This window comes from Ambystoma mexicanum, chromosome 7p (assembly GCF_040938575.1).
Source record: "Ambystoma mexicanum isolate Mex_15411 chromosome 7p, UKY_AmexF1_1, whole genome shotgun sequence".
NCBI classification, from domain to species: Eukaryota; Metazoa; Chordata; class Amphibia; order Caudata; family Ambystomatidae; genus Ambystoma; species Ambystoma mexicanum.
In genome coordinates, this window is record NC_090939.1 from 163,521,318 (window position 1) to 163,665,496 (window position 144,179).

Sequence of the window (144,179 nt, forward strand, 5' to 3'; positions counted from 1 at the left end):
TGGAGACGGATGAGCGAAGGGCTCGTGAAGGCAGATATTTAGGAAGAGAGAGTTGAAGGTATTGTGGCCCCAGGCCCCAGAAGGCCTTGTGGACAATGCAGAGGGTTTTGAACTTAATCCTCGCAGCCACTGGGAGCCAGTGAAGAGATTTCAGTCCTGGAGAGATACGGTCCCTGGGCTTAAGGCCAAGGACAAGTCTCGCAGTTCTGTTCTGGATAAGTTGCAGAGGGCGGAGAGTGGAGGCAGGCAGATTAAGATAGAGGCTATTACAGTAGTCCAGCCTTGAGAGAACCAGGGCTCGGGAGACAGTGAGCTTCTGGGGGAAGGAGAGGAAGGGAAGAATACCTCTGAGGAGGTGAAGCTGGTAATGTGACTTCTTAGAGACGTCGGAAATATGAGGAGAGAAGGAGAGTGTGGAGTCGAAGATGACCCCGAGGTGGGAAATGTACCTCACTTAGATGGACTGTTGAGTGTGGAAAATGTATCACACTTATATGGAATTTTGGGGTGGGAAATGTGCCACACTTAGGTGGATTGTTGGGGGTAGGAAATGTATACACCAATGGGCAGGTAAAGAGCCCCATTGGTAAGAGACGAACCACAGTCAGATCCTTATCAGGACCTTCTCATTGTTCAGTAAAGTAGTCTTGGATAGATGCAGATAATAGTATCCCGAATATTCATCAGGCAGCCGTTGGACATATAGCAGTGTTATGCGGAGATAACAGCTCAGGCCAATTAGTGGCTCAAGAGTTTGAGCAACTCACCACTACCATTCGGCCATATGGAACTAGTACAGTGGTCGTAGCAAAAAGACATGCTCTTAAGAAAGCTGAATGGTATGTGAGGAATGCAGGGAAACAAAGAAGACATTGCTAGCCTGTTTAAAGGGAAACACTTTTATGGATAAGAGTTCCCTGAATATCCTTACAGCAAACTATTGAACCCTCCTTAATCATAAAAAGAAGTGCTTCATTCGCGATAAATAGGATCAAATGTTGCTGGCAATAAAGACGGGAGATTCGTCACCCTTCTGGAACTCAGCATCAGATAACCCAGCCATGAGGGACTTGGCTATACATGGTTGTGTAGGTCCTGTTATGGCATTACCATTTTCAGGAATAATATGGAGACAGGAGTGTTAGATTGTCTGACACCTTGGTATTAGTCCAGGGAACTGCTCTAATGGAATAAGAGCAGAAATTAATTTCACCCTAAAAGAAATGTATGAGGCGTTAACATCACAGAAGGGAAGGAACGCCTCAGGCCCAGATGAGATCCCAATTGACTTGTTTAAGGGAGAACCAGTAATCTGGGCCCCGATAGTACAATATTTTCTCAATGCAATAATCAATCTAAAGAGAGTTCTAGAATCTTGGAGGAGGGCAGAAATTGTGTCTGTTTACAAGAAAGCAACCCGGCAAACTATTGTCCAATATCTTTACTGGATGCAACATGGAAAGGTTTTGCAAAAGCTCTGCCCAAACACTCGCAAGGAATCATCAGTCATCTAGAAGCAGGCTTTCAGGCTTGCAAGAGCACAATAGATCAAGGCTTCAGACACTGCTGAATTCTTCAGAAGTACATTGTCCTGAAGAGAATGAAGATATATGCAGTTTACATTGATTTAAAAACCGCTTTTGATAGAGTCCCTCAAGAACAGCTGTGAGAAGAGCTCAGAGGTAGGGATATCACTGGGCATCTCCTTACATTGGTACAGAAGCTATAGACAAATAGTCAAGCAAGCAGCAGTTAAATGGGGCTTGGTAGATGAATTAGCAAGTCCCTTTGATGTCACCAAGGGCGTCAGGCAGGGATGCGTACTGTCCTGTCACTATTTTGTGTTTATAATAACAAGTTCATCCATGAATGATTAGTGAATAGCCAGGAACCACCTAGACTGAGCAAAGATGGGATCCCTGCCCTCTTCTTTGTTGATGAGGTTGAGCTCCTGACAGCAACTCCAGTGGGGCTTAGGACAACCCTGGACAGTTTAAGTGACACATGTAAAGCCATGGGGTCAGAGATCAACATAGGTAAAACCAAGGTGATCTTCAGCCCCAAGCATACAAAGAGCTATCAGTTGAACATCAGCATTGATTGGAGAAGGAGCAGGTATCAATGTTTGACTACTTGGGCATCAGATTTGCAGAAAACTGTCAATGGTCTGCTCAGACTGCTAAAGCTAGCATCACCCTGGAGAGGGGTAGTGGTACCATGAGGAAGATTGCACAGAGGTACGGGTGGGGGGCTGTAACACCGGCCACCGAGATGTACAAAATCCAAGACAAATCTTCACCATTGCACAGAGATGATATGTGGGAATATTCCAAAGTCCAGCATCTAGTTGTGACCGAAAACACATGCTTGTAAAAGTTGCTTTGGCTTCCCCAAAGCTGCCCTAATGCTTTAATACAAATGGAAACTGACTCAAGGCCTATCTCGGATGAGATCGGAATCAGACCTGTGCTATATTGGAACCAGCTCTGGGCATCTAATGATTTATTTAAATACAAGGAATCCCTTGAACATGTATTGACTTTGGAAGGGGGGCGTTCAGTCCCATGGATACAGCAATTAAGGGTTTAGGATGTCATTTAGGGGTCACCAGGGGTCGCAATCGCGACCCCTGAAGTCTCCCTTGCTACCCCTGTGGTCTCCCTTGCTACCCCTAAAAATTAAAAATGAAACAAAATATGTTTTCATTTATATTTTTAATTGTGGCTCCTGGGCTGTGGCCAGCAGCATGTGGCTCTTTGTTTCTAGAGTGGCTGTTTTTTTGGTAGCTATAGCCCGTAAACTAGCTCAGTGGGTTGAGCGCACACTGCTGCAATGGGTGTGTGTGATCTGCAGGTTCGACTCCCGGCAAGGTCAACTCAGCCTTTCATCCTGCTAAGGTTGATAAATGACTACCAACAAAGGCTGTGGGATATTGTGTGTATATTTGTTCTATATATATACAGGTGAGGAGGGATAGCCCAGGGGCAACATGTTTGTCTTGGAAGCAAGACAACGCTGGGCCACACAGGTTTGAATCCCGATCCTGTGCTTAGAAATCACAACGCTGGTATTAAGCATGTTATAAATGAACAAATAGATAATTAAATAAAAAATAGGAAGCACTTAAGCGTAAGTGCTATGTAATAGAACATCATTATCGTTTGGCCTTGGAAATCTGTTTGCATTCACAGTCGTTTGGTAATATGATTCCATACACACTATTAATGATACATATGGTGATCCATTCTTGTATGCAATGTTATCACTTTACAGTGATACCGTAACCATATGTTTTGTAGTGTACTTAGGAACAATTCTATGTGATGCCACTTCCTGTTTTGTCAAGGGGTAAAATGTTGTTATCCATCGCTTCCCGTGATGTCACTTCGGGTGGGGGAAGATGACATCACTTCCTGTGATGTCATCAGGGTCAAGGGTCATGTGATGTCACTTGCGCTACCCCTGGCATTTTGGTGAAATCACATCCCTGTTTATTGATGTCTCTTGTCCTTGGCTCTTTTTGGGATGACCCTTTGTCTATTAACGCTGATCTTGATAAAGTGTCAAGTCCATAGTGAAACATGCACAGTGATCCTGTCAAGCACAAGGATGGAGGCTGCTTGCTTAAACTTATCAATGGCGCCTTCTTATTTGTCATGCAAACTGGACTTTTTTACTGAAGGGTTTTTGGATACTGTCTCACCATTGTGCACCCATTCGCTTTATTTGAAGTTTAGAATGGAAATTTGGAGTGTGGCCAAGTTTTCGTGTTCTTGGAACCACTTTTTAACAATAGCATTTGCCTTGCATGCGGGAAAGGGAAGGAGACGATGACTCATTTCATGTTCTTTTGTGAGTCATTTAGAGATTTGACGGCTGTGTACCTAAAGCCCTTTCTTAATTTTCATAATGTTGGCAGCCTTGACCATGCCATGATTAGGTACAACTCAATCCAATACCTGAAAGTACTTTATTTTCTGGCTAAATATAGTCACTGAGGCTGGCTGCAGAGACGTTTTTTGACAAAGCATGCATCAGTTATTGGGCCTCATTACCCGGTAGGCGGTAGGGGGTTAACAAGCCCGGTAGAGTAAAACCAGGCGTCCTTAGCGGGTCCTGCAAGCAGACCAGGATGCAAACAACGGGCCCGTCATTAACAGGCCCGTTGTTTGCATCCTCTCCATTCCCATTGAGCCCTATAGGGCTCAATGGGAATGGGGATGTACCAGGTCCGGGTTCCCTGAATGGGGAAATACCGGGCCCTCCAAGGTCAGAATGGCCCGGTATTTCCCCATTCAGGGAACCCTGACCCGGTACCCGGAATAGGGGTAGCCATGCCACAAATAAAGGCATGGCTACATCCATTGTTGTAATGAGGTACCTTGTGTTGCAGAGAGTATTTGTCTTGTATCTATGCAATTGCACTTTTTAATGTGTTATACATTTTTAACAATGTATTGTACCATATTTTAATGATATAACATTTTATGTCGATCTATTTTTCTTTACCTAATGACTTATGTCAAATAAAGGTATTGTTGAGTGACTGATTAAGTGTAAGCTATATTTGTGTACCAACTCAATCTTCCTCTTGACAGTCCCCCTCTAATCATGCCTTGCTATACCTCAGCACAGCCCCCAACTACCCCACCTCACTCTTCCTTGTCACAGTTCCCAAGTACACAACTTCAGTCTTCCTCATCACAGACACCCACTAACCCCACCTCGCTCTTCCTCGTCACAGTACACCATTACTAATTCCATCATATCTAGTGGACACAGAAAACTTGAAATACTCTATAAACCCGATGTTGCATAGCTCAATAATAGATATTGATAACACATGATACGATTTCATATATGTTATCAGGAAACATGACAGAATTCCAGGTGGCGGGAGGTATCGCATAAAAAAAACCTTGACATTCAGTGAAAAAGCTTAGTTTGAAGTGACATTAAGGTGAAACAATCTGATGCAATAGAACCCTTGAAATTCAGTGAAAAAACATTAGTTGAAGTGACGTTAAGGTGGCAATTCAACGCTGTAAAACCCCTCAAATTCGGCAGGTGCTAAAGCTGCTCCACCTTACCTATGTGGCCCCCGACATCACAAATGAAGCTCTGATGATATCACATATGATATCACTTATGGCATCATGAGTGACATCACTGGTGCAGCAAATCACGATCAAGTGTGCAAGAAAGAGAGACGCAACATTTGAAAAGTGTGAATCTGCATATAAGGGTTGATTCAGTTTGGTTGGAGTTTGCATTTAAAAATACTGTCCATGTACAACCATGGTAGTCTTTCGCATCAGAGTTCCTCTGTATTGATTGAGCATTCACCATAATGAGAACATTGCACTGCCGTTATCACTCTGTTCTAAAAGCAGTGCCCTATGCAAAGAAGACATTTGAGTACTCTGATTATGACTTTACACCTGTCTGGCAAAGAATACAAACATGCATAATAAGGGGCAGTTTCTGAAGTTAACATATCAACCTATGGCAGACAACCTACTGTCATAACATATCAGATGGTAGGCCTTGACTATGTAAAATATTGAATGCTAGGGCAGGTAGCCTACAACGGTCAACAATGTTAAAAAACACGTTTTTGTTGTGAGGACAGATAGTAATCAGGACTAGAGTGGCGAATGTACGGTATGGAGAACAGTTGTCATCGTTTTAGTGCCAGGATTTGAACCCAGCATTGCACGTTTTTTGGACTATGAACCCATTCATCCTGACCAGTAGCTATGCTGGGTCGGGCTGGTGGAAGTTATAATGTAAAACCTCTGGAGATCCAAAGCTTGATAAATGTTCTGAGGCCTTCATGAAAGACAGGGTATATTCCATCTGTGCTATACGTTCAAATATAGTCACAAATATTTACCCTTTCCTGGTACTTACCAGTAGGGCCATTGAGGAGGTTGCAGCTAATGTCCTGTGTGGTTTCTCATATGATAGAAAAGATTAAAGATTGTGGATTCGATATATAAGCACTGTGCGCTCGTGACCACTCTTAAATTAAGTATCAAAGAAAGGGAAAACAATATCAGTGTAAACTGGCAGAGATCACTCTTGACCCACCACAGCTGGAAAATAATAGAACTAGAGATTTTTGGTGTGGGAAGGTGAGTCGTGCTCAAGTTGATTTAGACAATTGAAATGTTCAACATCAGAAATACGGTATTCCAAAACCAGTGTATTCAAAGAAGTAAGCTGTTTATTCTAGACCCACCCCAACAATCGTTAGTTTCTCATACGATGTCATCACTGATGGTATCTCATATATCTTAAATGGCTAGAGAGTACAGTTAAGTGGGAGGGATGTACATGTTGCAAGAATTGTAGGTTATGGACACACCGTGGCATAAATTCAGTGCTTGGTTAGAGTCAACGTACATGTAGATATCAGGTTGAATGTGCATGAAAATATGGCCTATAAGTCAAAGCCACATGTTGACAGGCACAGTGCAATTTCAATGCATATGTGCAACCTACTGAGAAATGCAAATGTGCATGCAGCTTTCCCAGATATTTTGCCATATCACAGGCACAGTATATTTACATGCAAACTCCAACCACGAGAATCCACCCTCACATGCAGAAACACACTTTTCAAATGCTGCATCTCTCTTTCTTGCACACGTGATCTGCTGTACCAGTGATGGCACTCATGATGCCATAAGTGGGATCATATGTGATATCATCAGTGATGTCATTAGTGATGTCATCTGTGTGCTTAGGGGCCACGCAATGGGGGCATCATAGTTAAGGTGGTGCAGCTTCAGAACCAGCCAAATTTCAGGGGTCTTGGAACGTTAAATCAGGTCCTTAAGGTCACTTCAACTAATGATTTTTCATTGAATTTCAAGGGTTTTGTTGCACTGAACATATTCACCTTAACTGTCCCTCAGCTAAAGGTTTTTCACTGAATACATAAGTAAATGTGTAAATTACATTTTGAAACAATACACATTTATTCAGCGAAAGGCTATTCTTGCATGTCATTTTGTAAACCGTTTCATCTAAAAAAATCAACTTATTAGGATTCATAGCAAAATCGAGAAGAGCCATTTAATATGAGAGATACATTTCAAAATGTTGAATTAAAAATATTTTTGATGGAAAATGTACAATTATTTCTTTATCAAATACGTTTCTCTTTATATTTTCCTGTTTATTTTTTTCCTTCTTTAATGAAGATTACTACTTCATTCAGTGCTCGTAAAGAAGCTGTCCCAGTGCAGCAAAACATGTTAATTGAATACATATGTGTTTGTTATATAATTGTACACAATCAATAAACAAAAGGGGTGTACCCTGAATCAAAGTGATCTCTTCTTTGAACCAACTGAAAAATATGTGCTAAAAAAGAAACTTTGGCTATGTGTCCTGTGAGAAACCTGAAGGTGCCTCCCTAGCTAGTCCCTGGGGGTCTGCCATCAGGTGGCCACTGGGGGTGGACCAGTGAGGGAGGATATCCGGGATGGGTAGCCCTCAGGGAGCGGGAGTGGGACACTGATGGGTGAGACGTGGTATCCCCCTTCTTTCAACACCTTTTAAACATCCTACCACATAAAACATTCAAAAATACAGCCATTCTGACAAGAAAACTTTCACATGACACACCAGAGAACGGACTAACACCAGAGCCATTTACCTGACATGTCCCAATACAATGGTCAGGCAAAGTCAGGCAATTAATCAGAATCACACACACTTGACGGCCCTTTCCCTTCCCCACAAGGATAAAAGGTGCAGCAAGAGAGCACAGTACGAGCAAGGTAGACTGCATGACGAGACAGCTATCCAGGTCCGGCAGTTCAAAAGTAGGAGAAAGGTGGCAAATATGGAGAGGCTGACAAGGAGAGACACTACCTTGCCCTTTCTGATGCAGACCTGCAAAACCTCCGCAGAGGGAATTGTAGGAACGAGGATAATAGCCCAAGCGTGCTGCAATAGATGTCAATGATACACAGAGCGGTTCGACGCTGATAAGCAGGAGCGAGGGAAACTCCTGCTACTGTTGTACCAGCCTTGACTCCAGTAAAGAAGAAAGCTAAGCGGTTCATCACAGCCGGTGAGTTGAGGGGAGAGTCGATAAGAACCAGGTTGTTGTGAATGAAAGTCGCAAAGGGGCAAAGTGAGAAAGTTCAAAGAATTGTAAAAGTGTAAAGAGTAGACCAGCTGCAGAGGGGGACCAGCACCACATGGGTGCTGCTCCAAGAAACTCTGGTTGAGCCCCATCTCAGAAAAACTACAGAAACCAGAAGGCCGTAGGAGAGCCGCCAAGTTAGGTCAAAGTGGTCATACAGAAGGTCAAGCAAAATCCTCGTACAGTCAAAAGCCTTTGACCTACAAACTTGAGAAAGCAAGGGAAGTGAATCCTGCAAACAATTATGAATGTGAAGTGGCCAATAGTGAACGTGACCGAGGGATGCTGACGAGAAGGGGGCAAGTCTAAAGTCCCAAGAAACAGTGTGTTGACAAACGTGAACTCGGTCGAGGGATGTTCACTATGAACTGTTCAAAAAGACATTGGGAATCATTACGAGTCCGGCGGTAGCTGTGCCAGAAAAACCGGCAGGCTGCCACCGGACCGGTAATTCCATTCCGCCTCCGTAATTACCGGAATCACTGGGGCATTACAACCCCGGTGGCCCGGTAATTCTGGAGGCGGAATTCTGTTAAACCCCATTCCCATGCAGTCTCATAGGACTCCATGGGGATGGGGACCATGGAAACACTGGTTCCGTCTATGACAGAGCCGGTGTTTCCATGTCTGCCTGCAAGCGGGTGGTGTTACTTCCGCCAGGTCAGACCTGGTGGGAGTGACACCTCCCGATTGCAGGACTCGGAATCAGCTGGTCCGGAAACAACGGTGGCAGCGGATTTACCGCCACCGTTGTTTCCGGACCGGCTGACTTGTAATGAGGCCCATTGACATTTGTGAAGGGTCTGAGTCCGAATGAGGGAGATCCAGGGGTGAATACATCACCCGAGAAAAGCAAGAGTGAATCTGGTGGAGGGAGGCTGAAAGTAGAGAAGAGGTCTGCGCCCAAAGAGGGGGACCCAAGGGTGAAGCCATCACCGAGAAATACTTAAACAGAACTTTGTGTTTGTTAGTTTGTTTTTCATATGGTAAACCTATCAGGCCCTCTGGGCCAGGAAACCAACCACCGAAGGCCTTGATATTGAAAGGAACTGTTTTAGGATCTAAGCCCAGAAGAGGGAGATCCAAGGTGCGAAAAGCAATCACCAAACATTACAAGGAACAGGGGTCAGCCCGAAGGAGGGGGACACAGGGTTGAAAAGCCCTCACCCTAAGTAAAACCAGCAAACAAACTTGCATTTGTTGCAGAAACTTTTGTTGTTTATTGTTTGAATACTTCAGGCCCTCAAAGGCAAGAGACTTTCAAGAGAAACGAGACTTGGTCATTGAGGCCACTGATAAACTGGAAGAGAACTGTTGACTCGTGTTGGAGAAGCTCGAGTGTGTGCTGTGCTCCAATATCCCACCTTACCCCGTGCTCAAAATGTGGGGAGGTTAGATCCAGGCTACCACATCCTGACATATTATTTGTGAACACTTTTTTCTTTTCTTGAAAACTATCGCAATCTGATGAGGAAGGTGAGCCCCTCCCTGATTTGCAGCATGATCATGGTACCTCAATGGCAGGAATTAACACTCTTTCCCCTGAAATCCCCACAGCCGTCAAACTACTAGAAGTCACTACTACAGATCCGATACCTGTTCCCTCTGACCCTAAAACTTGACAGATTAATGTGTCCATGTTATCTGATTTGACATAAGCATGCCTGTTGTAATCAAGACTTGTAATTTGCCAGAGAAGATGCAGGGCAGCATCTGGTCTGGGGTTGGCATGGATCTAATAGTAAATGAAAATGTAAACTGTCCCTGGGCTCACCCAGTAGTGTATGTTCGCAAGGCTGGCTTCTCGAGGGGTAAGGCTTTGTGTGGACTACAGAATGTCATGGCATACTGCATTGGAGTTTTCTTGCCCTATTTGGATTTGTGCCATCTAGTTCTTTTAATACATTAGTGGCAGCTTTTCTTACCTCTCTTCTGTTCCTTTTATGTGTGTGTGTGTACTTTGAAAGCCTTTGGGATCCCAGGGAACCTGTCGCAAACAAAGAAGATGTTGAAAAGAGGTTGTCCTACTCTATGGCTGGTGAGACTGGGGTTTTTGTAGCGAGGAGTCCAGTGCCAGGGAAGCCCAGCTTGCTAGGGAGTGTGTGAACAAATCATGTAGCCTAGAGCAGTATGAAGGTCCCTTCATATGGAGACGGGACTATGCAATGCCAGTGATGCTTCTGTTCGGTTTCTGCCCTGGCACACGCTGTCATGAACTTGCCTTTTTTAGCGCAGTTCCTGGTTCCGCAGGGCTGGGTCCTATATTGTCACTGAAAGCATCCCCACCCAATGAAAAGACAAGATGGACACCATGCCAGAAGACACCAGTTGGTGAGTTCCCATCCTGCTTGGCCTCTCACATGGGTTGCCTATTCTGAGGTTCCTCTTCGAAGCTGCGCATGGCCAGGCAATGTTTGCAGCAAAGACAGGGCTCACCCTCAAATCCACCCCGTGTTATGTGGTTCCATAAAGCATCTTAGCTAGGTTATCTGGTGCCTGGGTGGTGCCTGTAAGGTGGTGGAGGTGGGCTTTTCTGTGCTTTATCTACTCCTGAAGATTTTAGAATCCCCCTCTGTCTATTATTGATTTTTGTCCCTGGTTGACAAGAGTTCTTGTTGAAGTTAATTTCTGTGTCACCATCAGCCATGCCAGAATCATTCCTTGAATTACGCTTTTGCTCTGTGAAGGTAGGATTTCCTGGGAGGTAGACCATCCCCTCCCCTGATATTCCATCCCAGTGACAGAGGGCCATTGCTTCATGCTGTGTGTCACGCTGTTCATGTAGCTGTTCATGAGCGTAAACCATCTCACTCCTGTTTTCGACTCAGAGCTCTTAGGTTCTTGAACCCTAGAAGGCAGGGCTCTCGTAAGCCAATCAGGAGGGTTGTTCACTGTCAGAGATCCACTGTTCAGGGTGTTCAGCATTACACAGACAACGCAGCTGTGCTGCCAACGCACCTGTCCAAATTGTTAAACAAGCTGAAAAGCACTTGAACTAAACAGAGGCTACCAATGTTTTGAGCAGTTTTGGATCCAACAGATGATTGCAACACATGTGTGGTATCCTCTGCCCTTCCCAGGTCACTGCCTTTCAAGGGATGGTGAGCCAGGTCCGAGTTTATATGGTAACAAATCAAGATGTCATTCCTGGATGACATTGCAGTGTTTAATGTCACTTGTTGGGACCACCAAATCCATCTTTTGAGAGTGCTTGACTCTCTGAAAGGCATACCTGACTATTAGGGTCATCAGGTGACCTGTATGCTACTAAATGTTTGTTGTTTTCCTGACCACATTCTTATCAAATGCATATTTATCCCACAGTCCCTCCTGTGAAAGACCCACTATGTCACTGAGGGTTTCACGACATACAGACCGAAAGAGCTTCTAATGCTTACATGTTTCTATAGAACATATGCATAGCACCGGGAGGCATTTGTGGCATCAATCACTACGTTAATTCTGAAGACCCAACCCAGTATAATGTGGTGGATTTAGGACAGTTTTTTAATCATGCTGTCTGTGCATCTCCTGTGCTAAGAGGGTCTGAGTTTAATCACATCTGCATTATCCATCTATGTCTCTGGCCATGCATTTGCAGCATTGACACAGTTGTAAAACCCTGGAGGTGACCAATGGACTTCCTTTGATCACACCTTAAATAAAACAATGAGGCACCACATTAGAATTTTTTTTTTTATTGCTTTACAAAGAAGTAGTTTCCAAGTGTACAACATGTGCATGGGAAGCAGGTGAATACTGCATACAAATTCTAGATTCCGCTAAACTTGCCCCACCATTCACCGCATGTTTCCAATCCTGATGCCGTTAAGCCGCTCTGTTCAATTACTGGCCATATTTCATGATGGAAGAGGTAGTGCTCCATCTGAAAGTGTGGACCTGTAAAGAGGAAAGTAGAATACATGGTGTTACTGCTTGGTTGCCAATATCTGGAATCACACTTGACTGTTCATTCAAACTTCACAATGAATACTTTGATTTAACAGGTACTTTCCATCAGCAGAAGAATATGTTAAAGATTTGGAACACTCATACTCATTACCTTCACAATATATGTACTCGGTACCTATGGCACGCGTTGACCAGTGTTGACAGATTATAGTGTATATCGCCCCCATGTGCAGTGTGAACGTGGCTGTTAAGGCCAAGTGACTCATTTGTCGGCCATCTTCTCTGGATTTGTAATCTACTTCATCCACAAGTGAAAGTAGATCTTATTTCATTGACCTTCTTCCTCCCTATTCATATGATGCTGTGTGCTGTGGAGTAATGAGCGGAGATCTGCCCTGCTGATCAGGCCTTTCTTTAATCTGCTTTCATGCGCGTAGTATCTCCTTATGTGTAGACACTTGGTGTGTACTTTGAGTCTCAGATGACATTCAATAGACACGTCTCTCATTTACGCTCCTCATCGTCTTTCGCAATAATCTTCTCAGGCATATTCGTCCTTATCCGTCTATCGAGAATTCAGCTGTCGTTGCTTCGGCTCTGATATCCTGAAAGATAGACTACTGTAACAGCTTATTGGATGGCACCTCGATGCTCAATATGAGCAGGGTCCAAATTATTCAAAATGGAGCAGTCAGGGCTGTTCATGGGCCGAAGAAGCAACAACTGGCTACTGGTCGCACAAAGAATTCCTACTCTCTCACCTTTCAATGTTTAAATGGACTGGCGCTGAGATATCTGACGGAACGTCTGAGTTTAGCCCCCATTTGGAGGGTCCTTTGTTCTAATGAACCTCAACTTCTGACTGCGCCACCATATAATCTTAAGCAACATGGCGGCATTCGTTTTGCTCGTTTGGCGGCTCATACTTGGAATGGGCCATCACTTTCAGTTAGGTCTAATCCATGCCTGGCCCGTTTCAGGAAGACTATCAAGACTCTCTTCTTTGCTGTGGGAGTGGGTTAGATTCTTTGGCCAACGTTGCCGCCTGTCTCCCTTTCTTGACCTCATTGTTGTCTGTGTTGTCCTTTGTTTTATGTGCGCCCTGCGCCCTGAGGCCTTTTGGTGTGTTATTTATTTTTATTTATTTTTTGCATTGCATTTTTAAAGCACTCACACAGCCCGCGGGCACTGAGGCGCTGTTACAAGAATTCTTTGTTGTTTTTTAGTTGCGTAATTGTATATTTTGTCTTCTTGAAATGCAACTCAGCCACCCTTTTCCTGTCTTTGATGCATCTGCGATAAGAGCATGCAATAATAGCACATCTTTAGTGGGGCTCCCACTAGTGAACCACGTGCAAAACGGTGAGTAGAAGAGTGGCTTCTCTATGATCTCATTCAATTTTATGTTATCATCATTCATATATAAGGGGATTTCATACGTTTCATGTGTTCAGGAATGACATCTCAATTAATTTCTTCAGTGTCACCTTGGTGCACCCGCTGCCATGTATTTTGTTATATTATGTTAAGCCATTTATATGGCGCCAAAGCCCAAAGGCGCCAAGCCGTCAAGGCGTCAAGGCGCTGATCTCTAGAACTATGTGACTACTTTCTTTTTTTAATGGATTCGGGTAATTCGTTCCATGCAATTTTGTCAGTACAGATTACAGAAAAGATGAAAGACTGAAAGTTGTATGTCATTTTTCATAAAGATGCCATGGCAAGGCATAGCACATGTGTTTGTCACTATGAAGACCGCAATGTGGTGAATGGACAGCTTTGAATAAATGATAACCACTGTACATTCCCCTGACCTTCTTCAATTATAGAGGTTTCAGTCTGTCTGCCTCATTACAGAAAGGGCCCATCCATTAACAAAAAACACGTATGTTTCTGCTAACAGTGGGGGAAGCCCAGGCGTCTTGCAGGGCACATCTCCCCTGCATTGGGAGACTAGGAACCCCAACTTACTTCTGTGCATCAAGTATGAAGAATGACGACCGGAATTTAGAAAGAGGCCTAAGACTCCCCACTCCGAAGTGGCTTCTCCTGTCACCTGATGGGGTACCCCAGTCTTGTGTGGTGTGGAATGACTGCTGCTTCTCCCACCCTCCCCAGTGGCTCGGGGTGCATTGGCCCGGCACGCTGCCTGCACTCACGGCTTCATGCTGATTCGCCATGGTCATTGCATGAGTGCAGGGATCTTCTTGCCATGAACCTCCCACACATTGTGCTTTCATATTGTTGATCTGATTTGCTGTTGCCCACCTTTGCCAGGTCTGAACCACCCAAAACATCTGAATGTCCTCTTTCTGTTTCGTCCACCTCCCCTTTGTGCTGGGGCACCGGGAAGCTTTCTGGGTAATGCTGTTGCTTCTTATACATCGGAAATCAATATTATTCATAACTAACCATTCCATTTGTATGTTTCCCTTACATTTTTTTGTCTCATGGTTATTGGTTTTCTATTTTTTTATTTATCTATTTATACTGCACCGGCAGCCTACGGGCATAAGGGCCCAAAACAAAAACACAATGGGACAAAACACAAAGAGACATACAGAGGTTATAGATTGTTTGCCTTACTTAAATCATTTCACTTTATGATGGCATTGGAATCTTTATGATTTTATATGATGATACTATATAATTGACCTATGAGTGATTGTAATTTTCATTTATGATTTTGTGTCTGTTTAATTTTGATCACTAATTAGCGCGTGGTTACGAACAACACTTGACCTATTGGAATCATATGAATGAAAATGATTACGGTATTTGGTATGGAACCCTGAAGAAGAGCTATGGATTGAAACACGTGGTGGCTCAAGGAACCAATAATAAATTAGTAGAATTGAAAGCTCACTTTGGTCTGATTGTTCATCTAAATGAAGTATAACCATGAAGTGGAGTGCTGCTTGGAACCTAGGATCTGATCCGTTGTGGCTGACAAATAAATATGTTTTAGGATTTTGGGCCGCATGATTGAGGCGCAGTGTATCTAGAACATGCGTGTTCCGCCACGTACCCTAGTTAACATTGTCATCTGGAATGTATGAACAAATGATGCGTAATCCAAGGTATGCCCGATTCATATCACTGACGATTCCATGCATATAAAATAATCATAGCATGTCTGGTCGTTACTGAACGTTAATGCCACTAACACCAAGTTGCTCATAGGATGTAGACTGTGACACTTAAAGTGTCAGTGTATAACCAATTATTCTTATTAGATTCAAACAATGAATGAATAATATTGAGAAGCAGCTGCATTCTCAAAGTGTATTAACTTTATGACACCAAAGGAAGAGTTGAGAATATGGTATTGTGGCTTTCCTATGACAGCATGTTGAGAACCACAGAGAGTATCTGATTGGCCCAAAAAGCCAACATAAAGTATTGTTTAGGCATGACTTGTGTTGGTTCTATAAAACATTTTTCTTGTGTATCACTGCATGAGTTTTTTTTTTTCTTCTACTTTTGGTGTTTCATATCGAGTCAAGTACACCAGGTACTTCAGATAACTGAGAAAGAGAATAAAGGCTGGAGGGGAAGTAGGGCTGGGAGTTGGTACTGGAGGGGGAGGGCTGGGAATTGGTACTGGAGGGGAAGCAGGGCTGGGAGTTGGTACTGGAGGGGAAGCAGGTCTGGGAGTTGGTACTGGAGGGGGAGGGCTGGGAATTGGTACTGGAGGGGAAGCATGGCTGGGAGTTGGTGCTGTAGGGGAAGTAGGGCTGGGAGTTGGTACTGGAGGGGGAGGGCAGGGAGCTGATACTGGAGGGGAAGCAGGGCTGGGAGTTGGTGCTGGAGGGGAAGTAGGGCTGGGAGTTGGTACTGGAGATGAAGCAGGGCTGGGAGTTGGTACTGGAGGGGGAGGGCTGGGAATTGGTACTGGAGGGGAAGCAGGGCTGGGAATTGGTACTGAAGGGGAAGCAGGGCTGGGAGTTGGTACTGGAGGGGAAGCAGGGCTGGGAGTTGGTGCTGGAGGGGAAGTAGGGCTGGGAGTTGGCGCTGGAGGGGAAGCAGGGCTGGAAGATGGTACTGGAGGGGAAGCAGGGCTGGGAGTCGGTACTGAAGGGGAAGCAGGGCTGGGAGTTGGTACTGGAGAGGAAGCAGGCCTGGGAGTTGGTACTGGAGGGGGAGGGCTGGGAATTGGTACTGGAGGGGGAGGGCTGGGAATTGGTACTGGAGGGGAAGCATGGCTGGGAGTTGGTGCTGGAGGGGAAGTAGGGCTGGGAGTTGGTACTGGAGGGGGAGGGCAGGGAGCTGATACTGGAGGGGAAGCAGGGCTGGGAGTTGGTGCTGGAGGGGAAGTAGGGCTGGGAGTTGGTACTGGAGATGAAGCAGGGCTGGGAGTTGGTACTGGAGGGGGAGGGCTGGGAATTGGTACTGGAGGGGAAGCAGGGCTGGGAATTGGTACTGAAGGGGAAGCAGGGCTGGGAGTTGGTACTGGAGGGGAAGCAGGGCTGGGAGTTGGTGCTGGAGGGGAAGTAGGGCTGGGAGTTGGCGCTGGAGGGGAAGCAGGGCTGGAAGATGGTACTGGAGGGGAAGCAGGGCTGGGAGTCGGTACTGAAGGGGAAGCAGGGCTGGGAGTTGGTACTGGAGAGGAAGCAGGCCTGGGAGTTGGTACTGGAGGGGGAGGGCTGGGAATTGGTACTGGAGGGGAAGCAGGGCTGGGAATTGGTACTGAAGGGGAAGCAGGGCTGGGAGTTGGTACTGGAGGGGAAGCAGGGCTGGGAGTTGGTACCGGGGGGAAGCAGGGCTGGGAGTTGGTACTGGAGAGGAAGCAGGCCTGGGAGTTGGTACTGGAGATGAAGCAGGGCTTGGAGTTGGTACTGGAGGGGGAGGGCTGGGAATTGGTACTGGAGGGGAAGGAGGGCTGGGAATTGGTACTGAAGGGGAAGCAGGGCTGGGAGTTGGTACTGGAGGGGAAGCAGGGCTGAGAGTTGGTACCGGGGGGAAGCAGGGCTGGGAGTTGGTACTGGAGAGGAAGCAGGCCTGGGAGTTGGTACTGGAGATGAAGCAGGGCTGGGAGTTGGTACTGGAGGGGGAGGGCTGGGAATTGCTACTGGAGGGGAAGCAGGGCTGGGAGTTGCTACTGGAGGGGAAGCAGGGCTGGGAGTTGCTACTGGAGGGGAAGCAGTGTTGGTAGTTGGTACTGGAGGAGAATCAGGGCTGGGATTGGTACTGGAGGGGAAGTAGGGCTGGGAGTTGGTACTGGAGGGGAAGCAGGGCTGGGAGTTGCTACTGGAGGGGAAGCAGGGCTGGGAGTTGCTACTGGAGGGGAAGCAGGGCTGGGAGTTGGTACTGGAGGGGAAGCAGGGCTGGGAGATGGTACTGGAGGGGAAGCAGGGCTGGGAGTTGCTACTGGAGGGGAAGCAGGGCTGGGAGTTGCTACTGGAGGGGAAGCAGGGCTGGGAGTTGGTACTGGAGGGGAAGCAGGGCTGGGAGATGGTACTGGAGGGGAAGCAGGGCTGGGAGTTGCTACTGGAGGGGAAGCAGGGCTGGGAGTTGGTACTGGAGGGGAAGCAGGGCTGGGAGATGGTACTGGAGGGGGAGCAGGGCTGGGAGTTGGTACTGGAGGGGAAGCAGGGCTGGGAGACGGTACTGGAGGGGGAGCAGGGATGGGAGTTGGGACTGGAGGGGAAGCAGGGCTGGGAGTTGGTACTGGAGGGGAAGCAGGGCTGGGAGTTGGTACTGGAGGGGAAGCAGGCCTGGGAGTTGGTACTGGAGGGGAAGCAGGGCTGGGAGTTGGTACTGGGGGGAAGCAGGGCTGGGAGATGGTACTGGAGGGGAAGCAGGGCTGGGAGATGGTACTGGAGGGGAAGCAGGGATGGGAGTTGGGACTGGAGGGGAAGCAGGGCTGGGAGTTGGGACTGGAGGGGAAGGAGGGCTGGGAGTTGGTACTGGAGGGGAAGCAGGGCTTGGAGTTGGTACTGGAGGGGAAGCAGGGCTGGGAGTTGGTACTGGAGGGGAAAAAGGGCTGGGAGATGGTACTGGAGGGGGAGCAGGGATGGGAGTTGGGACTGCAAGGGAAGAAGGGCTGGCAGTTGGTACTGGAGGGGAAGCAGGGCTGGGAGATGGTACTGGAGGGGGAGCAGGGATGGGAGTTGGGACTGGAGGGGAACCAGGGCTGGGAGTTGCTACTGGAGGGGAAGCAGGGCTGGGAGTTGGTACTGGAGGGGAAGCAGGGCTGGGAGATGGTACTGGAGGGGAAGCAGGGCTGGGAGTTGCTACTGGAGGGGAAGCAGGGCTGGGAGTTGGTACTGGAGGGGAAGCAGGGCTGGGAGATGGTACTGGAGGGGGAGCAGGGCTGGGAGTTGGTACTGGAGGGGAAGCAGGGCTGGGAGACGGTACTGGAGGGGGAGCAGGGATGGGAGTTGGGACTGGAGGGGAAGCAGGGCTGGGAGTTGGTACTGGAGGGGAAGCAGGGCTGCGAGTTGGTACTGGAGGGGAAGCAGGGCTGGGAGTTGGTACTGGAGGGGAAGCAGGGCTGGGAGATGGTACTGGAGGGGAAGCAGGGCTGGGAGATGGTACTGGAGGGGAAGCAGGGATGGGAGTTGGGACTGGAGGGGAAGCAGGGCTGGGAGTTGGGACTGGAGGGGAAGCAGGGCTGGGAGTTGGTACTGGAGGGGAAGAGGGCTGGGAGTTGGTACTGGAGGGGAAGCAGGGCTTGGAGTTGGTACTGGAGGGGAAGCAGGGCTGGGAGTTGGTACTGGAGGGGAAGCAGGGCTGGGAGATGGTACTGGAGGGGGAGCAGGGATGGGAGTTGGGACTGCAAGGGAAGAAGGGCTGGCAGTTGGTACTGGAGGGGAAGCAGGGCTGGGAGATGGTACTTGAGGGGGAGCAGGGATGGGAGTTGGGACTGGAGGGGAACCAGGGCTGGGAGTTGGTACTGGAGGGGAAGCAGGGCTGGGAGATGGTACTGGAGGGGGGAGCAGGCATGGGAGTTGGTACTGGAGGGGAAGCAGGGCTGGGAGTTGGTACTGGAGGGGAAGCAGGGCTGGGAGATGGTACTGGAGGGGAAGCAGGGCTGGGAGTTGGTACTGAAGGGGAAGCAGGGCTGGGAGCTGGTACTGGAGGGGAAGCAGGGCTCGGAGTTGCTACTGGATTGGAAGCAGGGCTGGGAGTTGGTACTGGAGGGGAAGCAGTGCTGGGAGATGGTACTGGAGGGGGAGCAGGGATGGGAGTTGGGACTGGAGGGGAAGCAGGGCTGGGAGTTGGTCCTGGGGGGGAAGCAGGGCTGGGAGATGGTACTGGAGGGGAAGCAGGGCTGTTAGTTGCTACTGGAGGGGAAGCAGGGCTGGGAGTTGGTACTGGAGGGGAAGCAGGCTGGGAGATGGTACTGTAGGGGGAGCAGGGATGGGAGTTGGGACTGGAAGGGAAGCAGGGCTGGGGGTTGGTACTGGAGGGGAAGCAGGGCTGGGAGTTGGTACTGGAGGGGAAGCAGGGCTGGGAGTTGGTACTGGAGGGGAAGCAGAGCTGGGAGATGGTACTGGAGGGGAAGCAGGGCTGGGAGTTGGTACTGGAGGGGAAGAAGGGCTGGGAGATGGTACTGGAGGGGAAGCAGGGCTGGGAGTTGCTACTGGAGGGGAAGCAGGGCTGGGAGTTGGTACTGGAGGGCAAGCAGGGCTGGGAGATGGTACTGGAGGGGGAGCAGGGATGGGAGTTGGGACTGGAGGGGAAGGAGGGCTGGGAGTTGGTACTGGAGGGGAAGCAGGGCTGGGAGTTGGTTCTGGAGGGGAAGCAGGGCTGGGGGTTGGTACTGGAGGGGAAGCAGGGCTGGGAGATGGTACTGGAGGGGGAGCAGGGATGGGAGTTGGGACTGGAGGGGAAGCAGGGCTGGCAGTTGGTACTGGAGGGGAAGCAGGGCTGGGAGATGGTACTGGATGGGGAGCAGGGATGGGAGTTGGGACTGGAGGGGAAGCAGGGCTGGGAGTTGGTACTGGAGGGGAAGCAGGGCTGGGAGATGGTACTGGAGGGGGGAGCAGGCATGGAGTTGGTACTGGAGGGGAAGCAGGGCTGGGAGTTGGTACTGAAGGGGAAGCAGGTTTGGGAGTTAAGGCTGGAGGGGAAGCAGGGCTGGGAGTTGGTACTGGAGGGGAAGCAGGGCTGGGAGTTGGTACTGGAGGGGGAGCAGGGCTGGGAGTTGGTACTGGAGGGGTAGCAGGGCTGGGAGATGGTACTGGAGGGGAAGCAGGTTTGGGAGTTAAGATTGGAGGGGAAGCAAGGCTAGGAGTTGGTACTGGAAGGGAGGCAGGGCTGGGAGTTGGTACTGGAGGGGAAGCAGGGCTGGGAGATGGTACTGGAGGGGAAGCAGGGCTGGGAGTTGGTACTGAAGGGGAAGCAGGGCTGGGAGTTGGTACTGGAGGGGGAGGGCTGGGAATTGGTACTGGAGGGGGAGGGCTGGGAATTGGTACTGGAGGGGAAGCATGGCTGGGAGTTGGTGCTGGAGGGGAAGTAGGGCTGGGAGTTGGTACTGGAGGGGGAGGGCAGGGAGCTGATACTGGAGGGGAAGCAGGGCTGGAAGTTGGTGCTGGAGGGGAAGCAGGGCTGGGAGATGGTACTTGAGGGGGAGCAGGGATGGGAGTTGGGACTGGAGGGGAACCAGGGCTGGGAGTTGGTACTGGAGGGGAAGCAGAGCTGGGAGATGGTACTGGAGGGGGGAGCAGGCATGGGAGTTGGTACTGGAGGGGAAGCAGGGCTGGGAGTTGGTACTGGAGGGGAAGCAGGGCTGGGAGATGGTACTGGAGGGGAAGCAGGGCTGGGAGTTGGTACTGAAGGGGAAGCAGGGCTGGGAGCTGGTACTGGAGGGGAAGCAGGGCTCGGAGTTGCTACTGGATTGGAAGCAGGGCTGGGAGTTGGTACTGGAGGGGAAGCAGTGCTGGGAGATGGTACTGGAGGGGGAGCAGGGATGGGAGTTGGGACTGGAGGGGAAGCAGGGCTGGGAGTTGGTCCTGGGGGGGAAGCAGGGCTGGGAGATGGTACTGGAGGGGAAGCAGGGCTGTTAGTTGCTACTGGAGGGGAAGCAGGGCTGGGAGTTGGTACTGGAGGGGAAGCAGGCTGGGAGATGGTACTGTAGGGGGAGCAGGGATGGGAGTTGGGACTGGAAGGGAAGCAGGGCTGGGGGTTGGTACTGGAGGGGAAGCAGGGCTGGGAGTTGGTACTGGAGGGGAAGCAGGGCTGGGAGTTGGTACTGGAGGGGAAGCAGAGCTGGGAGATGGTACTGGAGGGGAAGCAGGGCTGGGAGTTGGTACTGGAGGGGAAGAAGGGCTGGGAGATGGTACTGGAGGGGAAGCAGGGCTGGGAGTTGCTACTGGAGGGGAAGCAGGGCTGGGAGTTGGTACTGGAGGGCAAGCAGGGCTGGGAGATGGTACTGGAGGGGGAGCAGGGATGGGAGTTGGGACTGGAGGGGAAGGAGGGCTGGGAGTTGGTACTGGAGGGGAAGCAGGGCTGGGAGTTGGTTCTGGAGGGGAAGCAGGGCTGGGGGTTGGTACTGGAGGGGAAGCAGGGCTGGGAGATGGTACTGGAGGGGGAGCAGGGATGGGAGTTGGGACTGGAGGGGAAGCAGGGCTGGCAGTTGGTACTGGAGGGGAAGCAGGGCTGGGAGATGGTACTGGATGGGGAGCAGGGATGGGAGTTGGGACTGGAGGGGAAGCAGGGCTGGGAGTTGGTACTGGAGGGGAAGCAGGGCTGGGAGATGGTACTGGAGGGGGGAGCAGGCATGGGAGTTGGTACTGGAGGGGAAGCAGGGCTGGGAGTTGGTACTGAAGGGGAAGCAGGTTTGGGAGTTAAGGCTGGAGGGGAAGCAGGGCTGGGAGTTGGTACTGGAGGGGAAGCAGGGCTGGGAGTTGGTACTGGAGGGGGAGCAGGGCTGGGAGTTGGTACTGGAGGGGTAGCAGGGCTGGGAGATGGTACTGGAGGGGAAGCAGGTTTGGGAGTTAAGATTGGAGGGGAAGCAAGGCTAGGAGTTGGTACTGGAAGGGAGGCAGGGCTGGGAGTTGGTACTGGAGGGGAAGCAGGGCTGGGAGATGGTACTGGAGGGGAAGCAGGGCTGGGAGTTGGTACTGAAGGGGAAGCAGGGCTGGGAGTTGGTACTGGAGGGGGAGGGCTGGGAATTGGTACTGGAGGGGGAGGGCTGGGAATTGGTACTGGAGGGGAAGCATGGCTGGGAGTTGGTGCTGGAGGGGAAGTAGGGCTGGGAGTTGGTACTGGAGGGGGAGGGCAGGGAGCTGATACTGGAGGGGAAGCAGGGCTGGAAGTTGGTGCTGGAGGGGAAGTAGGGCTGGGAGTTGGTACTGGAGATGAAGCAGGGCTGGGAGTTGGTACTGGAGGGGGAGGGCTGGGAATTGGTACTGGAGGGGAAGCAGGGCTGGGAATTGGTACTGAAGGGGAAGCAGGGTTGGGAGTTGGTACTGGAGGGGAAGCAGGGCTGGGAGTTGGTGCTGGAGGGGAAGTAGGGCTGGGAGTTGGCGCTGGAGGGGAAGCAGGGCTGGAAGATGGTACTGGAGGGGAAGCAGGGCTGGGAGTCGGTACTGAAGGGGAAGCAGGGCTGGGAGTTGGTACTGGAGAGGAAGCAGGCCTGGGAGTTGGTACTGGAGGGGGAGGGCTGGGAATTGGTACTGGAGGGGAAGCAGGGCTGGGAATTGGTACTGAAGGGGAAGCAGGGCTGGGAGTTGGTACTGGAGGGGAAGCAGGGCTGGGAGTTGGTACCGGGGGGAAGCAGGGCTGGGAGTTGGTACTGGAGAGGAAGCAGGCCTGGGAGTTGGTACTGGAGATGAAGCAGGGCTGGGAGTTGGTACTGGAGGGGGAGGGCTGGGAATTGGTACTGGAGGGGAAGCAGGGCTGGGAATTGGTACTGAAGGGGAAGCAGGGCTGGGAGTTGGTACTGGAGGGGAAGCAGGGCTGAGAGTTGGTACCGGGGGGAAGCAGGGCTGGGAGTTGGTACTGGAGAGGAAGCAGGCCTGGGAGTTGGTACTGGAGATGAAGCAGGGCTGGGAGTTGGTACTGGAGGGGGAGGGCTGGGAATTGCTACTGGAGGGGAAGCAGGGCTGGGAGTTGGTACTGGAGGGGGAGGGCTGGGAATTGCTACTGGAGGGGAAGCAGGGCTGGGAGTTGCTACTGGAGGGGAAGCAGGGCTGGGAGTTGCTACTGGAGGGGAAGCAGTGTTGGGAGTTGGTACTGGAGGAGAATCAGGGCTGGGATTGGTACTGGAGGGGAAGTAGGGCTGGGAGTTGGTACTGGAGGGGAAGCAGGGCTGGGAGTTGCTACTGGAGGGGAAGCAGGGCTGGGAGTTGCTACTGGAGGGGAAGCAGGGCTGGGAGTTGCTACTGGAGGGGAAGCAGGGCTGGGAGATGGTACTGGAGGGGAAGCAGGGCTGGGAGTTGCTACTGGAGGGGAAGCAGGGCTGGGAGTTGCTACTGGAGGGGAAGCAGGGCTGGGAGTTGGTACTGGAGGGGAAGCAGGGCTGGGAGATGGTACTGGAGGGGAAGCAGGGCTGGGAGTTGCTACTGGAGGGGAAGCAGGGCTGGGAGTTGGTACTGGAGGGGAAGCAGGGCTGGGAGATGGTACTGGAGGGGGAGCAGGGCTGGGAGTTGGTACTGGAGGGGAAGCAGGGCTGGGAGACGGTACTGGAGGGGGAGCAGGGATGGGAGTTGGGACTGGAGGGGAAGCAGGGCTGGGAGTTGGTACTGGAGGGGAAGCAGGGCTGGGAGTTGGTACTGGAGGGGAAGCAGGCCTGGGAGTTGGTACTGGAGGGGAAGCAGGGCTGGGAGTTGGTACTGGGGGGAAGCAGGGCTGGGAGATGGTACTGGAGGGGAAGCAGGGCTGGGAGATGGTACTGGAGGGGAAGCAGGGATGGGAGTTGGGACTGGAGGGGAAGCAGGGCTGGGAGTTGGGACTGGAGGGGAAGGAGGGCTGGGAGTTGGTACTGGAGGGGAAGCAGGGCTTGGAGTTGGTACTGGAGGGGAAGCAGGGCTGGGAGTTGGTACTGGAGGGGAAGCAGGGCTGGGAGATGGTACTGGAGGGGAAGCAGGGCTGGGAGATGGTACTGGAGGGGGAGCAGGGATGGGAGTTGGGACTGCAAGGGAAGAAAGGCTGGCAGTTGGTACTGGAGGGGAAGCAGGGCTGGGAGATGGTACTGGAGGGGGAGCAGGGATGGGAGTTGGGACTGGAGGGGAACCAGGGCTGGGAGTTGCTACTGGAGGGGAAGCAGGGCTGGGAGTTGGTACTGGAGGGGAAGCACGGCTGGGAGATGGTACTGGAGGGGAAGCAGGGCTGGGAGTTGCTACTGGAGGGGAAGCAGGGCTGGGAGTTGGTACTGGAGGGGAAGCAGGGCTGGGAGATGGTACTGGAGGGGGAGCAGGGCTGGGAGTTGGTACTGGAGGGGAAGCAGGGCTGGGAGACGGTACTGGAGGGGGAGCAGGGATGGGAGTTGGGACTGGAGAGGAAGCAGGGCTGGCAGTTGGTACTGGAGGGGAAGCAGGGCTGGGAGTTGGTACTGGAGGGGAAGCAGGGCTGGGAGTTGGTACTGGGGGAAGCAGGGCTGGGAGATGGTACTGGAGGGGAAGCAGGGCTGGGAGATGGTACTGGAGGGGAAGCAGGGATGGGAGTTGGGACTGGAGGGGAAGCAGGGCTGGGAGTTGGGACTGGAGGGGAAGCAGGGCTGGGAGTTGGTACTGGAGGGGAAGGAGGGCTGGGAGTTGGTACTGGAGGGGAAGCAGGGCTTGGAGTTGGTACTGGAGGGGAAGCAGGGCTGGGAGTTGGTACTGGAGGGGAAGCAGGACTGGGAGATGGTACTGGAGGGGGAGCAGGGATGGGAGTTGGGACTGCAAGGGAAGAAGGGCTGGCAGTTGGTACTGGAGGGGAAGCAGGGCTGGGAGATGGTACTTGAGGGGGAGCAGGGATGGGAGTTGGGACTGGAGGGGAACCAGGGCTGGGAGTTGGTACTGGAGGGGAAGCAGGGCTGGGAGATGGTACTGGAGGGGGGAGCAGGCATGGGAGTTGGTACTGGAGGGGAAGCAGGGCTGGGAGTTGGTACTGGGGGGAAGCAGGGCTGGGAGTTGGTACTGGAGGGGAAGCAGGGCTGGGAGATGGTACTGGAGGGGAAGCAGGGCTGGGAGTTGGTACTGAAGGGGAAGCAGGGCTGGGAGCTGGTACTGGAGGGGAAGCAGGGCTCGGAGTTGCTACTGGATTGGAAGCAGGGCTGGGAGTTGGTACTGGAGGGGAAGCAGTGCTGGGAGATGGTACTGGAGGGGGAGCAGGGATGGGAGTTGGGACTGGAGGGGAAGCAGGGCTGGGAGTTGGTACTGGGGGGAAGCAGGGCTGGGAGATGGTACTGGAGGGGAAGCAGGGCTGTTAGTTGCTACTGGAGGGGAAGCAGGGCTGGGAGTTGGTACTGGAGGGGAAGCAGGCTGGGAGATGGTACTGTAGGGGGAGCAGGGATGGGAGTTGGGACTGGAGGGGAAGCAGGGCTGGGGGTTGGTACTGGAGGGGAAGCAGGGCTGGGAGTTGGTACTGGAGGGGAAGCAGGGCTGGGAGTTGGTACTGGAGGGGAAGCAGAGCTGGGAGATGGTACTGGAGGGGAAGCAGGGCTGGGAGTTGGTACTGGAGGGGAAGAAGGGCTGGGAGATGGTACTGGAGGGGAAGCAGGGCTGGGAGTTGCTACTGGAGGGGAAGCAGGGCTGGGAGTTGGTACTGGAGGGCAAGCAGGGCTGGGAGATGGTACTGGAGGGGGAGCAGGGATGGGAGTTGGGACTGGAGGGGAAGCAGGGCTGGGAGTTGGTACTGGAGGGGAAGGAGGGCTGGGAGTTGGTACTGGAGGGGAAGCAGGGCTGGGAGTTGGTTCTGGAGGGGAAGCAGGGCTGGGGGTTGGTACTGGAGGGGAAGCAGGGCTGGGAGATGGTACTGGAGGGGGAGCAGGGATGGGAGTTGGGACTGGAGGGGAAGCAGGGCTGGCAGTTGGTACTGGAGGGGAAGCAGGGCTGGGAGATGGTACTGGATGGGGAGCAGGGATGGGAGTTGGGACTGGAGGGGAAGCAGGGCTGGGAGTTGGTACTGGAGGGGAAGCAGGGCTGGGAGATGGTACTGGAGGGGGGAGCAGGCATGGGAGTTGGTACTGGAGGGGAAGCAGGGCTGGGAGTTGGTACTGAAGGGGAAGCAGGTTTGGGAGTTAAGGCTGGAGGGGAAGCAGGGCTGGGAGTTGGTACTGGAGGGGAAGCAGGGCTGGGAGTTGGTACTGGAGGGGGAGCAGGGCTGGGAGTTGGTACTGGAGGGGTAGCAGGGCTGGGAGATGGTACTGGAGGGGAAGCAGGTTTGGGAGTTAAGATTGGAGGGGAAGCAAGGCTAGGAGTTGGTACTGGAAGGGAGGCAGGGCTGGGAGTTGGTACTGGAGGGGAAGCAGGGCTGGGAGATGGTACTGGAGGGGAAGCAGGGCTGGGAGTTGGTACTGAAGGGGAAGCAGGGCTGGGAGTTGGTACGGGAGGGGAAGCAGGGCTGGGAGATGGTACTGGAGGGGAAGCAGGGCTGGGAGATGGTACTGGAGGGGGAGCAGGGATGGGAGTTGGGACTGGAGGGGAAGCAGGGCTGGGAGTTGGTACTGGAGGGGAAGCAGGGCTGGTAGTTGGTACTGGAGGGGAAGCAGTGCTGGGAGTTGGTACTGGAGGGGAAGCAGGGCTGGGAGTTGGTACTGGGGGGAAGCAGGGCTGGGAGATGGTACTGGAGGGGAAGCAGGTCTGGGAGTTGGTACTGGAGGGGAAGCAGGGCTGGGAGATGGTACTGGAGGGGAAGCAGGGCTGGGAGTTGCTACTGGAGGGGAAGCAGGGCTGGGAGTTGGTACTGGAGGGGAAGCAGGGCTGGGAGATGGTACTGGAGGGGAAGCAGGGATGGGAGTTGGGACTGGAGGGGAAGCAGGGCTGGGAGTTGGTACTGGAGGGGAAGCAGGGCTTGGAGTTGGTACTGGAGGGGAAGCAGGGCTGGGAGTTGGTACTGGAGGGGAAGCAGGGTTGGGAGATGGTACTGGAGGGGGAGCAGCGATGGGAGTTGGGACTGCAGGGGAAGCAGGGCTGGCAGTTGGTACTGGAGGGGAAGCAGGGCTGGGAGATGGTACTGGAGGGGGAGCAGGGATGGGAGTTGGGACTGGAGGGGAACCAGGGCTGGGAGTTGGTACTGGAGGGGAAGCAGGGCTGGGAGATGGTACTGGAGTGGGGAGCAGGCATGGGAGTTGCTACTGGAGGGGAAGCAGGGCTGGGAGTTGGTTCTGGGGGGGAAGCAGGGCTGGGAGTTGGTACTGGAGGGGAAGCAGGGCTGGGAGATGGTACTGGAGGGGAAGCAGGGCTGGGAGTTGGTACTGAAGGGGAAGCAGGGCTGGGAGCTGGTACTGGAGGGGAAGCAGGGCTCGGGGTTGCTACTGGAGGGGAAGCAGGGCTGGGAGTTGGTACTGGAGGGGAAGCAGTGCTGGGATATGGTACTGGAGGGGGAGCAGGGATGGGAGTTGGGACTGGAGGGGAAGCAGGGCTGGGAGTTGGTACTGGAGGGGAAGCAGGGCTGGGAGATGGTACTGGAGGGGAAGCAGGGCTGTTAGTTGCTACTGGAGGGGAAGCAGGGCTGGGAGTTGGTACTGGAGGGGAAGCAGGCTGGGAGATGGTACTGTAGGGGGAGCAGGGATGGGAGTTGGGACTGGAGGGGAAGCAGGGCTGGGGGTTGGTACTGGAGGGGAAGCAGGGCTGGGAGTTGGTACTGGAGGGGAAGCAGGGCTGGGAGTTGGTACTGGAGGGGAAGCAGGGCTGGGAGTTGGTACTGGAGGGGAAGCAGGGCTGGGAGATGGTACTGGAGGGGAAGCAGGGCTGGGAGTTGGTACTGGAGGGGAAGAAGGGCTGGGAGATGGTACTGGAGGGGAAGCAGGGCTGGGAGTTGCTACTGGAGGGGAAGCAGGGCTGGGAGTTGGTACTGGAGGGCAAGCAGGGCTGGGAGATGGTACTGGAGGGGGAGCAGGGATGGGAGTTGGGACTGGAGGGGAAGCAGGGCTGGGAGTTGGTAATGGAGGGGAAGGGGGGCTGGGAGTTGGTACTGGAGGGGAAGCAGGGCTGGGAGTTGGTACTGGAGGGGAAGCAGGGCTGGGGGTTGGTACTGGAGGGGAAGCAGGGCTGGGAGATGGTACTGAAGGGGGAGCAGGGATGGGAGTTGCGACTGGAGGGGAAGCAGGGCTGGCAGTTGGTACTGGAGGGGAAGCAGGGCTGGGAGATGGTACTGGAGGGGGAGCAGGGATGGGAGTTGCTACTGGAGGGGAAGCAGGGCTGGGAGTTGGTACTGGAGGGGAAGCAGGGCTGGGAGATGGTACTGGAGGGGAAGCAGGGCTGGGAGATGGTACTGGAGGGGAAGCAGGGCTGGGAGTTGCTACTGGAGGGGAAGCAGGGCTGGGAGTTGGTACTGGAGGGGAAGCAGGGCTGGGAGATGGTACTGGAGGGGAAGCAGGGATGGGAGTTGGGACTGGAGGGGAAGCAGGGCTGGGAGTTGGTACTGGAGGGGAAGCAGGGCTTGGAGTTGGTACTGGAGGGGAAGCAGGGCTGGGAGTTGGTACTGGAGGGGAAGCAGGGTTGGGAGATGGTACTGGAGGGGGAGCAGCGATGGGAGTTGGGACTGCAGGGGAAGCAGGGCTGGCAGTTGGTACTGGAGGGGAAGCAGGGCTGGGAGATGGTACTGGAGGGGGAGCAGGGATGGGAGTTGGGACTGGAGGGGAACCAGGGCTGGGAGTTGGTACTGGAGGGGAAGCAGGGCTGGGAGATGGTACTGGAGTGGGGAGCAGGCATGGGAGTTGCTACTGGAGGGGAAGCAGGGCTGGGAGTTGGTACTGGGGGGGAAGCAGGGCTGGGAGTTGGTACTGGAGGGGAAGCAGGGCTGGGAGATGGTACTGGAGGGGAAGCAGGGCTGGGAGTTGGTACTGAAGGGGAAGCAGGGCTGGGAGCTGGTACTGGAGGGGAAGCAGGGCTCGGGGTTGCTACTGGAGGGGAAGCAGGGCTGGGAGTTGGTACTGGAGGGGAAGCAGTGCTGGGATATGGTACTGGAGGGGGAGCAGGGATGGGAGTTGGGACTGGAGGGGAAGCAGGGCTGGGAGTTGGTACTGGAGGGGAAGCAGGGCTGGGAGATGGTACTGGAGGGGAAGCAGGGCTGTTAGTTGCTACTGGAGGGGAAGCAGGGCTGGGAGTTGGTACTGGAGGGGAAGCAGGCTGGGAGATGGTACTGTAGGGGGAGCAGGGATGGGAGTTGGGACTGGAGGGGAAGCAGGGCTGGGGGTTGGTACTGGAGGGGAAGCAGGGCTGGGAGTTGGTACTGGAGGGGAAGCAGGGCTGGGAGTTGGTACTGGAGGGGAAGCAGGGCTGGGAGTTGGTACTGGAGGGGAAGCAGGGCTGGGAGATGGTACTGGAGGGGAAGCAGGGCTGGGAGTTGGTACTGGAGGGGAAGAAGGGCTGGGAGATGGTACTGGAGGGGAAGCAGGGCTGGGAGTTGCTACTGGAGGGGAAGCAGGGCTGGGAGTTGGTACTGGAGGGCAAGCAGGGCTGGGAGATGGTACTGGAGGGGGAGATGGGATGGGAGTTGGGACTGGAGGGGAAGCAGGGCTGGGAGTTGGTAATGGAGGGGAAGGGGGGCTGGGAGTTGGTACTGGAGGGGAAGCAGGGCTGGGAGTTGGTACTGGAGGGGAAGCAGGGCTGGGGGTTGGTACTGGAGGGGAAGCAGGGCTGGGAGATGGTACTGAAGGGGGAGCAGGGATGGGAGTTGCGACTGGAAGGGAAGCAGGGCTGGCAGTTGGTACTGGAGGGGAAGCAGGGCTGGGAGATGGTACTGGAGGGGGAGCAGGGATGGGAGTTGGGACTGGAGGGGAAGCAGGGCTGGGAGTTGGTACTGGAGGGGAAGCAGGGCTGGGAGATGGTACTGGAGGGGGGAGCAGGCATGGGAGTTGGTACTGGAGGGGAAGCAGGGCTGGGAGTTGGTACTGAAGGGGAAGCAGGTTTGGGAGTTAAGACTGGAGGGGAAGCAGGGCTGGGAGATGGTACTGGAGGGGAAGCAGGGCTGGGAGTTGGTACTGGAGGGGTAGCAGGGCTGGGAGTTGCTACTGGAGGGGAAGCAGGGCTGGGAGTTGGTACTGGGGGGGAAGCAGGGCTGGGAGTTGGTACTGGAGGGGAAGCAGGGCTGGGAGATGGTACTGGAGGGGAAGCAGGGCTGGGAGTTGGTACTGAAGGGGAAGCAGGGCTGGGAGCTGGTACTGGAGGGGAAGCAGGGCTCGGAGTTGCTACTGGAGGGGAAGCAGGGCTGGGAGTTGGTACTGGAGGGGAAGCAGTGCTGGGATATGGTACTGGAGGGGGAGCAGGGATGGGAGTTGGGACTGGAGGGGAAGCAGGGCTGGGAGTTGGTACTGGAGGGGAAGCAGGGCTGGGAGATGGTACTGGAGGGGAAGCAGGGCTGTTAGTTGCTACTGGAGGGGAAGCAGGGCTGGGAGTTGGTACTGGAGGGGAAGCAGGCTGGGAGATGGTACTGTAGGGGGAGCAGGGATGGGAGTTGGGACTGGAGGGGAAGCGGGGCGGGGGTTGGTACTGGAGGGGAAGCAGGGCTGGGAGTTGGTACTGGAGGGGAAGCAGGGCTGGGAGTTGGTACTGGAGGGGAAGCAGGGCTGGGAGTTGGTACTGGAGGGGAAGCAGGGCTGGGAGATGGTACTGGAGGGGAAGCAGGGCTGGGAGTTGGTACTGGAGGGGAAGAAGGGCTGGGAGATGGTACTGGAGGGGAAGCAGGGCTGGGAGTTGCTACTGGAGGGGAAGCAGGGCTGGGAGTTGGTACTGGAGGGCAAGCAGGGCTGGGAGATGGTACTGGAGGGGGAGCAGGGATGGGAGTTGGGACTGGAGGGGAAGCAGGGCTGGGAGTTGGTAATGGAGGGGAAGGGGGGCTGGGAGTTGGTACTGGAGGGGAAGCAGGGCTGGGAGTTGGTACTGGAGGGGAAGCAGGGCTGGGGGTTGGTACTGGAGGGGAAGCAGGGCTGGGAGATGGTACTGGAGGGGGAGCAGGGATGGGAGTTGCGACTGGAGGGGAAGCAGGGCTGGCAGTTGGTACTGGAGGGGAAGCAGGGCTGGGAGATGGTACTGGAGGGGGAGCAGGGATGGGAGTTGGGACTGGAGGGGAAGCAGGGCTGGGAGTTGGTACTGGAGGGGAAGCAGGGCTGGGAGATGGTACTGGAGGGGGGAGCAGGCATGGGAGTTGGTACTGGAGGGGAAGCAGGGCTGGGAGTTGGTACTGGAGGGGAAGCAGGGCTGGGAGATGGTACTGGAGGGGGAGCAGGGATGGGAGTTGGGACTGGAGGGGAAGCAGTGCTGGGAGTTGGTACTGGAGGGGAAGCAGTGCTGGGAGTTGGTACTGGAGGGGAAGCAGGGCTGGAAGTTGGTACTGGAGGGGAAGCAGGGCTGGGAGTTGGTACTGGAGGGGAAGCAGGGCTGGGAGATGGTACTGGAGGGGGAGCAGGGATGGGAGTTGGGACTGGAGGGGAAGCAGGGCTGGGAGTTGGTACTGGAGGGGAAGCAGGGCTGGGAGTTGGTACTGAAGGGGAAGCAGGTTTGGGAGTTAAGACTGGAGGGGAAGCAGGGCTGGGAGATGGTACTGGAGGGGAAGCAGGGCTGGGAGTTGGTACTGGAGGGGTAGCAGGGCTGGGAGTTGCTACTGGAGGGGAAGCAGGGCTGGGAGTTGGTACTGGGGGGGAAGCAGGGCTGGGAGTTGGTACTGGAGGGGAAGCAGGGCTGGGAGATGGTACTGGAGGGGAAGCAGGGCTGGGAGTTGGTACTGAAGGGGAAGCAGGGCTGGGAGCTGGTACTGGAGGGGAAGCAGGGCTCGGAGTTGCTACTGGAGGGGAAGCAGGGCTGGGAGTTGGTACTGGAGGGGAAGCAGTGCTGGGATATGGTACTGGAGGGGGAGCAGGGATGGGAGTTGGGACTGGAGGGGAAGCAGGGCTGGGAGTTGGTACTGGAGGGGAAGCAGGGCTGGGAGATGGTACTGGAGGGGAAGCAGGGCTGTTAGTTGCTACTGGAGGGGAAGCAGGGCTGGGAGTTGGTACTGGAGGGGAAGCAGGCTGGGAGATGGTACTGTAGGGGGAGCAGGGATGGGAGTTGGGACTGGAGGGGAAGCAGGGCTGGGGGTTGGTACTGGAGGGGAAGCAGGGCTGGGAGTTGGTACTGGAGGGGAAGCAGGGCTGGGAGTTGGTACTGGAGGGGAAGCAGGGCTGGGAGTTGGTACTGGAGGGGAAGCAGGGCTGGGAGATGGTACTGGAGGGGAAGCAGGGCTGGGAGTTGGTACTGGAGGGGAAGAAGGGCTGGGAGATGGTACTGGAGGGGAAGCAGGGCTGGGAGTTGCTACTGGAGGGGAAGCAGGGCTGGGAGTTGGTACTGGAGGGCAAGCAGGGCTGGGAGATGGTACTGGAGGGGGAGCAGGGATGGGAGTTGGGACTGGAGGGGAAGCAGGGCTGGGAGTTGGTAATGGAGGGGAAGGGGGGCTGGGAGTTGGTACTGGAGGGGAAGCAGGGCTGGGAGTTGGTACTGGAGGGGAAGCAGGGCTGGGGGTTGGTACTGGAGGGGAAGCAGGGCTGGGAGATGGTACTGGAGGGGGAGCAGGGATGGGAGTTGCGACTGGAGGGGAAGCAGGGCTGGCAGTTGGTACTGGAGGGGAAGCAGGGCTGGGAGATGGTACTGGAGGGGGAGCAGGGATGGGAGTTGGGACTGGAGGGGAAGCAGGGCTGGGAGTTGGTACTGGAGGGGAAGCAGGGCTGGGAGATGGTACTGGAGGGGGGAGCAGGCATGGGAGTTGGTACTGGAGGGGAAGCAGGGCTGGGAGTTGGTACTGAAGGGGAAGCAGGTTTGGGAGTTAAGACTGGAGGGGAAGCAGGGCTGGGAGATGGTACTGGAGGGGAAGCAGGGCTGGGAGTTGGTACTGGAGGGGTAGCAGGGCTGGGAGATGGTACTGGAGGGGAAGCAGGGCTGGGAGATGGTACTGGAGGGGAAGCAGGTTTGGGAGTTAAGATTGGAGGGGAAGCAAGGCTAGGAGTTGGTACTGGAAGGGAAGCAGGGCGGGGAGTTGGTACTGGAGGGGAAGCAGGGCTGGGAGATGGTACTGGAGGGGAAGCAGGGCTGGGAGTTGGTACTGAAGGGGAAGCAGGGCTGGGAGTTGGTACTGGAGGGGAAGCAGGGCTGGGAGATGGTACTGGAGGGGAAGCAGGGCTGGGAGTTGCTACTGGAGGGGAAGCAGGGCTGGGAGTTGGTACTGGAGGGGAAGCAGGGCTGGGAGATGGTACTGGAGGGGAAGCAGGGCTGGGAGTTGGTACTGGAGGGGAAGCAGGGCTGGGAGTTGGTACTGGAGGGGAAGCAGGGATGGGAGTTGGTACTGGAGGGGAAGCAGGGCTGGGAGATGGTACTGGAGGGGAAGCAGGGCTGGGAGATGGTACTGGAGGGGAAGCAGGGCTGGGAGATGGTACTGGAGGGGAAGCAGGGCTGGGAGTTGTTACTGGAGGGGAAGCAGGGCTGGGAGTTGGTACTGGAGGGGAAGCAGGGCTGGGAGATGGTACTGGAGGGGGAGCAGGGATGGGAGTTGGGACTGGAGGGGAAGCAGTGCTGGGAGTTGGTACTGGAGGGGAAGCAGTGCTGGGAGTTGGTACTGGAGGGGAAGCAGGGCTGGAAGTTGGTACTGGAGGGGAAGCAGGGCTGGGAGTTGGTACTGGAGGGGAAGCAGGGCTGGGAGATGGTACTGGAGGGGGAGCAGGGATGGGAGTTGGGACTGGAGGGGAAGCAGGGCTGGGAGTTGGTACTGGAGGGGAAGCAGGGCTGGGAGATGGTACTGGAGGGGGGAGCAGGCATGAGAGTTGGTACTGGAGGGGAAGCAGGGCTGGGAGTTGGTACTGGAGGGGAAGCAGGTTTGGGAGTTAAGATTGGAGGGAAGCAGGGCTAGGAGTTGGTCCTGGAGGGGAAGCAGGGCTGGGATTTGGTACAAACAATGAATGTCCGCGTATGTGAATTATAATAAAAACATGAAATAAATGTCACAAACCACATACATTGTTCCTTTGAGTGAACTCCTGAACTTCGTTAATATCCATGTACTGATAGCCCACTATAACATCAATTGGTTTATGTACAGTTAGTGAACTGAGGACATTGGGAACACACTGAGATACCTTCCGTTGGTCACATAATACGTACCAAGAGAAGCAATACCAGAGCCAGGACATTTGGCATTGCCTAGTTTCACACAGCACTCATAACTGAGGCACCCTCAATGTAAAAGACTCACAAAGATGGAATAATACATTACCATTTCATGTTCTGTGATGGAAACACCAGGGGATTTCGGGGATACTGGAATCAAAGCAGCAGCCTCTTCTGTGGCATTCCTCTGAGCTGATGGTTGGAAACCCACATTCTTTTCTTTCTCTTGGTTTCATTAAACATTTACGCAGAACTGACAAAAAGCAAAATATGTGTACACATTAAAAAATGTTGCGTTGCATTTGTACGAAGACATATAAAGTGTCAATTACCAGGTTCTAGGGCGGGTTCATCAGTAACTTCCCAGAAGTCCAGACAAAAGTGAGCCTGAGCAAAGCTAGCGCCTTTCAAGGGTGCTAAAGGTGACCTTTGCTAATGTTTCTGAAAAGTTCCCTTTGGTGAATGGGTGCGCACAGCAGTACAAATGCCATACCACGGTACAATATGGAGGGACTGGAACCACCCAAATGCCAGTCTAGCCACAGAATAACACTTAACATGCTTTCATCATAAATAACCAGAACCAAATGACATCCTACAGTAAAAAACGACTAAAGTGGTGGCAACAAAATGCCAGCCTCGCAAAGTAATAACCCTTATCATGCTTGATTTATCATAAATGCCCAGTAATAAATGTTATAACACAGTACAAAATAGCAAGACTGCACCAAATACCACTGTAGCCACCTAATAACACTTATCATGCTTGCTTTATCATAAATGCCATGCAAGAGGAAGGACATGTAACCAGACTGGCAGCAGCAATGCAGTCCAGTCTAGACAATTAACAAAACTTGTCATGCCAACATAGTGACTGTTTTTATATGGCTAGACAGGAGTGAGTTGCTCTCCTCCCTGCCACCCCTACAGCTGCATCCCTCCTCTGTACCCCTCTGTATCCTGCTCACATTATAATGTTTAATTATCTGGACAATTTCTCACGTGTCTTAGAACAGATGTTCGAGAAATGTCCCCTTCCTCCTTATGCAACACTGAATTGGGCACGCTACTGGAGTAGGCATTATCAACATACCATGTGCTATGGAATAGTAGCACCAGATCTCCTCCGGGTGGCTTGAATCATAGCAACAGCCTCGCGATAAGCACTCCTCGGCCGCGATGCCTCGGAACCCGCAGTCCGTTCTTTGTTTCGGTTGCAGGGCACATTGCCTTTTATCTGTTAAAGGAAGGACAGAAGAAGCTTTATCTACGCTTCACGACAACCTTCAACGGTTACTCGTGCATTTAAAAAAGGGACGCGCCAGATTCAACAGATACATAGAAATGTAACATGTGTATTGTAAATCGTCACTGATATGGGCTGGCTGATTGTCTGACTCTCCTTTCATAATGTCAACCTCTGTGTTTCTATCGGCGCCAACATGCGGGCAACGAAGGAAGATACACGCAGTCATCAATGTTTTCTTCATTCACAAAATGTTGCAATTTTCTTGGATGATATTTCAGGGCAGAGCGGCAAACACTTTGACAGTATAGAGTAGTGTGAAAAACATAAAGAAATATGCCAGTCTCAGTGACCCAACATAACGTTCATGTATTAAGCGACCTGATATTGTTTTTAAATACTTGTGCATGAGGTTGGCCAAATAGCATGTCATGATGATATTTGTTGATAGTACTGCACATTGCAAAAAGCAGGATTTATCTAAGATCTACGCTTGCATTTGATTAGTTTTGTTCCCCAGTGTGCATTTCCAATGGGCCAAGGCCTGCATGCCCATTGCCCTTGCTTACCAAACCCTGCATGCCCATTAGGGAGCAGGCTGGGGAATTCCACCTCTGAATGAGTGTATGGGGCAATCCTGCGCCTCCCTGCACATTCAAGCTGCCTGGGGTAGTGCATCAGAAGCACGCCAGCTTGAACCAACTAAGTGTTCTTTGTATCCTGGTTTCTGTTCATGCTGCGGGAGCCGGATTTCTTTTGGGAGGCACTGTTGGTAAGCAGTATACAGACGGGGCAGAAGGTAAGATTAAGAGGTGTACTTTAATGTATGTGTGTTTGTGTATATGTAAGTAAGCGAGAGTGAATGAGCGAATGAATGCTCTGTGTGAATGACCAGGTATCTGAATGTTGCTTTTTTGCGTGCTTGTGTTTGTACTGGCAGGTGTTTTTTCCCGGTGTTCGTGCAGGGGTGAGGGGGATTGAGAGGGACTTCAACATGGCATTTTTAATGGGCATCTATTAATAAGCAAGCATGCATGTTTTTACAACTGGCATTTTGGTTCAGCCAATCTAGGTATTTCTTACTGCAGCATGGCATTTTTTATTGGGCACCTATAGATAAAGTAAGCCTGATTAGTGTTATTAGCTCACTAAAATGCCCTTTTGGTGCAGCCATTCTTGCTATTATTTCTTACTATGGCATAGCATTTTTTTCTGGGCATCTGCGACATGATATCATGATATTTGTGGATACACTGGAATTTTGGTGCAGCCATTGTATCCATTTCTTACTTTGGCGTGGCATTTTCTTCGCAGCATCTTTGATAAAGCAAGCATGATATGTGTTATTATGTGGCTAAACTGGCATTTTGGTGCAGCCAGTATAACTTTTTCTTTGGCATGGCATGTGTTTTATTCAGCAACTATGATAAAGTAAGAATGAAAGTGTTTGCGTTATAATGGTTATTAAGAAGCTAGACTGGCATTTTGGTGCAGTCAGTCTAACTATTTTATACTTTGACATGACATTTTTTACTGGCTATCTATGATAAAGCAAGCACGCTATGTGTTATTATGTGGCTAGAATGGCATTTTGATGTAGCCAGTGTAGGTATTTCTTACTTTGGAATGCAAGTGTTTGTTGGGCATCTATTATAAAGCAAGCATGATATGTGATATTTCCTGGCTAGGCTGGACTTTTTTTGTCACTGGCATATTTTGGTGCAGCTAGTCCGGCCATAATTTATTACTGTGGCATGCCATTTCTTCTGGGCATCAAGATTACAGCAAACATAAGTGTTATTATGCGACTAAACTGGCCTACCTTGGTGCAGCCAGCATGGACATGTTTTCATATTGTGGCATGGTATTTTTAATGGAAAAGCTAACAGGGATATGTTCTTACATGGGGATACTGCCATATTTTGCCAGAACCAGCATTGAAATGTGTTATTATGATATCATTAACGGCATTATGTACATAGCAATCATGAGTTTGTTCTTACATGGAATACTTGTATATATTGGTGCAGGCAGCATGGAAATGTATTGGCACAGCCAGGGTGAAGATGCTTTCATAGTGGCATGTATTGGGGACAAAGGCATCATGAATATGCTTTGAGAAAGCCTCCTGCGCACTGTTGGTTACTTGCATCGACTTGATTTTTTCATGAGTGACCCTACAATTTCAATTTCAAACTGTCTTTTTATGCCATTTTTATAGAACGTGTGATGTAAAAGGCACAATATTAAACCATTATTTAAAATAAAATCTCGGCGACGGTGGGGCTGGGGTGGTGGGGGTCCCAGTCTGCCATTGGTTGGTTTAGGATCCTTTGCTCTGCTTTGTCACTTTGACATATTGTGGGAAATATTTAAGCCCCTCCAATTTAAATATTCACCAGCCGCCACTGGGTATAACAATCAGTATACACATAAAAAGCGAACTAAAGCCTTTAAGGGTGGCTTTAAGGTAGAATGGCCCGTCTAAAAGAAGATAATAGCCGCACAGACAGGATTAATACAAGTACCCCCCACTCCCAACAGACACAGGGGCCGAAACATATGTCGACCATCTCTGAGGCCTGACTCAAGAGCCTCATTCACCTTGGAGTCCAGACTCTCGGGGTCTCTAACAAAACATTTTCTTAGGACTCTTTGTATGACTTTGTCTTCTAATGTCACTATCTAAAAATAAGAAGTGTCCTGAAGAATAAGGCGTCTGCCTGTTTTTTGCTCTGCATGACCAATTGAAAAACACCATGTGCGTTGTACAAGAATGTAAGCCACGTACTAACCCCACCAGAAATACATGACTCTGATGTACAAAAAGAAGTCAAACAGTACTTTTTTGGTTTATAATCTATAATCAAATAAATCTGTTTTTTACCCACGTTTTGTTTTAAGAATTGAGTAAATACATTTTGAAATAACTGTTGTTATACAGTGATAAATTATAATTATACACAGTATAAAGGTGTTGGCTGATACCAGTAGAGTGGACGAAGGGAGGGGTAACCAATTCACTTCTTTTTTGTACATACTTTATAATCTTCCCACAGTTGTACTGGTCCCCCGATAACATAAATAGGGAAGTACCCAATTAGAGACTGCTAGTACCAAACACATACACACCCTACATTGCAAATCATAGGACCTTTTCCCCGTGTTACTGGGGGCTCTGGTCAAGTCCTAGGCATTAGCTTTAATTTAGTCAACTCTCTTCATTTAAAATGACCCAAAACTACATCTCCCAAAATACATCTGATGGAACGATGAAAGATCAGGACTGGGGCACGGTGCCCCTGATGACATGGAGTGTTCAGGTAAGCTTTCAGATAAACCAAGTCACGACCATATAAAACTCTTTAAGAAACTCCAAATACCTACTTAACAAATATTTTACTAGCCATGTGAGAATGAGGTCAAACATAGTAGCAAAATAATCTGTGCAATACTTTGTAACTCGATCTGCTAAAAGAAAAGTGTCCAGAAGTTGAGAGAATCGCCATCTGGGTTGAACCAATATCATCAAAGACAATTGCCTGAACACCAACCTAGCTAGCCACAACAACTGCAAGCTTAAGGGAGATGTTCCCCTCTAGGAACCAGACCACTGGAAGGCTTGAAAATGAAGCGGCACTCAAAGACTAAACCAGGAAACAGGCCTTCTCTTGCTATGCCCCAGCCTATGGAACACCACCCCTGTCTCAATCAGGGCCACTCCACTGCTCCTGCAGTTCAGAAAGGAACTTAAGAAAGTGCTCTTCAGGCAATGTCTAGGGGGTCACTCAGGACCCTCTACTCCTAGCTGCGTACAGCCCATTGGTGTGGGATATCCAAGATACTATAACATGTAACCTCCCCTTCCATCAACCTCTCTTAACCACACATTACTGGTACCAGGCTATGTTGCTTTGTACTAAATACCCCCAAATACAAATATACATAAGAGCATATATAAAGATAATAATAAAGGTTTCCCAAAGAAACACTTCCCTGTTCTGATACATCTATGAACATCTAACTACAGAAATAAGAATCCCTGGAAAGGTCCACACATCAAATTACTAAACGATTTTACAACCAAAACTAGTAAAAGCCTGACTAGATCCAAAAGCCTTAGAATAATGGATACAATAAAAAAGGAAAAGCTCTGAGCATTTGCTTCAACGTTACTGCAGGAATATATGTGTGTCCGCATTGGTTCTTAAACCATATGGCCACCAGTGTTGCATTTATTTGGAATACACATTTTCGATCTGAAGCAGTCATTGTACAATGAGCACAGTTAGAGGAGTTCCCAAATGCAGTTGTGATGTAATGCAATATCTTGAAGAGCACAGTCTTTGCTAATGTGGTTGCCTCTTTGCACAATGTTCTGTAAGAGATGAGGGAAGTTAGCGAGAGGAGAGGGAGTGGCCAAATGCAAAACCTAATGTGTTGATGAAGGAGGATTGGAAGAACTGGTTTCTCCTGTGCTGATCTGTCTCTAGGTGGGTAGTGATCAAGGCCCTTTGGGTATGCGTATTCGGGATGGGCTCCCAAGCGAGGGCATCTTGTCTGGGTCATTCCTAGTGAGGTCTGCCCTCATAGTGAGGATGGGCTTGGGAATTGCTGGAGGACTGTAGGGGGTAGGTTGGTCGGAGAAGTGTAGCGTTTGGGTGTCGCTGGTCTGAGGCAGGTCAAGGAGAAGTAGCAGGCATCTCGGGATGGGGATAGGGAGCTGATGTGTATAATGTAAGGTGGAAAGTGGAATGGTGAGCGTGTTAGTTAGGGGGAGGGATTGTCAAACGCAGGTCCTATACTCATGGGGGCTTGCTAGGTCAAAGAGTCTTGGCTAGAATAAGGTCTGCTTAGTTGTATTTATAGGAGGGGGAACCCAGGAACCAGTTGTCCCTTGTGCACTCAGTATGTGATGGTATAGAGGTACTGAACTGAGTAGTGTTCAGTCGCTTTGCAATCATAGAATGTGAGGTGTTCTGTTGTTCCAGAATGCAATTCTGGTATGTTTGTCCCTAGCCCATTGACCAGGCACCCCTGACGAATCTGATCGCTATGAGTTCGGTACTTTCTAAAGAAGGTTCCATCAGAGCCTATATACCATGCTCCTTGGAGACGTAGCGCCTATATACCTTGCTGCTTGGAGAAGAAGCACCTATATACCTTGCTCCCTGGAGAAGTAGAGCCTATATACCTTGCTCCTTGGAGAAGTAGCACTTATATACCTTGCTGCTTGGAGAAGAAGCGCCTATATACCTTGCTCCTTGGAGAAGTAGCACCTATATATCTTTCTCCTAGGAGAAGAATCGCCTGTATACCTTGCTCCTTGGAGAAGTAGCGCCTATATATCTTTCTCCTTGGAGAAGAATCGCCTGTATACCTTGCTCCTTGGAGAAGTAGCACCAGATCACCTCCGGGATGCTGGAGTCGAAGCAGCAGCCCTTTGAGTTGCACTCCTTGGCACTGATCCCCTTGTAGCCGCACTCTCGTCGCTGGGTCGGTGTCAGCACACACTGGTTCTTATCTGTTTCAAACAAAGTACATTTGTAAATCTCTGAACAGGGAGGCCTGTGATTTCTGTAGCCATCTGTAAAGCCAGCAAAGGTCTGCTCCTCTCTTCATGCTTCTAACTGTTGCAAAGATGGTCCCCGACAGGCATCATTTAACCAATTGACAAACAAATAGCCTTCACATTGTTACCTTATTTTCAAGTAGCAAATTGCAAATTGCTACTGGGCAAATTGCACCTGGTCCAGAAAAAAAGAGAAACCAGCTATTGTGACTGGTTGCATTGAAATTGCGTGTCCGTAGTTTGCGCTGTAATGATGCGTGGTGCAGTCCCGCAGGCCTGCGACTTTACGGACCTCTGAGGGACTGGAGGAGGGGAAATGGCGACGCGAATGCAAATGACAGACACTCATCACTCACCAACACGCACACACCTGCAAAGGCACGCGGGGATGCGGATTCCATAAGAAATGACACGCATTGGCTCTCGTAGGAATGTGTTCCGGTTCCTTCCTGCAGTAACTCAGATTGGGAACAAAGGCACCCGTTTTTAAAAATGTTTTCCCTGAAAGTGGTTCGTTTCTCCCAAACTTCACAGAAATATTGATAAAATATGCCTTTCCTCTTTTAACTTTCCGTCTTACATTTTTCTAGTAGTTTCCCCCCGTGATTTGTTTTTTTATGAATCAGGCCCACTTGCGCACACACATGTAGTGGGCGTGCATTGTGCATGATGTCGGCGTGATTCTGTGTGAATCGCCATGCACATGCAATTTCTATGAGGATGCAATCACAAATTCTGCCTGTAGCACTTTGCCTGCGCAAATGTGTTCATTTGTGAATTTGCCTGATTAATTCAGCTTTTCGCTTTGGTAAATACATTGGGATGATTCAAAAAGAAATACATGTGCACGCACAGAGTGCGGTAGTTGCAGTTTGCGTTGAGAACCACACGCTCTTCTTCCCTTTTAGATATTATCGGCTTCATTACAGGTTTGGCGGTATTTTGTGGTAAATGCTCCCAAACGAAGTTACCAAAATTACAATTGGTGGTCGGGGGTGAAGTCCCCATCTTTTGGAGTCCATCAGACTCCATAGGGAGTTTGGCTGAATTACCGCTGCGGGTAATTCTGCTGGCAGTAAATCAGCTGATTTTTTAATTTTTGGGCAGAAAGGTGGAGGACTTACCTCCAGCATTGTGCTGGAAGAAAATCCTCCACCTCACCACCAAAGTTGTGGTATAACAGGGTGGTAATGCAGTGGCCCTTACCTCCAGCATCATGCTGGAGGTAAGCCCTTCCCCTTACCACTAAAGTTGTGGTATAACAGGCGGTAATGAAGTGGCCCTTACCTCCAGCATTATGCTGAAAACCCTCCCCCTTACCACCAAAGTTGTGGTATAACGGGGCAGTAATGCATTGGCCCTTACCTCCAGCATTATGCTGGAGGAAAGCCCTCCCCCTTACCACCAAAGTTGTGGTATAACAGGCGGTAATGCAGTGTCCCTTACCTCCAGCATCATACTGCAGGAAAATCCTACCCCCTTACCACCAATGTTGTAGTTTGCCGGTGAGGTAATGCAGCAGTAATACAGTGGCCCTTACCTCCAGCATTATGCTGCATGAAGGTCCTCTACCTCACCACCAAAGTTGTAGTACGGCAGTGCTGTAATGCTTTTTCCTGCACTGCCATACTCATAATGGGGCCCTTACCTCCAGCATTTTGATGGAGGAAAATTCTCCACCATACCACTAAATTTGTAGTACGGTGGTGCGGTAATGCAGCAGTAAGCTAGTGCTAACAGAGTTACAGCTGTCCTTTTTCCGCACCTAGATCTTCTCTGACCAGAACATTATGGAGATGCATTGTCTCCAAAATGGCTGACCCTTTCCTTATTAAGGCCCCCTTCAATGTGTGCTGAGAATGCATTGTATTTTCTTTGCAGGCATGCTACTTGGTACCGTTGAGCAGTCCATGTGGCTGAAATGTGGTGCCCGCCTACCGGGGGGCAGACACCACTGATTTTTGGGGAATTCTGGAACAGTGTATCTTGCGTTCCCCCTCTCCCCTTTCATGATACCCATGTAGGAACCTGTTCAAGATAAAAAGTCAGGCCCTGAAGTGTGGGCAGCACTGCAGGGCACTGGAGATCTGGCAGGAAGGTGGATAGGATTATTTCAGTCAGGTGACCTCTTTCCTGATGAAATCGCTGTTCAGCAGCTTTTTAAGAAAGAGGAGACAAAGGGGGGGGGAGTCAAGTGTAACAGACAGCCGAAAACAATTACATTTACAATGTCTATTCACCTGTGCTGTTAAGCTAAGAGGCAATGTCACTTTTATTAGGCTAAAGAATGTCACGCAGGTCATACACAGCAATTGTTTATGCAGACCAGGGGCCTGATTCACAGAGCGTTTTCCTATGGCATTGCGCCATTGAAAAAAAGCATCTGTGAATCAGGCCCTTAGAGTAATTTCTGTGAATACCTAATGCCTTACGCAGTAGCCCTGGGGGCCACATGTCGCCATCTTGAATGTCGCATGAAAAAGAGCATAGGCCTGCCATCGTGTTCAATCATATGATGCCACTTCCTGTGATGTCATTGACCGGTCAAAGTATCAAATTGTGTCACTTTTACTACTACTATTATGGTAACATGGAACAAATGACCATGTACTGGAAACAATGAAAACAATCATTGCCAATGCCAATAGTTGTAGCTTTTGTGTAGACATTGGAAAGGCATTTGGCAGGCCCTGCCGTGATGGTGCTAACTGGTCATACATGGTAACTGCTAGAAAATGGTGCAAGCACCTGGATATATAATAGCAGTGATGGCAAATCCCAAAATAATGCATATACATAATCCAAAACGGATGGCTTTGCCTATACTTGTTTTTAACAGGACGTCAGTGAATGACACACATAGTGCTTATAAATCCAGTGACAGAGGGCAGACCTGGTGAAGACATGTTTATTACATGAGTAACACCATCACAGCTTCAACTAAGTCATTAACTCTCAGAAGACTGCTTTGAAAAATGCTGTCAGGCACTTCGAGCACAATTCTTGATGGTAAGGCTTAATAAAAAAAAAGGTAGCTCAAAGAGATCCCAGGAGCGTGTGTTTTGGGCGAAGAGGGGAAGGAAATGGCTGGGAATGGCCATATGGATTAGCATGGCAATAGGTAGTCAAAGGTAAATAGCCAAACAACACCTATAAACATTGTTTACCCCCTCACATGCCATCTTCCCCTAGCTGTACTCTATTGCAACAGTTTCGGCCTATAGGTGGTGGTGAAGCACCACCTTATAGCCAAAACTAAAAATGCTGAAATAACCACCTGGGCATGTGCTCCCCTACCTTGTATGCGGGAATAGTAGCACCAGTTCCCTCCAGGACTGCTGGAGTCGAAGCAGCACCCTCTTCTGTTGCACTCTTCAGCACTGATGCCACTGTAGCCACAATCTGTCCTCTGCTTGAGGCTCAGCGCGCACTGTTCAGTATCTGTTTAAAACAAAGCAAATTCCCCAAGCATTGAGCAAGCAAAGTATTCACATAGGCAACATTCCCCTGGAAAGAGTTTAGAGCAAGTTTACCACTCTGGAAAACAAACATACATTCAGAAGCAGCCAGCATTATGAGCCTGCTGAATGTGTTTGATTGTGAATAAGGCTCCTTTGTATGGTATCTAATTTTTCAACATTTCCACCTGTATTTAGCTATATATTTTCTTTTGTCATTTTATCTTTATTTATACACATTTATATTTGCTCTGTTAAAAAAAATTGCAACTAGCGTTTTTCTGCATATATTCAAATAAAAAATGTTGCCCTTTGATGCCTGTTATTGAAAGCTGTGTTTTTGGACATCAAGCCAAGATCCATTGTCACCTTAAAAACAAGGAGCTGCTCCTCATGTGGTTGTGCCCTTTAAACATTTTCAAAGAGCAACAAATAATGTGTTTAGCTTCTCCATTGGCCTGCAAGGAATAACTGCCAACCTGACGAGCTAATCAAGACTCAATCATTCTGCTTTTTTTTATGTTTTTACAAGTAAAATAGAGTATTTTTTGTCTCTATTTATATGTAAAAATCAGTAAAAACAGAAAACTGGGAGCCATATTTATTTATGTTTAATTGATGTCAGAATCTTAGTTTATTAAAACTTTAGACAACTTTTTAAAATGATACAGATATCAATGTTATCCATTACCCTTAATACACAAAAAGAAGGAAAGAAAACTAAACAATTCATTAACATCAAATGAGCTATTCAAATATTGACATATCGAAGTACATGTAGGAAATGCCAAAGCAGAGCAATTTTTGAATTATATGCATTTTCACCTGAAATAGAACGAACAATAATCAAAAAGCGAATAAATGCTAAAATTCATGAAGTTTGGTTTACGTTTAAAATTGTAGCCAAAAACTTTCCCCAAAGACACCTCAGAATAGAAAAATCGCCCAAATAAAGAAGCATGTAATTCATAAGTAGAAGCACAATTAATTAGGAGATGTTTAAGGTTTCTTTTGCAGACTGAAGCTTACACAATCTTCAATGCCTTTCGACTTTAAGGATATTTCGAATCAGACTCCATATCTGTAGAGTGCTGAGTACATTCAATTTAAAACCCATATAAAAGCGAAACCTTGGGTTCAGAAATGTCATGACATATTTAGACAAAAAATCATAGAACTTATGAATCTTTCCAAAATTCCAAACATAGTTTATAGCTCAAAATTGCTGCATTATCCTTGCACCAATAGAATAAACCCATTTTTTAAGAGCATCAGTATTGTCAATTAGGAGATTTCTGTCCAGATTTACATTAGCAAGCACAGTGTCACACGATTTACATTAGCAAGCACTGTGTCACACTCATTAGTGAATTAGTTGAGAGTTGCACATCACAGTGTTCTCATAAGAACATGTCACTCAGAGAACTGAGAACCCAGTGGAGGATCCAAGATTTTCCTGAAAAGTTTCTGGTTTAGCCAGCAAATTTACGATCCCAAAGATTGTAAGCACAATTTGTGCCGGATTAAGACAAAAAGCACAGATAAAGGCAAGCCTAATGTTTTTTTTTTCTTTTCCAGAAGCTGACTTCTACAGTATGTAATGTTACCCAATCAGGTGAATAAAACTCTAAACTATATACAATTGTTAGTAAAACCTTCCCTATGTGAAATCTTAAGGGAATAAGCGAAACGTATGGAATTAAAAGTACATCTTGTGCACTTGAGTGTACAGGGGTGCACGTTTTATCTCAGTTCTTGAACCAAAGTCATTCTTTCCTCTATCTATTTATTTATTTATTTGCCTATTTATGCATTTAAATAGAATTTTTGTTCAGCGATGGCCCTACTCAGAGGGTCTTGTTGCCCTTTACAAGGGCAACATATTTGGGTGGTAGATTGGGATAGACAAGCGGTAGCACAGGAGAGTAATTTAAGCACAATTCTCTTGGGTAAAGGAAGCTAGTGGAGCTGGGAAAGAGCTGTGGTTATGTGTAAATGTTTGGGAAGGTGGAGAATGTGAGCCTTGCTGCTGCGTTTTGTATGGCTTGCAGGGGGCCAGGGTAGTGCTGGGGGAGTCAAGTGAGGAGGCGTTACCATAGTCCAGATTGGACAGAACCAGTGCTTGGACTGCGGTGCAGAAGTTGTCAATGGGAAGGATGTGTCTTCTCTTGTGTAGGAGGTGCAGTTGTAGATTGCATGTTTTGGGGACAGCAGCTATGTGGGGTATGATGGGGCATATAGTGAAGCCAAGGGATTTGACAGGTGTGATGAGGGTTGTCTGTTGTGAGTTCTTTGACCCAGGGGGTGAGGTTGGATTTGTGCCTGGGGCAGATCAGAAGGCTTTTCGTTTTGGGAGGATTGAGCTTGAGGAAGTGGGTGGCCATCCCGGTGGTGATGGTGGAGATGGTGGAGAGACAGGTTTCGAGTATGTGGAGTTGTGAAGGAGATGAGCAGTGGAAGTATATTTGTGTGTCACCTGTGTATTACGGACATTGTGTTTGCTAAGGGTCTGCCCAAGGAATTCTATATATAGGTTGAAGAAGAGAGAGTGGAGACGAGGAGGATCCTTGCCAGACCCCATTCTTGACAGGGGTGAGATTGATGAGGGGGCATGAAGACAACGTGTTTTCTGTCATTGAGAAAGGAGATGAACCAGTCGAGGATGGTGCCTGAGAGTTTCATCCTGTGGGAAAGGATGGTCAGTGGAATCAGAATGGTGTGGTTGATGGTGTACAAGGCTGCTGAGAGGACGAGGAGTAGGAGTAGGGATGTGTGCCCCATGGCTGTGATATTGTGGAAGTGAAGTGTAGAAGTATCTGTGCTGTGTACACGTTGAAGGCCAGATTGGGAGGGGTTGAGGAGGTTGTTTGTGGTGATGTGTTGTGGGAGTTGGGTTGTGATGAAGTGTCCATGATTCTGACGATTTATTGCAGGATAGGATGGTGTGGTAGTTTTTGAGGAGTGTGGGGTCAAGAGACGCTTTTTTAAGGAAGGGGAAGATTTCTCCAGTTTTGAGTGGAGAGTGGATAGCACCATTTGAGAGACAGGATCTGCATTTTCAAGTTAGTGTGCAGCCTTTCTTTGGTAGTAAGGGTCATGGGTGTGTCTCTGTCGATGGAGTAATAGGTGTCCCCTGTGGTGGCATGTGGGGGGTGGATGTGAGAGAACAGAGGCGAGGACTTGTCTGATGTGTATTTTAGAGTTCAAGTAGTCCATGTGGGAGTTGCATACTGAAGTGGATGCGGCTGTGGAAAGTGTGAATGATGATTTGGAGAAGAACTTGATGATGTCGAAAAGTGTATGTGTCCGATTGGTAGTATATTGGAGTTCTTGGAGTTAGTGTGTGGGTTTGGCATGGAATATGGCTGTTTTGTATTTGATGCAGCAGTGTTTGAATGGTGTCCTGGTGGTGGGACACTGGATTTGTATTCATACTTGATAGAGCAGAGGGAACTGTTGAACCATGATTCATGGTGGCAGTTTTCAGGATTTTTGTGATTTGAGGGGTGCAATTTTATCGAGGGCCAGTGTGATGATGGTGCTGTAATTGTTGAGGGGAATGGAGGGATGTTTGCATGGGGAACAGTGGGGGTAGTATGAGCGGTGCAAAGAAGACTGTGGGGGTCATTCTGACCCTGACGGTAAGGGGTTAACGGCGCCGGTAAAGGTGCCAGATCCGTCAACCCCTTACCGCCCTATTACGAGTCTGCTCACGGGAACCCGCTAAGGACGTCTGGTAAAACGAGCCGTCCTTAGCGTGGTCCCCCGAGCAGACAAAGATGCTAACAAGATGCTAACAACGGTGCCGGAGCCGTCAACCCCTTAGCGGCCTATTACGAGTCTGCTTGCCAGAACTCGCTAAGGACGCCTGCTAAATCCAGGTGTCCTTAGCGGGTCCCGCGAGCAGACCAAGATGCTGACAACCGGCCCATTATTAATGGGCCCGTTGTTAGCATCCTCCCCATTCGCATTGAGCCCTATGGGGACTCAAATGGGAATAGGGATGGGTTCCTTGAATGAGGAATTACCAGGCCCTCCAAGGTCGGAATGGCCCGCTAATTCCTCATTGAAGGAACCCGGACCCGGCCCGGTAAGGGGGTAGCCATGCCGCTAATAACGGCATGGTTACCTCCTACCTCGTAATGACCCCCTGTGTCTGTAATGTGTTTGGTTTGTCTGGCTGGGGCAATAGGGTTGGGTAATCCTGTGTGGTGAAGAGAGCTTGAATGTGATTGCTAAATGGTCAGACCGTGACACCCATTTTGATTTTCCGCAGATAAATTATTTTGCTTGAAATTAAAAGGCCATGGGTGTTGCCAGCTGAGTGTGTGTGCGTAGATGACACGTTTTGTGAGGTCATAGAGGATGAGTGGAATGATGATAATCTTTAGTGAGGGGTTATTGTTTGGAGGGGATCTAACAGAGTTGAAATCACCAAGGTTGATATTGGTGCCGGGGGAGCTGTGGTTGTTAGCTGCAAAGTCAGTGCAGTCAGTGTGGAAGTTGGGATTGTCTTTTGCAGGGGGCTAAACGAGATGGATAAGGGTGGGGTGTGGATGTAATGGAGGCGAGCAAGTCAGAGGGAGCACTTCAAATGAAATGTATGGGTGTGTGTGTGGGTGGTTGCTAAGTGTGATGGACCCTTTGTAAATCTCGGCGATGCCACCTCCTTGTTTGTGTGGGCTTTCTCTGTGGTGGATGAGATAGCATGGTAGAAGGATGTCATAGATAATAGGAGCTGGGTGGGATTTGAGTCATATTTCTGTTAGAAAGAATATGCCTTGGGAGTGTGTGCTAATAAGCCAGTTGATTTCATGCTTGTGAGCAGGTGCGACGTGTCAGTTGAGTGTACATGATTAGTTGTTTAAGAGGAGTGCTGTGTTGGAGTTTGATTTGAATGTGGTTTGTGTGCTTGATTTTTGTCATGTTTTTGACAAACAGTGGCAAACAGAGGTTAACAGGGGACATAGAATAAAGCAGAAAAAGATAACTGCAGGAGCCCTTAGCTCTGTCTGCCCCTTGTTCTGGACGCCCTAGGGAACGTGCTCAAATTCCCAAAGTAACCCGGAAGTAGTTCAGCAGGAAACAGATATAAGCAGGAGCCAAGAAGTCGGTCCTATTTTGCCAGTAGAAGCAGCAGCGGATTACAGAATGCAGGTAAGGAGATGGAGGAGGAGCTGCAAAGAGCGGTACCACACTACAAAGTGGAACTCTCTAAGACTAGGCTCTTTGTATGACTGGTCTTCTGGCACAACCATAAGCGGCTGCACACATTGTATGCTTCCTTGTAATTTTTAATGTATGTGATCACTATGTAATCGATCACTTTGCACTAAGTACCCTTGTGGGGCCGCATTATTGTAACCCTGAATCATGCCTTCATCCATGTCGTCACAGCGCCTCGATGCCCGAGGGCTGTAGAGCGCTCTATAAATATAAATAAATAAAATGAGGGGGGGTATTAATAGCTACCCCTAGCTGTGGATGAAAGAGAGAATGCAGTCAGATACACTGCAGGAGCGCGTTTTAAAAGGGCTGCTAGCGCAAGCATGTTGGGGGAGGGGGCTTCAGGCTGCAAAATAATATTGAACTATTATTTGTTTTAGTGTCAAGAAGGAAAGGTGAAAAGGAATTTCTCCATGTGAGTCTTTGCTATGAAAATATGTATTTTCATTGTACAGTGGTAGAACACCAGATTTGCCTATCACGTTTCATATATGATACAAGCGCAGCTTATTGTCATTGGATACTATTTTTCATACAATGTAACCTTAACAAGCGATGTCCTTATTCACTGGGTGTCATTGATGCAACAGTGTTTTTTGCAATGGTGCAGTAAATTACTACCAAATCCATATCACTCCCACTTTCACAAATGGGTGACAGGGTGTCACAGACTGTTGTCTTAGCATGTTTTTTTTCATCAAATACTATCCTACCCCTAGAAGAGATGTCCTTATTCTGAGGGTTGAGTAAATGATGATAAAGGTTTGTTTAATGCTAATTGCTTCCAAATCCAAGTTACTTCCACTATCACTTTGCGCCTTGAAACACTTGTGTATAGGCGCGTTATAAATGCCATATCATATAATATCATACAGGTTATAGCAGAGAGGTGTCAAATTAACAGCAATGCTGCTGTGGCAAGTTATGCTGTTAGTCAGAAGGTGTAATAAATATTGCTCATTCCTGCCAAGTCCCCAGTACCTGCGCCCTCCATTAGAGTGCCCTAGAAAGGCCCAAAGCTGGTGGTATTAAAACATAGCTGTCAATCGTGCTTATGAACTTTAGTTGGGTGAAAAGTAAGACAATACATGCGAAAATCCCATGTGTAAAAAGTAGCGATAATGCAGACAACACCAAAATATTGACAGAAATTCTGCAAGTCAGAAAATACTGCTGATGTGTGATCTGCTACCATTTAAGTTGTCTGAAAATGAAACAAGTATTGGCAAAGCCAACATTTTGGGCATTTCTATAATCTGACCCCGTTTCGACTCTTCGTAAATTTTTAACATTATGCATATTACATTTTACAGTTTTGCACACATTATTTGCATAAAAACATAATAATATGTTTCTAGTTGTCTATGTCTTTTTTTATTTTTTACGAAAGAAACACAAAGCAGTCACATTCTCCAACCATTTACTGTAGGTAGCCGGCAGCATGTCACTGGCTAACCACCCACCTGTGCACGGTATTATTTACAGAAGTCAGCATCAATAGATTTAAAGTGTAGGGAAGTGTATATTTCCAATACATTGAAATCATTTTTCTGAACATTTAATTTCAGCAAAGATAGGTCCCTAAGTATGAGCTTAATCAAAGGCAGGTGTATCATTAGGTTAACCTCTTTAAGACACTAGCTTTGCAATCTGCTTTCATACAAATACATCATGGCTAAGAAGTTGTACCAAAAGCAGCTTAATGTCCCAATGAACCCATTAACTTTCTGACAGTCCCTTTCCGAGGCAGAAACCCCAACCTAGAGAGCAGATATTGGGAAATCACACCATAACATGTCCAAGTGATATGTGATGCCAAACTCGTAATCCTAAACCTGGCTGCCTGCCTGAGTCCAGAGCTCCAACCACAATGCCACGGTACTCAAAGGTAGCGGTCTACATTCAATTACATCCATAGATCAGCTTGTGCTAAGAAGGGTAGTGAGTATGAAATGGAGCACATTGTTAGTGACACTACAAGATATGCTGAGGTAGGCCGGTGTCTCAGAAGCTATGCCAGGTGTTGCTTTGTTTCCCCCTAAAATGACATTGCTTTGATAACTTGGGGGCCAATCATCCAATCATCCCCTTTACCTTCCCCTATAATGGTTGGATACAGGGTCAGCGTCTCCTTCTTTGCTACTGCAGCTCTCTCCTGGGTATGGCGGCTATGCCACTAAGCCTGTTGCTTCTCACTGCAGCCACAGGTAGGTGGGTGAAGTTTGGGTCAGCCCTCAGATTTTCTGTTACTGATCCCTCGCAAGTTCTGGTGCAGGCTACTGCGCGGCATCAGGCGCCCCTTCTGTGCTGTCCACCTTCTCTGTGAACTGCTGAAACCATTTTCTCTAGACTAAATAGTTGCCCTGTCATAGAGTCAAGGTTTCTATTTAGAAGGAAGGGCATTTTTATCTCTACAATTCTCTCTTTTATAGGATGGGTGTTAAACCTGAAGAATGTTAATAGTAAAACTCCATGATGCAGATGGAAACATGTTTATTGGAGGATGACAATGAAAATAGAATGACTTCCCCAACACTACCAATGCCACCCATCTCCTCCTCAGCAACAGTTGACTGAGTCATCTGCTTCCAACAACCCCCAGCATTCCAGATCCAACCTCCATGCCATGCACACTCTAAACATGCACAGCGGACTTCCCCCTCAACCCCATTCAAACCCTGTTCAGCAACTCTAACACGCATTCACACTACTCTGCCTGATACACCCTGTTCCTGCTGAGGTCTCATGGGTCTGGTATCCGTCGGCAGGATCTAAAGGTAGATGTTGCTACTCACGCTCGTGTGTGGTCACACATCGCACCCAACCACCAGCTGTTCATGTTGTGGTTTCTACATACAGGTGCTTCCTCACTGAGCACACATGAGTGCCCTTTCAAAGGTTGTAGTCTGTCTGCTGCTTTTCAGAAGGTTGTGATTGGCAGCTGCTGTTGGAAGGGTTCCACATTCTTACTCCTTGAGACCTCCAATGTGTCGGGCACAGCCCTATTATTTGAACCCACCCAAAGTCAAGCCCACGCATCTCATCAACAGCAGCCCAGCACTACAGACCTTGCCGGATGGTCTTCCTTCTATCCTGCGACCTTCCATTACATCTGTCTAACCCAGGGCAGCACATGTGTGCTCAGTGAATGTGTACAGCAATGCAAGTAACTTTGCAAAAGACACCAGCAAAAGGAAGGCTCACATCCCACGTACAGCTGCTCCAGCATCATTTGGGTTTGCTGCCTAAGGGGGAGATATCATGATCTCACAGTTACGTTCTATTACTTCCTACCTTATCGTTCGAGGGTAACCCTCACAGCATTCCCTTACCGGCATTCCCATCTCCTTTCTACCAACAAATTCTCCCCAGCCCACACCCTTGATATGTTCAAGTTTCCAGCACCCCCTTTGTTGTGACTGGTGTTCTCCTCTCATGGCCCTGTAATCTGCTGTTAATGCCCTATTTGCCATTCCTTGTAGTACTTTCCCGGTCAATCTTCGCCTGTTTCAGCTGCCTGCTGCCGAGGTGGCCATTGGGTTTAAGCAGCAGGGGCCTGTGCTGCCCCCACTTTTTCTTCCTTCGGGAGGAGGGGTTCTGCTTTTGTCTGACTGCCGCCTCGACAGACAGGGTAATAGTTAAAGTGGCGCGTTCCTCCACATAAGAATTAGCAAACGCACAACCCCATTTGGTAATGCCACATTATATCGTATCATATCAAGTGGGCAGGAAGAGAACTGGCCAATCATCGGTGGAAGGGAGGTTTGCTGACGCAACATTTCCACATCTGTTGCGACCCGTTGCTTTCCTCAGATTAGTCTCCACATCCACCGTTGAAAGACGGGCTACATTAGAGGGCTGTGTGCAGTAGTGGACTTCTTCTCTTTCTGATCTGGCTTTGGAAAGCTCTGACAAGCTGGCTCTCCCATGGAAATTTGATAAGGAATACTTCCCAGAACTTATGTGCATACACCACTTACTAAATGAGCTTGAAGAAATCAGTATCCCTCAGGCTCTCAAGACTCATCACTTATTGAACACCCTCTAAGAATAAGTATTAGCATCCGGGGTGTGTGTCACAGCCAATCAGGCTGCTCAGCTCGCAGGTTGAATCCCACGATCCATGCCCGCTTTCTGAGAAACGTGGAGGCTGCTCGCACCTGCCCTGCCATTTTCCCTTACCTCCCTCTCCCACCGTCCCTTCGCCCTCACCCCTCCCCACCCCACTTACCTTATTTCTCTGGTGGTGGTATCACTGTCACCGCCACTTCCTAGGCTGCCATGGAAATGGAAAAGGGGCTCCCGCCTTCCATCTCCATGGTAGCCATCTTGTAAGCATTTTGTTTGAATGACCATGACGCAGCAAGCGATCCCATTCCTTCGGACAAAATACATTGCTGCCAGCACCCTGGGTTTTCAGATTGAAAACCAGGGGTACTAAAAGCAATAAAACCTGATCCGACCGGATCAATAATTATTTATTGCAACAATGTTTAATGGAAAACATTCCTAGAATTAGTGTCAATATATTTGTAGAAGAACAGAGGGATTTTTGATCAACAAATATTCATTTCTTTTTTTCCAAGTAGGTAATCGCAACAACAGTCACATATCGAGGGGTGGGGGGTTTGTTAAGAAAACAATCTCAGAAACTTTTAACATCTCATTACCCCACATACTCTTTCATCCTAGGCAGGCGGCCATTGATGGATTGATAATGCCTTTTCTGTGGTGAACAAGTGGACAGCGATGGATTAATAATGCCTTCTCTGATGGATTAATAATGCCTTCTCTGGGGTGAGAAAGTATGAGAGACAGTAATGGCAGCTAGTTTACCTGCCCTGCGGGAGTGGAAGCACCAAATGGTCCCAGCGGCGCTTGCGTCGAAGCAGCAGCTCCTCTTCTTGCACTCCTTGGCGCTGATGCCCGGGTAGCCGCACTCTCTTCTCTCTTTTACCACCACAGAGCATTCTTGATGATGTAACACTGTAACAGAAAGTGACGATAATAAGAACCTTTCCACTCTTTGATATTATAGGCAAATGAGACATTTTAATGTAAGAAAGTGAAACTTTTGCTTTTCACTTATATGCAAGATCTTTCTTTGGAGGGTCATGCTTAAGAGAAACACTGGGCCTCATTACACGGAAGGCGGTAAACCAAGGTGGTCCATGCCGGTAAATTACCGGCACCGCCTTGGAGGAAGGGGGAATTACCGCCCTATTCTAAGGTTGGCGGGCGGTAATTCCCCCTTCCTCCATTGCCCTTCCCCATTCCCATTTTTGCCCCATAGGGCATAATGGGAATGGGGAAGGTGCTAATTACGGTTGCGCAAATTGCGGTACCGTAATTAGCACCCTGGTCCCTTTGCGGGTTCGTTTTTTAACGCCTCCTAAAAGCAGGCATTAAAGTACCAACCCGCAAAGGGACCTCGTAATAAGGCGGTAAGGGTTAACGGTCACCTGCAATGTTCCCTCTTATTATTTTTTTCTATGTGCGGAACCGGTTGGCTGTTGTGCGCACATTATTTTCCATGTGCGCAACTGACTAATGAGGTAAGCCAGTTTGTGAGCTACCGTCGCAGAAGAGAGTTTGCAAAGGAATTTCCTCTACCCAGCCACTGCAATTCTTTAAAAATCTTTTTCCAAATACATGGGCTAAAATAAAATGTGTCATATGTGATTATACAGAAAACTCATTAACCAGTCCAAGACTTCAGTATCTGCCACAGTACCTTGCAGATGTACTTCTGCGCAGAGAAAAATATCGGCCTCATTATGAGTTTGGCGGTAAGTGGTAAAGTTGGCGGCAACTCCATTGCCGCCAACTTTACCACTACGCCAAATTACGATTTCGGGCCTGGAGTGGAAGATTTTCCTCCAGGAAAAATCCTGGTGGTAAACCCTCAAACTCAATACCGAAATCATCAGAATTTCCAGTGCGGTAATCCCGCCAAAAAGACACATTTATTCCAACGGACTCAATATGGACTCAATATGAATGGGGAATTACACCGCCACCACCAGTTGTAATCTGGTGGAAATTCCTCCGGACCAAGTGGCAGTGACAGTAATTTGTTTGGGCGATATTCTGGCAGATTTACACCAGGATACCGCCCCAAGACTTAATGAGGCCCTGTATGTTTTATGCCAATGGAAAATCACTAATTTGTATTAAAAAATACAAATATCTCTTAGTTGTGTTCCCACATATCACGCACAAACAATATTTATTCTTAAAGAAATGTTTCTTTGCATTCTGATTTTTCAAAAAAAGGGAATTTTATTCTTGATGCGATAATCTTGTGGTCAACCGACACGTGTTTCGACCCAAGGGATCATTTTCAAGGCTGGTGCGTTATTGTTCCTTGACCATTAGGTAGGTTGGCTCTTGGTGGGGGGTTGAGATAGGTGGGTTCCACTCCTTCAATAGGCTGGTTTGTCAGCCTGTTACTGCTGCGAGCAACGACCCTTGTGGTGGCCCTCAAATATCTCTTGTCATAACTAATGTGGATGTCAAGAAACTCACACAGAATACATTTGCCAATGGATTAATGGCAATTAAAAGCAACGTGTCAAAAACATGCTAAAGGAGTTCAAGTGCCACTTTAATGAAGTAATCCAAGGGCCAGGAGAACATGCTTTTAATAATTTGTGTACGGATTATAATTGCATCGGAATAACTGCACCTTAGAATATGATGATCCAAAATTCAAGTGCCTCTGCTTACTATCCACATTACGTTCTCCTATGGGTAGTGATAACGGTCCCATGTCATTTCATCATGGGATGGTTTTTCGTGGGGTTTTTTACAGCGATTTTTAATTGTGAAAATACCATCAAATTTTTGTTCAAATTATATTTGAGGGGGATCCGCCCAACCCCCCATTTTTTTAAAAATTCGAACATCCATGGCAGCCATTAGAAGAGAACTGGGCCTAGTGTCTCTTTTATCTATGGTCGACCAAAGTGCCATGAGATTCTACAGAAAAATAATCCTGGCGGACACGTTACCAGCATATAACATCATCAAGGATGAACTGGAAAGTGGCAAATGTAAAGCCCTTAACAGTTGGGCTGAAAATAGAAAAGAGAAGCTAACCGAAATAGCATGCACAGAAAAAGAGCTTAAAGAAAATCCGGATAGAATCAAACAAAAAATGGAAGAAACAGATTGGATACATACGATTGAGAAAGCAGTAGAGAACAAACTCCTAACTCATCTCCCTCCAACGTTTAACAAATTGAAAAAAACGCTAAATTACTGTGCTAAATTTCTGGAAAAAAGCAAAAATAATTCTTTTCATGAAAGCTAGACTGAATCTACTGTTAACACAGGAAATCCTAACCATCCGGGGAGCTACAGGCAAAAAGGGATGCCGTCTATGTAAAAAGGCGGAGGTGGCGGAAACCCTGAAACATCTTGTAATAGATTGTCCTAATACCAAACAAATCAGATCTACCTACCTCTTACCTCTGATATTGAATCCATGGATGAAACAAGAAGACGACCTATGGAACAGATTAATAGCCGGAGAAACCACCAGATGGACGGTGGCTATGGTGAACGTAATTGAAATAACATTCCGGCAGATCAATGCGGTAACAACTGCACCAACGCCCTCTTAGGAAGTGGAACCTGTCCAGTGGATGAAGAAGAAGAGGGAATTGTCTGATCACCCTAGAGGTATTGGTACATCCGGAGGAAGGTCTCTGTGAAATTTAGACTTGGACTAACCAACTGCAATGGAAACTTTGATAAAATTCAGGTGTTCCATGAATAAATTAAAAAAAAAAAAAAATTTGATGGGGTTTTTAGAAAAAAAATTGCAGTAAAAAACCCTGCAAAAAAACATCCCGCGAGGAAAGGACATCGTACCGTGATAACACCATCCTTAGAAATAAGAAATATATGCACCATGCATTTTTACTCCCTAAAAAAGGGAAATGTTCCTAACAAAAATGAGAAACAATGAACATATCATTGCTTCAACCCACAAAGCTCCACTGATATTTTTTCAAATTAGTGACCAGCAGAGCAGTGGCATAGGAAGGAAGTAACTTTAATAATATTAATGCCCAATCTCAAATGGAATTTTATGGGGAAAGAACATCTTTTAATAAGCAGAAAGTATCCCTATTGGCAAAGCTAATTACTTTTTTACTCCCTGAAAAATCATTTGACTCCAAGTAGGGAGCAACATCTGATTAGAGCCCTGCTTGTCCCCCTGACATAGGGAGTGAAATGACTTGGCACATAATAAAGTGTATAGTTTTGCCCACCCTTCCGCACCACAGCCTAGATAAAATTAAACAAGACCCTTACTGAGGTTTATTATGGAGCCCTGTTGAAGAAAACCACACATACATTCCTTTTAAGTTAATTGCATCAATACATCAGAGATACAAATTATTTAGTGCCTTCTTCTACAACTATGGATCCCTCCTCTGTAATTCTTTGTGATCAGTTAAATAAGATGCAGGGAGATGCTGGAGACTGCACACACAGAACACATGGTTATATTGAAAAGCCCTCAGCAGTGTAGCATAGAACGAAAAAGAAGGTGCTGTTGTCCGGATGGGTACTAGACTTTCCTATCCTTTAGCAAACAGCCAACATATTTCCTTCAGTGTACTGCCGAAACGTCTGACCTGGTCTTTGAAATTTGCTGCTTTGTTCATCACCTGCAAGGAGTGATGCTTTCACCCATACCCTTCCCCAGCCCCTGTGCTTGCCTCCAATACTAGTTGATAGAGCACTGCACAAAATGAAGGATTGTAGCAGTAAACACTCACTGGGATATTTGCAGACCCAAAATACTTTGCAAGCAAGGTATATTTAAATGCCTCAACATATGATGTGCATTTTAAGAATGTCATGACTCTGCATGTACACAATTCTTTTGCAGTGCATACAAGATTGTTTGCAACATACCCCACCTTTATATCATTGTGTGGGATTAACACAAGTGCTCAGTGAAACTGTTTTTCTATAGAAGCGAGTTACCATATAATGTGAAGGTCCATACCCAAAGGAACTCTGAACACTTGGAAATGATGCAGATTGTGTGAAAAGCATTCTCCACTCTGAATATCCGGTGCCATGAATCTATGGACGAGTAATCCCAGGCATAGTCCATACCCATTATACCTTGTAGGCTAAGTAAATGATATTGCAATGTTGCTCTCTACTTATAGGGTAATGTTAGTCATGCTAAAGTAGGAGACGCTGAACATCACATTTGTCTTTTCAAATTCTTTAGAGGGCAAATTAATATTTGAGTTTCATAATGCGGTAACTTACAAGTGGGCCGCTTCAAAGCACTTGCGTGACATATGTACAAAGAAGAGGAAGTATGGGATTTGGTTACACATCCAAGTAGCCTGCTTACTTACAGTCAGTATCCGATATTTGAGCTGGTAGTTATGTTATGTTATGTTAATTGGACTTATAACACGCCAAAGCCCACGGGCATCCAGGCGCCGAAAGACAGAAGTAATACGTGAGACTCGGTGATTATCCTAGTAAAACAGAATTGTATTCAGCTGTTTGCGGAAGGCAAGATGGTCCTCTATCCTTCGTAGCTGTGGTAGGAGGGCATTCCAAGCTTGAGCACCATGAACATGGAAAGCCCGCCCTAAACCACAAGATCTTTTTATCCATGGCAATGCCAACAGGAACACTTCAGTGGATCTTAAGCATCTCTGAGGTTGATAGAGGTTAATCTTCTCCTTCAAATATAGAGAAGCATTTCCAAAGATACATTTGTGGCATGTAGTGAGCAGTTTGAATTGGATGCGAGCTGCCACCGGGAGCCAGTAGAGTTTTTTCTGGCAGCACTAGTGGGTTCAAAGCTTTTCATCTAAAAGATGATCCGCCCAGCTGCATATTGTATCTTCTGCAACTGTTGGATATCAGCTTTATTGGCCCCTCCCAGTAAGGCGTTACAATAGTCCACCCATGGTAGTTTCACGGCCCTTGAAAGTTTTATACCACCAATATTAGCATGGCTACTTGTCTAAGTACCTTTAAGTGGTAGTTGGTGTTGGTAGTGCTAGCTGTGACATGTGCCTCACTATCAAGACTGTCCTCCATATAAGTGCCTAAGGTCGTGACTTGCTGCACTATTTTAATTTGAATACCTTTTATGGTAAAATAGTCATATTTTTGACTTAATTTAGATTGAGCATGCTGAGAGCCGAAGAGCATCAACTCGGTTTTAGCAGCATTTAAGCAGAGCCAGTTTGCTGACATCCATTGTTTTATGACATAGTAGGCTACAGCTAAAGTTTGTTCAACATCATGGTTCCCAGTTATATTCAATACCAACTGAAAATCATCTGCGTAATTACAGAAAAAAGATCCCCAGAGATTCCAGCTCAACACATAGGGGAGAATGTAAATGTTGAACAGCAAGGGAGAGAGACATGCCCCTTGGGGAACTCCACATGTTATAGTATGTGGCTCGGAGGCACAGTCACCCCAATGGACACGTGACTTGCGGCCCTCCAGAAAAGATCTAAGCCAAGTGATGGCATTATTGGAGAGTCCGCCAACAGATGCCATCCTTGCAAGCAAGATTTTATGGTCCAGCAAGTCAAAGGCTGACGATAGATCCAACAGCATCAGCAGCCCTGACTTGCTGTGTTCCAGTTGACCAAGCATGTGTGTTTGTAAATCCAACAATGCTGTCTCGGTTCCATGGAAACTCCAGAAGCCTGATTGCTTTGCGTGCAATTTACCAGTATCAAGTACATAAGATTGCAGCTGTGTAGTAGATGCCTTGTCTATGAGCTTCAGGAAAAATAAAGTATTTGTGATGGGTCTTAAATCAGCCGCATCCAACGGGTCCAATCCTGTTTTTTTTTGCAGAGCGGTAACTGCCACATTTTTAATCGAGTGAGGAATGGATCCGGTATGAAAGGAAGAACTGACAAACCGACAAAGAAACGGCGCAAACTATTCTCGATGCTTCAATATATATTTAGAGGGGAACATTTCCCGAGGACAATTAGTAGGTTGCATGTTTTTTAGTAACTCCAGCATTTCAATTAAATTGGGTTCAATAAAATTAAAGTTAGACTATATAGTGTGGGTGATGCTTTTGGTTAGGCACAATGAGTAACAGAAATTCTGGCGCGTGAACGTTATTCATGTTACTACAAACATAAAACAAGTGGATGTAGGTACACGTCTGCAAACCTTTCACAGAGCCGAGAGAGGAAGAGTCAAGGTTGTCCGGCAGTATCTTACTGTACTCTCGGGCAGAAGTCAGAGGCATAAGGTGAAAGTGTGGTAGAGTCAGGTTTAGGAGTCATGGGTGGGGAGGGAATGTTTTTAGTTAATGTGTGCAGGCATATCTTGGTTAGATTCTTCTGTTCATGGAACCAGTTTTTCATATTAGTTTTTACTACTTGTGTTGTATTTTGCTGCTAGGGATTTTAGGTGCATAGTAGTGTAATGCAAATTAGCAGAATATCAAGAATAGTTGCTTATTTTAAGAGAAAGAACATTTCAGTTAATTGCTGTGTCTTGTGCCTTATTAAATCTTCTTGAATAGGTGAGAATTTTCTGAGTGCGCTGCTAAAATTCTTCTGAGCGGCTTCCAGAAGGAAGCTGGGCAAGTGCAAATGTGCACAGTTTAGAGGGAACATTGGTCACCGGTACCCTTACCGGTGACCGTTAACCCTTAACGCCTACCGTGTAATGAGGCCCACTATCTGGATTGCAGATGTAGCCATGCAATCCCTTAACTATCTTAGCACACACACACACTCAGTTGAGCGTGAAATGCGTTGTGTGCGGGTCGTGCCTCTAGGCGTCCTGCCTCTGTTTTTGCTGCTGCCTTTGAGGCCGTGTTTTTATCTTACTTTTGTATTACCCATTAAATTACACTTATGACCATTCCTACGTTTTGAGCTGCGCTATTTTTTGTTTACTTGGGCACCTTTATTCTGTCCGCGGAGAGTGCGGTTCCCCTTTCCTCTTGGTCTTTTCGATATATATATATATATATATATATATATATATATATATATATATATGTTACAGGGCCCGCGGTAGCAGCCGTGCAGTTATGGTTAAGTTGCTCATCCAGTAGTAAGACCTCTTTTTGGGCTGCTTATAATAACTTCGGTCCCCTGGACGAATCCTCACCAAACTTTGTATAAAAAGTATATGGGCCACTCTGAATTTTCTGCCAAGTTTGGGGAGGTTTTTACATGGGGGGCAAAGTTATAGGGGGGGTCCACTTTTTTTTTCCATAGACTGAATGGGCAAAAACTTTGCACATGCCTACAGGGCAAACGGCTGAACGGATTTAAACCAAATGTGTGGCAGGAGCGGGGGCTTGGTTCTGAAAGCATGCTTTTGCGTGTTTGGTGGAAATCTGACCAGTGCTTGTGTTGCAAAGAACTGAAATGTACGTCCCAAAAAATGTGTGATATCTGGCTCTGCTCCGCAGACCCATTTCCCTGTTCGCTCTGCAGACAGAAGTCTCATTGGCTTGCAGTATGCCGTGATGTCGCCGAAGATTTCACGCGGCCAGTGGTTGGCTGGAGGGAAGCATGCTGTGCATCAACATTTTTTGCAATTGCCGCCTTGGTGTATCAGAGGACAGTGCAGCGCCAGAAGGGTCTGAAAACATAGTTTATGCCATGTGTTGGAGGGAAGAAGGGATGGAAAGGGTGTGGGAGTGGGAAGTGGTTCGTCTGATATATCTAATGAGGTGGAAGAAGACAGTGGTGTGGCTGCAGTGTTCATGCATATTGTGCCAATTGGCGGGTATGTCGATAGGTGGCTACCGTGTGTGGTGAATGCAGGCAGCCTTATGAAGCATTGGTTTTGTGCAGTTACTAGAGTGCTGAGAGGAGGGCCATTGTGGCGAAGATTTTGTGATTCGGTTGCCAGAAACACCATAGTATGTGAATGAAAGTGGGTAGGGGTGGCTGAGACAGTGTTACGTTTGTAGATTGTGGTAACTGTTGTATGTTTTGCTGTATTGCTGCATTACGATGGGCAGGTTGGGTAGGAATGCTGGTGGCTGTGGTGTGTGTGTCGATTGTATTAGTAGGTCACGTGTTGGCATGCATGGTTGCATTACGTTGTGGTGGGTGTGTGGCCTAGAATATTGGGTGCATGGCTGAAGGCCTTCAGCAAAACCACTGCAGCAATGCAGTTTTGACTGTGCATCAGTCAGAGGGTGGTGATCTGTAAAGAATTGTCATGGAGCACATTTTGGACGTGATAGAGTACCAGAAGTGAGCTGAAATGTGTGTATTGTTGGTTCCATGGGTGTGCCCATTGTTAGAATATGCTAAATTTTTTGGTGTATGGGTGGAGATGGTGTAGGGAGAAGTCCTGCAGTGTGGCCACTGGGTGCAGTGTTTGCATACTGTCAGTGTGAAAGAGGGCATGGTTGAAGTTGAGCTTGTATGTGCTTGGATACAATGCTGTGTGCAGATTGGGTGCAGTAGGGCCAATGTTGTGAAGATGTTGTGGTTAGGTTGGCAGTGACACAATAGTTTGTGAATGGAAGCGGGTAGGGGTGTTTGTGGATTGTGGTAACTGTGATATGTTATCATGGATGGCTGTGTTATGGTGTGGGGGTTGGATGGAAGTGTTGCTGGCTATGTCACGTTTATGGATTCTGGTATCTGGCAACATGTTCACATAAATGGATGCATTATATTGTGCTGGGTGTGGGCAATGCCTAGACTGTTGCGTGCATGCCAAAAGTTGTGCTGGCTGCCGCTGTGGATGTTTGTGGATGCTGAAATCGTGGATTTCTTCGCAGAAGTTTTTACTGGCGGTGCTTTGTAATGGTAAGTATGGAGTGCTGTACAGAAATGACATTGTTGAATGCAGAGGTTTTGGATGTCATTGGTGCATGCGTGTGTGGAAATTTTACAGTACCCAATGAGGCAGTGCGGGAAAAATGACAGTGGAAAGGGAAGAAGTACTGTGTGTGTTTTACTTGGCCGTGGTCCTCGCTGTAGCTGGGAAAGCACACGTGTCACATCTTGCCATTCTGAGCATGGTGGCCATGGAAATGGAACTGTGGGGATTGTCCAATCAGGTGTTCAGGGTGTGGTTGCCAGGAGGGGCGGTACCATTTTTCCCCAATACTGTGTCATGAGGTTGGTAGACTTGGAGGGACACACAGTGCTTATCGTGGGTGATACCTTTGTGCGACATCTGCACAGGTGTTGTGTGGAAAGAGGCGTTGCTGGTTATTTTGGGTTGGAAGGAGTGGACACTTTGTGGGGCAGTCAGTATGATTGCAGTTTCCACGGGATGTGGCCTCTGTCACTACTGTTGATGTTGTAGTGGTGCATTAGGGAAGTCTACATTTGGGTTACATGTCATGTGGACGTTTGCTCTGTCACCTGTGGAAGTTGCTGAATGAAGTGATGAGGATTTCTCCTACTGCTAAGGTCATTTTCTCATGCATAACACCAAGAGGAGTATGGGACCATACCAGTGTAATGTGTCCCCAGCCAGAGGTCTGAAGGTGTATTATAAACAGATGCATTTGTGAATTTATGCGGACTGCTGGGATGTTCTCCACCCACTATGAGATTATGAGGTTGCAAAATATGCAGTGGTTTTGTAGAAATGGCATTTATTTGACCGTCATTGGCAATGCCATTTTCTTTTACTCTGTGCAAAAAGCGTTGACCACAACTTGGTAAAAATGTGAGGAGAAGCAAACAGAAACTCATATAAACATAAAAAACAAAAAAAGGTTGCATAAATCACGTTAAAAAAAACCTTTCAGAGCCACGACGGAAGACCCAATCCCCTACCCTGTTTGAAATTTCTTTCTGCCCCCACCCCTCACTAGCATGAAAATTGTGAGGCTTCCGCTGTACTTTCAGGATTACATGAGGCATATCCTGGGTGGCCATGTGGATGTATGTGGATGCAGAAATCTTGTGTATCGGTACATTTGAACTGTTGAACAGAACTGACAGTGTTAGATGATGACGTCTTGAATGCGATTGGTGGATGCGTGTGTCACTATTTAATTGTAGCCAATGAGGTAGTGGTGGACAGAAAATAGTAGAAAGAGAAGAAGGACTACTCCTGCTTTACTGGTGTGTGGGCCTCGCGGTACTTGGGGAAGCGCACGTGCCACAATCGACATTTCTCACCATGGTGGCCAATGGAAATGGCACTGTATGGAATGTCCAATGAGGTCCTGAGGGTGTGGTACACAGGAAGGACTGGTCACACTGTTTTTCATTCCTCTGCGTAGTGAGGAGGACCGACATGGAGAAACGCATTTAGTTCCTTTTGGGTGATGCCTTTGTGTTAGATCTCCACAAGTATGCCCAGGAAAGACACTTTGATTGCGATTTTGGTTTGGAATGAGTGGACGCATTGTGGTGCGCTGTCAAAGTCTGCACTTTTGGCAATATGATTGCACTTTGCAGACAAGTGGCCAGGTTTGTCCGCATGCATTTCGGTTGCATGTGTTGTTAACGTTTGTTCCATCACCTGAAGAGGTTGATGAATGCTGTGAAGAGGCTTTTTGCCACTGCCCAGGTGATGTCTCAGCCATACCACCAAGAAGAGTATGGGACTATCGTCATGTATGTTGTTCACAGTCAGATGCTGGAAGGGGTCTCATCAACACAAGCATGTCATTGTGTGCCCCCTTGTGGGATGTGCTTCTGCAACAATGACATCATTAATTATCGAAATGCAGATGTTTTCCATCCAAATGGAATTTCTTTGTCCACCATTGCTGATGCCCTTTTATTTGCCCATCTGCAGGAGGCGTTGAAAACTTTACTGTATGAATATGAGGAGGAGAAGAAATCCGAAAGTGAAAATAAAGGTGTTTCTCTAGAAGCACCTAAAAACCCCCACAAAAAATGCTCTTTTGAGAGCCACCACTCATGACGCAATCTCCTACCCTGGTTGCAATTTATTCCCCCATGTCTGCACACAACTCGAAAGCCTCATCTGGGGCTTTTGAGGATGGTGGGCATGGAAATGGGACTGTGCAGGGATTGCGGAATAACGTTTCTAGGTGTGGTGTGTATGCAGAGGAGTGTTGTACCGAGCTGATAAGGTTACATCGAGAGCTTTTCAATCTGATTGGTGGATGTATATGTGACTATTGAACAGTAGCCAATGAGGATGTGCTGCATACAACATAGTGCAAAGAGAAGAAGGACTAATTATGCTGTAGTGGGCTGTGGCCCTCGCAGTACTTGGGGAAGCGCGCGTGCCACATACTTCTGTTTTCAGCATGCTGCCCATGGAAATGGGACAGTGGGGATTTTCGTTTCGGAAGGTGTGGTTCACAGGAACGGACATTGACACTTTTCTCCATTACTGTGCGTAGTAAGGTGGGCAGACATGGTTGCATTTACTTTGAAAGGTAATGTGGCACAGCAGATGTGGTCCGACATCAAATACAGCTCCAAACTAAAGTGGCCAGCTACTCTGTTCTGAAAAGGTACAAACACATTGCGGAAGAACTGTGGGGTGTGGCCTTTTGTAGGGGCACAGTGGAGATCTTCCATCAAGAAAACAGGACTATATTGTTCATCCAAACACATAGATGAGCATTGGCAACAGAAAGTGCAAGTGCTGATCAATTGGTAGGCAGCATAAACATTATGCAAGCCAACTAGATTATGTAAACACATATGATTAAGAGCAATCTAAGACATTTAACTGGAAAATGATATCACAGATGAGGCAATGTGCATTTATATAAGGCTGGCATGACACCCAAATTAGAGCGGGTGAAGTTGAAATAATAATAGTAATCTTAACAAAATCAGATAGCCACAATGGAAAAGGTGTTGTAGAACACCAAAAGTTGGACATGCAGAACAACAGCAAAGAAAATATAGACATGAGAAGTGTCAAATGTGCAATAAGATCACAATAATAATAACAAGAATAACAGCCAGAAAAATACAAGAGTGGGGATGGCCTATTTTATTGGTAAACATCTAAAATTCAAAAAGAAAAAAAGAGAGAATCCCCAGAGAGAAATAGGGGGGAGGAAAAGAACACTGTTAGTAAATATAAGGAGTATAATCAACTAATCATAATAGACGCGGAAATACATCAGTGATATAGAAAACAACAATCTTAAGTAGTTAAATCGCACCCGATGGGGCCTACGTACCTATAAATGTATGAAGCTCCTCGTCAAGATTGTGGCCAATGGGAAACTTAGTGTCGAAATCCAGAATATATCTGGTTTCTAACTGTCTCAGTTTAAGTACACGATTCCCACCTCTGGGGTGAATCGGAATGTGCGCCACTGCAAAGAATTTGAGAAGGGAGTGATCATTATTGTGCTTTTCTTTGAAGTGCTTGGCCATAGGATATGCGGGATCAGAGTTTTTGATGGCCCTAAGATGCTGTAATATTCTAAGCTTGAGCTTGCATGTAGTACTCCCGACATACCATCTCATGCAAGGACATGAGAGCACATAGACCACAAAAGTGGTATCACAATTCATTGAGTATCTAATGGACTGATGACATTGAGTGACCGGATGCAAGAAGGATTTGCATGAAATAGCATGAATGCAGGCCTTGCATTTGCAACATTTAGAAAATCCTATTGGGGATTCCATCAACGATTTCATATAAGGTGGCTTGGTATTAATGGGTGACAAGAAGCTGGAAACCAATTTGTCCCTAAGTGAGGGTACACGTTTATATGTGATGGTAGGGCGTTTAGAGAGAAGAGGACCAAGATCCTTGTCAATGATGAGAATTCGCCAGTGACGTTCTATGATTTTACGAACCTGATTAGATGCATTGTCAAATGTGACAATCAGGCGGGGGTCATCATTGACGGTAGTTTTGACAGGCTTGATACTGTATAGTAGGTAATCCCTAGAAAGTCCACGTGCCTTGGTATAAGCCTGTTCTATAATTCTGCGCTCATAACCTTGCTTGATAAAATCCTTAGCCGCCTGGGCACAATGATAATCAAAAGATACCAGATCTGTGCAGTTCCTGCGATATCTAATGAATTCCCCATACGGAATACTGCGTTTGCATGATGTAGGATGACAACTGGTGGCATGTAAGGGCAGGCCAGTATTAGTAGGTTTTTTGTGTAATGCAGTGCATAAACCGGTTCTCTCAAGGGTCACCACTACATCGAGGTAGACAATTTTGGTCGAACTGTTGCATTCTGTGAAACTCAAATTAGACTTGTTGGTATTTAATAATTTCACAAATGAAAGCCATTCAACCTTAGTGCCCTTCCATATAACGAAAACATCGTCGATATATCTCCACCATGCAACAATATGTGTGGCAAAACTCGATGTAAGTAGATCGCTTAAGAAAGTGGCCTCCCACCATCCCATTGTTAAGTTGGCATAAGACGGGGCAAAAGTGCTACCCATGGCGGTACCTCTTACTTGGCGAAAGAAAGAACCCTCAAATAAGAAAATATTGTTATTGAGGCAGAAAGAGAGCATTTCAAGAATCATGGAACTATGGCTGTAGAAATTCAATGAGCGAGTATCAAGAAAATATTTACAAGCATCCATACCAACTTGATGGTCAATGGAGGTGTAAAGAGAGACAACATCAAGGGTTGCTAACAGTAAGCCCTCCTCCCAGGGTATATTAGAGATGTGTTGTAAAAAATCTTTGGTGTCCCGTAGATACGAGGGTAGAACAGAATAGCACATTGTGAAGTGTTTGTAAGAGTGTACTTTCACAATAACACACTGTACATTGCAGTACACTGCACTTTTCCACTGTCCGAGGGTTCGCCTCCTGTCAGCAAATAAGGGCCCAGGTGCAGCGTGGTTGCGGTCGCATGATGATGTTGCAAATGTTCTCGATGGGCATGGCTGTGTGGAGGATGCATTTTGGCTGAAATAATTTGTGCCAATCTGCATAGATATCGTATGCATACCGTTGCATCTGTGGACTTATTGACAGTGTGACACAAGTGCGCCAACCTTTTGGGAGGAGCTGGGTGTTTATAAGGTGCAGCAGGTGGGATGTTTATGTGTACAGCTACCTGTAGGGCGTGGGTGGGCAGCTTCAAATAATTAAACTTTGTCACAAGTTTCTTCGCATATGCTGGAGAGGGGCAGTATCGCCAGGAAACGTTTGCTCCCACAACTACTTGTAGGTAGTTCACAAGATGTGGACATGTGGGTCGTAGGGGTGTCGTACATATGCATTCATTGTGCTTGCTGATATGCCGGGCAGGCGCGGTGTCCCTAGGACACCTACCTTTTCCTTACATGCAGTCATTCCCACCAGTACTGTGCGCCACTGAGTCATAATGGCATTTTGCAAACAAAGGAGAAGCCACATGTGTAAACTATCACAATTTCAATAGCAACATATGTGTGTACACATTCACACATACTGTTAGGAAAGGGAAGGGGTAGCACAAGTGAATATTTATTGTGGGGAATTGGGGATTTATACAAGTTGGTCGTGAGGGGATGAAGGGATTGAGGTATCATCATAAGGTCTCTGATCACACATATATTCTGGGGATGGCGGGCTGAGAAATGTGGTAGTGCAGTGCTATTTTATTTTCTCCATAATATGTCCTTGTACGTAATCTTTTAAGGCGGCAACATTTATCACCCAGTCTTCCATTTTGGCTTCCAGGATGTCCACTTTGCTACTTACAGAGTTTCTTTTCTTTTCTGTACTACCATGCTGTTGTGGAAGGGGTGTCGCTTTCGCTGCCTTGCTTTCCATTCCAATATGTTCTCTTACCATAACCATAACGTCCCTATAGACCTATTTCCATTGATTTTCATGGGTTTTTACTAGTGTAACTTTACCATAGCATCCCTTTAACAACATGTTTTCACTGATATATCTATACATATATACACATATATATGTATATATATATATATATATATATATGTGTTCTAATGTACATAGGGAAACATTGTGGATCCTGTAGTCAAAGGGTTAAATCAGATGACTACTGTTAAGGCCAATATATGCCTTGAACTGGCCAGTTATAGGATGTTTGCCTGGGGCTGTTATACAATCGATTTGTGGTCTAAGCCTAGCATACTTCAAGGTAAGCTGATGACCTTGAATATGGGGCTAGAGGCCCAAATTCCTTCAAGGAGTATACAGGTCTTATATATCTGCTCCCTGAGTTACACACCCAGCAAATATGGAGGACCAAAAACAAAGGAAATAGCACTGAGCCACTGCTATAACTCATGCAGGGCTATAATGCTATTAGAGGTTTCAACCAATTCAAAGCAGAATGTGGGAGCTATAGGTGGGAGGATAGCTCAGGGGAAACATGTTTGTGTTGGAAGCAAAACGATGCATAGCAACTGAGGTTTGAATCCTGGCTTGCGCTTAGAAACATGTCTCTGGTATAGTGTGTTTGCAGTGATTCCATCAACCATTTAAGGTGTATGCTCTCTGACCCAACACTGTGGTAAATGGATCTGGGTCCTGTTATCCACCAGAGTTATGTTGTGGCCTTCTAGTTCCACTCTTCTATGTTGACTTTGTTAGTGTCTGTGTGTGTGAAAGGGTAGTGTGGGGGTGGGGTGGGAGGGTCAGGTAGCCTTGGGTAAGGGGGGAACCTCCTCATTAGAAAATGACACAATGTCGACATACAAGAGTTGAACTAGAACATGCTTTGTTCCCTGATTTGCCTGCGCTTTTCAATAAGTCGCAAAGGTATCGTTCACCTCTGGCTATTTGAAACCGACTCGGAGGGTCCTTATCAACCCTTCTGTGCATTTCCCTTCCCTCGGGATTGCAGCAGGCTGAGCTGCTTCTCTTGAACATTTTCTCTTACTTCAGGATGGTTTATATGGCCAATGCGTACACAGGCAGCCTATAAAGATATTAATGTGGGGCGGGCGCAGCCCACAGAAAATGCGCAGATATAGTTTGTGAATTGGGCAACCTGAACATTTGAAGAATCATGCATCTGACAATCTGCATCGTTTGTCTTTTCTTCATCTTTTGAAATCCTTGCAAAATGGCTTAGCGGTTACAAAGAAGAACGGTAATGCAAGGATTGGATGGAAATAGTGTAGGAATGAAGCACTGTACTCTCGAGGGGTATAATATTATACAAGGGTCTGTAATGACTTCTGCTCTGACGGAGTATTAGGGTGAGTAGTGGTCAAAGGACCTGCTCAGCACCCCCACACTTCTACACACCAACAGTGACCCTAATCACGCACGGAAAACAGATGTACCTGCTTCACCTCTTGGGGTAGCGCGGGCTGAGGGAATATACTCTCACGAGGGGTGTGAATGTGATCCAGTAACAACCCAAACAACAAAGTATCACAGTCCAAAATAAAGGGAATGTCCAGTCATGTTCTATTAAAATATATAGACTTTACTAAAAACACATCATCAATAACTAAACAGAAAAACACCATTCAACACTCACCCCTGTGGAAAGAGTCGAGAATATGCGAGAGGTAAAAAGATGCCGCTCTCTGGATGAGAAGACAGGGGGGACAGCAAAACCTCTACCACAATGTTCTTCACAAATGATCTGTGGTTCAGTGAAACGGTGCACAGGTGACCTAACCAATCTCTAGGGCCCAAAGATGGACCAGGGGGGAAGTAATGGGTTAATAGTAACTTTTCGCCTGTCTTTCGCAGCTCGACAGCATCGAACCAGGATTCAAGCTGTTGTGCGAACTGATCAAACCAAGTTTGAACCAAGTTGTGTTAGCCCAAGTAGCGAGCTGGCGTCGAGTAGGTTTTAGTGCACTGGTTCAGTTCAATTTGAAGGTGGCGTTTGATGCAGGTTGAAGTGCTCACCAGGACGAGTTCTTAGCTGGTTCGAGACATACGGTAGCAGCTGGTTAGGGTCAGCGTGTGATGCTCCAGAGGTTCCAGTCAAGGTATGGGGATGGTTCAAAGCTGTGATCCTGATGTTCCAGTGTGCGGTTCAACAAAGCAGCTGTTTGATGTGGAACCAGTTCGATTAATTTTGACAACTGCTGGTTATAGTCAGCGAATGACATTCAAGCAGTTTGAGACTAATTACTGCGGAGACAGGTGCTTGTGCCTGCTCTAGCGCTTAGAAGTCTGCTATAAGGATATAGCGTTATAGTAAGTCTAATAATCCATCTTTTTTAAAACAATCCAAGCACTCTAACAAATGGGAAATTTTGTCAGCAAGCAGAATCTTAATGACATGATTTTTGTTTTGTTTATGGCGCATAAGGTGGTGCAAAGCACCATCCCAAGTCCAAAACATTGCTACACAGAAAAGAGGGAAGGGGTTATGTATAGAGGTACATCTCATTGGCATGGCAACCTGCAACACTTGTGGCATGCATTGTGCAAACTAAAGATTGCATTTTCTTTAGTTTGCCCTCCAGTATATTTACCAATGAGTGCTTCTTTAACAAAATATGCACCAATTAGGTGGTGTGTAAGGTGCATGCCAGGTTTTTGTTTCAGGCTGTGTAGGGACACTTAAGCAGCTTTAATGCCAGGACCACTTCCCTCTAATCAATAGAAAACGAAATGCCCCGCATTAGAAACAGAAGACAGCACCAGGTAGGCCACTGTGTCAGGTACCGCTGGGTGTCCCTCGTTGATGTCTTTGCCCTCCCGGAACTTATTGCTGGAACCACTTAGGGAGTCATTCTCAAATGGGTGGAGCAGAAAATGAAAGGACAACAGCAAGGCACCCCCTGACTGCTAGACACCACCTGCCCCCCACTGCATACAGCAGTACCACCCCTCCTCTGTGCACCTCTGTATCCCCTGTTGTATATCCTTTTTGTTGTTATCTCTGAAAAGCGCTCTGTCATGCATCTGTACTGTTGTACACCTCTGTAAAGCGCGCCATTGTGTATCTGTATTGTTGTATATCTCTGTAAAGCCTCCATTGCTTCGCGTAGACAGGTCCATGCTCAATGAATACCATAACAACATAACATAATAAGGAGCATTGCTTTTACACTTCCATGTTTTGGTTGAGCTAATTTTTCTGCCTTTCCAAGGAATAGGAAGGCAGCAAAGTGAAGTTTGCATCTCCCCTTTTCTTTTCGTCTCCGTCTCGGAAGAGCACACAGCTTAACACTGGTACGAAAATGTCACGCCGGCGTAAAACCAATGGATTCCTACGGAATACGCTTTGGTTTAGAACCTGCTAAAGACCGGACTTGTTTTATTGGAACCTATTAAAAAATGCTTCCTGCAAACCGTAATTTGCGCGCAGCGTTGTTTTTTTCTCAAAAAGAGTAAAAGTGACGAGGAAAGGTGGGTTTGCCTTCATTTACTCCTCACGAATGCACTCTGCTTTTTGAGCGATCAAAGTTGCATGTACAAGCAACATGTATGTGCAATTGTTTCTTGTCCCCTGCAAGAAACCAGCATATATTCTTAAATGAACCCCATAATGTACTATTACCCAACCCAAAGGTACCTAACTTTTTTACCCCAGAAATGTTTGAGGCTATGTCTACACCAGAATAGAAAGCAGTGACATTTAGTGGCTCATTGGAAAGTCCTGGGGCCAGATTACAGAAACTTTGCACCGGTGCAAGTTGCACTAGAGCAACGTTTGCCCTATTTTTTAAAACAATTGGACAGATTAGGAAACAATTGCACCATAACAAGGGCAGTTTGGCAGGGTATAAGCACCAGGACAAAAATTGCCCTCTGTCAAAAAAGATTCTTGTTCACTGCACTAATGCAACAGGGCAAAGTTTGATATGCGGGTTGCAAGTTCGAATACCAGCAAGGTTGACAGCCTTTCATCCGTCTGAGGTCATTAAAGTGAGTACCAATTTCGATTGGGTAATAATAATGTATGTAACCATGTGCTATGTAAAGCGCTTTGGATCAAAGTGCTATATAATTATCAAATTATTATTATTATTATAATTGTTAGTTAATGGCAACCTGGAAGCACAATGAGCACACCTTTCTACACACCTCTCTCAATAGGGCACCAATGATGGAAAACCACTTACGTTGGTCATCAGTTTCGTCTGATGCTTTGGACAAGCCAATGACAAGAGCAGCTGCCAGCATCAACAGTGTCTTCTGTGCCATGGTGCTGCCTGGATCTCTGTCACGAGCGAGCAGTGACAGGCTGTGATAGACAGGAGTGCCGGAGGAGCACTGCTTTATACATCTGCCCTGTTTGTTTTAAATATTTGGGGAATTATTAGTCAAGGAGGATATTTGTACGGTTTCTGTAACACCCATAATTAAGGTATGGCTACAAAAGGATCTTGTGCAACCCGGGGATCGTTTCAATCAGTTATCGCGAGAGTTGTCTACGTAGGTCAGGTGCCACTGTTTGCTTAAGAACAGCTTGCACTAATGGCCTGCTCCAGATCGACCAAGGAGCCAGGGACTCATCTGTTATCTGCTTAGGAGGGACTACACTAAAAGATACTTGATTCTATTATATACATATTTGCTAAGGATTAAAACACAAGTTATTGTCACCTCATATCTTAGGCCCATTCATGCAAACAGGGGTGTGCTCTACACATGGGTAGTGCAAGATATCCATGTGACTAGTTGGAACCACAGCTTGTAAGTTTGCCTCTGCCCTCTCCTTCATTTTCACTGAGGACGCAGCACTGATTACAAGGTTAATGGTTATGGTAAAATGTCAGGTATTTCAGAATACTGCAGGTTTTACCTCTGCATATATTGTGTCGTTGTTACCAAAACTGTTTTTTTTCAGTCTGATTATGTGTGGAGGAACTGTACTCCACACACAAGCATTAGTACATGAGGTTTTCACCATGCAATATTACCGTATGTGGTAATAACGCCTATGCCCAATGGAGTCCTATGGGCTTCAAAATGGGGAAAAGTAGAAGGGTTTTGAAACATGGGAACTGGAACCTTCAAGTGACTGCCTGCTTACCACGTGTGGTAACAACAAACTTGTTGGGCAGTATTAACATGGGTAACACTGCCAGAATTGTGTTCGGGCCTTTACACGTGTTACATTGTTGGGCATTTGTATAGCACCTTTCACCATTGATATGGTCACAGTGCGCTGTGGGTTGAACGTCCTTCTGGACCGTAGTCCAGGTCAGTGGAGAAGCTAGGGTGGTAAGTAGAGCCTGTGTGCACTCACTATGTGTGCAGCTAGACCGAATTAGAATGTTTCCTATATTTGTGTTACAAAGAACCAACCCTCTACCTTGGTCGCACCATGCTGAATATGGGCAGGCAAAGCTGCGAATCAAGGGGTCACCTATAAGTGGACAATGGGCCTCATTACAATAGTGGCGCTAAGGCAACAACAGCGCTGTTGTTACCATGCCGCCACATTACGAGTTCTGCTCGCGGGTGTCGCTCCGCATGCCTGGTCACACCAGGCATGCAGAGTGCCACCCGTGAGCAGAACTGGATGGTAGCAATGGTACCGTTATGAACAGTTTCACTGCTACCATCCTCCTCTTTCCCATTGAGCCTTATGGGGGCTCAAATGGGAATGGGGACGTAGCGGCTCCGGGTCCCGTGCAAGGGGAAATACCGGGCGCGCCGAGGTCAGAATGGCCCGGTAATTCCCCTTTTGTGGGACCCGGAGCCGGACCTGAGTTTGGTGATAGCCATGACGGTAGAAACGGCATGGCTACCTCCAACCTCGTAATGAGGCCCAATGTCTGGTGTGATCATTCTACTACTTAGAGGGGTTTACTCGCTCTCCCTGGCAATGCCAGCTATTCTCATTGCGCAGACTAAGAGCTGACCCGTCCTAGTGAAAGTCCTTGAGGGATACAGCTCGACCTTCTGCTTCCCTCCACCTGTAATGCAATGGATTCTTCCATCGACACAGGTCAGGTGATCTGGCCTTTAAACAGGCCCTAGTGGTACCTTTAGTAAAGTAGCCCTCTTAAGATCCTGAGAGCCCAGCAAACTAGTGCTGCATCGCAATATTGCCCTCCTCCCAGGTTTTTTTGAGAATTCCGAGATTTTGCAAAGCTCAGGCTGGGGGGATGCTCTTTCTCAGTTCTGGCCCCTACTTTGTGGAACTCTCTGCCTGTGTCCCTTTGAGACATTGCTGATCACTTGCAGTTTCGTAAGACTCTGAAAGCGTGTAATTTCTTATTTTCGGGCCACCTGGACAGTTCCTGCTCTCCTAGCTGTGTTTTAGTGCCTTGATGCCTTGTGGCCGTAGTTCACACTTACAAGTCCCCATACCATACCATACCTAGCAATTACTGTTAGGGGGAATTCTCCAGAATGGCTAATTTCCCTTACCTACTGAGTCCCTCAGCAGCTTTGCTGGATTTCTAGGATTTATTTGTTTCACCTGGTAAGAGTGTGAGCCTTTATTCCCACTCTTACATGTGTTTTGCTGTTTGTGTTTAACATGTTTGTGTTCATAGACTGTGGAGCTTCACCTACTCCATAGGCATCATCTTTTTACTGTGTGTTACACAGCACCTTTAGAGCAGCGACACAGGGTTGTCTTTTTCAGACTTCCCACTTTTAAACTCCATTTTCTGGGACTGACTACCGTCTCCCAGAACCTGTAAAGTTGCCATTGACTTTATTAGTCTTTTTAAAAGCACAGACCCAGTACAAACTATCTTACATAGAGTACTGGAAAGGGTTAATAGTTATTCCTTTTTGTCTGTCTCTCATGGAACATTTTTTCATTCCCCTTTCTTCCTTAGGTGCCTGAATGTCTGAGGGGGACAGGATGTGAGGGAGGGGTTTGAGACTCCCTTCACAGGGTCTCCTTGGAGACCCATGTTGCACTCTGTATGATTGGCTCTGGTGACTGTCCCGCCAGGACAGCCACCCTGCTGTGTGATTGACAGCCAGGCTGTGTGAATGGGGGAAAACTGCATAAAAAGCAGGTCTCTGGGACTTGGAAGGCAGCGTCGCCACTGGATTGAGAGAACCCAAAGAGAAGCTGAAAGAAGAAGACCACTACCACGACTGAACCTCCCGGTGAAGCCCTGCTACGGGTCTGAATCTCCAAACTTCGACAACAGAGAAGATCTGCAAGGAATCTTCTTCCCTTGAGCTTGTGGGACCAACCAGTTCACCAAACACCAAGCAAGGCCTCCCTCTCCTGGTCGAATTTGCTGTGCACAGCTGCAGTGAACCGGATAGCCAGGAGGACTGGACCATTTTCGGGTTTTAAGGAGCACCCCTTTTATTTGTTGCTTTGCTCTGTTGCTGGTTTCTTCCCTGGGCGGTCCGACAGTCACTTCTGGAACCGTGAGACTGCAGGATCTGCCATGAACTACTGCCTCAGCTACAGCCTTCTTCTTCATTTAAGGTACTGTTCTAATCCGGTTGTTTGTTCCATCCGACAGCAGTGAATAACTTTTCCTTCAACCAACTTCATTTCGAACTCTTGGCAAAGACTTAACCACGAACTACTCTGAACTGTGTGATCCTCTGCAAAGACTCCGAACCATTAACATTGGCCCAGGCCTATTGATTTGAATCCTCATTGTAGCAAGCCTTTTCTAGATTGCCCTGCCTACTTACTTGTTGGTGCTGTTTAATTTTGTATAACCTTGCCTTTCCCCCCCTTTGAAATTGCTGGAGTCCCATTTTGCTCACACTTCATTTTGAGGATAACTTGTTCAGAATTGATTGAGTGTTGTGTAGCATATTAAGAGTGTGATTTTTCTGCTGCTTTATTTAGTGAACTGTGTTAATAAATGTATATTCTTTTACTCAGAAACTTTGAGTCAGTGTTTGTTTGAACCATAGTAATTGGTGTCCTTTGTGTAAGTATTGATACTGCTCACTTTACTCATGAGATAGGTCTGGCTGCTCAGCCATCACTACCACTTTACTGTGTAGTACAGGCTTGTACCAAAGGTGAATTTGTACTGTCACTTGTAGTCTTAATTGTGTGTGGTGTTCCCAAAGGGTACTGCATATGATTCTGCCTAACAATTATCAGTTTGATTTTAGTGATAAAAATGGAGCATTTCGCGAATACTCCATATTTAACTGCTCTGCCAAACTGCGGCTCTGACAAAACCTGCTTTTTTTGTGGAGGGGACTTTCTACAAACGAAAGCAGCACTGCATCCGTTATCACTGCATTAGGTCATCCCACATGCAGTAATGTGGCATTTCTGTATGGAGCCCTCGAGGAATCCAAAACGAGTGATAACTGAAGGGTTCACATGGCTCTGAATCATGCAGACCCTGCATGTTACTGCATGATCACCATATACAGTAAGAGTAGTACCGTTTGGAGGTATTAATAGAGGTAATGCAACGTGAATGGTGGTGGTATCTCGTCCTTGATCCAACTGGACGTGACAGTTGCTGTTGGCACTGCTGGTTACCCAGGGCTTGGGCATGCACTGTGGGAGGCTGGCATCCAGGGCACTGCACAAGCCTGGATGAAATCCTTTCGGTCAAATAGATCCACTGATGCCATTTCGGAGTAGCCAGAGGTAGCAGCTGCTAACCCTGACAAAGTCATTGCTACCCCTGGCAGTGCCTCTGCGACCCCTGGTGAAAGAGGCATTGTCAGTAACAGGTACAAATCTTTAGCCCTCATAAGCATCCGATTCAATAAAGAAAAACAGCATGATCTTATTATTATTATTATTTTTTAAATTTGTGATATTGTTCGGTAAAACTTTTCACAAAACAATAAACCACAATTCTTTCACAATGAAACAATTACATTTAAGCACAGAAAAAAGAAAGAAAGTCAGATAACATATACAATAAAAAAGAAACATACATACAATACAACATATAAAGTTTTCCCTGCAAACAAAGAACACATTGGCTGTCCCAACGTCCAACAAAAGATAAAACAGAAGTCAATAATCACCCAATATTTTCAAATTCTTAAGTTCAAACCAGATGTACCAGAGCCAATTCCTTCTCAAACGCCAACCACACATAGGAAAGAGCAATAGCCCTAGACATACTACAACCAGAGATGCCATTCTGCCAAAGTAGGTCACTCTGAATGTCTAGAAAGCCTTCTGCACAATGCCGGTAATATCTCATGTAATACATGTACATTCCTCTGCAGAAGGTTAACGTATGTCTAAGTGTCTCTATCACGCCAAGATCTTTACTAAGATGGCAGGTCTGTTCATCTTTAGGCATTCCCATCCATGCTTCTGTTATCTCCAACACCAGATGTTTGTTTAGTCGTATGTTCAGAAATATCCTTCGAAGCTTAGATGAAGGAAACTGCTAAACGTATTTCTGTGTCGATACATAAAGTATAGACCAACGTAGTTGCTCAAGGATGGTAGGCAGCCCGCGTGGTCATGATTATTGGCCCAAATTCATAGTTGTGAATAGGTTCAAAAGGACACCTTGATTCTCTCGCCAGTCTGGAGTCCATTCGATCTGTTAAAAAAATCTCACGTTCTTCTTTTCAAACTCTGATAGAGAGGAAAGAATAGAATTCCCCTCTGCACATCTCATTTTTAAATAGATATTAATATGGTGCTTAATAAAGATATGCCGAGCTCAATGTGAATCACTTGTATAGGGGTCGGTTTAGATAACCCCAAATTATTTCACCAAATATACTCCTCTAATCGCACCTCCCAACCAACAGAGTCAATATATGAACATTCCAGGGCGTATCCGATGCTCGATACCAACTTCTGTCGGTATATCGAGATCACAGCAGCTAAGCTGTAGCCCACTTTGTTGGTTACAATTTCTTTACTAGAGAGCATCATGGCGATTGCTCTGGAATGTCGCTTTTTAAACAAACCCTGTTTCTTTTTTTCGTTGGTCACCTCATAGCCAAATACCGATAGCACGGGACAGAATACATAATGTGACCTGGTGTAGTTATGTCTTTGAATTATCCCTTGACTCCCCCAAATCTCACGACCATTAGATTTATCAAAGTTAATGTGAAGATCCTTTGCTTTTGCATAGGCAACTAATGCAGATGCACTCCTGCTAATAGCTGTACAGGTAGAGTCAAAGATTTCCAAATCATCGGCGTAAACCAAATATGGGATTCTTTCCCTCCATTGTTTCGGAGCAAAGTTACGGACGTCCCTCAGGCAATTACCTACGTCAGCCCAGAAAAGGTTGAACAAAACAGGGGTTAGGACACAACCCTGATTTACACCCTTCTGATGTTAATTGGGGCCGATAGCACCTCCGAACTGTCCAACCTCACTCGTGCCATTGTATTTTCATATAACAATTGACATGCATGCAACAGGCGGACAGGCATTCCCACATCTTTTAACTTTGTCCACAGTTTCACACTGTCAAGCATATCAAAAGCTGTGGCGAAATCAATAAAAAGGATGGAGAGGAATTGTACCCAGCTTGCCGAATGAGAGAATTCACTATGAATATGTTATGAGTGCAAGATAAACCCCTCCGAAAAGCAGTCTGAAAGCGGGTTTGGATCTTTCCATTAGAGATCCATTTCTTGATGTTTCTGGGAATAGAGGTGGCAAAGGTTTTACTCAGACCATCCAGTAAGGACAATGGTCGATAATTTCTTGGGTCATCTCGATTGCCGTTTTTAAAGACTGGAATAATATACGAGTGCATCCACGAGGAGAGTATACGTTCTGTATCCACAATACTTTCAAAGAGCGGACTTAAAATATCTGCCCACAGCTCAGGGTTGGCGTGCATAACCATATTGCAAACCCCATCTAGGCCTGGGGTTCTAGATTGTTTTAAATTCTTAATTTAGAAAATGTGTTATTTACTATACGCTGATGACCATGTATTACTATCTCAAACACTCCCGTCGGCTTACAACATATGCTAAAAATCCTCAACACTTACGTTAAGAAGAATAACCTTGTGATAAACACTGACAAGTCGCAAGTCATGGTCTGTAGACCAAACTGTAGAATCAAGGAGCGGTCTTATAAGTGGAAATTGGAGCATGTGGATCTTATAAAGGTTTATCAGTATAAGTATTTGGGTGTCACAATAACAGACTCGATCAAATGTGAGACGAGCAAAATAGAATTGCAAAGTAAACTGGAGACTCTCATTTCCCAAGCCAAAATACTAACATGGAAATTTGGCAAATTCTCACTCAAACAGATAGTCCTATTTTACCAACAAAAGGTGATCCCATCTCTAACTTATGGGGCTGAAGCTAATATCCCCAAAGGCCAATACTGGTGGGATAAATGTGAATCTCGATTCTGGAAACAAATATGATGTCTTCCTAACTGCACACCTCTCCCATTGATACGTTTTGAAGTTGGGCTGATTTCTCTACATGCACATGTGCTATGGAAAATGGCAGCCTTCCTAAGGAAGTCCCTGTTGAGTCTCAATTCTCTGAATACTCTGGGTGTAGTAGCCCAATAAACACATGCTCCCGAAAACATGGCTTAAGTGTACTATAAATGCCTTGGCGGATGCAGCTGTTGGTTTAGATTTGTTATTACAAAATCCTGATCGTGCTAAAATGAAAATGTATCAGCATGATTGGATCATGAATCGAACGAGATGCTTGACATATAAGGATTTTATCTCCGTTTTGTTTGGGCACAAAAAGTTCTGAGTTATGGCTGATTATCTAGCTAAGTGTCCGTCCCCTCAAATACGATCTCAATATCTGCGATTCAGCCTGAAACTTTGACCAACGCAAGATGTTTTGGCGAGAAGAAAACGTATTGTCGTTTCTGCAAAAACCTTACAGTGAAAGAAACACTCCAACATTGCATTGCAAAATGTCCGGCTCTAAAGGGTAAAAGAGAAATGTATTTTAAGAATCTTATTGTGAATCATTGTTATATGGATCCAGATGAAACTTGGTATTGTGTTTGGTATTGTATTTTCACCAGTATGAAATTAGCTGTTCGAGTTGCAATAGCTCAATATCTAGAATCCCTGTTTCAGAAGTTACCAAAGTAACTTAGTCAAGTATAATAAATGGTACTACCGGGGAAGTAATCTAGATATAAATTGTTGTAAATTTCAATGAATTTCTGAAATTATTTGTTGATCTAAATGTATAGTGTAAATATGTGTTTAATAATGTTTTATTTTTATTATTTCTTTGAATTGTATTTGAATTGAATTTATATTTGAAAGGTTGAATCTATCAACCAACCAAATAAAAAATAAAAAATGTCTTAATTATCAGTATTAAGTTCTCTTTACCTACATCGATTTCCACCGTTGCCCTTTTAATAGTCATGGGGGTAGGAGGGACATGCCTTACATTCAAAACAAAAAAAACATTTCCCATTGCTCCGCCGAGATTGTATTGATTAATGCTCTCCAAAAAAATATCCTTATTGTAAAATACTGCCATAGATATTTGCTGTTGTTATTATTTAATGCCTCAGAGAGGGTCTGCCATTAAGAATGAATATTGGACATTTAAGGGTCAATTCATAGAATTCAGGGCAGAAGTAGTGCATGCGCCTGGTGCAGAGAGGGAGCGTGTACCACGCGTGTGCCAGGTGCAGCGCAAAACAGCATTTTGGCGCACCGTGTATTCTTGGATTTCCCAAGCCATTTACAGCCGTGGCGCAGCAAAAATCCAGCAGAGCCAGTAACACCCCCAAGAACTCCCTTGTGCCAGAAAAAGACATATAAATCCCCAATATCGTGCAAAGGGCCGTGTTAACCTTGGACCAGCATACAGCCCCCTACACCGTATTTGTGTGAAAACCAGAGCGTACCCCGCTCGCGGCAGCCAAATCACATGAAAAGGGCCTTGCGAAACCCTGCGAAATTTCGTTCGAGGCTGGCGCAAGCAAAATCACGTGAAAATCTGCTTGTGCACCCCCTTAATTACACGTACCCCACTCGCGCCAGCCAAAACGTGTGAAAACCTACCCATGCATCCCCTTGAATACGCGTACTCAGCTCGTGCCATCCAAATTGCGTGAAAAAGGCCTACCATAACCCCTTCAATAAGAGTACCCCGCTCGCGCCAGTCAAAATGTGTGAAAACTCCACGCGCACCCCCTTTAATACGGGGAACCTGCTCGTGCCAGCCAAAACGGTGAAAACTCCACACGCACCCCGTGAATTCACATAACCCTGCAGGCAGACCACACCCCAAGGGTCCCCCATCACCCATGACCATGGCCGCAGGCAGCCCATACCACAAGGGGCCCCCATCACCCGTGACCACGGCCGCAGACAGCCCACACCACAAGGGTCCCCCATCACCCGTAGCCATGGCCGCAGGCAGCCCACACCACAAGTGCCCCCATCACGCTTTACCATGGCCGCAGGCAGCCCACACCACAAGGGTCCCACCATCACCCGTGACCATGGCCGCAAGCAGCCCACACCACAAGGGTCCCCCCATCACCCGTGACCATGTCCGCGGGCAGCCCACACCACAAGGGTCCCCCCATCACCCGTGACCTTGGCCGCAGGCACCCCACACCACAAGGGCCCTCCATCACCCGTGACCATGGCCGCAGGCAGCCCACACCACAAGGGACCCCCCATCACCCGTGACCATGGCCGCAGTCAGCCCACACCACAAGGGCCGCCCCATCACTCGTGACCAAGGCCACAGGCAGCCCACACCACAAGGCGCCCCCATCACCTGTGACCATGGCTGCAGGCAGCCCACACCACACGGAACCCCCCATCATCCGTGACCATGGCCGACGGAAGCCCACACCACTAGAGCCCCCCCATCACCCGTGACCATGGCCGCAGGCAGCCCACACCACAAGTGATCCTCACATCACCTGTGACCATGGCCGCAGGCAGCCCACATGGCTACATACACTGCATGCAGGCCCCGACTCATGTACCCCACCAATGATGGCAACCTGCAAACAGGCCCCAACTCATGTCCCCCCACCAGTGACGGCAACCTGCAAGCAGGCCACGACTCATGTCCCCCCACCAGTGACGGCAACCTGCAAGCAGGCCCCAAATCATGTCCCTCCACCAGTAACAGGAACCTGCAAGGAGGCCCCGACTCATGTCGCCCCAACAAACACATTGTCACAACTTACAATCATGTAGCAAATGTCCACCCAAATGCCACACCACGCTGACCCCTCCACCCCACAGTGCAATTTCACACCCATCCATTGTCTCCATTTCCCAGTACAGGCCCCATGGCATGTCATTGACAAAAGCACACAAGCATACACCCAAAGACATGCCCAACATGGCCACACAGCAGTGACACATGACTGAGCCAATGACGACTGACACATGCACCAAACAAATGAGAGCAGACAACACTAAAATAGGACAGAATGGAAATGTATTAATAAAAATAAAAATTGACCAAATGAAAATCAAACATGACAATGAACAAGAAATGAATGTAAATCAAAATGAAATGCAAATTCCAAAGGAACATGAAATCCAAAAAGTGAAAATCCTGAAACTGGTCCTTGTCCTTGTCCCAAGTCATATTAGTACATCCAAACGTAAACCAAAAACACCATTACTCCATGTGTAAAAAAAATAATAATAATATACACAATAGTCCAACTATACACAAGGAAAGTTTGATAGGTCCATGATCCCAAAGCAAGAAGAATCCTGCCAAAAAGCCTTATAAAAAACAAACTATGTACAAAAAGTGGAGCAATGTCCATGGACTCCAAAGAAAAAGAAAGGAAACCTAACACTAAAGAACTATTTACAATGGCGGCGGGCTAGTCCTACGGCTCACCGATGTTACCAAGAGTTTTGGCCAGGGCGTCATCGAACTCCGTGTCGGAGGCGGCACCGTGCTCTATCCTCGAGGGCTCGCAGGGACTTTGCCATGCTCTCCACCAACTCTGCACCTATTTGCCGGCCCATCCGCTGCCACACGGAAGACACACTTTGTCCTGGGTCCTCCTGCCCTTTGGCTGATGCCTGCCCCAGTGATGTAGTTGTCCCCGAGTCCTGATGCCTCCTACGTCGAGCCTGCTGCTGCCTTGATGCCATCCACCTGTGGCCCCCCGACTGCCTCCGGGAAGGAGGCAATCGCAGAGGCCGTCGTGCACGTGCCCTGCCCCACGGTGCCCTCCATTGCCAGGGGTCCTGTTGCTGGGGTGACCACTTCTGCTGATTATGGAGCCATTATGATCAGCCATTTTGATCTTCAGAAGCTTCCCATTGAATCCAAGACTTGCAAGTTTAGCTACAGTTCACTCTAATGATCAGGTCAAAGAATTGTGAAAAATGAAAACAAAGTTGCTAAGGGCATATTTTTCGTGGTTTTATGTGGTTGTGAATAAATAAATTACTTTGTGGTAATTTACTACGATTTATTTTCATTGTTTACTTTTAAAGGGTGGGAGCATTAACCTCCTCCTCCTCCACTAGCATCTTAGAATGTTCTCATATTGCACTTGTCCATCTTCATTTACTGATGTTCACCCTCCTGCACTCATGTTTCTTTGCGATTTTGAGAGATTGGACCTTCACAATGTATTTGATGGATTTTGCTCATGAAATTGCTCTTGCAGCATTAGGTGAAGGGGCTGTACCCTTGCAGAATTAATAATCCTATGTGTATAATCCTCTAATGATGTCTGGTATTGGGGACTCAACATGAACACAGACCCCCTCAAACATACTGCCTTAACCTGAGGCCCATCGCCTGCTCTTCTAAAATTCTGCAAGCCGTCAAAACCCAGAGAGGCTCCTCTTATTTGGGAGAGAAAACATTACCTTCTGAAATACAAAAAACACTTTAACATTAGCGTGAGCATTGTATAAAAAGATGTGAGTACAAGCCCATTGTGCATATCGTACTTTGTGATTTGGTCATGCAACTCTTTTATCACAGACATGTTTATCAAATACAAAGATATGTGGTTGTTCCTATGTTTCTAAAATGCTGTTTGATTGTATGCAAAGCAGTCATGAACCCACATTGGTGCTGCTTCCACTTTTTCTATTTATCATAATTGTATAAAGATTGGGCGTGTGACAGGTTGTACATCTTGAATTGATAACCGTCCATCAGAAAATAATGTTTGTGCTTGTTATAGGTTTGGATAATGTGCTTTACTCAGTAAGTCAAGTGTAACACTCCTATTATGACTACAACATACGATTGAAGTGATCATTAAAAATGAAGATTCTAAAATGTTAAAAAAGAGACAGTTTACAATGTTAGTGCATTTAAATAATTTCGAACCCGCAGATATTACCTGTGTCCTCTTCTACTCCCCAATCATGGACAATACGTCCTCAGTGCGATGCTGACATTCCTTCGGGATATGGGTGATGCCAATGTATATCTCCAAATATGAAGTTAGTCCCTACTTAAGGGGATGTCTTTGTGGCAGATGCTCTCATTCTGTCCTTCAAGATGTGCTTCTTTATTCTCTACTCCCACTACCGTCAGCAGCATCTGTAGTGATTCTTCCAAATGGCACCTGGCAACGCTCGGAGAGAGAGAGAAGGACTGAAAACTAGGAATCATGTTCCATTACCTGGCAGTCTCAGGGAGGTCAGTAAGCATGCTAGGGGGCCCAATGAGTTATTTTCTCCTGTCCTCTATTGAAGGACCCTTGGTGGCTTACATACAAATTCCTGAAAAAGTATGAAACCTCAAGGCGTCTCGAAACACTCCACTTCAGATGGTTCGAGTTTACCTCAAACTGGTTCATGCATGATTTTTGATGGGGATATGTTAATGTTAATAAATGCCTTTTACATGGATGGAATACCTCTTTCTCTCTTCCCTTCATGGTGCACTAGGGTGATCATTAGGTTAGAAGGCACAGCTTCATGACCTACCGGCATGTGGATGCCTGCAAGCCAGATCTTGGTTTTGAAGAATAGGTCATGCATGTTCAGATTGAACATGCTTTGATGAACACATAGCTAGTCCTCTTCTCTTTTTCGTTTCCTGTGCAGTGTCTTGTAGGGTGTCTTGTTGCAGAGCTTGCAAGGTTGATCCATTTTGCTTGCCTGCTCAGGCAAGCAGTGTCACCAATAATGTTTTGCCTTTGGTGTGTTCCTTTTAGATTCTGTTACATTCGTTTATGGGAGTTTTCTCACCTGGATTTCAGACTTGGGGTGTTGGCATTAGGGTTAGAGAAGTTGTGCCCTTCTTTTTATGGCTGGTCGATCAGCCTCTTTTGGGGGGTGGAATTCTAATATTGTTGAGGTTAACCAATGTCTGCACGTCTGCATGTTGATGATAGTGGAGTTCATCAGTTATGGTGAAAGACATACAAGACACATTTGGATTCAGCATATAGTTTAGGAGACTTACATGAAGTTGATATGGTTCACTACCATCGTCTGCTACCAAGACCCACTTTAACCTCTAAAGAACATGGTTTACCTAATCTTACATGGATATGGAGAATTGTTTGTGGTAGAGTTTATTTTCCTGTTTCTTATTTGGGCTTCAGAAAAGATGTGGGTGCATAACTCCATTGAGGTATCTTTGTGTTTCAGCAGATTAAATAGCAAATTATTTATTTTATAGTGGCGTTTCTCATCTTCTAAGCAACAATGTGTAGTAACACGCTTCCAACATTCAGTTAAAAAATATTTATTTGATACACACATCTTATAATTATCACATATAAAAAAAATAGAAATAATTTTTGTTACAGCGTTTCACCATACACTCACGCATGCACACGTCATGGGGTTGAGCAGAGCCCTATTACTTCAAAAAGAAATGGTTTCCATTAAGGACCGAACCATAATGGAAATAATTTTTTTATGAAAGTAGAGTGACTACAAAAAGAAACTAATGTCTTTTTGAAGTAGGTGTGCTCCCCCACCGCATCACATGGAAGCCTCAAGGATGGAGGCCTCCATGTCATAGGGTGGGGGAACTCTATGGGCCTCATTACGAGCTTCACGGTAATGGAAAAACAATGCCTGTAAGGGAATACCAGCACCGCTTACCGCTCTGGTCTATTACGAGTAGACATCCCAGTATCAGCCCCACCGCTGAGACCATGCCCCTCTGTACCGGCATGTGTGCGGGCACGCGCCCCTTCAGGCCGGCAATACTGGGATGCCGCTAACAGGAGGACATTACAAGTCATGCGGACATGCACCTACCAGCATCTAGAAGGTGGAAATTAGGGATACCGCGATGCCAGCATCATCGGCACCGCAGAGCACACATTAAAAGCAAACTGCTGTGTTCCCAACTGCCACAGGTGCACACAATCAGCACAGGTGGAGGCAATGGAGCCTGGCCCAGCACAAAAGGAGCACACCCACACACCACACCCCTTCCTACACCAAAATGTTGACACTTGCTGGTGCAAATTCGTGGCTGGAGGACATGCCTGCATTGCCACTCCATGACCAACAACTACAACCGGCACATCAGAGGAGATGCAGGAGGAGAAGGAGGGTGAGACAGGCCCAGCAAGTTCCACCAGAGTAGCCACTGGTTCCATGTAGGCATCCACCAATTCTCGCATCAGGGCCAGTCCTTACAACCTAACCCCTTTGCAGATCCACAGCCAGTGCTGCCAGGACCGGGACACCATCACCTCTATTGTGGACATGATACACAACGACATAGTCAGCCTGATTGAAATCCACACCGCCATCCCCCCTCTACTGAAGGTAGTAATTATGCTCCATTTCCTGGCCACAGGCACCTACCAGCACACAGTCTGGCAGCTGCATGGCATATCACAACCCTGTATAACACGCATGCTGAACCAAGTGCTGGATGCGCTCCTGAAGCACGCAAGGGACTACATATCCCTAGCACGCACTGGCCAGGAGGTGAATGACAAAAAATGGGCTTCCCCACCACATGGAGCAACAGGCTGCACGACGTGTCTGGCTGCTGGGTGAGTCTGCACACAGGCCCATGGCAGTGTTGTGGGGGGGTGAGATGCATGCTCCACCTGGGTGTAAATGGGATGGTGATGCCCATACTGCAAAACACTCTCCCCTAAACATCCCAACCTAAACATGACACTGAAAATGTCAACCCACTCACCCTGGCGGCACAACAATGCCAATATCTCAGACTTGCAAGAAGCCCACACCCCTCAACATGTCCACTGCACATCATCAGACCGTACCCCATGCAACACAATGCAGCAACATGCATTGTGTAAGCTTAATGTCCATTACCGCATCAAAGCACCACACATGTAATGCATCCATGAGTGCACATGAATACATTCCAACCAGGAAATCCACTGATTGTCACTGTCCCTCCTCCACAGTAGCGCTGCATGCCAACATGGCAAAGTGAACTGGCGCATGCAAAATGAAATACAAACTTGTGCCACCACTGCACGTAAACACAACTACACAGTAGTCAATATCACCCATATGAGTGCAATTGCAGTGGTAGCCATCCACAGTACATGAGTACCAGCATGCAAGTGAACACCCTGCATCATCAGGGGAATGCTACCTACACCTGTGGAGCATTACACCAAACACATAGTGGCACAACAAAATGTGTGCATATGTCACGGGACATGTGCATGGCGTCATCAAAGGGCTGCAAGCATGAGAGTGCAAAGTACATGTGACATGGCACACATCATCCTAAAGCTACAAACATATGACCTCAATATTGTGACATCACCTGCCACACAACCCCCACATGTGACCACGTCATGGTCCCTCTCACTCCATCTCTGTGTGTGTGTGGTAAGTCCGATATCAAGGCCCCTCAGTCCTGTATGTCACACTTGCCCTACACCATGTCGTTGCCACGTAGTGAACAGGCCAGATAGTTGCGCAAATGTGTAGCCAGTGACTAACAACAGTGATATCCTGCATACCAACATTGACAATGTACAGCCTTAGTACAGATGTCATGGAGGAGATACCCCCACTCATACACTGTTGTGCTGCCATGCAGGTGATGCTGGCTATCCCCTGAATCCGTGGCTCCTCACCCCTGTCAGGAATCCACAGGACAGGCACCAAGAGGACTAGAATCGGGGTCATTCCCGTACCCGTGTTGTGATCGAGCAGACCGTTGGCCTGTTGAAGGCACGGCTCCGCTGCCTCAGCAGGCCTGTTGGCGCACTCCTCTATGGGCCTGAGAAGCTGGATGAGATCATCATAGTCTGTGCCATGGTGCACAACATGTGCATCCTGCGGAACGTACCTCTGTCACCTGACATTGACCAGCAAGCACCCGGTGTGGATGAGGATGGGGAGGGAGTAGATGTTGCATGACAGCCAGGGCGCCATGCACCATATGGACGTGCTGTGCGCCAATCAGTGCTTGACAATTTCTCATGAGAGACAGGGATGCAGAGGGTGGACTGGTGGCTGTACTCTGGGCACAGGGATCGCGTACATATGGACACAGGGTGTGGTAGTAGATGGACACTGTACACTGTAATGCATTGAATGAACACATGCCAAATAACCAATGTCCACTTGTGATACCTTTTTTAAACACAACGGTTGTATTGAACAGTATATTTCTGCATAGTGAATTGGCCATCCACCTCCCCCCTCCCCCCACAACTCCACAACTCCCCCACACACCCCCTCCCCTTCCCGCTCCCCCAAAACACCCCGCATACCCCCTTCCCCTCCCCCACAACACCCCATGCATCTCCTCAACCCTCCCCCTCCCCCACAACACCCAACACACCGCCTCCTCCCTCGCCCTCCCCCCACAACACTCCACACATGATGTGCAATGCAAGTCATTCTATGCGATATGAGTCAGCACATGCAGGCTGCCCCTGCTACTGGCAGCCTCTCTCGGCCTCCGGGGGCTGCATTTAAGAGCACTGCGTGGTGCGTGTAGATCTAGCCGTGCTTGCATGTTCCACTGTTGGTGCAGGAAGCTGCACCTCCAAGGTCTGTGTGATCTGGCCAGGTCCTGAGTCACTGCTGATAGCCCCTCGCTTATCAGCTTGGTATTCGTCTCCATGGCGCCTGTCATGGCCGCAGTGTTGTCACGTGCATCCTGCCTTGTCAAGGCACCATCAGCAACATATTGCTTGACAAGCTCTGTGAGCTCCTGCTGCCGCCCCTCCATTCGGGCCATGCACCACTCTACGTCCCGGATGGCTTTGGAGGTGGACGGGACAACTGCCGAGGAGCCCAATGCAGGTCTGTCCTCTGGGGGACTCCAGGCCTCATGGATCGACTGTCCTTCTGACTGGTGCAGAGGGGTGCTATCTGGTGTGCTGGGGGTTTGCTGGGGGCTTGGTGTGTGTGCACCATCCCTGGACAGGTTGCCATCCTCACGTAAGCATTCCTCAACCTGGCCCTCTCCCTCATCTCCACTCTGGGGCATTGAGGCAGCTGCCTCCCCTATGGAGCTGTTTAAGGCTGACTGGGTCCCGTCTGCCACTGCCTCCAGAACAGTGGATATGTCCTGTGTTCCTTCTTGTGGTTTTCCGCCAGTTGTTTGCCGCCCCTGGGCGTTGGCATGTTCTATTGGTGTTGGATTGGGTGGCAGTTGTTGCTTGGTAGTGGCCTTTGATGTCGATGGCCTATTGCCTTCATCCCTGGCCCTGGCCTTTTTTGCTGGTTTACTGGCCTGTGCTGCAGTATCCTCACCATCGCTGTTGGCATCTGTGCCTGTGGGGGACCGAGAGAGGCACGGCATCAATGATGGCCGTACGTACATCATGCATACATTGGTATTGGTGCAGTTGCACCCATGTGATGCATTGCTATCTTGGAGTTGTGGCATACAGGTTGCTTGCTATATGGGGGGGGGTTATTCAGGCATAAATCAGGTTCTCACATGTGTGAGGTGGTGTATGCTGTGTGACATGCCTTTGTGTTGTGGACTGCATGCAGTGTGATACATGCTGTTTTGCTGATTGTGGGTGTGTTTCAGGTATGGCATTGGCATGCAGCATGTATTTTGATGTGACAGTGCTGGGGACAGCATCTGGACAGGGATGTGTCCATGTATATGTGATGGCCCATGCATTGCCTTATGTCACTATCACATTCGTAGGCCATAATCATGCTTTGGTTTCCTATGGTTTGTGTGGACATTCACCTCCATCTGCCGATGATGGTACTCCACACTCCACATCTCCGACTCCCTCGATGCCCTCCATGCTGATGGGTACTGGTGCATGTCTCCTCCCATCTGGTGAGCTTAATGGGGAAGTGGGCCCCGCCGCATGTTGCTAGACCCTGGCTCCGATTGGCGCACAGTATATTCCTCACAAGGAGGTGTAGGTCATCCCACCGTTTCTTGATGTCTTTAACCATGCGGGCGGTGGTACCGACCGCACTGACATTTCTGGCCTCTTCCTCCAATATCTTCTTTTTCCTGATTTGTGCGGCTTGCCTGAGGTCAGGAGCAAAAACCACTTCAGCATTGCCGACCAATGTGTCGGCCAACATGTTCAATTCTTCTTCAGAAAAGTGCACCTTGCGCTGACAGGAGGCACCTTTCTTGATAGCTTTTGGCATTCTGGTAGAGATGTATGTGGTGGTTTGGGGGTCCAGATCCTGTGTTTGGAGGATTGCAATGGATTGTGTTTTTCAAGATGACCGCCGTTGCATTTCCCGTTCCGGCGCGATGACGTTACGTCCGGTTCCGTTATTGCCGGTACCGGTATTGCCGGTACCGGTATTGCCGGTGCCCATTATTTGGGGGTGGACGAAGGCAGAGGAGGCGTCAGCGCATTACATGATGCCACTAGCGGGGGTTTGAGGGTCATTAACGGCATGCCGGTACGGACGTTAGGTGGCTGCCTGTGTGAGTGTACGGTGTAGGGGTGCACACTTAAATGTATAGGTGGCTGCTTCTGTGAGTGTATGGTGAAAGGGTGCACAATTAAATGTGTGGGTGTCTGACTGGGTGTGCCTTTATGGTGAAAGGGTGCACACTTAAATGTATGAGTGGATGCCTGTGTATGCCTGTATGGTGGAAGGGTACACACTTAAATGTATGGGTGGCTGGATGTGCATGTGTGTGTATGTTGAATGGTGTGTGTGCTTGTTTTCAGGTGCACAACGAAACCTAAATTGTGGGGGTGGGAGGTGCTAACCATTCAAATGTTGGTATAGGTGCTAACTTCACAGGCGGCGGGGGAGGGGCAAACTTATTTGTGTGGGGCATCTAGCTTCTTTATCCATTCTAATGAGACTATTCTAGTGCAGCTTCAATGTTACAAGCAGTTAAATCTCCCATTCAAGTCTGAAAGCACCCACTTATGGACTGATGTGAGAATAAGCGGGTTCCTGTCCCCTCTTTACCCTTCCAATCACTTCCCAGGCATGCAAGTACTAAACCCACATCAAGATTTCAATTGCCTGAATAATTATACATTTGAATGCAGGTACTAACAGTGAAATGCTTTGCTTTAGTAATTTCTGGGCCTCTTTTAACAGTGGAACCCATGCTCAATTTAACATCTGTGTCCTGTTCTGTCCAGCAACGGCTCTCTAGGTCAGCCAGGTCGAGTCAATATGGCCCAAAATGTGAAGGCGGGGAGGAAGGGGTGTTTGGGGGCAGGGGTTGAAGCCCAGCCAGTTCAACGGTGTTGAGCCACAACTTGTGTTTAATCCCTTGGTTACTTAATGGTAATCCTCATTACTTATATCCCTATTCTTCCTCGTCCCAGTACTTCTGTATGAGGCATTTTGACTCATACACAATTACTGGATGAGGTAGAGGGACATGGAGGTAATGGCTGGTAATTTGCGCCCAAAATTTGAAAGAATTATTTATGAAACTATGGCCTTTCAGTGAACAGATGAAGAGTACCTTGTAGGGTCTTGGAGCCTTACAGAATTTGACAAGAGGAGGAGCCGAGTCTCAGGGTATGGCTGTCGGTGTGAGTAGGGCTGTGAGCATGCCCAGGATCCAATACACAGAGAGGACATGCTGACTTCCTGCAGGAACATGAGCCTGGAGAGCTCTTGGGCAATGTGGGTACAGTGCACCGACATTATTGATGAATCTGCGGTGCCATAGTGTAGGTTACACATTCTGCATTGGGCTGCTGTCCTACATAATTGAAAATCATACATGGTAAGAGTGCTAACAGCTATATCTATAACCGCTAAGATAGCTCAGTGGGTTAAGTGCTTGCTGCTGCAATCTGTGTGTGAACGCACGTTTGAATCACCGGCAAGGCAAACTCAGCCTCTCATACATCCAAGTTCAATAAATGAGTGGCACCTTCGGCTGGGTGATATTATATGGGTATATGTTCTCTGTAAAGTGCTGCATTGCTAGCACATCATTATTACCATTACCTGTCCTACCTGGAAAGAATATCTGTGTCAAAATCAAACATAAGTGAACTTGCTTTCCTAAATGCTCTGCGTGTGAAGTCATCTTTACTGGCCCTTGCATAGCAGTGTGTACTTGCATGGCTCTTGCCTTTTACAGCTTTGAGGCAGGGAAAGTGGCAACTGTGTAAACTGCAACACCTCTCTGCTGTATGCTACTGGTCCATTATATTATCCTCAAATGCAAATGTTATATATCTTTATGGACTCAAAATAGATACCACAAGTTCAATCTTATCATATGTACACTAGCTGCTGTAAAAAACGTATACAGTACACATGACAGGCATATTAACTATGACTTAAATAAAAGCATGATGTAACCAGCGACTTGGGAACACATGCATTGGCTAAACACAATGGCCCTTATTACGAGTTACCCAGAAAATTGCTGCTAATTCCGTCATGCCAGTAGTAGCGTTTACGGCAAACTGACCACCGGAATAACTGGCAAATATCTGCCTGTTGTGCTGCCATGTCCATGTTCATAATGTGCCGGTAATACCGTTCTGCCAGAAAGAACGGAGGTGGTAAATCGGCCATAACCGTTCTTTCCGGACCGGCTGATTAAGAGTCCTGCAGGCGGGAGGTGTCACTCCCGCCAGGTCTGAACTGGCGGGTTTGGTTTAACACCACCCACCTGCAGGCGGACATGGAAACACCGGCTCTGTCATAGACGGACCCGTGGTTTCCATGATGCCCATGCCCATGGAGTCCTGTTGGACTCCATGGGAATGGGGATTTACCGATTTCCATTTCCGGAATTACCGGGTCACCAGGGTTGTAATGCCCCGGTGATTCCGGCAATCATGGAAGCGGAATGGTAATACGAGTCCGGCGGTAACCTGGCAGAATTTCCGGCACGGTTACCGCCGGACTTGTAATGAGGCCCATGGCATGTGTACGGCAATGGCAGTATTTGCATTGCCTGTGTTACCGGCGCCAGTAATTCAGTGAGTGTTGTTACCGGCACCATTGATTCTGGCAAATGGGTTCTGTGATGCTCATACTGTGCCAGTCCTGTAAAACTGCGGGTATACAGTATAACCAACACTCTTAAAGGATACCGGCAAACTTGTAATGAGCCCACAGTGTTTGCTTTTGCATAGTGAAAATGTTTCTTTGTTTCCCTTTGTCATCACTGTGAAAATTGCCCTATTGCAAAAAACATTTTCTTTCAAACTTTTCATGCATTTTTACAGGGGAATGTTTGCACTAGTGCCTAGTCCTAGCACTAGGTGGAAATCTGAGTTGGTGCAACTATGCATTGAGGGCAATGTTCACCTTAGTGCTAACTGCACTTCTACAGATGCAAATATTCTGTAAAAAGGACCCATGCGACCTGTTACTCAGGGCCATTTTAAGCACTTTTGGGGCCTTGGGCACGGACATCTTTGGGGCCCCCCACCACCAAACCAAACGAATTAAGGGATCAAGAATTATGGTTGCACCACCACCCGTTGCGCTCACAACCTATAGGTTGATGTGCTGTCTTGCAGCATAATAAGCACGTTTACTCCCTTTAAGTCCCCCTACCTTCTTCATTCTTGCTCTAATCAGAATGATCAACAAGTAGCATTTGAAGACCAACATTAGCAGTCTACGAATAGGTTACTGCTCTAGTACATACATCATAATTGTTATCAATAACATCCAGGAAGGTGTGCAGCCTGTAGTATTAATGCAGGGCCATATGTAAAAGGTACATGTCACCCATAATAGATAGAGAACTCACATTAGCTGCCTCAAAGGATGCAAAAGTGCTCATGCATGAACAGAGGAGACCAATTGGAAGGAACGAGAACCCTACACATACCATAGCATGGATAGTGGATGCAGATTAGAAGCTACTAGAAAGGTGTCTTTATCCAGACAGATTGAGATTAGAAGTGGGATATGGTTTTCAAATAGTGTTGCCATTAGATATCAAAGGAACAAATGCCTATGGTGTGTGATGTGAATATGCTCACTATGAAAGTGGAAGCAACCCTATAGCCAGTGAAACCATGAATAAGTATTTTATAAAGATCATGCCATGAGAAGGAAATCATTCTGAAGGGCTGACAATTTTGAAAGGTTTAGGGACTGGCAATATAAGATTAAATGAGATGCCCAGGATTAAGGGCTGGAGGGGTGAAGCTGGGATTTGTGCCAACACTGCAATTTCTGCATTTGAGCACTTTCTTTTCCAGTTCTTACCATTAACTAAAACAATCTCATTTTATAAAATTGGACTTGGAATGTACACAAATCACATTACAAAACCTGGCCATTTTTAACAAAATATTATAGACTGGTTCTATGCAAAATGGGAATGGTTCTAGCTTCATTCGCTCCATCATAAAGGGAAGTATATAAGTACCAGCATAACAATCGATGTGATTTAACAAATGTAATCTGGGTTTGTCTTTTGCATTTCAAAGCTTTAAATACTTCCAAAACAATGGCTTGTGACATTTTCATTTATAAACGTGCATAAAAACCGTTGACTTTTACCAAAAATTAACCGTTTTTTGTGTCAAACAAGCAGACCTTGAAATATGCTTGCCTAATGCCTGCAACATCTGGTCCACTCTCTTCTGTCTACCACCCCTTCCACTCAAATGGTCTACATAAGAAGAAAGATCAAGTAACGGGTTAAACAATGCCAGAAGCATGCAAGAAAGCAAACCTCACAGAAGACAGCAAATCAATGTAAGATATATTAGATGATTTGACCAGGATCACTGTATCGTCTGATGGCAATGCCAGGATACAAGCATGAACGCTTTCGTTCCATAGTCTTGAGTTTGGATAGTTATTCACCTCTTGGACTAACAGTTTATGCCATTGTTGGAGGCGATTGCCTAGGTTTTACAACACCTCATCTGAACAAACCAATTTCTAGACCTTTGCCATATGGATGACATGTTAGTTTTTATAGCATTCCCTATCTGGTACAGGTACATTGCTGATACCAGCAGATGTTGTTCTGCAAAACCAAGTACATATGCAGGCAGTTTTATAAACTTCAGACATAGGAAAGGCTCAGCCAGCCTTGCTGGAATATGATATTCTAATTTTGCATATGAACACATATCTCTGCAATGGGTGCTTCACACACTGAGCTAACTTCTGAACCATTGTTGCACTCAATTTATCAATATGCATTTCACTGTTGCCTATTGCACATGATCAACATAATTCCCACAAGAAGGAAAGAATGCTACAGAGTTGTGCCGTAAGGAACACACAAACTATGTATACCACAGTGAACACAAATCAATACATGATGAATTGATCAAGGCAGAATGTACTTGTCAAAACAGAAAGGCAATGGGTTTAAGGACTCAGCAGCACCCCATAAAATATCCTGATATGTGCTGTTTAAGACTGGTTAACAATGTAATCTTACTTCTTCAGCTCAGGCAGCCTTTTTGGGGCCCCCCTCCAAGGTGGGGGCCCTGGGCAAGTGCCCCTTTAGCCCTCCCATAAAGACGTCTTTGCTGTTACTCATGCCATTTGCCAGGTGTTGGCATCTTCTGCTGCAATTCTCACTCCATTTCTCAGCTACTGTCATTGCTAGGGAGATTGCTATCTTGTTGCTGCTTTGCCATTATTGATTTCAATGGGACCCCCCAGCATGGGCCTCATTACGAGTATGGTGGCAGCCATGGTGCTATTTATTTTAAAATATTTTTATTGCCATTTTGAAATTAGCATTACACCAGTGTCAATCTCCCCCTCTCACTGATTTCTTGCGCCATTTTACAATTTCAAAACGTATTCGATTGGTTCCTGAAAAGTAACAATAAACTAAACAAAACAACAACATTTGACAAACGTGAACTGTCTTCATGCTGAACGATTGTAGTGGCTACGTTATCTTGAATCCACTTGGTGGCCTGTCCATGTCTTTTCGATGGGGGGCGGGTGGGGTTGACTTTCTTCCCCTTCGTGTCGCGTCTCCCTCTTTTCTTCATTATGAGCCTCGCGCTTCCTGTGGCTGTGCGCTACTTGTCGCGCCAATTGGTTCACGGGGGCATGTCATCGGAGGGTAGGAACATGTCTCTCACCACGGCCTTCCATGCATCAAATTTAGCGTTAGTATCGCCCTCATCCCCGGCGATCCCTATACCCCATGCTTCTGTTTCTGCGGCCGCCCATCGCTCCATTTCCCTCTTCCATCTCATGTATTGTGGGCCTTTTTTTGATTTCCACGACATCGCTATCTCCCTTTTTGCCAGTATGCATGCCATGTCCATCACCCGTACAATGTGTTTTATTTTGCTTAACCTGGGATACATGCAAAGCATGTATCCCAGGTTAAGCAAATAAATTGTCCACTCGTATCTGCTTACTCCGCCCCTAATGCATGCCTGTTTGATGTTGGCCCAAAGGGTGGCTACTTTTGCACACCCCCAGAACATGTGTATTAGACCTGCTTCGTCATTAGTGCACCATGGGCAGTGCGCCTCCGCTTGCCGTTTGAAGCTTGCTACCCTTTTTGGGGTCATATATGTTCTATATAGGACGTTTATTTGGATTAGCCTGAACCTGCCATTTCTGGACACTGCCTTTGGGTATTGCAGTGCTCTCCCCCAGTCATTGTCTGAGATCTCCTCGCCAGTGTCCGTTTCCCATTTGGCCCTTAGTGTGGCACCGCGGGGGTTGGGCCTATCGTTTAGCTGCACGTAGATTCTCGACACTGGCCTCCACCCGTCGCTCAGGTTATACATCTCTGTCACTAGGGGGGTCATTGTTGGTTCCTCTGGCCAGTCATTCCATCTCACCCTAGCCTTGTGTTTAAGTTTCTGGTACCATAAAAATTGCCCCATAGGTAGGCCCTCTATCTCATGCAGTGATTCCAACTCCCTGAATTCCCCATCCTCGTACATGTCCCCCCAGGCGTATATACCCAGACCCTCCCATTGCCTAAGTGTATTAACCTCAGCCGGTGTCGTTCTCATGTCTGCCATCAATGGAATTTCCGAGGAGTAAGGGTTCCTCGAGTGTGTGATGGTTTTAACTCTTTCCCATACTTGTCTACCCAGTTTGGCTAGTATAGGGGCTCTGTCGGCTCGATCCCGAGGCGCCCATATTATTTCCTTGAGGTATATGGGTTTGACGAGATCACTCAGTAGGCCGGTTTCGTTGGTGACCTCATCCGACAGCCAGATAGTACCTTTCAAAGTCCGGGAGCTGTATGCCCCCTGCATCATACGGAAGGGTCAGAATATTCAGTGCCAGTCTGTGACGTGACTTTCCCCATGTGAAGTCTCTATCTGGGATTCTAATTTTCGGAAAAAAGGTGGTCTGGTGTAGTGACAAATGGTCTGGAAGAAGTATAGGTATCGTGGCAGTATGATCATTTTTGTTATTGCTGCCCTGCCCATCATTGAGAGTGGTAGCCTAGACCAGAATTTCATCGAGTTGTGGAGCCCTTGAGTAACCGACAGTGTGTTCTGTTCGTGCGTGAGTTCAGGTGTATGTCTGATCCTGACCCCCAAGTATTTGAACATATCCGGCTGCCACTTCACCCCAACCTGCGGTAGGTCGTCTACTCCTACGCCCCTCAGGCCCGCTAGAGGAAACATGCGGGATGTTTGTCTGCTGAAGTGTATCCCCGAGTAACGAGCAAAGTTGTTTAGCACTTCCAAGATTGTAGGGGCATTGTTTTTTGGGTCTGTCAGGTAGATCAGGACATCATCTGCATATAGTGAGATAATGTGGTGCCCCCTTCCCACTCGTATTCCAGTGTCCCAGAATTGCTTCCTTATATAAATTGCGATTGGCTCCAGCCCCAAAATATAGAGCATGGGCGAAAGGGGACAGCCCTGTCTAGTGCCTCTTTGTATGTTCCAGTCTCTTGATACCCATTTGCCCGTCTTTACTCTGGCTGTTGGATCATTGTACAGTATTTTGATTCAGCGCACAAATCCCAGCCATGGTGCTATAAGCGCCATGGCTGCCTCCATACCGGGCTCCAATACCGGGTTCTTTCAATGGGGAATAACCGGGTCATTCCAACATTGGAGGACCCAGTAATTCCTCCTTGAAGGAACCATTCCTCATTCCCATTTGAGCCCCAATAGGGCTCAATGGGAATAGGGACGGAGATAATAATGGGCACGTTAATAACGGCCCGTTATTAGCTCCCTGGTCCCCTCGCGGGACCCGCTAAGGACGCCTGGTTTTACCAGACGTCTGTTCCAGGTCCCGCAAAGGGAACCTCGTAATAGGTGCTCCCGTAATGAAGGGTGCCGGTCCCGTACCGGCACCCTTCATTACGGGACCGCAAGGGTCGTAATGAGGCCCTATGTCTTGGAATCCAGGTGATTAAAGACTACTAAGCTTCACTCACCAGCGCAACTCATTTATTTTGGGGGCACTGTCCCATCTCAAATGCTGCCAGTGCAGGGAGATTGTTTCTCCATTTTATATTTTCCTCTCTTTTCATTTTCATCATTTCATCAACCACACTTTCTATGGCCATCATTACGACTTTGGCGGTAGCCATGCCGCTATTGTCGGCATGGCTGCCGCCAAAATTGGGTCCGGGTTCACAGAATGGGGAATTAACGGGCCATTCTGAGTTCAGAGGGCCCGGTAATTCCTCCCTTCAGGAACCCGGGCCCGGACCTTCCCCATTCCCATTTCAGCCCCCATAGGGCTGAATGGGAATGGAAGAGGGAGCAAACAACGGGCCGATTACGAGCGGCCCGTTGTTTGCTCTCTCTTCCCCTCGCGGGACCCGCTCTGTACATCTGGTAAAACCAGACATGCAGAGCGGGTCCCGCGAGGGGACCTCGTAATCAGGCGGTACAGGGTTGACAGCGCCGTTAACACCTTACCGCCTGACTTATAATGAGGCCCTACATCTTTTTCCCTTTGACAGTCAACATTTTGAATACATTTTGTCATATGCCTAGGACAGGTTGATGGCCATGGACCATGTTTTACAACTTGTTCTGATGGAATACTGTGCACCATCTTTTTTATGTGGCAGCTTCATGTGATTGAAGACCTGTCTCTTGGCCACCTTGATTTTTGGCCATGTTCCTACTGGTGCTAAAAACTCTGAAAGAAGAGCGTGCACTTTCACCGGGTCCAGCCACTGCTTTGTTTCACTGAAACTGGCTGTAACTTGGATTGGGTCTGTCCAGTACCAATAGACATTGCAGCCAGAGTATGGCCTCATTACGAGTATGGAGGTAGCCATGGTGCTATTAGCGCCATGGCTGCATCCATACCGGGCCCCAATACTTTTATGGTATTGAAGGAACCATTCCCCATTCCCATTTGAGCCCCCATAGGGCTCAATGGGAATGGGGAGGGAGATAATAACGGGCACGTAAATAACGGCTCATTATTAGCTCCCTGTTCCCCTTGCAGGAACCGGAAAGGACGTCTGGTTTTACCAGACGTCTGTTCCAAGTCCCGCAAAGGGAACCTCGTAATAGGTGCTTCCGTAATGAAGGGTGCCGGTCCCGTACGGGGACCCTTCATTACGGGAGCGTCAGGGTCCTAATGAGGCCCTATGTCTGCTGTGTGTAGACGTGGAGAAGGTGTTCCCGGTTTAAATGCTGCAGATCCTTCCGATTGGTCAGCTGCAGATCCTTCCGATTGGTCTGCTGCGGTAGCGCCCAACCGACATTTTGGATACGAAGAGAGGGTCTTAAGACTTACTTTCTAAAAAAGGTGTGCTTTTGAACTGTATTTTATCTACCTGTTGGCAGAAACCAAAATGTGTGCAGAGGACGTTTGATAGTTCCTACCCCGCTTCCAGGTTTTTACTATCAAATTGAACTCTTCAGGAATCTGGAACAACTTACCTGTAATGGGGGAACTGCTCAAGGAATTACGGCCCAAAAAATGTATCAAATTGTTTAGGGGGATGCAGGTAAGGGGGTAAAAGGGCTTGAGAGGGGTTTACAGTGGGTGTACTAGTATAGGGAAAGAGGGGGGCTTGCGGGTAACCCCCCCCAAATAGAAAAAAAGAAATTGAATGGGTTTTTTTCGCCAAAATTCCTTCAAAGTAAATTACTTTGGAGGAATGCCTATTCTTAAAATGACATGAAACTGTGCTGTAGTATATAGTATTCTTAAATAACCTTCAGGTGTTTTTAAGGCATAATAAATAGTATATGTGGATACTTCAGTGTGGCCCTCTAATATTTGGCTGTCTCTATGGGTTGTGAACTGTGCCTGACTACCAAACCCCTGTCCTCCTAAGTGTGCCTTACTGCTCAACCTACATTACCTTGAGAGATTTTAGTAAGACCAAGTGTGAAAAGCGTTCATCACCGAGGTTGGCCTCTCAGAGCCCTCCCACAGTGTTGCTTCTGTAAATTCATTCTAACAGTTGGTGGCTTTGGGATACAGGTTTGTTGGAAGCATAGCAGTGTATTCAATGTATGGGTCACACACAGTACTAGTTCACTAAGGTATTATATATTACACAACCCTATAATCATGGGGAAATTAACACAACTGAATCCTTGAACAAGAAGACAGTGGATCAGTTGAACACACTTTTTGGAGTTTAGTGGTGTGGTAAAAATGTGGCAGTATTTCTGATAATTTATTTATTTTTTGGCAGTAATGGATCACCACAGTTTTTACTGCACCGCTGAATTCCAAGTTTGATCTTGAAGTAGAGGATTTACTTCCAGCATGATTCTGGAGTTAAATCCTCCATTTTAAGGTACAAAATTATCTGATTTTTTTTTCCCATGCGGAATTACTGCTGTTGATAAATCCACCAAAATGGAGATTTACATTACACTGCCATATGTAATTCTGTGGTAAGTTCATGGAACAGAGTAGTGGCAACGGTAAATTATTTTGTCAGTCAACTGGCAAATTTATTGCTGATTAACCACCAAACCTGCAATGAGGCCCAAATTGTGCTGAAAAGGGATTAGGCACGTTTGATGACCAAAGTGGCTTAGTTCAGAGGCTGATGGATCATCACACAGCCAGAAGACTCCCTACTGAGAGTAAGGGTGATGCTGGTGCAGGGTCCAATGATAGTTGACCTGTGACACCCCCTCATTGTCTATCTCTTCTGCCAGTGTTTCCATCCGCACCTCTGGAACTGAAGGTCTCTTGAGCCCGAAGTAGCGCAATCCGAGAGTCATGGAGCTTCATCTTATGCACGGGTTCACCCAATTTGAGCTGAGCATTATGGGAAGGATTAAGACAGAGACCAGCTGAGTGCCTTAAGGTCAAAGATCTTGAGGATAAGTAGAGGGAGAGACGATACCAGCAAGAGAAGTGGAGACTGCAAGCTGATATATGGAAGGTCATGGGAACTAGGAACTCCAGTGGAGGCTTTTGTCATGGCTGGGGAGTCTCTTCACATCAAAGGCTCCCTAAGAGTCTGTTTCGGATGAATGATGAGAAATGTGACAGAATGACCACTGGCATTGGAGTGAAAGCCCTAGCTTTTTTGATTTGTATTCATATAAAACAATGCATTTAATTGTGTTTCTGAAAAGGAGGCCTGATAAACAAACCCTCCTTTCATCAAAGCTCATAGCAAAATGCATAGGGAATCCATGTGCCTTTGCTGCATAGGTCTCCTGACATCTGCAGATCCAACCCTTCAGTGGCACAGGGGAGTTTAAAAGGTTATCGAACTCACCTTTGCGAGTGCCAACTCGGACCAGCAGAAGCCATTGTCTCATCGCAGAGTCGACCGCTACTCAAAGCGTTTGAAGACTCACTGACTAGAATGCCGAATTGACCCTGCAGGAGCATGCACCATCTAATGGACTCGAGGCCGCCCACCAGTGGGATTGCATCGACTCAAACTGTCTCGCCATTGGCTTGACTTAAGCTAAAGTCAAGAACCTGAGTCGACACTGTCGATCCTCCAAAAGACAAGAACAAGGTATGTTAAGAGGCCTTGTCCTCCGCCCACTTTCTGAGCCCCAAGTGACTTGTAAGTCCTCTTTATCTGTCTGTCCGCCAAAGCACATCTTGTACAGTGACATTGATGAAATGTTTTGCCTGAACACCACATCTTAAGTACCCAGAGTTCCATACAATCAGCATCTTCTGTGTTCTCTTACAGGGGTGGGTGTTGCTTCTGTTTTTATTTAGTTGTTTGCATTTCTATTGCATCATTAAAAGTGTATATTTTTCAAGACACGTGATTTGTTTTATTTTGGAGTCGTTGTAGTATTGCTGTTTGGCATGCTACTGTTATCATCCGCCCCCCCCCCACTCCCCGCCCCTCTCCTGAGAGTACAGCCTGTGCTTGGCCCATGCTAACACAAAAAGCTATGGCGGTATACCCATCGGGCAATGTATGTTTTACATTTTTGATTTTGATCACTACTAGATTAGCTATGGTGTGTGGCTCAGCAGGTGCCTTAGCCACTACTCATCCCTGTACTTCTGCAGAGCAGTGGTAATTTTGCCACAAGAAGAATGACATTGCTGATTGATTCTGGTCAAGTTGCCTGGTTAATCAGTCCGCTCCCTCAGAGCGAATGTGGTGCTTTTATTGACGTGAGTACTGCAGATAGAAAGGATTATGATAGAGTCAGTAAGGCTCTCCTCCTGGAATCTGAACTCCTTCCCAAAACATGAAGAAGTTCAGAGACCATAAGGAGAGGTAGCAGGCAACATGGATTTCATTAGTGAATGATACCCTTAAGTACTGGGTAGGTTGATGGTCATAAAATAACTACTTTTGAAGGCATGTTCACTTTATTCTGCTGGAACATATTTGTGACTCTTGTAACCCCATAGTTGAAGCATCATGTGGCTGATGGCAAGACCCCAAGGTGTTTGCAAAAGCTGCTGACTTGTGGGTATCCCGTAGGGTATCCCACAGGAAAATGGGACTTCTGATAAAAATGAGGAGGGGAAAAAAGCAAAAAGATTAGGTGGGCGGTTCCAATGACAAACTTCAGTCCCATAAACCTGGGAAAAAACAGGGGTTAAATCGCACACTGCCCATGGTACGGGTAGTGTGTCCTTTGCTCTCATATGGGATTCTGATTAGTGCAAGACTCCATTTGCTTGTCCAAGTCTTTTTTCACTTGACTTTGTAAAGGGGACTCAAGATATAAGGACAAGAGCTTGTGGCTTCACTGTGGGACTGTGGCCTTCTCTGAGGAAGATGGAAACATTCTCATAAGGGCATAGATTTCTTCAGATTCTGTTCCCAGGGGTGCAGTGCTGAAGATGTTCTAGTGTCCGTTGGGGTCCCTGGAGTAACAGACAGCTGATACATCGGCACCCATCACTGATAACACTATGTCGTAGTATAAGGGCAGTGTTCTCATTGATGGCCATGAGCCACTTGACTCAGAGGCATTGGGGGCAGCAGAATATTGGTAGATTCTACCTTGGTGCTCATTGAGCAGCGCGCCAAAGCCCCTCTGTGACCTACTAAACTGGCAGTTGACCTCAAATGTTCCAATTATACCTGTTGTCCTCTCAGTAAATGGGTGACTTAGAAAATTATTATTTTAAGTTTTTTTTTTTAGCTTTGGGAAACAACAGAGCACTTTACAATCATAGGGGGGAGAACACAGTGAGGGAAGCAGAGGAAAAAGGAGCAGGGAGCTATAAGGAGAGGGTAAGGGCAGCTGATTGGCCGCAATGGATCTATAAGCAACCAGGGGGGAAGACAGGGTGGATTAGATCACTGAACCTCATTTCGGGTGGGGACAGCACAGTGTGTGGCCTAGGCATTAAGGAGGGGCCATTGCTTGAAGAGGAAGCTTTTGACCTCTTTCCTGAACTGTAGAAGTGATGGGGCAAGTTTGATGTTGAGTGGGGTGGGAGGTTCCAGAGTCTTGGAGCGTATACAGGGAAGGTGTGTCTTTTGGTTCTTTCCTTCCTGCACCATCTTAATTCAAGTCTGCACATGTCCATACTTCTGGTAGATCGCAAGCCTGCAGAGATGTTGAGTTTATTAGTGAGGTAACTTTGGGACTTCAGGGTGACATCCTTGTAGATGATGCAACAGGATTTGAAGATGATACAGGCTTGCAGTGGGAGCCATTGCCATTTGATGAGGGTTGGATTATGTGGTCAAATTTGCAGAGCTAACAGGGGAGGGTAAGGGTGTCTGTTTCGCCGCAAGGGATCTATAAGCAACCAGGGGGGGGGACAGTGGGGAGCAGATCACTGAGTTTCATTTCTGGTGGGGACAGCACAGTGTGTGGACCTAGGCATTAAGGAGGGGCCATTCCTTGAACAGGAAGTTTTGACCTCTTTCCTGAACTGTAGAAGTGATGGGGCAAGTCTGATGTTGAGTGGGGTGGGAGGTTCCAGAGTCTTGGAGCGTAGACAGGGAAGGCGTGTCTTTTGGTTCTTTCCTTCCTGCACCATCTTAAGTCAAGTCTGCACATGTCCTTACTTCTGGTAGATTGCAGGCCTGCGGAGATGCTGAGTTTCTTAGTGAGGTAACTTCGGGACTTCAGGGTGACATCCGTGTAGATGATGCAACAGGATTTGAAGATGATACAGGCTTGCAGTGGGAGCCATTGCCATTTGATGAGGGTTGGGTGATGTAGTCAAATTTGCAGAGACCTTTATTGAGTCTTGCTCCAGCATTCTGGACATATTTCAGGTGGGCCAGGGTAGTGGCTGGAAGGCCTTCCAAAAGGGTATTGCCACCATCCAGGTGGGAGAGGACCAAAGCTTGGACAGCAACTCTGATGTTGTTGTCTGGGGTAAAGCGATTGCTTTTACGGCAGTAGAGAAAGCTGTTAGCAGGCCGTTTGGGTGTCCAGAGTGAAGTCCATGGGATGGTGGATGGTTCTGGTAGGTAATGACCCTGAATCACTTAGGTTTGTTGGTTGAAACTGCAGACCCTCCCCCCTTGGAATATGGAATCAGATAAGGAAGGCGTATATGTGTATGGATTGGGTGAGTTTGCTTCCATGGGACAAGGCTTTGCTATTATATTTATACTTGAGGACTAGGGCACTCTTTTCTGGGTGGCCTGCCAAAGCAACCATAGAATAGGGTATCCGGTTAAATTTTTGAAATTATATTTTCGAAATGCCATTTTGTTGAAAAAAAAAATTCAGAAAAAAAAAATTTCAAATTTATTATTTTTTATTTTATGTGTTTTATTTTTGTTTCGTTAGTTAAAAAAAGGATCAGTAAAAAAAAACGGGGGGTGGGAGCCATTGCCATTTGATGAGGGTTGGGTGATGTAGTCAAATTTGCAGAGACCTTTATTGAGTCTTGCTCCAGCATTCTGGACATATTTCAGGTGGGCCAGGGTAGTGGCTGGAAGGCCTTCCAAAAGGGTATTGCCACCATCCAGGTGGGAGAGGACCAAAGCTTGGACAGCAACTCTGATGTTGTTGTCTGGGATAAAGCGATTGCTTTTACGGCAGTAGAGAAAGCTGTTAGCAGGCCGTTTGGGTGTCCAGAGTGAAGTCCATGGGATGGTTCTGGTAGGTAATGACCCTGAATCACTTAGGTTTGTTGGTTGAAACTGCAGACCCTCCCCCCTTGGAATATGGAATCAGATAAGGAAGGCGTATATGTGTATAGATTGGGTGAGTTTGCTTCCATGGGACAAGGCTTTGCTATTATATTTATACTTGAGGACTAGGGCACTCTTTTCTGGGTGGCCTGCCAAAGCAACCATAGAATAGGGTATCCGGTTAAATTTTTGAAATCATATTTTCGAAATGCCATTTTGTTGAAAAAAAAATTCAGAAAAAAAAAATTTCAAATTTATTATTTTTTATTTTATGTGTTTTATTTTTGTTTCGTTAGTTAAAAAAGGATCAGTAAAAAAACGGGGGGTTGGAGGGGAACCCCCCATTTAAAAAATAAAATTTTAAAAAAAACATTCGACATTTTTTTTCCGCCAATTTTGTGTCGACAAAATGGCATTTGGAAAATATGGCGTTCTAAAAAGTCACTATAAACCATGGCATAGAGCAGTGCACCACAACGTAAACAACCACATGCTCCCATAAATCCCCTTCAAAACTCCCAATCTTAGTCTTTGAGTGGTTCAACTCCTCATTGTTTTTCTGTTCCTTTATACCCCATCAATTCTTCAAAATGTAGGGCACCCAAAAATGGGATTCATACTGTCATATTTTCCTTTTGCAAAGTGTTTTAGTCCAAAACACATTTTCCGCTATCCTCATGGGATCTCGCTACGTGTAATCTGATTTCTTGCATTCAAATACATATCAGACATTGAATGCTCCTACCTTTTGCTCCTTGGCTGTTTTGCTCATTGCCTTGCTGCTTATTGCCTTGTTTCTGTTGCCAGTAAGCCAGACGGGTGTTATATCTGCCTTGCGTCCCGCTACGCGGTGATGCAAGGCGCTCAATAAAGGCCTCTCCCCCACGCCGCGGAGGCAGTTCCGGGGCAAGGCAGCAATACGAAGGTGTCCGTGTCCTTCATGCTCCAGCTGGAGCTGCGCAGCGAGGGCCACCCACGCGGGCCCACCTCTCCCTGTTTCCCGCCGACGCCTCGGCCGGGACCAGGGACACAACAACGGGAGTCTGTTTACACTGCTCATTGCCTTGCTGTTCTTACTACGAAGAGGAGAGTTTTCTCAACAAATCCTCATAACACCGCAGAGCACAGCGGTGTGCCGTTGACCTCGGGAACTTGGGAAGGATGACTGCGTTCAGTTTGCAAGTCTCAAATTTGCTCCTGCCTGTGTTGTTTCACATGGTTGTGCTCGTCCTTCCCATAAAAGCTTCTGCTATAGACGAGCGCCGCCGGGCAAGCGTCGGCAGTGGCCTGCAAAAGGGGGGTGTTTCTCAATTTTTCAAAGACACCACCTGGAACTACAAGGTAAGGCAAAACGGCCTTAATATATATAACAGCACACCCTTTTCTGACCAAAAAAGTACCCTGCAGATACAGTCATGCCAGGTAAAGCTACATGCAGATCACAAAAAAACAACATACAAAACCAGAAGCCTTATGGTAAAACAAATGGATATAGAAGGGCCAGCAGGAGTGGGTGTGGGGCTAAAAATGTATCAGATGGAGTATGTGAGCATGAGATTGCTCATGCTCACATCAGCACCAGCCACTGCTTCCCATATGCAAAATGCAGATGAAGGCCAGATAACGTCCTATTTCAAGTCGAAGAAGCCTAACAAATGCGATAAGGAGCCTGCAGTCCCCGGTGGAAAGTGATATTAAACACAGCATCAGAAGAAGGCAGGTTATTTATTACCTTTGCCTGCCTTCGCGGCCTGGGAAGGGCAGGAGCCCCCACCATAGCTGACGACACCATCCACGAGGCCGTGTCTGAGTAGCCTTGCCCAGCTACACCGACTCTGCTCCGCTATCTGCAATGGTAACAAATCAGCCCTGCTGTGCATACCCTGCCTTACGGGTCTGATACCCTCTGCTATTATTGCTAAGCTTCCTGCATTTCATCCGACAAGACCATAAACCCTGATGTCCTCCACGGTCCCCACGAACATCCACGAAAGTCGTGGCACTAAAATGGCCGCTCTCCGTGCATGTTTATATGGTTGCCTAGCAACCAGGAAAGAAAGAGCAGCCACTCTGATTGTGCCTGTGTGCCTTTTTACCCAATAGGCTGCCGCCGGATAACGTCAGCCGGCCTTCCACAATAAGGCCTGCAGGAACAAGGCCGACTCCTGTCTTTGCTTGCCTTCGCCTAACGAGCCGTTGGGCCGGAAAACCTATCCGCACTACCCTCCACTCACCACCAGTAAGACACTGTAACCACCACGTCTCGTATTACTTACGTGTTTGTTCATGCGTCTCCCGACTGCCCGTAGCATATCCCGCTGTCTATCTGCCTGTACCCGTATGACTACTGCTAAAACCTCAGGAAACAAACTTCGCATTCCAATACTATTACGATCTGCACACTGCAAATTTAGCATATGGGCCACAGTAACCGCCCGCTCAACGTACATCACCTTGCCACTAATTCCGGATCAACATGCGGACAACGCTACTCCCGCACGCATTGCCCCTGACATTACTGTTGAACCCTTTATTATTATTGCCAATTGTGACCCGGGACACAAAGAACGCAAACCTAACCACCTCGGGTCTCACTCGAGCACTAGGCCTCCCTAAGGCTGCATCCCTTACCGTGATTTAGTGAAGTAACCGGCGAGTTAACTTAACTACCGTGTGCACCTCATGGAACGCACACTACCCTTTGTGCTATTCTGTTTCTCTAGCCTATGGTGCTTGTAACTGTAGTAAACCGCTCTAGCCTTGTACTGCACTGAATCAAAAAAGCCTACTGTACCTCAGTGAATGGCCATGTGATTTACAATGAATTGAACTGCCCATGTGATTTGTACTGTACTGAACTGTACCAAGCTGCTCTTGGCTGAGCTATAGTAAGTCAATATAGTCCATTGTGCCTTAGTGAAGGTCAAACTATTGTGCCTTAGTGAACTGCCTACTGCCTCAAATTGCACTGAGTTAAATCATCCTATTGTGCTTTAGTGCATTGCCTTGTGACTTGAACTGTGTTGAACTGTACTAAGCTGCTCTAGCCTGAACTACAGTACGTCAACCTAGCCCACTGTACCTTAGTGAAAGTCAACCCAGCCTACTGTGCTTTAGAGACCGGCCTACTGTATCGAATTGCAGTGAATTAATCTAGTTTACTGTGCTTTAGTGATTTACCAATGGCCTGATTTGCATTGAACTGTATTAAGCTGTTCTAGCCTTGAACAACAGTCAAACCAGCCTACGGTACATTAGTGAGTTGCCTACTACCTACGACCTGTGCCTAAGTGACCAATGTTAGGGAAAATTCTCCAGAATGGCTAATTTCCCTTACCTACTGAGTCCCTCAGCAGCTTTGCTGGATTTCTAGGATTTATTTTTTCACCTGGTAAGAGTGTGATCCTTTTTTTCCACTCTTACATGTGTTTTGCTGTGTGTTTTACATTTTTGTGTCCATAGACTGTGGAGTTTCACCTACTCCATAGGCATCATCTTTTTACTGTGTGTCACACAGCACCTTTACTGCAGTGACACAGGGTTGTCTTTTTCAGACTTCCCACCTTAAACTCAATTTTCTGGGACTGTTTACTGTCTCCCAGAACATGTAAAGTTGCCATTGACTTTATTAGTCTTTTTAAATTCACAGACCCAGTACAAACTATCTTCCATAAAGTACTGGAAAGGGTTAATAGTTATCCCTTTTTGTCTATTTCTCATGGAACATTATTTCGTTCCCCTTTCACTAAGATTTGCCTGGGAGCAGTGGTATCTACCATTTTTTCCCTACCACAGACTATGAAAATAGCCTTGATACTGTTTTAGGCTATGTTAGTAGCCTCGAACTTTAATCAGCTGGACCCCTTTTAATTTTATTTGGTTCCAGCTGGGTTTATTCACCATTTCCTTTTGTAAAGGTCTTTCGCGTGTTTTACTCTGCGTGCCAAACCAGGTTTGGTTCCTTTGTTCGCCGCCCTTTGGCGGGCTTCTGCACAGAAGCCCTCCTTAGGCACCTGAGAGTCTGGGTGGACAGGATGTGAGGGAGGGGTTTTAGGCCCCCTGCACAGGGTCTCCTTGGAGACCCAACTCGCACTCTTGTTTCATTGGCTAGGTGACTGTCCTGCCAGGACAGCCACCCTGCTGTGTGATTGACATCTTCTTCCCTTGAGCTGGTGGGACCAACCAGTTCGCCAAACGTCAAGCAAGGCCTTCCTCCCCTGGTCAAATTTGCTGTGCACTGCTGCAGTGAACCGGATAGCCAGGAGGACTGGACCCGGTTTGGGTTTTAAGGAGCGCACCTTTTATTCATATCTTTGCTCTGCTCCTGGTTTCTTCCCTGGGCAGTGCAGGACCCTCCAGTCTTCCTCCTTCTTGTCAGTCCGACAGTCGCTTTAGGAACCGTGAGCCTGCAGGACCTGCCAGTAAATTCTGTCTCAGCTACAGCATTCTTCTTCTACTAAGGTACTTTTCAAATCCGGTCGTTCATTCTGTCTGACCGGGGTGAAAGTGTTTTAAATCCTTTGCTAATCCGAGGGCTTGTCCGTCTCTACTCTTTTAAGTAACTTTTCTGCCGACCAACTTCTTTTCAAACTCTTGGCAAAGACTTAACCGCGAACTACTCTGAACTGTGTGATCCTCTGCAAAGACTCTGAACCATTAACATTGGCCCAGGCCTATTGATTTGAATCCTACTTGTAGTAAGCCTTTTCTAGATTTCCATGCCTACATACTTGTTGGTGCTGCTTGATTTTGAATAACCTTGTCTTTCCCTCCCTTTTTAAATTACTGGAGTGCCATTTTGCTCACACTTCATTTTGAGCTTAACTTGTCCAGAATTCATTAAGTGTTGTGTAGTATATTAAGATTGTGATTTTCTGCTGCTTCACATTAGTGATTTTTTTTATAATTGATAGTGTAAAAAAAATGTATATTCTTTTACTCAGAAATCTTGAGTCAGTGTTTGTTTGAACCATAGCAATTGCTGTCCTTTGTGTAACTTCTGATACTGCTCACTTTACTCTTGAGATAAGTCTGGCTGCTCAGCCATCGCTACCACTTTACTGTGTAGTACAGGCTTGTACCAAAGGTGAATGTGTACATACAGTTGTAGTCTTAATTGTGTGTGGTGTTCCCAAAGGGTACTGCATATGATTCTGCCTAACACTGGTGTACAGTGGTGATGATAAAGTATAGTGATTACACTTAGAGTGCTGCTATTACCTTGGCTCAACTAACCACAAGGCAAAAAACCACTAAAAGGCAAATTTTAATCATGTCTGATATGGAAAGCTACAATCAGGAGACCCTCCTTAGTTACACTGTTGATTATCTGAAAAATCTGTGTAGACAAATCAATCTCTCTGTTAAAGGCAAAAAGTCTGAATCAATTGAAAGGTTGTTAGAGAAACAAAGTCTGGAGAGTGGGTCTGAAATACCTAACCCCTCAGCAAATGTGGAAAATGATGAGGATGATAATGTGTCAATTATTATGGATGAGTTAGATGAGGCAGATGTGTTTCACAATGTAGGCCTTACTGCTCCTGTACCTGCTCAACAACCGCAACCTTTGTCCACTGGGACCCCAACAGGTCCTACACTCAGTCCTGAATTCATTGCTCTAGAAAAGATGAGGCTTGAATTTGAATTCAAACGTATTAATGCTCAAACTGAACAAAAGCATCAAGAACTTAAGTTCAGAGAAATGGAGATGAACCATGTCTTAGAAATGAAAAAGTTGTCTATTGACAATGCTTCTCTCGCAGAGTCTTCTAGGTCTTCCAGTCCTAAGAGACCTCATATGCCAAAGAAATTGTTGGTATGTATGAGGCCAAGCTTGATATTTTGGATCGGTTGGCAATGTTTGAGTATAACCATGGGATCCAAGACATTACAGGGAATCATTCGCTTCCTTGCCTCTTCTCTAGGCTACCCACTGTTGCATCTGATGTTGTGATGGAGTTGGGGGAGGTGGATAGGATGGATTATGAGTATGTGAAGCTAGCTTTAATTGCTAGATTTGGGAAGACCCCTTCCCAGTACCTTAAGAGGTTTAGGACCCTCATAAAGCATGATGGTACCCCTTGGGCTACCTGGGTATGTGAATGTTTGAAAATCTTAGATGGTTGGGTTAAGGGTTACTGAGTAAACACTTATGAAGGTATGAGGAATCTTGTTATGTTGGAGTCAATTTATGATGCCTGCTCGCCTGAGCTCAGACAGCACTTGGCTGATTCTAAGGAGATAGATCCAAAGATGTTAGCTAAGGCTGCTGACTTGTGTGTTGCCAACAGGGCTACTCACAAGGATTATGGGGCAACTCAGAAGAAAGATGAGGGAAAGCAGCCAAAGAAAGATAACAAGGAGAATTCTAATACCTCCCATCCAAATGAGGGCCCCAAACAAAACAATAAGGGTAAGCCACAAGGGAAACCAAATCAGGCTAGTACACCATCTGGACCCAAATCAGATAGAGGTCAGAACAAACCTCCATTCATCAAAACATTTGGGAAATGTTATGTTTGTGTGTCAACTGACCATGTGAAAGGGGATCCCAGGTGTAAGGGTAAACCTTCAGGGGTTCACACTGTCTCCTTAGCCTTCTCCCCAGAGAAAGAAGTACCTATGGCAAGTGGAAACTTTCACCTACTGGCCGATGAACCCGTGAGAGTCTCAGCCAGTGTTTCTTTAGTGTCCCTGGGCTTGTGGGAACAACACAATTTAGATATCTATAATTCCATCCCAGATAATACTAAAGAGTATTATATAGATAGTGTTCTTGTGAATGGCCAGGAAACCCTAACCAAGTTAGCTGGAGGCCCTGTGCAAATGCTTCCCCAGTTAGCAGCTCTCATCCAGTGCAATAACATGAATGTCAAGATACCTGTTAGTTTGCAGAGTGAAGTGCCTGGGAGAGTCCTGATGGGTAATGACCTGAAACCTCTTGGAGTTGTGTCTAGTACCCCCAGGCCTCCCAGTAAAAGAAGATAGGAGCTCACTAGGCCTGCAAGGGAGGGGCCCTTGAGGGGCTCTCTAGAGGAATTGATAGAGAAAACTATCACCCCCAGTCCACAGGAATTGCTCGCTGCTATTTCAGGAAAGAAAGAAGCAAAAGTGAAACCTAAGACCTACAAGAAGAAAGCAGATAGCACCCTTGTGCTACCAACAAGGACATCCCGAGATTGTCCAAAGTCATACCTGTGACCCCTCCACCTGCTGAGGCTGAGTGTGAGGTACAACCCTGTGTGGTTGAGCCAGCTTCTGAAGAGTCAGATCTGGAAGAAGACATTACTATAGTTGGAGATCTGCATCCTGTTGACCATCCTGAGCTGCACTCTTTACAGGCAGAAGGTGGACCCAAAAGGGCAGACTTCAGCAGAGGACAAAGAGAGTGTCCTACTCTTGAAGGCCTTCGACAACAGGCAGCTTCTCAGCTTGATGGCCCAGAAGCTGGGAAGCATAGGTTGTATTGGGAAGATGACCTCTTCTACAGTGAACCAACTGAGTCTATCCCTGGGGACTGCAAAAGACGTGTAGTGCTCCTAGAAAACAGACTCCAGTCCCTACAGTTGGCCCATGAGATACCTTTGGCTGGTCAATTGAGTTTCAAAAAGATCAAGGAAAGGCTCTCTTTATACTTCTACTGGCCTAAGATGGATTCAGAAGTTGACAAAGTCTGTAGGAGTTGTCACACTTGCCAGACCTCTGGCACGAGTGGAGCCAAGAATGTGGCACCATTCGTGCCTCTCCCAGTGGTGGGAGTTCGTTTTGAGACGGTGGGCATCAACATTGTTGGTCCCCTTGACCCTCCCATATCTTCAAGAAACAGGCTTATCCTGGTTGTAGTAGACCATGCTACTAGATATCCTGAGCCAATACCTATGAGGACTGTTACAGCTCAGGCTGTGGCTAAGGCTCTATTTGGTATTTTTACCAGAGTAGTGTTTCCTAAGGAAGTGATATCCGACAGAGGACTCAATGTTATGTCCCACTACATGCAAGCCATGTGGAAAAACTGTGGTGCCACTTACAAATTCTCTACAGCCTACCATCCACAGACACATGGACTGGTAGAGAGGTTTAATCATACTATGAAGAGCATGATAGATGCTTTAGAAGAACCCCTTAAAAGAAAGTGGGACCTCCTACTGCCATGCCTTCTCTTTTTGCTTATAGAGAAGTCCCTCAGGAGGGAGTTGGATACAGTCCCTTTGAACTTGTTTATGTCCATCCAGTCAGAAGTCCGTTGGCCCTGATTAGGAAGGAGTTGGAGAGTGTTCCTTCCCCCAAGCCAGTCAGAGTGACTGACTATGTGATAGGTCTCCGGAGGAGAATGTCATACATGATGGCAGAAGGTAGTGATAACTTGAAAGCAGGTCAGGCTCTGGTCAAACATTGGCATGAACAGAAGGCCAACATGGTTGAGTTTACTCAAGACCAGCTTGTACTAGTTATGGTGCCAACAAGGCAGAGGGCCTTGCAGGACAAATGGATAGGACCCTTTAAGGTTGTGGCCAAATTTAGAGATGTGAACTATCTGGTGGAGTTAGGCAGACCTAAGGAGGCTCCCAGAGTCTTCCACACCAACCGTTTGAAGGCATATGTCTCGAGACCAGAAGTGGGAGCTTTGCTTCTAGCTTCAGCGTAAGAGGAGGAGGAGAGTGAACCTCTACCTGACCTGCTCAGAGGCCAACCTTTAGATAAGAAAATAGAAGGAGTTAATCTCTCTTCTAATCTGACATCTGAACAACAGGATGAGTGCAAGTTTCTGTTAAATCAGTTTGCCTCCCTGTTTTCACTATCACCAGGCTTGACCCCTTTGGGCCAGCATGAAATTCTAACTGGTGGCTGTTTACCTGTGAAAAGCAGAGGTTACAGAATGTCAGACCATTTAAGAACCCACATAAAGGAAGAGGTCAATAAGATGCTCGATCTCAGGGTTATAGAGCTATCTACAAGAGCATGGTCTAGTCCAGATATTCTAGTACCAAAGGCAGGATCCAAGGAGTTGAGATTCTGTGTGGACTATAGAGCTCTGAATGCAGTCACAAAGACTGATGCCTATCCTTTACCAAGGAGAGATGAACTGTGGATAAACTTGGTGCAGCCAAGTACCTCAGTACATTTGATCTAACGTCGGGCTATTAGCAAATAGCCCTGACAGGCTATTCCAAGGAGAAAACTGCATTTTCAACCCCAGCAGGCCTCTATCAGTTTAAGGTTATGCCTCTTGGATTAAAGAATGCAACTGCTACATTCCAAAGGATAGTCAATCAAGTTCTGAATGGTATGGAAGACTTCTGGATGGCATACTTGGAGGAAATTGCAGTGTTCAGCCCTACTTGGAAAGAACATGTTGATCACTTAGGATATGTTTTACAGGCTCTTGAGCAGGCCCGCCTGACCATAAAGGCAAGCAAATGTCAAATTGTTCAGAGCAAAGTAGTCTACCTTGGTCATTAGGTAGGAGAAGGTGAAATAAGGCCATTGCCTACCAAAGTACAAGCTGTACAAAACTGGGCCACCCCTACTACTCAAACCCAAGTTAGAGCCTTCCTAGGTCTCACTGGGTACTATGAATTTCATAGAGAACTATGGGTCCATAGCTTCTCTCTTGAATGTGATTTCCTTTCCAAAATTCCCAAAGAAGGTTAGATGGAATGAGGAGTGCACTCGAGCCTTTGAAAACCTGAAGAAAGCCCTTTGTCAAGCTCCAGTCCTAAGAGCTCCTGGTCATCACCAACCCTTCATTGTGCAGAGAGATGCATTCAATACAGGTATAGGTGCAGTCCTTAGTCAACTGGATGAAAAAGATAGGGAGCACCCCATTTGCTTCATCAGCAGGAAGCTGAAGCAACCAGAAACCAGGTGAGCAACCATAGAGCATGAATGCTTTGCTATTGTGTGGTCTCTGAAGAAATTTAGACCATACTTGTATGGATCTACTTTTGTCATTCAGACAGACCAACATCCCTTGAGATGGCTAATGCAAATGAAAGGGGAGAACCCAAAACTCCTAAGATGGTCAATCTGCCTGCAAGGGTTTGATTTCACCATTGAGCACAGGTAAGGATGTCACCACAACATGCTGATGGTCTCTCTAGGATGTTTATAACCGACTAGAGTGTAGAGCTTCATCCAGGAGTGGATTAAATCCTCCTGTCCCTTAGTCTGAGGGGACGAGTGTTAGGGAGAATTCTCCAGAATGGCTAATTTCACTTATCTACTGAGTCCCTCAGCAGCTTTGCTGGATTTCTAGGATTTATTTTTTTCACCTGGTAAGTGTGTGAGCCTTTTTTCCCACTCTTACATGTGTTTTGCTGTGTGTTTTGCATTTTTGTGTTCATAGACTGTGGAGTCTCACCTACTCCATAGACATCATCTTTTTACTGTGTGTCACACAGCACCTTTAGTGCAGTGACACGGGTTGTCTTTTTCAGACTTCCCACTTTAAAGTCAATTTTCTGGGACTGACTACTGTCTCCCAGAATATGTAAAGTTGCCATTGACTTTATTAGTTTTTTTAAATTCACAGACTTAGTACAAACGATCTTCCATAGAGTACTGGAAAGGGTTAATAGTTATCCCTTTTTGTCTGTTTATCATGGAACATTATTTTGTTTCCCTTTCACTGAATTTGGCTGGTGGCAGTGGTATCTACATAAAACTGCATAAAAAGGAGGTCTCTGGGACTTGGAAAGCAGAGTCACCACGGGATCGAGAGAACCGAAGAGAAGCTGAAGGAGGAGGACTACTGCAACTACTGAACCTCCCGGGGAAGCCCTGCTGCGGGTCGAATCTCCTAAACTTCGACGACAGAGAAGATCTGCAAGAAATCTTCTTCTCTTGAGCTGGTGGGACCAACCAGTTTGCCAAATGCCAAGCAAGGCCTCCCTCCCCTGGTCGAATTTGCTGTGCACCGCTGCAGTGAACCGGATAGCCAGGAGAACTGGATCCTATTTGGGTTTTAAGGAGAGCACCTTTTATTTGTTGCTTTGCTCTGCTGCTGTTTTTTTCCCTGGGCAGTGCAGGACCCTCCAGTCTTCCTCCTTCTTGTCAGTCCGACAGTCGCTTCAGGAACCGTGAGCCTGCAGGACCTGCCAGGAACTCCTGCCTCAGCTACAGCATTCTTCTTCTACTAAGGTACTGTTCAAATCCGGTCGTTCGTTCCGTCCGACCGCAGTGAAAGTGTTTTAAATCTTTAGCTAATCCGAGGGCTTGTCCTTCTCTACTCTTTTAAGTAACTTTTCTGCCGACAAACTTCGTTTCAAACTCTTGGCAAAGACTTAACCGCGAAATATTCTGAACTGTGTGATCCTCTGCAAAGACTCTGAAACATTAACATTGGCTCAGGCCTATTGATTTGAATCCTAGTTGTAGTAAGCCTTTTCTTGATTGCCCTGCCTACTTACTTGTTGGTGCTGCTTGATTTTGAATAACCTTGTCTTTCCTTCCCTTTTTAAATTACTGGAGTGCCATTTTGCCCACACTTCATTTTGAGCTTAACTTGACCAGAATTCATGGGCTGTTGTGTAATATATTAAGATTGTGATTTTCTGCTGCTTCACATTAGTGAATTGTTTTATAATTGATGGTGTAAATAAATGTATATTCTTTTACTCAGAAACCTTGCGCCAGTGTTTGTTTGAACCATAGCAATTGCTGGTCTTTGTGTAACTTCTGATACTGCTCACTTTACTCTTGAGATAAGTCTGGCTGCTCAGCCATCGCTACCACTTTACTGTGTTGTACAGGTTTGTACCACAGGTGAATTTGTACTTACACTTGTAGTCTTAATTGTGTGTGGTGTTCCCAAAGGGTACTGCATATGATTCTGCCTAACAACTAAGTGATCTCCTCAAAGTGCCGGCAAAAGACTGCTCCTACCCTATCACTCAGTGTGTCCATGGCAGCCTTATACAGAACCTCTCTAACCTTAGCATCACTTCTACCATTACTTAGCATTTGCACTCCTTCTGACTGCCCCCACAGACCACAACCTATTACTATGGATCCTAAAAACCATATTCAATCTGGCATGACTAACCTGCCGCTTAGCCCCCTCGATTGGATTCACCGTTTTGCCCTAACACCCACACCGTGGTACCCATGTTTGGTGAAAGACAGAAACTTGAGACTTGGATCTTGACTTATCCTTCACAAGGCACAAAAAAGAAAAATCCCTTATCAGCCATCCCATTCACCTAGCCACCCACCAATATGCCCAAAACCTTATTCAGTCAAAACTCTAAAGGCACCAGTAAACTCAACTGAACGCCCAACGATTAGAGGTGCCCTTATCAATGCTCGGTCACTGGTCTCCCATGCGGTCGACATCGCAGACTGTATCTCAGCCAACGATCTTCACTTCTTGGCTATCACCGAAACCTGGCTGCACCAAGCCACAGGCCCAGCTCTCTCTATTGCCATCCCGGACGGATGTTCAATATTAAGAAAAGGTAGGGATACTGGCAAAGAAGGTGGAATAGCCTTCATCACTAAAAAATCTGTTGGTCTCAGAGCCACATCCACGGTCAGCATTCAGTCTGTTGAACTCCTGACAGTAAAAATCCCTCTCTCAGCCTCACAAATAATCCTCATGCACCTTATCTATAGGTCTCCCGGACACATCTCCTCATTTGAGGAAGATTATCTGGGACCGCCTAACTAATAATACCAAACTAGGTTTGCAAATTTTCTTGCTTGGGGATCTTAACCTTGGCCTTGGTGATCCTAACGACACAAACGCCATATCTCTAAAAAACACAATTTCCCAACTTGGCCTTAAACATAGGATCTCAGCCCCAACGCACAATAAAGGCAGAAACCTGGACTGGTTTGTTGACTATAACTGTGATACCACAATCCTCATAAATGAACCAACTGCCTGGTCCGACCACCATGTCATTTCCTTCTCCATCCAAGGTAATACGCACTCTATCTCTATTCCAGCTACTGCACCACAAACCCTCTCCAGAAACAACGGCAACATAACAATGCAAAACTTGCACCCACTTATCCATAACACCCTCAATCCAGCAATCTATGCCAACTTAGATACAAACAAACTAGTCAACCTCTATAACAAGACCCTTGAAGAAGCTGTTGACAACATAGCACCAATCAAGCTCACCAGAGCTAAACCAATAGCCCACCTCAACAAATGGTTCACACCCGAACTGAAACTCCTGTGGAATGCCAAACGAGCGGCCAAATCCGCCTAGAGAAAAATGCCCAACTCATCCAGTAAAGCTCTTTTCACTGCAGCGGCTGCCTCTTATAAAACAGCTATCCTCACTGCCAAGAAAGAGACTTATGACAATAGAATAGCCAATGCCAACTCAAAGACACAAAAACTCTTCAATATCCTTAGGGAACTTGAGTCACCACCTACTTCTGCAGAATCTTGCGTGCGTGAAAGGTGAAGACTGGTGTGAAAAAATCCAAAAAGCGCTTGCAGACAAAATTGCCCTGCTCCAATCTAGAATTGAACATAAAAAAACATGCCTAGCTAAAAACTCAGCTTCTCCCCCACCTCCCTCCCATAAGACCTCTACCTGCTCCCCTTCTTCTTCATTTCAGTCTCAGCCAAAGAAGTAGAGAACATCATCAAAGGCCTTAAACCATCCAGATGCCAAGGGGGCTTAAACTCCTCCTTCAAAACTAACTCAGTCTCTAACAGCCTTAAAGAGGCGTGGGTTATGCCCCTACTAAAAAAAGAAAAAAACATTAACCCTACCAATTACATGCATATCACCAGTGACACCTATATTCTAAAAATCATAGATAGAGTGGCCTATGTTGAAATCCAGAAACATCTTGAAGATAACAACCTTCTGGGCCTCAGACAATCGGGCTTTAGACCTAGGCACGGAACGGAAACTGTCCTCCTGGATCTTAAAATCCAGATGGATGAGGCAAAAGACAACGGCAAACTAGCCATGCTCCTGCTACCTGACCTCTTGGCAGCCTTCGACCTCGTCGACCACCATATCCTAACGGAACATCTGGCCTCAGCATCCACCTTCTCCAGTGAGGCGTCCGCCTGGGTACAATCCTTCCTCTCCAACCGGACCACTAGGGTTTTTTCACAATCAGTTTCAGCGCACCCCATCCCTATCCACCGTGGCATCTCGCAAGGCTCGTGCACATCACCTACCTTGTACAACATCTTTACTAAACTCCTGTTCGAACACCTTGACAAACTGGGGGTTACATACACTAATTACGCGGATGACACCCAGGTTCTCATCACGCTGTCAGGATGCTATGAAAAAGGACTCCAAACTGATCGATGACCTCTATCTGGAGATCCAGGCATGGATGGCTGAACATGGCTTATGCCCCAACAACAAGAAAACCGAGCTTCTTCTCGTCGGATCCCAAGCACGCCTAAACAAGCTCGACCCTCGTTACATATCTATCAACATAGATGGCAACCTGATCAAAGTGGCCAAGAATATCAAAACCTTAGGGGTCTACCTGGACTCCACTCTTTCACTCAAAAAGCAAGTAAATTCCCTAGCCTCCTCCACAGCCTACACTAATAAGCTCATCAATGCTTGCAAAGCTTTAATTTCGCCTACTAGCTGCATCACCCTGGCCAGAGCGCTAATGCTCTCAAAAATCGACTACTGCAACACCCTTTTCTTGGGCACCTCAGAGCATAATTTGAACAAACTCCAGGTTCTGCAGAATAATGCTCTTAGAGCAGCACTGAGTATCCTGCAGCACGTACACATCTCTACCTTCAGACAAAATGCACACTGGCTCTCAGTATGAGACAGAATCGCCCTTAGATCACTGGTCATCATTCATAAATGCCCCTCAATTGATGCTCCCATGTATCTGGCAGACAGATTTAACAAACGGTCATTGGTCAGACCAACCAGAACAAGATACTCACACTGCCTCAACATTCCCAAATTTACTTTAAAAAAAGCAGGAGGGTCAAGCTTCCTAGTTCTAGCAGCTAAACAATGGAATGCTATACTGCTCAACCTTAGAAATGAACCTTCGCTCTGGACCTTCGGATCAAAAACAAAATCTTGGCTCGCCAACAATAAATGCGCTACTGTTTGATTTTTCATCCTACTGTGCTTGTTATGCTCCCCATCCGGTCCCACTATTGCGACCACTATGTAACCTGGTCAACTGCACTTATATCTACTGTCTTGTATAATTCTGAAATGCATGTAACATGTTGAAACTCGCTTTAGGTCTCTGGTGCCCAGTTACCTCAGGGTTCAGCGCTCAGTATAAATAAAGAAACTAAACTAAACTAATTATCTGAAACATTTGGTGATATTGATGACAACTCCTTACTGAACTTGTGTTACTCTATGTGTAACCCTGACAGGACCATTACAGCCACCATAGACTTCAACGGAAGTGCTTACAATCTGGAGGGGGTAGCAGGGTCGTATTGCAGGGTCCCACAGTGCCACAATTTCACCAGTGGCCCGAGAAGTTCACGTCAGTGTTGTGAATGAAGGGGATGTGTCCGTGCATGAGTACGAGCTGACAAAAGAGTCGACAGAGCACTCTAAATGTTCCTCTGATGTGAGAGTAGCCCCATTGCCTAGTGTATTACATTCTGCAATTAAAATCTTACGGAAGTTGTGTAGCCGTATAAACACAGATATTCAGAAGCACAGTGAGCAGCTTGAACTTCCGTGTCCCCACCCTCATTTTAAAATAGCACCACACAAGGGAGTTGGTGGGCCAAAAGGCAGCCTGGTAGAATCAAGTGATGTAAAGCCCATCATAATTGCGTCCCGGAAAGCAGCGAATGCTGCTTGTGAGATTGAGGCACTTACCTCCTCCCCTCTTACGTACCCTACCCAAAAGGAGCTTTCGACAGAGAAGGAAGCAACGACAACCTAAAGCACCTGAAACAGTACCATCCCCCACTTCCTTAAATGGCCATGAAGACCAGTCGATGAACTCCGCAATTGTGTCGGTAGTCTCACAGTGCCAAAAATCAAAGCGTGCAAAGAAAAAAAAAAGAAAAAAAGTATCTTGCTGCAGGAAGCGTACTCAGCTGGAGTCCGGGAAGCTAACTAGTTGGTTGTTGAAGGATAAGCAGTGTGTCGTAGCAAATCAGGCGGATACACCTGATCTGCATCTACTAGCGGGAGAAGTGGAGGCCACATCCTTACAGTCTGTGGCGCCGCAGGAAGACTTAGCCCCCACAACATTAGGTGCAGTTTATGCTGGTCCCACAATTGGGAGTAAAGTGCAGCCTTCTTTGGACGCTAGGATTCTCTCAATTTGTGAGAAGCCGGATGCCCAGAACAAGAGACATATAAATCGTTCGGAAATCCTTGGGTTGTTTGCAAGAATCCCTGCATTGTGCATCTTGACATCTTGTGACTTCGAGTTTATCGAACCCCTGAAACTGGGCTTTGGAGGAATGTCACGCATACATTACACATTACCAGCAACTGCTTCTCTGATAGGAGTGCTACAGGAATCACTGAGTTATCTGGGCTATGTACTAGATAGAACTGTAGTCATTGTTATGACCGCAACAGTTGACTGTGTTCACTGCAGCAAATGTAAAAATGGAGGTAGTATGACGAGTGGTTAATCCCCAAAGGCCTGTGAAACATCCAAGCTTTTTGACAATGCAAAGGGATTGCATTGGCTTCCGAGCCTACAGCCAGGCATTCAAAATAAGCAAAAGTGAGATTTTGTATTGGCCTCTTGGAACACTAGAGGCCATTCTCACTTTACAACTGAAGGGCTCTCCCAAAATGCATTGTCTGAATGTTTTGTGTTTATGTTACAGGAAACATGTTTATGCTCAAATTTCTGCATGGATGAGTATGTATTGTACCAATCACTGGCAAAAAAGGTGCAAAAAGTTGCCCATATGGCGGTTTAATAACAGGGATTTCAAACAATTTGTGTTCCTCCCTAATGCTTCCCCTTGAACAAAGCGGAAATGTGCGTGCTGTAGAATTAAGTGTTACTATATTATCCAAAGTCCACCACATGATGTTGATAAACGTATATGGATGACATCTTAAACTATGTGGACTCTCTTGTAACAACATGGGCCGGTAAGAATGGAAATTATACTTTACTAGTGGGGGTGGGGGGGTTTAACCACTTGATGCGAGGAGTCAATATCCAGAGGCAGCTATAAGCCATCTCTGCAAAAAGCACTTTTGAGATTAAAAAAAGGTGAATAACAGGGGTAGACAATGGACCAGGTTCCCTAGAGGAGTGGGATATGTCAACAATAAATGGGAGAACCCTGAGACGTTCCCCGGGGAGACCCACCTGGAGATCCGGGATAAGTCAAACCACTCTAGATTACCTCTGTGGAAATCGGCCATTGTCAGAAATGGTTAAAGATTTAAAAGTGCACAATGCAGTTTCTAGTGACCACTCTTTATTAAAGTTAAAACTTTGCTTCCTTGGTATGAGACAGGGTGTGATTGGTCCAGGTACACTGACCTCAAGCCAGGTGGGAAACCATATCCAGTGGTCGGCGGCCAATATATGCAGGGCCTGCAGGGAAATGTGCCTCAAGGTGGATGAAGCGGTAGAGGCCATGCGGTTTTTGACGGCCGATAAACTGGCAACATGGTTGGCCAAACTGACATGGAGGACAGGAACTGCCAAGGGCAGCCTTTTGATAACTGTGGATAAAAAGTCTGCCTATAAGTATGACCCAGTTAATTTGAAAGGCAAAGGGGAAAGTGCACAGGGAGCTGTCGTATATTGGTAAAAACAGTGACTCTATGGCTGTAAAAGTAGATGAGGCAAATAAAATAAAAAAATAAATACTGAAACTGGGTAAAAAGAAGGAATAGGCAGGAACTGAACATAAAATGGCAAGGTATGAATAAGGCTGTGAGTAGAGGCAACTCTAGATCCGTGGGGAGGATGTTAAAGTTGGCCAGGGGTGAATCAGCCATGAGGGTGCTAAATCCAGTCACAGAGGAAGGCTGGGTGATACACATCGGGTCTAGAATGTTTACATCATGTGCAGAGCAGCCTGCCATAACCAAGGGCATACAACCATGGCCTTTGGAATTTAATACAGAGAGTGTGTGATCCCTGATTATGAAATTGAAGAACTCCAGGGCGCCTGGGCCAAACGGGTTGGCTTCTGCATTACTATAATAGGAACCAATCTTGTGCTCCAGAGTGCTAGTAACCCTGTTTAGCAAAGTATGTGATGCAGGGCAGGTGCCGGAAACCTGGAGTCTGTCAATTCTGCTGCCGGTACATAGAACTGGTGACAGACTGTCTCCCGAGAACGATTGTTTACTGTCACTTTTAGATACCACGGGAAAGGTCTTTGCCTCGTGTGTTCTGGAACATTTGAAAGCCTGTGTAACCCACAATAACATTCTCTGTCTTTTTCAAACAGGGTTTTGCCCGGGATCCAGTACCACGCACAATATAAAAGTATTGGATATGTTCATTGCACGCGCAAGGTCCAGCCAAGTTTCGCCACGATACATCACTTAGGTCGATTTCAGGGCAGCCTTCAACGTGGACCGTAACACTCCGTGATCGAAACTCAGGAAGATAGGCTGCGCAGAGTGGCTGGTACAGATAGTCATTGCAATGCACTCAGGCATGACTGCTAGGATCTGCCTAAATGATGTAGGGACACTCTCAAAATCAACACCAATAAACAGAAGTGTAAAGCAAGGATGCATGCTTGCACCCCTGTTGTTCAATTTGCACGTTGCAGACTTGCTGGTGCATTTGGCTGAGAAGTCTGAATGCCCCCCAAAGCTTGCCCCGACAGTGGTGTCATCAATGCTTTACGCCAATGACTTGGTTCTCTTTTATCAATCATACACTAGGATAAAAGCAATGCTAGATGAATTGGGTACAGGCCAATGATAAAAATCTCCTGGGGTACGATTGAGTACACGGATGGGTGTCTACAGGTATCCGGGCTGCAAGTGTCAAATGAGTTGGGATATAAAATCATAAAAGAAATAAGAAAGGCTAATCAGATCTCCTTGTTGGTTCGGAAGTTGGCAAAGCAATATGCAGGTTTTTCTTTTGGCAGTATACTAGCTCTGTAGCGACAGTGGTTCTGCCCATCAGTGCTGTACGGTTTGGAAGCACTTGGCCCAAAGGATACAACATTGATCAAAGTCAATAAGGGGTTCTTTTGGCGCATGGGATCTGGGGTTGCCCAATACTACATTGATAGAGTAAATCCGCATGTAGCTGGGCCGTATCTCTCTAAAGGCGCAGTTGCTAAAACAAAGAGGCACATTTTTTATAAAAGCGATAACATCCCACAAATGTCCACTTATGGAGATGAAAGGTGCCGACTTTATTCAGGCAACCTGTTGTGATGTGCTTGGAGGGTATGCAAAGGTATGATGAGCTGAGAGAATGTTGGTGTGCTGTGACAGAATGTTTGGGGTGTGAATGGTGTGTGAAGGTTCTAGGATTGAGAGTTGGGGGAAGCTAGCCTCGGTGAAGTGCATGAAGTGTGACTGAAGTGGCGTGTGTGGAGAGCCTGGGTATGTGGGCCTGAATCTTGAGGAGTTGCAGGTTTAGAAGTGACGCTCTTCAGCATGGACTTTTAGCATTTAACCCATGTTAATGGTTATGAAAGGTAAAGGAGGTTTAAAATAGAAGCATGTCGATGCTAGACATTTTAAGTTGCCTGAAGTGAAGTTGCCATGAATGAGTGGATAGTGGTGATGGCTCATAATGTTCGAGGGTCGCACCTTCCATGAAAGAAGTGAGGATGACTATGTGGGAATGGTGTCTCACAAAGTTGGAGGGTCGCGCCTTCCGCACAAGAGTGTGTGTGGGTAATAGTGTCTCACAAAGTTGGAGGGTTGCGCCTTCCGTGAGTGAGGATGAGTATGTGGGAGTGTTGTCTCACATAGTTGGAGGGTCACGCCTTCTGACAGGAGTGTGGATGTGTATGGTGTTCCACGAGGTGGAGGGTTGTGCCTTCCGTGATAGAAGTGACGTTGAGCAGAGTGAATCCGTACCAGTTGTGAGTGTTTCCTAATTGTTTGAAGAGTGCTGCAGAAGCAAGCCAGTGTAGAAAGGGGGGACACCCTCTGTGTATGGATAAAGAGTATGCTGGGGGGAGACGCCTTTCCGGAGTTTCATCTCTCCAATTAAAAGATGACATGTTAGGGTTCCCCCTGTGTGTTTCCTCTTGTGGTTTTGTATGTGTGAGAGTAAAGAGGGAGATGTGTTGTGATGTGCTTGGAGTGTATGCAGAGGTCTGATGAGCTGAGAAAATGTTGGTGTGCTGTGACAGAATGTTTGGGGTGTGAATGGTGTGTGAAGGTTCTGGGATTAAGAGTTGGGGGAAGCTAGCCTCGGTGATGGGACCCAGTGGTTCTCTGTAACATCTTGTAAAGTAACTACAATAAAGCTTACCTGAAGAACCTTACCAGAGTGTTAAGGAAACAGCTTTTCTACACAACCTCATGCAAAGAGGGTGACCCTCATAATAAGTTGTGGGATATGATAAAATGGTCCCCTGATATCAAGCGATGTAACCACTACCCACTCTAAGGAGGGCCTTCAGAAAAAGGGTCATCAAATGGGAGTGGTGTGAAAATTAAGAACAGCTGGCTAATCTGCACAATTATTCTCAGATAGCTCAAGTGGTGTGCAGTCATTTTTTTTAAAAAACAATGTCGAAAAACAATAATGTCGAAAAATAAATGTCGAAAAAAAAGTTGAATTCCTTTTTTTAAATTATATATTTATTTTGGGGTCCGGGAATAAAAAAAAGGGGGTAAAATAATTTTTTTTTTCTTTATTACTTTGTCTTTAATTACATTAGCAATTTTTACACAACTCTTGTTGCTCATCTCTAAAGAGCCACATAATAGAAAATACCGGAGCAACAGGCGTTGTTTTCACACAGTAATCGGCGAGAGAACGCCAGGGGAGCTGTATCACTGCCAGTCTCTTGTTAAAAATAAAAAGGGGGGTTTAGGGGGTACCCCCCATTTCGAATAAAAAACGTCATAAAAACAAATTCGACTTTTTAAAAAAAAATGACTATGAACCAGCTCAAGTATCGTACAGGTATATAATCCTCCAGCATTACTTACTGAAGTACCCAGATCCAGGTGAGCACAAGCTTCCCCTTTTACTTCGTTCCAATCAATTACCAGTCGGGGCAACCCATGGGACGAAATGGAAGTTGTCCCCCGAAGACTGCAATTGCAGCATATGTAAGATACCATAAAGCATCTTTTAACAGGATGTCCGAGGCTGGGTTCTGTGTACATGACACTGCTAGGAAAAATGATGCACTACTATGAATACATAAAATCATCTGGGTTTATTGCATGAACACGGATGTAAATTCAATACACAGAGCACTTTATAGGTAGTTCTATAGTGATAGTTTTTAATGTTTCGTGTTTTATGCGTTCTACATTTCATGTTTTAGGATTTTAGCGGTTTTATAAGCGTTTAGAATTGATGAATTATTGAACTACTGAAAATGTAATGAATTTTAATGAATGTTTGAGTTCTTTTGATACAATGTATGCTATGAACTGCTGTTCTGATATGAGTTGTCGGATATTAATGAAATGTAGTAGTGTGTTTTGTTCTTTGCATTGTAAAAATGTCATTGAAACTAAATACAATGAAATAGATTAATTAATTGGCTATTTTTTTAGAAGGTCACCTGGGTGGGAGGCAATGCCATGTTTCCTTAGTCTGCCTGACCTGGAATGAGTTGCATGTTGTTTGCACTTTTCTCTGGGATGATATATTTGCCATACACCAGACACCAGTACAATTAAATGGCTTCATATTTTTGCAGCGTCAATGTATTTATTAGAAACTCAATATTTTGACATTAGAAAATGAGGTTGATATTAATGTAAAATGTAATTTGGTCCACGATTTTATGCCATGTGACCGCTCCCTCCTCTATGCGAATTGCAAATAGAATATGGTTTATTGCATAACTAGATATAACAGGATTCGTTCATTGTTGTACATGTTTTCCCAGAGCATCAGATCTAGGGCTTTTCCCATATGTGTGTATCCTGGCATAGTGGCAAAGCGGACATTCCCTTACAATGATGTGTCTTACACATAAAAGTTGTGATGTGCATTGCTTAGAAGTTTGGGGTTCAGGTGCCCGACAGGGCGCCTACATACTATTAATGACTGAGTGGCCCAGTTGGATGTGTCCCAGAGAAAGGGAGTCTCTCCCTTCTGGCACTTCTTGTGATTAGTCAAGCATCCCTCTTTCCGGACGACAACAGGAACCAGCCAAGAAAAGGATGTTTGTGTTAGGGTTGTAAAGAAAGCCACGCGTAATCAGAAAGGGCTCCGAGCAAACAGCCCATCATAAAGGTGCATGCAATCAGCAATTGCAAAAGGGCATATCCGGAAGGACAGGTACGGAACGCTCGCCGGGATGCACTTCTAGATCTGATCAGGCCACTCCCATCTTCTGCAGCCACCTGTTTCATAGGGAATGAACGGCAGGTTCGTTGATTGGCTGCTGCATTCTGGAAGTAAAATGAGTAGGAGTGGAAATTCCACGTGCTTTTTGGGATTCTCAAACCACAGCTGGGACACATGTTTCTAACAAGCCCGTGCAGTAGTGTATAAGACAATGGTGGTCCATTTTCAAATCACCGGAGTGGTAAAACTAGATTAAAAATCAGGCGTAAACTGTGCATACTTCTTTTAACAGCTGATTGACCACTAAGGGTGTTCCCTGGCTTCGGCAGGTGGGGTGGAGGCACGATACTGTGTCCGCCTGCCATTTCGGCTTTGCCTCTCAAAACTGATTGGTTTTCTGCCATCATGAAACACCATTGGATTCCTATATAATCCGCCTGTTTTAGCACATGCCACTAAAAGCGTGCAGATTCCATAAGATTCCATTGTAAATTCCTCCCGCAAGCGTACTTTGCTGAAGTCACTTACACATCTTTGCACTACAAAGGGCAAGAATTCTGTGTTAATCTGGAACCACAATGTTTAACATACATCGTTTACATGTCATAGTGCAAACAATTGAAACTGCACGGGTGCGGTACACATTGGTGGGCCCGCCACGCCATTTGCAAAAAATGGCAAATGCCCCCTATGTGTTTTCTTTAATCAAGCCTTGTTTTTTAGGCAGGGTCAAGCAAAATGCAGCAACATTTGTCTCGGTTGAACCTCTATTGCTTGCACCTAAAAATATGGCTGGACCAGACAAGGTGAGATGAAAGGGAACATGAGAATTCTAAACATGCCTAGATAATCCTTCTGAAATCATCAACATCTGATTAAGAAAAGAAAGTCTGCATAATACTCCCTGACGAAAGTGAGGGTTTCTGGTTTGGGTAATGAGGGGGCTGGATAGGTCCTTATGCAAAGATCTGTATTGTTTCAGTAATGTTTGTGGGGTGTAAAAAAAAAATCAACCACCCAGGATTCTGCAAGAAGCAAGTTGGGGAACTGCAAAAAAGAATGTAACACCAGATCAGGTGGCCATTTGGTGGCTTTGGATTCAGCAGGGCCACACTTTGCCGGGGAGATGATTGCACTAAGGAGGTCATTGTCATGGTGATTTAGGGAGTGCCAAGTGCATTTCAATCATCCCTAAAAGGACCTTCGCGTGAAATGAATGCGTCATGCTGTTCTGATAGATTTGTGATCTAGTCTGGATAATAATGTATGCTTCTTCCACCGCCACTTGCTTTGCCTAACAAATGTCACAGCATCTCCACCCGCATCTTATGTCGATGTTCGACTCAGTATGGAAATCTACCAGTTTTTTTCACCTGCAAAATCCAGGGTGTTTCTATAGGGAATCATGTACATGATTTCTGCAATGCCCAGATCTCGGGAAGATAGCTCAGCGGCAACATGCTCGTCTTGGAAGCAAGACGACACAGAGCAGCACAGGTTAGATCCCCAGGTTCGTGCTTAGAAACCTCTAAATAACCAATCAATCAATCAATGCACAGACATTGCAAATTCCCATAAACTTGAAGCCCATCAGAGAATTATTTCTTCCATGGGGGGCTCAATCCTCGCAGATCTATATGGGCCAAACCTGAACCCCAAAGAGCACCGATCTGCCTGCACAATCAGCAACAATATATGAATCTACACTGTGTGTTTCAAAACGTCTTGACTGGCAATTAGGTTGTGACCTGACCATTTCAGTGGTGCAGGATGTTTACCTACATGCAGAATTGTAGTAACCTTGGTGAATAGAAACTAATTGTGAACGATTCCTTTTGGTGTCTCTTTATCCTTATTAAAGCCTTTAGTGCCAAAACAATGCACTCAACAGATGCATTCTTATCTGGAATAGGACACCACTCTGAGCAACTAGTGTGGAATTTTCTAAGAAAATGAATCATGTCTTCCCCTTCTCCCTCCTCAGGGACCCCATAGATTTGGATGTTGTTTCTCTTGCTCCTATTTTCCAAGTTGTCAATGGCCTTGGAGAGGTTGCATACCTACTTGTATAGATTAGCAGTCAGCATTCCATCTTCTTCAGAGATGCCCACTCTTATCTCCAGTATACACATGCATAGCTCGAATTTGGAGAGGACTTCCCTTTAGGTTATTATCATCCCAATCTCAGGCATCCATTTCACCAGCAAGGATTCCTAAGGGGTTTTGTTGGCGAGCACAGTTCAGATTTCCTCTTTGCTCAAGTTACCGGCATCGTGGACATATACTTTCTGGCATGCCTTTTATGTGTGAGACCCGCTCCTTTCCCTGTGTCTCTTCAGACAGTTTTGCATGTCAGCTTCGAGATATTTGTTTATTGCAGATATAGAAGTAAGCGTAAGTTTGCTTTTTGCTTACCACTTGGAGTAGACTCAAAGTAACTTGATCCATGGAACAAAGCTGTGTCTTCAACTGGCGTGCACACTCACACCATACCATGTGCAGCCACTCCTAGAAGAGCCAGATGTTAGGACATCGAAAATGAGGTGGCCCTACCACAGGCGGAGGCTATGGGGTCACAGATTTTAGCCCATATCACTGCTGAATTGTCATGGAGAGAAGCCAGCCCGTGGGATGAAATTCAGTTTGAAGACGATCAAGCAAAATGTCTAATTACTATTCAGTCTGACTGTAGTTAAAGGGGGATGGACTCACATTCAAGTGGCTATTTCTTCTTGCTGTAATGGAAGTACTCACTGTGAGACTCTCAGGGTGAGTGGTGTGCTTAATTACATTTCAGCTCACGTTGAATCAGATTCATGGTTGATGAGGTCCATGCTTCAATTAGCCCTTTTCTTGTTGTACTATGGGCACACGGTCTCAGTCCCACAAACCAGCTGCATAAATGGAGTGCATAGTCGCATCTAAGGTGTCCAGCACTATGCTACTTCCTTGATAGGTTATGGTATACAACCCCAAATACAAATACATGGTGGCTGTGTGTTCCAGCTGAAAGTGACTGTGTGGTTCATGAATTCTATGGCCTATTTTATAGGCTCTTGATCAATCAAACTCTGCTGACTTTGCAATAACGTGTGCACTTACCAGGGGCATCTGCAGGTGAAGAGCAAAGTTGAAGGTCAACGATGGTCAAGCCAACTGGAGGTGCAATACCTTCATGGCTCCTCCACTGCAACCATGTCAGTTTCGTCAAGCAGGAAGCTGCTTTCTTCAAAGAGGTAGATGCCACCAGTTTATCACAATGCATAGGGGGCACATTGCTTTCTCTGTTTTTTCCAGCAGCCGATTCAAGGTCTTGCCGGTGCGGGTAGGCTGGATGACTGGTATTGGTTTTGGTAAAATATAAAAACAAGGGAATTACTCCACCTGGTTACTACTGGCAAACATCACAAATTTAAGATACAACAAAAACCAGTGGACAAACTAAACTGATAAGAGATTCAATGTCATCCAAGTCATAGTCCTATTGCTCATATTGTATACTATGTACCTCCACTTTAACTTGAATTCTTCACTGTACAAAAATAGACAAGATTAATTTCTAACTATTAAGCTTTGAGGGTAGGTTTTACTCCTCAGATACTCCAACGTTATAGCCCCCAAATAGCCCTGTCCGTATAATTCTCTTTCTCAATTGTACCATTGCATCCCAGTTAGTTGGGTTACCCTCTATTCCTGTACCTTCCACATCCGACAGGATGGAAGTTGTCTTTAAGAGAGGTGTTTAAGGGAGGCATGTTGCTTCCCTTAGTATCTCATTCCTTTACACACATCTGTATGTGGAGATGTTTTATCTAGGTTAGTTCACTATTATGAAGGTATTTATGAAATATATTTGTAGATTGGTATGTGTATGCATTATCCTGTTTTGTAATGCATATTTCTAAATTGATGAATTGAATGCATGCTGTAATGCCTACATGCTTCTTTGAATGATAACACGACATTGTTCAGTGTGAGCAATAGGATGATGACTTGATTGACATTGTTTTGGTAAAAACCATGCGATGGAAGAGAGCCTCAGGTAAAGACATATCACCGCTCGCACTATATAGTTTTCCATTGATGTGTCATTAGAACACAAAAGAAATGCAATTTTTTTCTTGCTAAACGTAAGCATGTATGAAATCCCCAAACACTTCAGGCATAGACACTAGGGTCAATCACAGGTCACACATGAAAGCAACTTTCTAAGTGAATGTGAATGGTCTTACAGACACTCTCAATGGGAGGGACCAGCAGACCTCAGGGAAGGGTCTATTGGTTCTTTGTTGCCAACCTCCAAAATGTGCACAGGTCAGCGCCATAATTTTATTACATGGTATCTTTTTTCCAGACTCAGTTTATATATACATCCTGAAAATCTGATTTACAGAGCAATGCTGGCATGCATTGTGGACTCAGTCAGCATGATCTTGAGCTTTAATTTGGCCATTCTGGCATACATATATTGTGGGCACCAGAAGTTTATTACAGTGGTATTGCTGGCAGGTGGCAGAGCACTAGACACATCCTCCTCATATCATCCTTGCATTTTATGGCACCTTTATTGGCATGACAGCTCAATTCCCTGGCTGTCCTGGTTACATTTCACTTAGTTCCATCTTTATTACATGACATTGAAATCTGCCAGGGGCACCCGCTACTCATCAACCCAGCTTTTTCCTGACATCTGGAGTATGTATGTCTGCTGGGGCCATCCTTTCAAAGCTATCAACCCCATTCACATGTATCTGGCACATTTCAGCGACTTGTTATCCTTAAGGCTTGCTCAAAGCAACAGCAGGCACAGTTATCACTGGAGCACAGTTCATTCCTATTTATTCCCAAAGCTCTCCCCACCCGTGCAGCTGGATCACATGTATTAGTAGGAATGTTAGGCAAAGTTTGTATAAAGTACCCTCTGGAACCACTACAGACAACTAGGCCTACAGGTGTAAGCAAAGCCAACCTTTGGTATAAGTATGTACCACACAGTTTTTGGTAGCGAGCTGAGCAGCCAGGCTTATCTCAAGAGGGAATGTGAGCTTGTGATGAGGTTACACAGAAGACTGCAGTTACGAGTATTGAAATAGACTCTTATACTCAAGGTTTTGTGGTAAAACACTTATTAACTTATTACACAGTCAGTTAGAAAACTTTCACTAAAAGGAGGCAATCAATATCACACTAAAACATTCTACAGGACTTCACACTATCAGGTTCTGAGGTATTTAAACTACTTTGAAGGAGGAGCAAAATGGCATTCAGAGCATTTAAAGTAGGAGCAAAAAGGCATAAGTTAATAAAACAAATAATAGGGTTACTCTTAAACAGTGCACATAGTTTGAGTTGGTTCCAATGCAATAGATAGGCCAAAGTCAATGGGCTATAGTCTTGTATAAGAAACACGGGTTCTGGTAGTTTAAAGAAGTGGTTTATAGAAGAAAGGTTTGTATGTCGAGTCACAAGCTGACTAGGCCTGTAAATTGCCAAAGTTTCAAGCACTTTCGCAGTGAGAGTAAGGTCTCTCGGTCATGTTTTCACAGTACCTTATATTTAAGAAAAAGATGCAGCTGAAGACTTCTGTTCCTGGCAGTTCCTGCAGAACTTGCTGTTCCTGAGTCTCAGTCGTGGGGACAAGAGGGAGGACGTTGGGGGACTCCTGCACTGCACGGAGACTGGTCGCAAAGCTGTAAAACTGGCAAATCTTCGATTCCGGTAGCTGTCGTCAAGCACACAAACTGGTGTCCTTCTCCCTGGCTATTCGGTTTCCTGCAGCACGCTGAGGAAAATGCAACCAGCTGTGAGAATGGTGTCCAGGTGGCTTTTGAGTTGATTGGTACCTCCAACTCAAAAGGTGAAGTCGTCCTTGAAGGGCTTCTCTGTCGAGATGAACTTGGTGATTCGGACCTGCAGCAGGGCTTCACCGGGCAAACCAATGGTCCAGGAGTTGCAGCAGCCGTCCTTTTCAGCTCGTCTTCAGTTCTTTCGTTCCAGTGGTCGACTCTGCCTTTCAATCCAAGAGACTCGCCTTTTAAACAGTTTTCCGCCATTCATTCCAACCTAGCTGCCACTCACCCAGCAGGGTGGCTGTTCTCGCTGGACAGTCAGCCAGCCAATCACGCCAGAGTGCATTTGGGTCTCCTAGGAGACTAAGCACAGAGTGTTTCGGGCACCTCCCTCACTTCCTGCCCATCCCAGACACTCAGGCGCCAGAGGCGGTCTTCAGTCCTGAAGCCCGCCAAAGGCATAGGAACAAAGGGACTAAACCTGGTTTGGTGCGCAGAGACAAACTCTAGAAGACCTTTCCACACAAAGAAATGGCAAAAAAAGAAGACCTGGACCTGTTTACAAAACAGGGCTCAGACGCCATCTTGAAAAACATGGCTCCCGTGATTTTTAGCTACCAGTGTTCGCCGTCAGGAAAAATCATGGTAGTTCGTTGTAAAACTACTGCCACCAGTCATTTCGCTAGGAAAGGGTAGCATTTGACTGCTACATGAGTTTCTAGACATAGGAGATACTAGGTAACCCCTCCAGCACTCTATTGGAAGATAGTGTGTGCTGGGTCTATGAATTTAAAAAGACTAGTAAATTCAATTTAACTTTACATTCTCTGGGAAACAGTAGTTTATCCCAGAGAAAGTGTTTAAACCATGGGACAGCCTAAAAGGCTTCCTTGTGCCACTGCACTGAGGGTGCTGTGTGACACGCATGAAAAGATGATGCCTATGGAGTTGTCTAAAACTCCATAATCAAAGAACACAAGAGTAAAACACACAGCAAAATACACGAGAGAGTGGGAAAAACGGCTCACGCTCTCTCCAGGTAAAAAAATCAAGTCCTCAATATCCAGCAAAGTTGCTGGGGGTCTCTAAGGTGCAGGGAATTAGCACATTTATGAGAATTCTCCCTAACAAAAAGGAACAATGATTCCACTCGTTTAGACAAGAAGATATCATTTTCTAAGTTAGAAAAGAAAATGATTTGTCATAACTTTCATCATGAAGCCAGGGAATTGGGCTATTCACACCAAACTCTCCTCCTTCTCCCATGTATACCTTGGGACCAGGCATTGGGCTTCAGATGCCCCTTTCACTCCCTGTGACCGTTTTATTATCCTCACCTTTACCCAAGGTCTTTCTTATGTCAATAACACAACAAGCCATCCTTGCCTTCATCCTGTTTGCTTCCCATTCCCCTTACCTATCTTTTATTATTTACAATTTTACCCCATCTCCTGGCACTGGGCTCCAGATGCTTCTCTTTCCTCACCCCACTTACACCAAAGGCCCACCCATATTGCATCATGTTACACCCTGTTTACTTCCCAGATCCAATCCTACACCTTAGCACCTTTGCAACCAGGTTTGATGGACCTGGTGTTAAGGCTTTGTGTATTTCACCTTCTTCTCTCTTACATTACAGGATCCTCCCTCTACATCCTATACATTCCTATTACATTTGCCTACTACTCAGCACCTCGACCATCAGGTGAGATGGACCAGTGGGTAATGCTTTGAGGCTAGCACCTTTCCTCCCCTTTGTTTCTATTACCATAAAGAGAAGGTCTTTCCTGGTGGTGAACTATCTATTAAGTGCTGGCCTTGGTCTTGTGAAACACATTATTATTATTATTATTATTATTATTATTATTATTATTATTATTATTATTATGTGCTGACCTAATTGCAGGAAGCAATGTAGCACTTTACAATTATAGAGGGAAGAACACAGTGAGGGAAACAGAGAAAAAGGGAGCAGAGAGCTAATAGGAGGGTGAGCATGTGAAATTGGCAGCAGGGGATCTAGAAGCAACCAGGGGAGGAGACAGTGGGAGCCGATCTCTGAGCCTCAGATCGGGTGGGGAATGGAGGGTGTGTGGACCGAGGTGTTGGAGAGAAGCCATTCCTTAAAAACGAATGTCTTGAGCTCTTTCCTGTACTGTAGAAGCAATGGGGTAGGTCTAATGATGACATGGAGGAGGTTCCGGAGTCGTGGAGGGTAGACAGAGAAGGCCTGTCCTTTGGTTCTTTCCTCCCTGCACTGTCAGAGTTACAGTCTGCACATTTACTTTGTTCGGTTGTATCGCAGACCAGAAATGCTGAGTTTCTCAGTGCGGTAGCTTGGGGACTTCAGGGTGACAGACTTGTAGATGATGAAAAAGAAATTGAAGATCATACGGGCTTGCAGCAGGAACCAGTGCAGTTTGATGAAGGTTGCTGTGATAAATTTTGCGCAGTCCTTTGGTGTGTTATGCTCCAGGATGCAGGGCACATCTCAGGGCTGCCAGGTTAGTCACCAGAAGGCCTTTCAAAAGGTCATTGCCACCATCCAGATATGAGAGGACCAAGGCTTGGACAGCAGATCTGAAGTTGTTTTCTGCGATGGAGGGCTTGATTTTCCCAAGCCGAGAAGTTCGTACAAAGCCGTTTGTGTCTTCTTTGCTATGTGCTGTTTGATTGTGAGGTGTCTGCCGATGTCAAACGCCAGGGACTCGGCACAGGAGGCCATCTAGGGTGCAAAGCCCTCAAGGTTCATAGCAGAGGTCTGGATGTCAGGGGCTTTGACTGTTGTTGGTTAGCAGTAGGAATTCAGTCTTGGAGAGGTTGAGCTTCAGGTAAACAATGGACATCCAGGACTGGATCAATTTGAGGCAGGCCTTGAGTCAGTGGATGTCTTCAATAAAGGATATCTTGAGGTAGAGCTCCGTGTCATCTGCATATTGATGAATGTGGATATTGTGTGGAGTGAAGAGGGTTCTAAACGGTTCCATGAAAAGATTGAAGATCACAGGGGATAGAGATTGTAGGTATGGCCATGGGCTGTTAACCCTCTCTATAAAGAGCCAACACACTCTCCAACCTCTATCATCTCTATGAAGAGGCAAATCATTTTAACGACAGCCAGACTCACTTTCAGGGACTGGTATTGGTATTTAGGAATTCTGAGGTGTGAGTATGAAGCTTACTAATGGACATACGTCTCAGAGATCCCACTGGCAAACACAAGTTATTCCAGAGGGATCCATTCCTGATATCACTCTATTGGAGAGTTTTTAAAACTAGAAACAATATTCAGCTGAAGCTCATACCAAAAGAAAAATGATGGGGAGGAGGGAGGCACTGGAATTCACAAGTAGGTTGGCTGTGCTGGGACCAGGCAAACATACAGTGGTGTGACCAATCAGTGTTCTGTAGTGGAGCTGTGCATGAAAACAGGTGGAGCTGAGACTGAGTCCTTGTGAAATAGTTGTTGCAAATCCTTTGTGACAGGGCTGTGGTTTCAGCCCTTTAAGGGGAGGGATGGAGCCCGACCCTCAACAGTGCCGACATAGAGCACGGACCTCCTTCCATCCCCTCCTTACCTGGATTGATGGTGAAAGAGGCTCCACAGCAAGATGTTGGAGGAAAGCGCGTGAGACATCAGCAGGAGACTAACAGCAGCAGCGCTGCAGCAGCAAACTGCCAGGGAGGCTCTCGAAGGGCAGTGAAGCCGGCACAGCAGTAGAACGGCAGACAAGGAAACATCAGAGAAGGCACCAGTCAACAAATGTACTCGGAGAAAAAGAGGTGGCGGAGCCAGTGCCTGGACAGCCGCTACAGTACAACAGTGACAGACATACAGCAGAATGGAGCAACGCGGAGCTCCTGCAAAAAGTGTCTGCTGGAGCCAACGCTTCGAGAGCAGTACCACTGGACTACCGGGGCAATATAGTAAGTAAAGAAGGCTTCCAGGAGGGCCGTGCAGTGCCAATAAACCACTAGGGATGTTTTCTAAGAAACGTCCTCTCCAAAGCCATTCTTAAGGAAGAGCCACTAAACCACAAGGGACTCTGTATTTTGAGAAAAGGCCTCTATGAGAACCATAGTGATATAAACTCCATTAGCCCACTAGGGATTCAAATGGTTAAAACAAGCCTACCAGGTGGTCTGAAGAAACAACTGCTCCCTGGGGACCACTGCAGGCCCTGGGCAAGGAACACAGCAAACAACATGGTGCAGGAAGGGGCCTGGGATTACAAACCCTTATAAGTCCTCCCCAAGCTCTTCCCCTGTCACACGCCCCTGGGGACAGGTAAATGATTGATGAGGTAGGGTGGCCAATCCTGGAAGGGGTGGGGTATTTAAGAAGACGTTTGGAAATTGTTCAGGATGGGTTGTTTTTGGATGAGGACAGCATCTCGAGGAGCACAAAGAGGAGAGCATGGAAGGAGTGTGGAGATTACTGGAGAGAAGGATCTGTGGAGTGTGTGTGCGTGGGAGTGAGTGCAGGAGGAGGAGTAGGAGTAAGAGGAGGTAGTAGTTGTAGCAGAAGAAAGTGGTAGTAGCGGAGTGGGGTAGTAGCAGTAAAAGGTGGTAGTGGTGGTAGAGAGGTGAAAGTGGTGGGAAGTGGTTGTAGAGCAGGAGAAGTGGTAATAGCAGTAGAGGGGAGCAATAGTAGTAAGAAGTAGTGGTGGTGGTAGGGAGACAGTAGGGGTGGGAAAAGCATTGGAGTAGAAGAAGTGGTAGTATGGTAGAGGGGGAGCAGTCATAGTAAGAGGTTTTAGTGATAAGGAGATGCAGAAGTAGGGAGGTGGAAGGAGGAAATAACAGCAAAGGGAATAGAAGTATGGTATTTGGAGGTGGTATTTGCCATGAGATAAGGAGTAAGATGAGGAGTAATGTTAAAGGGTGGAGATATGAACGCAGAGTGTAACATTAGAGTGACAGTAAAACCGTGGGGAAGTGAACATCTTGGGATCGATTGTAGGAGAGCAAGGCATAAAATAAGCAGTGTCGGCTAGCAATTTGCTATGCAATTCTGTAGGTTTGCTAATCAAATGGACACTTGTGTAGCAAAGTTAGCTAATTAAGTTGCCCTCTTCAATGAAAGTGCAGCTCGCCCTGCATTCCTCTCTTAACCTCGGTGCTCTCTTCACCCTCTTTTCTCTGTTCACTTCAAGTGCTAATGGAGAGAAAGTGCAGCAGTAATCGTCTCCTCCGCTCTTGAGTGCCAAAGTCATGTGTGGGAGTGATAGGCAGGAATTTATTTTTATTTTTCAAATAATTGCAATCCAGAAGTAATCGAGATGATACTTTTATTAAGCTTTCTATATCCTGTCTGGCAACAAGATGTATGAGTCAACTTTATATATTTTTTTAAAATAGTCATGCAATTCCATTCCGAAAATGTAAGTTGTTACATAATACATAATTACAGTATTGGTACTGCAAAACACTGCATCATCTCCATGCTTTACAGTAATTTTAAGTTAGTGTATCTAAATGTCATAGTGTCAACTATATTTCATTTTGTTGGGAAAGATCATATTGACGAGCGAACACTTTTGAAAATGCACATGATCAAATGCTTTTGATGACAAACCTTGTTCTGTAAGCACACCTTGCAACTGGTGCTCAACCCATGAGCGAACCCATACTCCTTGACATTCTATATTATCACCCTGTTGCTTTATACCAGGTACCCTGAAAGTGAGATGACCACAAACTTCAATATTCCACCTAGTTTGCCCAGTTTCTGCCTGCTAAGCAATCCACTCTCCTTAGTCTTTCCTGCCTCTTACATAATGAATACACAAAGCGAACTAGATGCTTATGCAAAGCAGTGATCAGTAGTTCCATCCAGTCTGTACATCTCTAGATCTACTGCAATACCAAACTCTGTAGTTCGCCTCCAGAGCACGCTTTGCTTTATGCTTATGATTGTATTATGTGTTACCACCTGTAGGAGACAACTGGCCAAATTGTTTTTCAGAGCCTTTTTAAATCAGATCTATGTATCTGTGTCCATTCATGCAGCTAACCTTTCACATTTTGCAGACTCATCTATGGCTCCCAAAGTCTTTTTGCCCACTCGCATATTCGAGTAGATTTTATGAAGGGAGAGTAGCATTTACAAGAGAAGTTTGAAACTTTTAATTAACTTTTACTTTGTTTGCAGTAAATATCAAATAAAGGTTGCAGGGCTGGCCTCTGGGGCAGCAGTGTGCCAAACATAAAGAGGGTTTGTAGTAAAAAGCAAAATTTGATAGGAATCGCATTTTAAATGTGTTGTCCTCCATTCCTATGGGTCGAGTGCATTGCTCTTAGGCTGAATAGGTAAACTAAGTTACCCGACCTGCAGGTCTAGCTGAAATTTAGAATTGGCAAGGCCTGACTCCTCTCACTAATGTCTTATTTCAGCGATACGCATAACTGCTGCATCATGTCTCGGGTACAAATAACATCTTGTGATATTAACTAGTACAATATTAGCACAAAATTGCTAATCAAATGGTTCTGTTTGCTAATCAAAAAACATTTAATTAGCAAACTCTGCTGATTCATGTTTGAAAACTAATTTATGCCTTGGGAGAGGGTCAGGTGAGAGCGTGCATACATGTAGAGCGAGAGACACTGGGCGAAAGAAGGCACCATCCCTGACTCCCCTAGAGCACTAAGCATGGATATGAGAGGGACAGCTAGATGGCCCCTAAGGATTCATGCAGCCAGCGCCTTAGGGAATCCAGCAATAGACCAAGTCAGAGAAAAGACAGATAGGTGTCACCTTTCAGTAATACTAACACCCGCTGTGGATGCTTGGGCTAGAGGGGAGGGAAAGGCTGGGGAAATCGAGAGAGAGAGGGACAGCCCTAGTGCTAAAAGTTCTGTGGTTTGTCCTATAATCTGGTGATATCCACCAAGCACACAATTTTTGTAAAATACCAAATACACACTGTTGGACTGACACATGTCATCAGAGTGGTTATTTGTGGCAGACGCCCCGGCCCACACCACAGGATGAACACAAGACAGAAGCCCACAGGAGATGAAACTTGCAAAAATCTTTTTGCCTTTCAGGAGACAACAGGTGATCATCCAACCAAACATTGCTGTACCTTGTGTCCTCATTTGCCAGAGTCAACTAGAATGAACATAGAGAACATATCATACATTATTCTGAACCACACTGGAAAACAGAAGAGCCAACTTTGTTGATAGGCTCATTTACGCTAGCTTTGCTATTTGCTGGGGGTTGAGATCATCAGACAAGGGAAGACCTGCCAACTCTTGCTGCATTCATCAGAGTTGTAGGAAGTGAGAAAATATACAGCAGAAATCTGCATGACAAGTAAAGTCTAACAGAGTTTGGTGTTCATGCATCACTTATTGTAAAGGGGTAGATTATTGGAGTAGTGGGGGCCCCCGCTGCCCCTATAGTAGAGAAAGCCCTGTTTCTCGAGGGGGTCACTAATAAGGAAGCTGCCATGTGCTGCATGTCACACTGGGAATCTGTGGCATTGTAGTTGCTAGGTAATCAAGAGCCCATCCAGGTGCACTGTCTGAGTTTTACCAGAGCAGCACTGTCACTATAATTGCCCAGCAAGGACCACAAGAAGAAAACCAAAGCAGCAGTATGTGAACTTTAAGGTAAGATTAAAAAAAAATATTTGTGTGTGTGTGTTTGTGTGCGGTGTACATGTGCATATTTGTGTGTGTCTGTGGTGTGTGCAGCTCTGTGATCTATGTGCTGGCAGCATGGGGGCTGCATGCTTGTGTTTGGCCGTGAGAAGGCTGCAGGTGGGCAACTGGGAAGGCTGCAGGTGGGCAACTTGCATCATGAAATTCATCTAACAATGCATGCTTATTTTGTGTGTGCGATATCATTCAAGTAATATATTGGGAATTTGTGCCTGAACTGTGGTTGCACATTCAGATACGTGATTTACAAGCACAATTACTGGCACAGAGAGAGGCTGCAGCTTCATGAAAGTGATTTATAGTGACCATACTCTCATAGATCCTGCTGCAGATTCATATGGGCCTCATTACAACTGATATCCCGATGCCACTGGGACATTACAAGTCCTGACGGCCCGCAATATCAGGTGGCAGAAAGTGTAAGGCCCCATTACCGTGGAGTCGCATAAGACTCCACAGGAATGGGGACACGGGAGCACCTGCACCATTGCTAACAGTGCTGGTGCTTCTGTGGAAACCATGCCTGCAGGGGCCAGTGATCCAAGCAGGTCAGACATGCCGGGAGCACCGTCCTCTGCAGGCATACTCATAGTCTGGTGGTCCAGACAAATGGTGCCGCTACGTTGCTACCGGCACCCTTATTTCCGGACCACCAGAATTGGAATGAGGCCTATAGATGTGATTTTTAGTCAGCATTCTGGCATATATAGATTGAGGCTGCAGATTCATGAAAGTGAGTTGCACTGACCACACTGGCATAGCTAGATTGTCCGATTTACTATGACACTGCTAGCATATACATATTGCAAAATGATCCTGTGTACTGTTGGTAGCATGGCATCTGCCTGACTTCTTTATCTGTTACCGTAACTAATCAATTGCAAACTGCAATGCTTCTTTCCCCATTCTCTCAAAAATTGTGGTTGAAGATGCACCATTTAAAAACATTATTT

The 144,179-nt window shown here is 46.8% G+C and overlaps 1 protein-coding gene across 1 annotated transcript; it reads right to left on the reverse strand.

Annotated features, from left to right (window-relative positions):
- Nucleotides 1-11,861: 11,861 nt before the first annotated feature.
- Nucleotides 11,862-73,880, reverse strand: LOC138526526 (putative gastrointestinal growth factor xP4). Its single transcript, XM_069637332.1, has 7 exons — nucleotides 73,774-73,880; nucleotides 54,641-54,790; nucleotides 44,418-44,561; nucleotides 40,929-41,072; nucleotides 35,396-35,539; nucleotides 34,409-34,555; nucleotides 11,862-12,064 (listed from the first exon to the last, which is right to left on the reverse strand). The coding sequence occupies exons 1-6, from the start codon at nucleotides 73,853-73,855 to the stop codon at nucleotides 34,413-34,415; spliced, it is 807 nt and encodes a 268-aa protein (XP_069493433.1). The 5' UTR covers nucleotides 73,856-73,880; the 3' UTR covers nucleotides 11,862-12,064; nucleotides 34,409-34,412.
- Nucleotides 73,881-144,179: the final 70,299 nt, after the last annotated feature.

What these genes read in the sequence shown, in the direction of transcription:
- LOC138526526 (XM_069637332.1), bottom strand. Translation starts at nt 73,855, where the DNA reads ATGGCACAGAAGACACTGTTGATGCTGGCAGCTGCTCTTGTCATTGGC. An exon ending in CTACTATTCCCGCATACAAG is followed by an intron (nt 41,073 to 44,417) that starts GTAGGGGAGCAC and finishes TGTTTGAAACAG; the next exon opens with ATAAGAACCAGTGTGTGCTG. An exon ending in CTACTTCTCCAAGGAGCAAG is followed by an intron (nt 35,540 to 40,928) that starts GTATACAGGCGA and finishes TTCCTTTAACAG; the next exon opens with ATAAAAGGCAATGTGCCCTG.